The sequence below is a fragment of the Hyla sarda genome, chromosome 7 (assembly GCF_029499605.1).
Source record: "Hyla sarda isolate aHylSar1 chromosome 7, aHylSar1.hap1, whole genome shotgun sequence".
Taxonomy (NCBI): Eukaryota; Metazoa; Chordata; class Amphibia; order Anura; family Hylidae; genus Hyla; species Hyla sarda.
This window is the reverse complement of record NC_079195.1, coordinates 233,147,604-233,258,714: the sequence shown is the minus strand read 5'-3', so window position 1 is coordinate 233,258,714 and position 111,111 is coordinate 233,147,604. Positions and strand designations below refer to the sequence as shown.

Genomic DNA, 111,111 nt, shown 5'->3' with positions numbered 1-111,111 from the left:
TCAGCTCTTGTGGTGCGGTGTATAGTGATGGAGTGTCAGCTCTTGTGTCAGGTGTATAGTGATGGAGTGTCAGCTCTTGTGGTGCGGTGTATAGTGATGGAGTGTCAGCTCTTGTGGTGCGGTGTATAGTGATGGAGTGTCAGCTCTTGTGGTGCGGTGTATAGTGATGGAGTGTCAGCTCTTGTGGTGCGGTGTATAGTGATGGAGTGTCAGCTCTTGTGGTGCGGTGTATAGTGATGGAGTGTCAGCTCTTGTGGTGCGGTGTATAGTGATGGAGTGTCAGCTCTTGTGGTGCGGTGTATAGTGATGGAGTGTCAGCTCTTGTGGTGCGGTGTATAGTGATGGAGTGTCAGCTCTTGTGGTGCGGTGTATAGTGATGGAGTGTCAGCTCTTGTGGTGCGGTGTATAGTGATGGAGTGTCAGCTCTTGTGGTGCGGTGTATAGTGATGGAGTGTCAGCTCTTGTGGTGCGGTGTATAGTGATGGAGTGTCAGCTCTTGTGGTGCGGTGTATAGTGATGGAGTGTCAGCTCTTGTGTCAGGTGTATAGTGATGGAGTGTCAGCTCTTGTGGTGCAGTGTATAGTGATGGAGTGTCAGCTCTTGTGGTGCGGTGTATAGTGATGGAGTGTCAGCTCTTGTGGTGCAGTGTATAGTGATGGAGTGTCAGCTCTTGTGGTGCAGGTGTATAGTGATGGAGTGTCAGCTCTTGTGGTGCAGTGTATAGTGATGGAGTGTCAGCTCTTGTGGTGCGGTGTATAGTGATGGAGTGTCAGCTCTTGTGGTGCGGTGTATAGTGATGGAGTGTCAGCTCTTGTGGTGCGGTGTATAGTGATGGAGTGTCAGCTCTTGTGGTGCAGTGTATAGTGATGGAGTGTCAGCTCTTGTGTCAGGTGTATAGTGATGGAGTGTCAGCTCTTGTGGTGCGGTGTATAGTGATGGAGTGTCAGCTCTTGTGGTGCAGGTGTATAGTGATGGAGTGTCAGCTCTTGTGGTGCGGTGTATAGTGATGGAGTGTCAGCTCTTGTGGTGCGGTGTATAGTGATGGAGTGTCAGCTCTTGTGGTGCAGTGTATAGTGATGGAGTGTCAGCTCTTGTGGTGCGGTGTATAGTGATGGAGTGTCAGCTCTTGTGGTGCAGTGTATAGTGATGGAGTGTCAGCTCTTGTGTCAGGTGTATAGTGATGGAGTGTCAGCTCTTGTGTCAGGTGTATAGTGATGGAGTGTCAGCTCTTGTGTGCAGGTGTATAGTGATGGAGTGTCAGCTCTTGTGGTGCGGTGTATAGTGATGGAGTGTCAGCTCTTGTGGTGCGGTGTATAGTGATGGAGTGTCAGCTCTTGTGGTGCAGTGTATAGTGATGGAGTGTCAGCTCTTGTGGTGCGGTGTATAGTGATGGAGTGTCAGCTCTTGTGGTGCAGGTGTATAGTGATGGAGTGTCAGCTCTTGTGGTGCAGTGTATAGTGATGGAGTGTCAGCTCTTGTGGTGCAGTGTATAGTGATGGAGTGTCAGCTCTTGTGGTGCGGTGTATAGTGATGGAGTGTCAGCTCTTGTGGTGCAGTGTATAGTGATGGAGTGTCAGCTCTTGTGTCAGGTGTATAGTGATGGAGTGTCAGCTCTTGTGGTGCGGTGTATAGTGATGGAGTGTCAGCTCTTGTGGTGCGGTGTATAGTGATGGAGTGTCAGCTCTTGTGGTGCGGTGTATAGTGATGGAGTGTCAGCTCTTGTGGTGCAGTGTATAGTGATGGAGTGTCAGCTCTTGTGGTGCAGTGTATAGTGATGGAGTGTCAGCTCTTGTGGTGCGGTGTATAGTGATGGAGTGTCAGCTCTTGTGGTGCAGTGTATAGTGATGGAGTGTCAGCTCTTGTGGTGCAGTGTATAGTGATGGAGTGTCAGCTCTTGTGGTGCGGTGTATAGTGATGGAGTGTCAGCTCTTGTGGTGCGGTGTATAGTGATGGAGTGTCAGCTCTTGTGGTGCAGTGTATAGTGATGGAGTGTCAGCTCTTGTGGTGCAGTGTATAGTGATGGAGTGTCAGCTCTTGTGGTGCGGTGTATAGTGATGGAGTGTCAGCTCTTGTGGTGCAGTGTATAGTGATGGAGTGTCAGCTCTTGTGGTGCAGTGTATAGTGATGGAGTGTCAGCTCTTGTGGTGCGGTGTATAGTGATGGAGTGTCAGCTCTTGTGGTGCGGTGTATAGTGATGGAGTGTCAGCTCTTGTGGTGCGGTGTATAGTGATGGAGTGTCAGCTCTTGTGGTGCAGTGTATAGTGATGGAGTGTCAGCTCTTGTGGTGCAGTGTATAGTGATGGAGTGTCAGCTCTTGTGGTGCGGTGTATAGTGATGGAGTGTCAGCTCTTGTGTCAGGTGTATAGTGATGGAGTGTCAGCTCTTGTGGTGCGGTGTATAGTGATGGAGTGTCAGCTCTTGTGTCAGGTGTATAGTGATGGAGTGTCAGCTCTTGTGTCAGGTGTATAGTGATGGAGTGTCAGCTCTTGTGGTGCAGTGTATAGTGATGGAGTGTCAGCTCTTGTGTCAGGTGTATAGTGATGGAGTGTCAGCTCTTGTGGTGCAGTGTATAGTGATGGAGTGTCAGCTCTTGTGGTGCGGTGTATAGTGATGGAGTGTCAGCTCTTGTGGTGCGGTGTATAGTGATGGAGTGTCAGCTCTTGTGGTGCAGTGTATAGTGATGGAGTGTCAGCTCTTGTGGTGCAGTGTATAGTGATGGAGTGTCAGCTCTTGTGGTGCGGTGTATAGTGATGGAGTGTCAGCTCTTGTGGTGCAGTGTATAGTGATGGAGTGTCAGCTCTTGTGTCAGGTGTATAGTGATGGAGTGTCAGCTCTTGTGGTGCGGTGTATAGTGATGGAGTGTCAGCTCTTGTGTCAGGTGTATAGTGATGGAGTGTCAGCTCTTGTGGTGCAGTGTATAGTGATGGAGTGTCAGCTCTTGTGGTGCGGTGTATAGTGATGGAGTGTCAGCTCTTGTGGTGCGGTGTATAGTGATGGAGTGTCAGCTCTTGTGGTGCAGTGTATAGTGATGGAGTGTCAGCTCTTGTGGTGAGGTGTATAGTGATGGAGTGTCAGCTCTTGTGGTTCGGTGTATAGTGATGGAGTGTCAGCTCTTGTGGCGCGGTGTATAGTGATGGAGTGTCAGCTCTTGTGGTGCAGTGTATAGTGATGGAGTGTCAGCTCTTGTGGTGCGGTGTATAGTGATGGAGTGTCAGCTCTTGTGGTGCGGTGTATAGTGATGGAGTGTCAGCTCTTGTGTCAGGTGTATAGTGATGGAGTGTCAGCTCTTGTGGTGCGGTGTATAGTGATGGATTGTCAGCTCTTGTGGTGCGGTGTATAGTGATGGAGTGTCAGCTCTTGTGGTGCGGTGTATAGTGATGGAGTGTCAGCTCTTGTGGTGCAGTGTATAGTGATGGAGTGTCAGCTCTTGTGGTGCAGTGTATAGTGATGGAGTGTCAGCTCTTGTGTCAGGTGTATAGTGATGGAGTGTCAGCTCTTGTGGTGCAGTGTATAGTGATGGAGTGTCAGCTCTTGTGTCAGGTGTATAGTGATGGAGTGTCAGCTCTTGTGGTGAGGTGTATAGTGATGGAGTGTCAGCTCTTGTGGTGCAGTGTATAGTGATGGAGTGTCAGCTCTTGTGGTGCAGTGTATAGTGATGGAGTGTCAGCTCTTGTGGTGCGGTGTATAGTGATGGAGTGTCAGCTCTTGTGGTGCGGTGTATAGTGATGGAGTGTCAGCTCTTGTGGTGCGGTGTATAGTGATGGAGTGTCAGCTCTTGTGTCAGGTGTATAGTGATGGAGTGTCAGCTCTTGTGGTGCGGTGTATAGTGATGGAGTGTCAGCTCTTGTGTCAGGTGTATAGTGATGGAGTGTCAGCTCTTGTGGTGCGGTGTATAGTGATGGAGTGTCAGCTCTTGTGGTGCGGTGTATAGTGATGGAGTGTCAGCTCTTGTGGTGCGGTGTATAGTGATGGAGTGTCAGCTCTTGTGGCGCGGTGTATAGTGATGGAGTGTCAGCTCTTGTGGTGCGGTGTATAGTGATGGAGTGTCAGCTCTTGTGGTGCGGTGTATAGTGATGGAGTGTCAGCTCTTGTGGTGCGGTGTATAGTGATGGAGTGTCAGCTCTTGTGTCAGGTGTATAGTGATGGAGTGTCAGCTCTTGTGTCAGGTGTATAGTGATGGAGTGTCAGCTCTTGTGGTGCGGTGTATAGTGATGGAGTGTCAGCTCTTGTGTCAGGTGTATAGTGATGGAGTGTCAGCTCTTGTGGCGCGGTGTATAGTGATGGAGTGTCAGCTCTTGTGGTGCAGTGTATAGTGATGGAGTGTCAGCTCTTGTGGTGCGGTGTATAGTGATGGAGTGTCAGCTCTTGTGTCAGGTGTATAGTGATGGAGTGTCAGCTCTTGTGGTGCGGTGTATAGTGATGGAGTGTCAGCTCTTGTGGTGCGGTGTATAGTGATGGAGTGTCAGCTCTTGTGGTGCGGTGTATAGTGATGGAGTGTCAGCTCTTGTGGTGCGGTGTATAGTGATGGAGTGTCAGCTCTTGTGGCGCGGTGTATAGTGATGGAGTGTCAGCTCTTGTGGTGCGGTGTATAGTGATGGAGTGTCAGCTCTTGTGGTGCAGTGTATAGTGATGGAGTGTCAGCTCTTGTGGTGCGGTGTATAGTGATGGAGTGTCAGCTCTTGTGGTGCGGTGTATAGTGATGGAGTGTCAGCTCTTGTGGCGCGGTGTCTCGCTGTGTACGGACTCTCACGGCTCCTTCCTCTTCCTCCTCTGCACACTCACAATGACTTTGCTTTCTTTTCCCAGGATCCACATGTTTCCTCTATTACATAATCCAGATCTCTGGGACTTTTCTATGATCCTGAACGTGTCGCTTCTTGTGCCGCCGGGGAAAAGCAGAAAAACCGGTTTCTCCTCCGTATAAATATTCTTATTATACAGATGATTTCCTGGTTCATCTCATTGTCTGCAGATCATGAGGAATGAAAGAAAAAACACAATCCCCGGGGGGCGCTATGGATTAGATCTGATGCTGGGAAATGACCAGTATGGCTGCCCATGGGGGGGGGGGGGGGTCACCTGGCTTTTCCCAGGATCCTGAATGGCAATGATGCCTTTGGCCAGTGTTTTCCAACCATTGTGCCTCTAGGCAAAACTACAACTCCCAACATGCCCGGGAAGCCCTTGGCCATTGTTTCCGAACCATTGTGCCTCCAGCTGTTCCAAAACTAGAACTCCCAGCATGCCTGGACAGCCTTTGGGCCCTGTTTCCGAACCATTGTGCCTCCAGCTGTTGCCAAACTACAACTCCCAGCATGCCCGGACAGCCTTTGGGCACTGTTTCCTAACCATTGTGCCTCCAGCTGTTGCAAAACTACAACTCCCAGCATGCCCGGGCAGCCCTTGGCCATTGTTTCCGAACCATTGTGCCTCCAGCTGTTGCAAAACTACAACTCCCAGCATGCTGGGATCTGTAGTTTTGCAACAGCTGGAGGCACACTGGTTAGGAAACAGTGCCCAAAGGCTGTCCGGGCATGCTGGGAGTTGTAGTTTTGCAACAGCTGGAGGCACACCGATTGGGAAACAGTGCCCAAAGGCTGTCCGGGCATGCTGGGAGTTGTAGTTTTGCAACAGCTGGAGGCACCTGGTTGGGAAGCAGTGGCTAAGGCCCCATCTATGTAACACGTCATGTATAGTGCCGGTCTCCTCATGGCTCCTGGGCATCGCTGCCCCCCCCCCCCCCCCAGGCGGTGCGGATTTACTTGGCATTCGTGCAGATGAATGGATCCATTGTGTAACGCCGCCGCCAATGTCAGCGCTGAAACTTTTCAGGAACTGAAGAACATAACAGGAAAAAAAATCAGTGTCCGGGGTCACAACATGTTTTCACCACTCGATTACGAAAGAGAACGACCGAAAAATCTGCGCACATGTAGGTCCATACGTTTGTATACGTTTCCTATTGGGGGGAGGGAAAAAAACGTATTGTCGCAGTATTTTATTTTATTTTTTTACCAAAAATTACTAAAAAATCTGCTTTTCCGCAACCTCATGTGTGTCCGGCCTCAAGGATCAGATCGGGCGGCGCTGAGCCGTAATGTTGTCACCATAAACAAATCGTAAAAATCGCTATCTGACGGCGCGATCCGTATTTATTCACCAGAACTTCCTGAGATCGGCGCCAAGTTAAGCCTATAATAGGACGCACCGCACCTTCAAGAGGCACCTGTCATTCCGTAACATCATACGTGTGATACATTGTAAGAAGGGAGGGGCTATGGCTGCTACAATGTCGCAGCTGCCACCCAGCTTTCCTGAAGTCCTGAAAGGCAAATCTACCACGTTTGGGGCCAGATTCTGTGACACAGATGTGAACTAAGCCTTATGTAGCCACATGACACAATCCTGTAGAGTAGTGTTTCCCAACCAGTGTGCCTCCAGCTGTTGCAAAACTACAACTCCCAGCATGTCCAGACAGCCAAAGGCTGTCTGGACATGTTAGGAGTTGTAGTTTTGCAACAGCTGGAGGCACTCTGGTTGGCACACACAGTGGTGAAGCATCCATTCTAGATTCTTACTGAATATCTGGGTTGCCATCCAACTTTCCTGGCATCCTGCACAGCAAATCTACCTTGTTATATAGCAGTATGAGAACATGTATCTCTGTGTAATAAGGGAAAATGTCCATTCTGGATTCTTCACTGATGAGAGCTGTAACAACAGTTATACCGGTGGCCATTCAGCTTTCCTGGAGTCCTGAATGGCAATTTTACTTATAAGCAATTTTACTTACATATGTAAAAATGTAGAACTATGGGTTTTATTTGTAATCAAGTAGAGTGTTAATTCCAGATTTTTACCTGATATATTGGTGGCCACCCAGCTTTCCTTGAGTCCTGCACAGGAAATCTAATTAGTCATGTAGCAGTATGGGAGAAGGCGATGTATCACTGTGTGATCAGGCAGATCGTCTATTTCAGATCCATCACAGTTATACCGGTGGCCACCCAGCTTTCCTGGAGTCCGGAATGACAAAGTAGTAATGATCCTGCAAAACATGTGTTAGTGCAAAACTTAGCAGCGCTGTCATGGAGGATTCTGGGAAAGCTGCCTGACACCCCTCATGGGACCCTGAACGATATTAGTGTCCACCCAGCTTTCCAGGGGTAATGAATGACAATCCTTACATAGCTATATAGGAACTAGTATTATATTAGTAAGATTTACCTTTCAGGCTTCTGGGAACATTGTCCTATTGGAGGTGAGAGGATGGGTGACCATCCAGCTTTACTGAGTCCTGAAAAAAACTCAATTTGGGCAGCAATATTAAAGCAAGTGATAGTTTACTGCATAATATTGGTGATCACTCAGCTTTCCCATGATCACACAGAACAGATGGTTGATGGCTCCATTCCAAGGATCCTGAGGTGAAGTGATGGTAATTGTGCCCTGGGGGATCAGCCGCTGTTCACACTGTACAGAATGTGTTATTTCTGTAGAGAACCAGACACAGCCAAGACCTGTCATCACCTTCATCATCCTCATCACCCTCATCATCCCCATCACCATAAGTATAGAGGAGAGGGGAGTATAGAGGAGAGAGGTGAGTATAGGGGGAAAGTGAGTATAGTGGAGAGGTGAGTATAGGTGTAAAGGGAGTATAGGGGAGAGGTGAGTATAGGCATAAGGGGAGTATAGGGGAGAGGTGAGTATAGGGGAGAGGTGAGTATAGGTGTAAGGGGAGTATAGGGGAGAGGTGAGTATAGGGGAGAGGTGAGTATAGGTGTAAGGGGAGTATAGGGGAAAGGTGAGTATAGGGGAGAGGTGGGTATAGGGGAGAGGTGAGTATAGGGGGAAGGTGAGCATAGGGGAGCGTTAAATATAGGGGAGATGTGAGTATAGGGGTAAGGGGAGTGTAAAGGAGAGGTGAGTATAGGGGTAAAGGGAGTATAGAGGAGAGGTGAGTATAGGGGAGATGTAAGTATAGGGGTAAGGAGAGTATAGGGGAGAGGTGAGTATAGGGGAGAGGTCAGTATAGGGGAGAGGTGAGTATAGGGGAGAGGTGAGTATAGGGGTAAGGGGAGTATAGGGGAGATGTGAGTATAGGGGTAAGGGGAGTATAGGGAAGAGGTGAGTATAGGGGGAAGGTGAGTATAGGGGAGATGTGAGTATAGGGGAGATGTGAGTATAGGGGTAAGGGGAGTATAGGGGAGATGCGAGTATAGGGGTAAGGGGAGTATAGGGAAGAGGTGAGTATAGGGGGAAGGTGAGTATAGGGGAGATGTGAGTATAGGGGAGATGTGAGTATAGGGGTAAGGGGAGTATAGGGGAGAGGTCAGTAAAGAGGAGAGTTGAGTATATGGGTAAGGGGATTATAGGGGAGAGGTGAGTATAGGGGAGAGGTTAGCATAGGGCAGAGATCAGTATAGGGGTAAGGGGAGTATAGGGGAGAGGTGAGTATAGGTGTAAGGTGAGTATAGGGGAGAGGTGAGTATTGGGGTAAGGGGAGTAGAGGGGAGAGGTGAGTATAGGGGAGAGGTGAGTATAGGGGAGAGGTGATTATAGGGGAGAGGTGAGTATAGGGGAGAGGTGATTATAGGGGAGAGGTGAGTATAGGGGTAAGGGGATATAGGGGAGAGGTGAGTATAGAGGTAAGGGGGGTATAGGGGAGAGAAAGATATACAGATATGAGATAGATAGATACATAGATATGAGATAGATAGATATGAGATAGATATGAGATAGATAGATATGAGATAGATAGATATGAGATAGATAGATATGAGATAGATATGAGATAGATAGATATGAGATAGATATGAGATAGATAGATATGATATAAATAGATATGGGATAGATAGATATGAGATAGATAGATATGAGATAGATAGATATGAGAGATAGATATGAGATAGATATGAGATAGATAGATATGAGAGAGATATAAGATAGATAGATATGAGATAGATAGATAGATAGATATGAGATAGATAGATATGAGACAGATAGATAGATATGAGATAGATAGATATGAGATAGATAGATATGAGATAGATAGATAGATAGATAGATATGAGAGAGATATAAGATAGATAGATATGAGATAGATAGATATGAGATAGATTGGTAGATATGAGGTAGATTGATAGATATGAGGTAGATAGATAGATATGAGATAGATTGATAGATAGATATGAGGTAGATTGATAGATAGATAGATAGATATGAGGTAGATTGATAGATAGATATGAGACAGATTGATAGATATGAGATAGATAGATAGATAGATATATAGATATGAGATAGATAGATAGATAGATAGATATGAGATAGATAGATAGATAGATATGAGATAGATTGATAGAAAGATAGATAGATATGAAATCCCTATAAAATACTCTGTGCTGCAGTGGTGCCTCCTGTTTGTTGCTTCCTGTCTATAATGAAGTAACATTGGCCAGTAGAGGGTTAACCCCGGGGCATGATGGGAGTTATAATGATATAATGAAGGCGTCCGGCGGATTATCGCCCATTCCCAGGACTCGGGTTCAGACGTCATTTGCTCGGCGTCTTGTCGTGATGGAACATGCCGGATCCTCTGGGGACGTGGGGGCCGGGCGGCTGTGAACCTGCACCTGTCAGTAGGGACAACTGTACATTACCCAGGGCATGCTGAGAGTTGTAGTTCCACAACAGCTGAAGAGTCACGGGTTGAGGAACAGTGATATAGACCAGTGGAAACATCTGTATCAGCAGAATCCATAGAATAGGTGTCTATTGTATTATAACGGATGATGATTATTAATGAGATAGCGCCATCATCTGGTGAGAACAGAATGGAGGAGAGAACCCACAGGAGCTGACAGTCTAATGGTCTCTCTGTTCTCATGGTCTAGAGCAGTGGTCTCCAGACTGTGGACCTCCAGCTGTTGCAAAACTACAACTCCCAGCCGTTGGCTGTCCGGACATGCTGGGAGTTGTAATTTTTGCAACAGCTTAAGGTCCATAGTTTAGAGACCACTGGTCTAGGGCAGTGTCCTGCAATAGTGGCTCTCTAACTACAACTCCCAGAATGCAACAGCTGTAGGTTTGTAACATGTGTAAAGCCACAGATTAACAGTCAGGGCATGCTGGGAGTTGTGGTTTTGGAACTGCTGTAGAGCCAAAGGTTACAGCTGTCCGGGCATGCTGGGAGTTGTGGTTTTGCAACAACTGGAGGTCCACAGTTTGGAGACCACTGGTGTAGGGTAGTGTCCCGCAATTGTGGCTCTCTAACTACACCTCCCAGCATGCAACAGCTGTAGAGCCACAGGTTAACACTGTCAGGGCATGCTGGGAGTTGTGGTATTAAAACTACTGTAGAGACAAGGGCTGAAGCTGTCAGGGCATGCTGGGAGTTATAGTTGTGATATAGCTGGAGATCCACAGGTTGGGGATCACTGATGTAGGTATTTGCAGCATGTGATGGATTTTTACGACTATAAATTAATATTTATCAGTTTATTTTCCATGACTCATTAATGCGGTGATTGTAATTGCATTCTACGACCGGCCACCAGGTGTCTCTGCTGAGCAGTGTCGTCTATTGTGCAGTCAGGGTCCCAGAATTATCAATCTGTAGGAGACAAAAATGTGCGGCGTCCAATCACAGACATTTCTGTCCCATTCATCTGCAGTCGCATACAGAAGCGAATTCTCAGCGCAGAAGATTCCTGCAGGAATGTCCAACAAATCTGCCCCATGTGAACACTCCCCTGAGTTATTGGTGCGCTGGCATGTAGAGCCAATCATGGCAGCTGGGCAGATAATATTTCCCAAATAGGAAAAATACTCATTACATGGCATGAAACCAATGGAGAGAAGAGGACACAACAGAGAGGACACTACAGAGAGGACACTACAGATAAGACACTACAGAGAGGACACGACAGAGAGGACACTACAGAGAGGACACTACAGAGAGGACACTATAGGAGAGGACACTACAGAGAGGACACTACAGAGAGGACACTACAGAGAGGACACTATAGGAGAGGACACTACAGAGAGGACACTACAGAGAGGACACTACAGAGAGGACACTACAGAGAGGACACTACAGAGAGGACAAAACAGAGAGGACACTACAGAGAGGACACTACATAGAGGACACTACAGAGAGGACACCACAGAGAGGACACTACAAAGAGGACACTACAGAGAGGACACTACAGAGAGGACACAACAGAGAGGACACTACAGAGAGGACACTACAGAGAGGACACTACAGATAAGACACTACAGAGAGGACACGACAGAGAGGACACCACAGAGAGGACACTACAGAGAGGACACGACAGGAGAGGACACTACAGAGAGGACAGTACAGGAGAGGACACGACAGAGAGGACACGACAGAGAGGACACGACAGAGAGGACACTACAGAGAGGACACTACAGAGAGGACACGACAGGAGAGGACACGACAGAGAGGACACGACAGAGAGGACACGACAGAGAGGACACTACAGAGAGGACACTACAGAGAGGACACGACAGGAGAGGACACTACAGAGAGGACACTACAGAGAGGACACTACAGAGAGGACACCACAGAGAGGACACAACAGAGAGGACACTACAGAGAGGACACGACAGGAGAGGACACGACAGAGAGGACACGACAGAGAGGACACGACAGAGAGGACACTACAGAGAGGACACTACAGAGAGGACACGACAGGAGAGGACACGACAGAGAGGACACGACAGAGAGGACACGACAGAGAGGACACTACAGAGAGGACACTACAGAGAGGACACTACAGAGAGGACACGACAGAGAGGACACGACAGAGAGGACACTACAGAGAGAACACTACAGAGAGGACACTACAGAGAGGACACTATAGGAGAGGACACTACAGAGAGGACACTACAGAGAGGACACTACAGAGAGGACACTACAGAGAGGACACTATAGGAGAGGACACTACAGAGAGGACACTACAGAGAGGACACTACAGAGAGGACACTACAGAGAGGACACGACAGACAGGACACCACAGAGAGGACACTACAGAGAGGACACTAAAGAGAGGACACGACAGAGAGGACACGACAGACAGGACACCACAGAGAGGACACCACAGAGAGGACACCACAGAGAGGACACTACAGAGAGGACACGAAAGAGAGGACACGAAAGAGAGGACACGAAAGAGAGGACACTACAGAGAGGACACGACAGGAGAGGACACTACAGAGAGGACACTACAGAGAGGACACTACAGAGAGGACACGACAGGAGAGGACACTACAGATAAGACACTACAGAGAGGACACTATAGGAGAGGACACTACAGAGAGGACACTACAGAGAGGACACTACAGAGAGGACACGACAGACAGGACACCACAGAGAGGACACTACAGAGAGGACACTACAGAGAGGACACGACAGAGAGGACACGACAGACAGGACACCACAGAGAGGACACCACAGAGAGGACACTACAGAGAGGACACTACAGAGAGGACACTACAGAGAGGACACGAAAGAGAGGACACGAAAGAGAGGACACGAAAGAGAGGACACTACAGAGAGGACACGACAGGAGAGGACACTACAGAGAGGACACTACAGAGAGGACACTACAGAGAGGACACGAAAGAGAGGACACTACAGACAGGACACCACAGAGAGGACACTACAGAGAGGACACTACAGAGAGGACACTATAGGAGAGGACACTACAGATAAGACACGACAGGAGAGGACACTAGAGAGAGGACACTACAGAGAGGACACAACAGAGAGGACACTATAGGAGAGGACACTACAGAGAGGACACTACAGAGAGGACACTACAGAGAGGACACTATAGGAGAGGACACTACAGAGAGGACACTACAGATAAGACACTACAGAGAGGACACGACAGGAGAGGACACTACAGAGAGGACACTACAGAGAGGACACTACAGAGAGGACACTACAGAGAGGACACTATAGGAGAGGACACTACAGAGAGGACACTACAGAGAGGACACAACAGAGAGGACACTACAGAGAGGACACTACAGAGAGGACACGACAGGAGAGGACACTACAGAGAGGACACTATAGAGAGGACACTACAGAGAGGACACTACAGAGAGGACACGACAGACAGGACACCACAGAGAGGACACTACAGAGAGGACACTACAGAGAGGACACTACAGAGAGGACACGACAGAGAGGACACTACAGAGAGGACACGACAGAGAGGACACTACAGAGAGGACACGACAGGAGAGGACACTACAGAGAGGACACTACAGGAGAGGACACTACAGATAAGACACTACAGAGAGGACACTATAGGAGAGGACACTACAGAGAGGACACTATAGGAGAGGACACTACAGAGAGGACATGACAGGAGAGGACACTACAGAGAGGACACTACAGGAGAGGACACTACAGAGAGGACACTACAGAGAGGATACTACAGAGAGGACACTACAGAGAGGACACGACAGGAGAGGACACTACAGAGAGGACACTACAGAGAGGACACTACAGAGAGGACACTACAGAGAGGATACTACAGAGAGGATACTACAGAGAGGACACTACAGAGAGGACACGACAGGAGAGGACACTACAGAGAGGACACTACAGAGAGGACACTACAGAGAGGACACAACAGAGAGGACACTACAGAGAGGACACTACAGAGAGGACATAACAGGGGAGGACAGGACAGGAGAGGACCCCACAGAGAGGACACTACAGAGAGGACACTACAGAGAGGACACTACAGAGAGGACACGACAGGAGAGGACACTACAGAGAGGACACTACAGAGAGGACATAACAGGGGAGGACAGGACAGGAGAGGACACTACAGAGAGGACACTACAGAGAGGACACTACAGAGAGGACACTACAGAGAGGACACTACAGGACAGGACACTACAGGACAGGACACTACAGGAGAGGACACTACAGAGAGGACACTACAGGACAGGACACTACAGAGAGGACACAACAGAGAGGACACTACAGAGAGGACACTACAGAGAGGACACTACAGGACAGGACACTACAGGACAGGACACTACAGGGCAGGACACTACAGAGAGGACACTACAGAGAGGACACTACAGGACAGGACACTACAGAGAGGACACTACAGAGAGGACACAACAGAGAGGACACGACAGGAGAGGACACTACAGATAAGACACGACAGGAGAGGACACTACAGAGAGGACACTACAGAGAGGACACTACAGAGAGGACACCACAGAGAGGACACTACAGAGAGGACACTACAGATAAGACACGACAGGAGAGGACACTACAGAGAGGACACTACAGAGAGGACACTACAGAGAGGACACTATAGGAGAGGACATTACAGAGAGGACACCAAAGAGAGGACACTACAGGAGAGGACACTTCAGAGAGGACACTACAGAGAGGACACTACAGAGAGGACACTACAGAGAGGACACTATAGAGAGGACACGACAGAGAGGACACTACAGAGAGGACACTACAGAGATGACACTACAGAGAGGACACGACAGAGAGGACACGACAGACAGGACACTACAGAGAGGACACTACAGAGAGGACACTACAGAGAGGACACTATAGAGAGGACACGACAGAGAGGACACTACAGAGAGGACACTACAGAGATGACACTACAGAGAGGACACTACAGAGAGGACACTACAGAGAGGACACGACAGAGAGGACACGACAGACAGGACACCACAGAGAGGACACGACAGAGAGGACACTACAGAGAGGACACTACAGAGAGGACACTACAGAGAGGACACGACAGGAGAGGACACTACAGAGAGGACACGACAGAGAGGACACTACAGAGAGGACACCACAGAGAGGACACTATAGGAGAGGACACTACAGAGAGGACACTACAGATAAGACACTACAGAGAGGACACTATAGGAGAGGACACTACAGAGTGGACACTATAGGAGAGGACACTACAGAGTGGACACTACAGATAAGACACTACAGAGAGGACACGACAGGAGAGGACACTACAGATAAGACACTACAGAGAGGACACTACAGAGAGGACACTACAGAGAGGACACTACAGAGAGGACACGACAGGAGAGGACACTACAGATAAGACACTACAGAGAGGACACTACAGAGAGGACACTACAGAGAGGACACTACAGAGAGGACACGACAGGAGAGGACACTACAGAGAGGACACTACAGAGAGGACACTACAGAGAGGACACTACAGAGAGGACACTACAGAGAGGACACGACAGGAGAGGACACTACAGAGAGGACACTACAGAGAGGACACTACAGAGAGGACACTACAGAGAGGACATAACAGGGGAGGACAGGACAGGAGAGGACACTACAGAGAGGACACTACAGAGAGGACACTACAGAGAGGACACTACAGGACAGGACACTACAGAGAGGACACTACAGAGAGGACACTACAGAGAGGACACTACAGAGAGGACACTACAGAGAGGACATAACAGGGGAGGACAGGACAGGAGAGGACACTACAGAGAGGACACTACAGAGAGGACACTACAGGACAGGACACTACAGGACAGGACACTACAGAGAGGACACTACAGAGAGGACACTACAGGACAGGACACTACAGAGAGGACACTACAGAGAGGACACAACAGAGAGGACACGACAGGAGAGGACACTACAGAGAGGACACCACAGAGAGGACACTACAGAGAGGACACCACAGAGAGGACACTACAGAGAGGACACTACAGAGAGGACACTACAGAGAGGACAGTACAGGAGAGGACACCACAGAGAGGACACCACAGAGAGGACACGACAGGAGAGGACACTACAGAAAGGACACTACAGAGAGGACACCACAGAGAGGACACCACAGAGAGGACACGACAGGAGAGGACACTACAGAAAGGACACTACAGAGAGGACACGACAGAGAGGACAATACAGAGAGGACACCACAGAGAGGACACTACAGAGAGGACACTACAGAGAGGACACCACAGAGAGGACACTACAGAGAGGACACAACAGAGAGGACACTACAGAGAGGATACTACAGAGAGGACACGACAGGAGAGGACACTACAGAGAGGACACCACAGAGAGGACACGACAGGAGAGGACACTACAGAGAGGACACGACAGACAGAACACCACAGAGAGGACACTACAGAGAGGACACGACAGGAGAGGACACTACAGAGAGGACACGACAGAGAGGACACTACAGAGAGGACACCACAGAGAGGACACTATAGGAGAGGACACTACAGAGAGGACACTACAGATAAGACACTACAGAGAGGACACTATAGGAGAGGACACTACAGAGTGGACACTACAGATAAGACACTACAGAGAGGACACGACAGGAGAGGACACTACAGAGAGGACACTACAGAGAGGACACTACAGGAGAGGACACTACAGATAAGACACTACAGAGAGGACACTATAGGAGAGGACACTACAGAGAGGACACTACAGAGAGGACACTACAGAGAGGACACTACAGAGAGGACACTACAGGAGAGGACACTACAGAGAGGACACTACAGAGAGGACACTACAGAGAGGACACGACAGGAGAGGACACTACAGAGAGGACACTACAGAGAGGACACTACAGAGAGGACACGACAGGAGAGGACACTACAGAGAGGACACTACAGAGAGGACACTACAGAGAGGACACTACAGGAGAGGACACTACAGGACAGGACACTACAGGACAGGAAACTACAGAGAGGACACTACAGAGAGGACACAACAGAGAGGACACGACAGGAGAGGACACTACAGAGAGGACACCACAGAGAGGACACTACAGAGAGGACACCACAGAGAGGACACCACAGAGAGGACAGTACAGGAGAGGACACCACAGAGAGGACACCACAGAGAGGACACGACAGGAGAGGACACTACAGAAAGGATACTACAGAGAGGACACGACAGAGAGGACACTACAGAGAGGACACCACAGAGAGGACACTACAGAGAGGACACTACAGAGAGGACACCACAGAGAGGACACCACAGAGAGGACACAACAGAGAGGACACTACAGAGAGGACACGACAGGAGAGGACACTACAGAGAGGACACTACAGAGAGGACACAATAGAGAGGACACTACAGAGAGGACACGACAGGAGAGGACACTACAGAGAGGACACTACAGAGAGGACACTACAGGAGAGGACACTACAGGAGAGGACACTACAGAGAGGACACTACAGAGAGGACACGACAGGAGAGGACACTACAGAGAGGACACGACAGAGAGGACACTACAGAGAGGACACGACAGGAGAGGACACTACAGAGAGGACACGACAGAGAGGACACTACAGAGAGGACACGACAGGAGAGGACACTACAGAGAGGACACTACAGAGAGGACACGACAGGAGAGGACACTACAGAGAGGACACTACAGAGAGGATACTACAGAGAGGACACTACAGAGAGGACACCACAGAGAGGACACTACAGAGAGGACACCACAGAGAGGACACTACAGAGAGGACACTACAGAGAGGACACTACAGAGAGGACACTACAGAGAGGACACTACAGAGAGGACACTACAGAGAGGACACTACAGAGAGGACACCACAGAGAGGACACTACAGAGAGGACACTACAGAGAGGACACTACAGAGAGGACACTACAGAGAGGACACTACAGAGAGGACACGACAGGAGAGGACACAACAGAGAGGACACCACAGAGAGGACACCACAGAGAGGACACTACAGAGAGGACAGTACAGGAGAGGACACTACAGAGAGGACACTACAGAGAGGACACTACAGAGAGGACACTACAGAGAGGACACTACAGAGAGGACACTACAGAGAGGACACCACAGAGAGGACACCACAGAGAGGACACTACAGAGAGGACACTACAGAGAGGGCACTACAGGAGAGGATAGGGACTATCATCCTGGGACTTGTAGTTCCTCTCCTTCTATGCTGGGACATATAGTTCTTCATCTTCTGTGCTGGGACATGTAGTTCTTCACCTTCTATGCTGGGACATGTAGTTCCTCACCTTCTGTGCTGGGACATGTAGTTCCTCACCTTCTATGCTGGGACATGTAGTTCCTCACCTTCTATGCTGGGACATGTAGTTCCTCACCTTCTATGCTGGGACATGTAGTTCTTCACCTTCTATGCTGGGACATGTAGTTCTTCAACTTCTGTGCTGGGACATGTAGTTCCTCTCCTTCTATGCTGGGACATGTAGTTCCTCACCTTCTATGCTGGTACTTGTAGTTCTTCACCTTCTATGCTGGGACATGTAGTTCCTCACCTTCTATGCTGGGACATGTAGTTCTTCACCTTCTATGCTGGGACATGTAGTTCTTCACCTTCTATGCTGGGACATGTAGTTCCTCACCTTCTGTGCTGGGACATGTAGTTCCTCACCTTCTATGCTGGGACATGTAGTTCCTCACCTTCTATGCTGGGACATGTAGTTCCTCACCTTCTATGCTGGGACATGTAGTTCCTCACCTTCTATGCTGGGACATGTAGTTCTTCACCTTCTGTGCTGGGACATGTAGTTCCTCTCCTTCTATGCTGGGACATGTAGTTCCTCACCTTCTATGCTGGTACTTGTAGTTCTTCACCTTCTATGCTGGGACATGTAGTTCCTCACCTTCTATGCTGGGACATGTAGTTCTTCACCTTCTGTGCTGGGACATGTAGTTCTTCACCTTCTATGCTGGGACATGTAGTTCTTCACCTTCTGTGCTGGGACATGTAGTTCCTCTCCTTCTATGCTGGGACATGTAGTTCCTCACCTTCTGTGCTGGGACATGTAGTTCTTCACCTTCTATGCTGGGACATGTAGTTCTTCACCTTCTATGCTGAGACATGTAGTTCCTCTCCTTCTATGCTGGGACATGTAGTTCCTCACCTTCTGTGCTGGGACATGTAGTTCTTCACCTTCTATGCTGGGACATGTAGTTCTTCACCTTCTGTGCTGGGACATGTAGTTCTTCACCTTCTATGCTGGGACATGTAGTTCTTCACCTTCTATGCTGGGACATGTAGTTCCTCACCTTCTATGCTGGGACATGTAGTTCTTCACCTTCTGTGCTGGGACATGTAGTTCCTCACCTTCTATGCTGGGACATGTAGTTCTTCACCTTCTGTGCTGGGACATGTAGTTCTTCACCTTCTATGCTGGGACATGTAGTTCCTCACCTTCTGTGCTGGGACATGTAGTTCCTCACCTTCTATGCTGGGACATGTAGTTCTTCACCTTCTATGCTGGGACATGTAGTTCCTCACCTTCTATGCTGGGACATGTAGTTCCTCACCTTCTATGCTGGGACATGTAGTTCTTCACCTTCTATGCTGGGACATGTAGTTCTTCACCTTCTATGCTGGGACATGTAGTTCCTCACCTTCTATGCTGGGACATGTAGTTCCTCACCTTCTATGCTGGGACATGTAGTTCTTCACCTTCTATGCTGGGACATGTAGTTCCTCTCCTTCTATGCTGGGACATGTAGTTCTTCACCTTCTATGCTGGTACTTGTAGTTCTTCACCTTCTGTGCTGGGACATGTAGTTCTTCACCTTCTGTGCTTGGACATGTAGTTCTTCACCTTCTGTGCTGGGACATGTAGTTCCTCACCTTCTGTGCTGGGACATGTAGTTCCTCACCTTCTATGCTGGGACATGTAGTTCTTCACCTTCTGTGCTGGGACATGTAGTTCCTCACCTTCTATGCTGGTACTTGTAGTTCTTCACCTTCTGTGCTGGGACATGTAGTTCCTCACCTTCTATGCTGAGACATGTAGTTCTTCACCTTCTGTGCTGGGACATGTAGTTCTTCACCTTCTATGCTGGGACATGTAGTTCCTCACCTTCTGTGCTGGGACATGTAGTTCCTCACCTTCTATGCTGAGACATGTAGTTCTTCACCTTCTGTGCTGGGACATGTAGTTCTTCACCTTCTATGCTGGGACATGTAGTTCCTCACCTTCTATGCTGGGACATGTAGTTCCTCACCTTCTGTGCTGGGACATGTAGTTCCTCACCTTCTATGCTGGGACATGTAGTTCTTCACCTTCTATGCTGGGACATGTAGTTCTTCACCTTCTGTGCTGGGACATGTAGTTCCTCACCTTCTGTGCTGGGACATGTAGTTCCTCACCTTCTGTGCTGGGACATGTAGTTCCTCACCTTCTATGCTGGGACATGTAGTTCTTCACCTTCTGTGCTGGGACATGTAGTTCCTCACCTTCTATGCTGGGACATGTAGTTCTTCACCTTCTATGCTGGGACATGTAGTTCTTCACCTTCTGTGCTGGGACATGTAGTTCCTCTCCTTCTATGCTGGGACATGTAGTTCTTCACCTTCTGTGCTGGGACATGTAGTTCCTCACCTTCTGTGCTGGGACATGTAGTTCCTCACCATCTGTGCTGGGACATGTAGTTCTTCCCTTTCTGTGCTGGGACATGTAGTTCCTCACCTTCTATGCTGGTACTTGTAGTTCTTCACCTTCTGTGCTGGGACATGTAGTTCCTCACCTTCTATGCTGAGACATGTAGTTCTTCACCTTCTGTGCTGGGACATGTAGTTCTTCACCTTCTGTGCTGGGACATGTAGTTCCTCACCTTCTATGCTGGGACATGTAGTTCTTCACCTTCTATGCTGGGACATGTAGTTCTTCACCTTCTATGCTGGGACATGTAGTTCTTCACCTTCTATGCTGGGACATGTAGTTCTTCACCTTCTGTGCTGGGACATGTAGTTCCTCACCTTCTATGCTGGGACATGTAGTTCTTCACCTTCTATGCTGGGACATGTAGTTCTTCACCTTCTGTGCTGGGACATGTAGTTCCTCACCTTCTGTGCTGGGACATGTAGTTCCTCACCTTCTATGCTGGGACATGTAGTTCTTCACCTTCTGTGCTGGGACATGTAGTTCCTCACCTTCTATGCTGGGACATGTAGTTCTTCACCTTCTATGCTGGGACATGTAGTTCTTCACCTTCTGTGCTGGGACATGTAGTTCCTCTCCTTCTATGCTGGGACATGTAGTTCCTCACCTTCTATGCTGGTACTTGTAGTTCTTCACCTTCTATGCTGGGACATGTAGTTCCTCACCTTCTATGCTGGGACATGTAGTTCTTCACCTTCTATGCTGGGACATGTAGTTCTTCACCTTCTGTGCTGGGACATGTAGTTCTTCACCTTCTGTGCTGGGACATGTAGTTCCTCTCCTTCTATGCTGGGACATGTAGTTCCTCACCTTCTGTGCTGGGACATGTAGTTCCTCACCATCTGTGCTGGGACATGTAGTTCTTCCCCTTCTGTGCTGGGACATGTAGTTCTTCCCCTTCTGTGCTGGGACTTGTAGTTCCTCTCCTTCTATGCTGGGACATATAGTTCTTCATCTTCTGTGCTGGGACATGTAGTTCTTCACCTTCTATGCTGGGACATGTAGTTCCTCACCTTCTGTGCTGGGACATGTAGTTCCTCACCTTCTATGCTGGGACATGTAGTTCCTCATCTTCTATGCTGGGACATGTAGTTCCTCACCTTCTATGCTGGGACATGTAGTTCTTCACCTTCTATGCTGGGACATGTAGTTCTTCACCTTCTGTGCTGGGACATGTAGTTCCTCTCCTTCTATGCTGGGACATGTAGTTCCTCACCTTCTATGCTGGTACTTGTAGTTCTTCACCTTCTATGCTGGGACATGTAGTTCCTCACCTTCTATGCTGGGACATGTAGTTCTTCACCTTCTATGCTGGGATATGTAGTTCTTCACCTTCTGTGCTGGGACATGTAGTTCCTCTCCTTCTATGCTGGGACATGTAGTTCCTCACCTTCTGTGCTGGGACATGTAGTTCTTCACCTTCTATGCTGGGACATGTAGTTCTTCACCTTCTATGCTGAGACATGTAGTTCCTCTCCTTCTATGCTGGGACATGTAGTTCCTCACCTTCTGTGCTGGGACATGTAGTTCTCCACCTTCTATGCTGGTACTTGTAGTTCTTCACCTTCTGTGCTGGGACATGTAGTTCTTCACCTTCTATGCTGGGACATGTAGTTCTTCACCTTCTGTGCTGGGACATGTAGTTCTTCACCTTCTATGCTGGGACATGTAGTTCTTCACCTTCTGTGCTGGGACATGTAGTTCTTCACCTTCTATGCTGGGACATGTAGTTCCTCACCTTCTGTGCTGGGACATGTAGTTCTTCACCTTCTATGCTGGGACATGTAGTTCCTCACCTTCTGTGCTGGGACATGTAGTTCCTCACCTTCTATGCTGGGACATGTAGTTCTTCACCTTCTGTGCTGGGACATGTAGTTCTTCACCTTCTATGCTGGGACATGTAGTTCCTCACCTTCTGTGCTGGGACATGTAGTTCCTCACCTTCTATGCTGGGACATGTAGTTCTTCACCTTCTATGCTGGGACATGTAGTTCCTCACCTTCTATGCTGGGACATGTAGTTCCTCACCTTCTATGCTGGGACATGTAGTTCTTCACCTTCTATGCTGGGACATGTAGTTCCTCTCCTTCTATGCTGGGACATGTAGTTCTTCACCTTCTATGCTGGTACTTGTAGTTCTTCACCTTCTGTGCTGGGACATGTAGTTCTTCACCTTCTGTGCTTGGACATGTAGTTCTTCACCTTCTGTGCTGGGACATGTAGTTCCTCACCTTCTGTGCTGGGACATGTAGTTCCTCACCTTCTATGCTGGGACATGTAGTTCTTCACCTTCTGTGCTGGGACATGTAGTTCCTCACCTTCTATGCTGGGACATGTAGTTCCTCACCTTCTGTGCTGGGACATGTAGTTCCTCACCTTCTATGCTGAGACATGTAGTTCTTCACCTTCTGTGCTGGGACATGTAGTTCTTCACCTTCTATGCTGGGACATGTAGTTCCTCACCTTCTATGCTGAGACATGTAGTTCTTCACCTTCTGTGCTGGGACATGTAGTTCTTCACCTTCTATGCTGGGACATGTAGTTCCTCACCTTCTGTGCTGGGACATGTAGTTCCTCACCTTCTATGCTGGGACATGTAGTTCTTCACCTTCTATGCTGGGACATGTAGTTCTTCACCTTCTGTGCTGGGACATGTAGTTCCTCACCTTCTGTGCTGGGACATGTAGTTCCTCACCTTCTGTGCTGGGACATGTAGTTCCTCACCTTCTGTGCTGGGACATGTAGTTCCTCACCTTCTGTGCTGGGACATGTAGTTCCTCACCTTCTATGCTGGGACATGTAGTTCTTCACCTTCTATGCTGGGACATGTAGTTCTTCACCTTCTGTGCTGGGACATGTAGTTCCTCTCCTTCTATGCTGGGACATGTAGTTCTTCACCTTCTGTGCTGGGACATGTAGTTCCTCACCTTCTGTGCTGGGACATGTAGTTCTTCCCCTTCTGTGCTGGGACATGTAGTTCCTCTCCTTCTGTACTGGGACATGTAGTTCCTCACCTTCTATGCTGGGACATGTAGTTCTTCACCTTCTGTGCTGGGACATGTAGTTCATCACCTTCTATGCTGGTACTTGTAGTTCTTCACCTTCTGTGCTGGGACATGTAGTTCCTCACCTTCTATGCTGAGACATGTAGTTCTTCACCTTCTGTGCTGGGACATGTAGTTCTTCACCTTCTATGCTGGGACATGTAGTTCCTCACCTTCTGTGCTGGGACATGTAGTTCCTCACCTTCTATGCTGGGACATGTAGTTCTTCACCTTCTATGCTGGGACATGTAGTTCTTCACCTTCTATGCTGGGACATGTAGTTCTTCACCTTCTATGCTGGGACATGTAGTTCTTCACCTTCTGTGCTGGGACATGTAGTTCCTCACCTTCTATGCTGGGACATGTAGTTCTTCACCTTCTATGCTGGGACATGTAGTTCTTCACCTTCTGTGCTGGGACATGTAGTTCCTCACCTTCTGTGCTGGGACATGTAGTTCCTCACCTTCTGTGCTGGGACATGTAGTTCCTCACCTTCTGTGCTGGGACATGTAGTTCCTCACCTTCTATGCTGGGACATGTAGTTCTTCACCTTCTATGCTGGGACATGTAGTTCTTCACCTTCTGTGCTGGGACATGTAGTTCCTCTCCTTCTATGCTGGGACATGTAGTTCCTCACCTTCTATGCTGGTACTTGTAGTTCTTCACCTTCTATGCTGGGACATGTAGTTCCTCACCTTCTATGCTGGGACATGTAGTTCTTCACCTTCTATGCTGGGACATGTAGTTCTTCACCTTCTGTGCTGGGACATGTAGTTCCTCTCCTTCTATGCTGGGACATGTAGTTCCTCACCTTCTGTGCTGGGACATGTAGTTCTTCACCTTCTGTGCTGGGACATGTAGTTCTTCCCCTTCTGTGCTGGGACATGTAGTTCTTCCCCTTCTGTGCTGGGACATGTAGTTCTTCACCTTCTATGCTGGGACATGTAGTTCTTCACCTTCTGTGCTGGGACATGTAGTTCCTCACCTTCTGTGCTGGGACATGTAGTTCCTCTCCTTCTATGCTGGTACTTGTAGTTCTTCCCCTTCTGTGCTGGGACATGTAGTTCTTCACCATCTGTGCTGGGACATGTAGTTCTTCACCTTCTATGCTGGGACATGTAGTTCTTCACCTTCTGTGCTGGGACATGTAGTTCCTCACCTTCTATGCTGGGACATGTAGTTCTTCACCTTCTATGCTGGGACATGTAGTTCTTCACCTTCTATGCTGGGACATGTAGTTCTTCACCTTCTGTGCTGGGACATGTAGTTCTTCACCTTCTGTGCTGGGACATGTAGTTCCTCACCTTCTATGCTGGGACATGTAGTTCTTCACCTTCTATGCTGAGACATGTAGTTCCTCACCTTCTATGCTGGGACATGTAGTTCTTCACCTTCTGTGCTGGGACATGTAGTTCTTCACCTTCTATGCTGGGACATGTAGTTCTTCACCTTCTATGCTGGGACATGTAGTTCCTCACCTTCTGTGCTGGGACATGTAGTTCCTCACCTTCTATGCTGGGACATGTAGTTCTTCACCTTCTGTGCTGGGACATGTAGTTCCTCACCTTCTGTGCTGGGACATGTAGTTCCTCACCTTCTATGCTGGGACATGTAGTTCTTCACCTTCTATGCTGGGACATGTAGTTCCTCACCTTCTATGCTGGGACATGTAGTTCTTCACCTTCTATGCTGGGACATGTAGTTCTTCACCTTCTATGCTGGGACATGTAGTTCTTCACCTTCTGTGCTGGGACATGTAGTTCCTCACCTTCTATGCTGGGACATGTAGTTCCTCACCTTCTATGCTGGGACATGTAGTTCTTCACCTTCTATGCTGGGACATGTAGTTCTTCACCTTCTGTGCTGGGACATGTAGTTCCTCTCCTTCTATGCTGGGACATGTAGTTCCTCACCTTCTGTGCTGGGACATGTAGTTCTTCACCTTCTATGCTGGGACATGTAGTTCTTCACCTTCTATGCTGAGACATGTAGTTCCTCTCCTTCTATGCTGGGACATGTAGTTCTTCACCTTCTGTGCTGGGACATGTAGTTCTTCACCTTCTGTGCTGGGACATGTAGTTCTTCACCTTCTGTGCTGGGACATGTAGTTCTTCACCTTCTATGCTGGGACATGTAGTTCTTCACCTTCTGTGCTGGGACATGTAGTTCTTCACCTTCTGTGCTGGGACATGTAGTTCTTCACCTTCTGTGCTGGGACATGTAGTTCTTCACCTTCTATGCTGGGACATGTAGTTCTTCACCTTCTGTGCTGGGACATGTAGTTCTTCACCTTCTATGCTGGGACATGTAGTTCCTCACCTTCTGTGCTGGGACATGTAGTTCCTCACCTTCTGTGCTGGGACATGTAGTTCCTCACCTTCTATGCTGGGACATGTAGTTCTTCACCTTCTGTGCTGGGACATGTAGTTCTTCACCTTCTATGCTGGGACATGTAGTTCCTCACCTTCTGTGCTGGGACACGTAGTTCTTCACCTTCTATGCTGGGACATGTAGTTCCTCACCTTCTATGCTGGGACATGTAGTTCTTCACCTTCTATGCTGGGACATGTAGTTCCTCACCTTCTATGCTGGGACATGTAGTTCCTCACCTTCTATGCTGGGACATGTAGTTCTTCACCTTCTATGCTGGGACATGTAGTTCTTCACCTTCTATGCTGGGACATGTAGTTCCTCACCTTCTATGCTGGGACATGTAGTTCCTCACCTTCTATGCTGGGACATGTAGTTCTTCACCTTCTATGCTGGGACATGTAGTTCCTCTCCTTCTATGCTGGGACATGTAGTTCTTCACCTTCTATGCTGGTACTTGTAGTTCTTCACCTTCTGTGCTGGGACATGTAGTTCTTCACCTTCTGTGCTTGGACATGTAGTTCTTCACCTTCTGTGCTGGGACATGTAGTTCCTCACCTTCTGTGCTGGGACATGTAGTTCCTCACCTTCTATGCTGGGACATGTAGTTCTTCACCTTCTGTGTTGGGACATTTAGTTCCTCACCTTCTATGCTGGGACATGTAGTTCCTCACCTTCTATGCTGGGACATGTAGTTCTTCACCTTCTGTGCTGGGACATGTAGTTCTTCACCTTCTATGCTGGGACATGTAGTTCCTCACCTTCTGTGCTGGGACATGTAGTTCCTCACCTTCTGTGCTGGGACATGTAGTTCCTCACCTTCTATGCTGGGACATGTAGTTCTTCACCTTCTATGCTGGGACATGTAGTTCTTCACCTTCTATGCTGGGACATGTAGTTCTTCACCTTCTGTGCTGGGACATGTAGTTCCTCTCCTTCTATGCTGGGACATGTAGTTCTTCACCTTCTGTGCTGGGACATGTAGTTCCTCACCTTCTGTGCTGGGACATGTAGTTCCTCACCATCTGTGCTGGGACATGTAGTTCTTCCCCTTCTGTGCTGGGACATGTAGTTCCTCTCCTTCTGTACTGGGACATGTAGTTCCTCACCTTCTATGCTGGGACATGTAGTTCTTCACCTTCTGTGCTGGGACATGTAGTTCCTCACCTTCTATGCTGGTACTTGTAGTTCTTCACCTTCTGTGCTGGGACATGTAGTTCCTCACCTTCTGTGCTGGGACATGTAGTTCCTCACCTTCTGTGCTGGGACATGTAGTTCCTCACCTTCTATGCTGGGACATGTAGTTCTTCACCTTCTATGCTGGGACATGTAGTTCTTCACCTTCTGTGCTGGGACATGTAGTTCCTCTCCTTCTATGCTGGGACATGTAGTTCCTCACCTTCTATGCTGGTACTTGTAGTTCTTCACCTTCTATGCTGGGACATGTAGTTCCTCACCTTCTATGCTGGGACATGTAGTTCTTCACCTTCTATGCTGGGACATGTAGTTCTTCACCTTCTGTGCTGGGACATGTAGTTCCTCACCTTCTATGCTGGTACTTGTAGTTCTTCACCTTCTGTGCTGGGACATGTAGTTCCTCTCCTTCTGTGCTGGGACATGTAGTTCCTCACCTTCTGTGCTGGGACATGTAGTTCTTCATCTTCTATGCTGGGACATGTAGTTCTTCACCTTCTATGCTGGGACATGTAGTTCTTCACCTTCTGTGCTGGGACATGTAGTTCTTCATCTTCTATGCTGGGACATGTAGTTCTTCACCTTCTATGCTGGGACATGTAGTTCTTCACCTTCTATGCTGGGACATGTAGTTCTTCACCTTCTGTGCTGGGATATGTAGTTCTTCTTGGACATGTAGTTCCTCACCTACCATTCTGGGACACGTGGCTCCCCCTGGTTATTGTGGTGCCCGGGCAGGCAGGGGTTACAGGCTCCGGTTATAATGTAACATTTGGGCAGGATGCGCCTCCTCCTCCTCCTCCTCTTCCTCCTCTATAACAGCGGAGGCTCCGGGATCGGCACAGTCACCGGGCGAGGGCACCGAGGGTGAGTGCGGGGGAGGGGGGGAGGGGGAGGGGCAAACATCGGGTTCCCCGGGGGGCAAACACTTTCTGCTTTACTTGTTTTCTTCCATTAGGAGGGGGAGGGGGCTGATGAGATGTGGGGGTCCACAACCTATACAGCTGCTGTAGACCTACAACTCCCAGCATTCCCTGACAGCTGCAGAAGTTTCTTCTCCAACCTGTGGCTCTCTAGTTGCAAAACTACCACTCCCAGCCGAAGGCTGTCAGGGCATGTTGGGAGTGGTAGTTTTACAACAGCTGGAGTACCCCAGATTTTGGGGGGCACCTGCTTACATTGCCCCCCATGATATCACTCCGGGGTCTTCCGTACGGATACGATTTTCTTCGCCTCAGGTTACGCGCGTCGTTCTGTAATTACGGATGGATTTTAACTGTTTAGTGACCACAAGATTGTATACGTTTCCTGTGGACGGTCACCGAAGAGTTAAAACCAACCCTCAACGGAAAATCGCAGGTAAAGCCGCCACTTCTTTTTTTGCATAGTTTGTGTTTTCGTTTGGTGGCATTTTTTTTTCTTTCAGTTTTTTTTTCCATTACAAGTCACGTGATTGTTCGATCAAAAGATTTTAGGTAATCGGCTTAAAGAATGTGTGAAAAAAAAAAAAAAAAAAAAAATAACGCAAGAAACATTTAAGGCCATGTTCACACACGTACTTACCCCGCTGCAGATTTCACACGGTTTATTAGGAAATAAATAGCTGAAAAAGGTACGTGCGAAGGTAAAAAGGTCGTAAAATGGCCGTATTAAAATATATACCCAAAAGAGAAGAAAAATAGCATAAAAATTTTTATAAAATAAATAATGAAAAAAAATTGACCCAAAAAACATAACACACCAGAAGGGAAGAACACACACACACACAAAAAAAATTATTATAATAATAAAAATGCAATAACCCAAAACATATAGCACCAGAAGGGAAGAACACCACAAAAAAAAAAAAAAATTCATAGTAAAAAAGCAATAACCCAAAAAACATAAAACACCAGAAGGGAAGAACACACACACACAAAAAAAATTATTATAATAATAAAAATGCAATAACCCAAAAAACATAGCACCAGAAGGGAAGAAAATGGCATAAAAAAATAAAACACAAAATAAATAATAAAAAAAAAACGATACATCCCAAAAAAACATCTCCAGAATTGAAGAAAAATGGCACAAAATGAGCATTGTAGGTAAAAAAAAAAAAGCATTGTTTTTCTAGAAAAAAAACCCACAATGCATTACACCAACGTTACGCGAGTCGTTTTATTGGTCGCAGCTTTTTGCTATGACTTACATAATGACGACAAAACCGTGACTTAAAAAAAAAAAAAAAAAAAAAAGATGCGGTTTTGCTTTAATTATGATAATCACATGAAAAAACTGTGATACGAATTTTAAATAAAGGCGGAGGGGATGGAGGGTTACGGAGATCTTTTTGGTGTAGCGCTTTGTCGTATAATATAGCGGGGCGCCATACGTATCGTGTGATTGATATAGTTATTATGTAAGGAAGTGTTTTCCAACCATGGTGACTCCAGCTGTTGCAAAACTACAACTCCCAGCATGCCCGGACAGCCAACGGCTGTCCGGGCATGCTGGGAGTTGTAGTTTTGCAACAGCTGGAGGGAACCCAGTTGGGAATCTTTCATTTAAGCCACTGTAAAATAACGTATACGTTTAATGGAGACTAAAGCGCAGTGTGAACGCGGCCATATATTAGTATTTGGGGAGCAGAAGTCGCACCGGTCTCAGGGGCGACGTTGTTTGGTAATGTGATCTGTGGCGATGGGAGCGGCTCCGTTGTGTATTCTAGTCCCGGGTGGGGCCCATCTACCTCCCCAGGCGCCGCTGATCTTTCTAATAACACTTGATGTAACACGGCGGCGCCGAAAGCCCCTCCTGACCGTTATTACAGTTGGAGCGCGTTCACACAAGCGTAATGTGACCGCATCGCAGGCCCCTACGCCATAATACAGGCCAGGCTGACAGGACTGGGGCCATGTGACCCAAAGCGACCAATCAGAGCGCGGCCTTCATGGAGTAACCTGCTGTGGTAAAATGAAAGCTGCTCTGTGATTGGTTGCTATGGGTTACATGGATCCCGGATGACCTTGGTGTGTTTCCCAGCTCATAGCTATACACTATAGAGACCCCCCGGCAACAGAAATGGTAGTGCCCCCTACAGGTCAGGGGGAGAGACAATGTAATACGGTCCCTGTCAGAATCCGCCATATTGTCATGTACCATTGGTGCCCATAATGACCCTGACAGGATAATGGCGCTGCCTCTCATGGGCAGAACACGTTAGATCCCCACACAGAATGCTGGGCCTTGTAGTTCATCACTAGCTCTTCATGCTGGGCCTTAGAGTTTCTTATAGATAGAACAGTGTTTTCTGAGCAGTTTGCCCCCAGCTGTTACAGAACTACAACTCCCAGCATGTCCTGAGTTGTAGTTTTGCAACAGCTGGAGGCACACTGTTTGGAAGACACTGAGAAATGTAGCCTCTCACATGGCTCGCTGGAACATGTAGCTCCCCATCGGCAGAGTATGCTGATCTCTAGTAGAGCATGCTGGGACTTGTAGTTCATTCTTGGACTTGCAGCTCATACTGGGAAAGTTAATAATAATTGTAATCAGGTTTTAAGGGGCAACAAGTCCCAGCATGAACTACAGGCCCCAGCATGAACTACAAGCCCCAGCATGAACTACAGGCCCCAGCATGAACTACAGGCCCCAGCATGAACTACAGGCCCCAGCATGAACTACAGGCCCCAGCATGAACTACAGGCCCCAGCATGAACTACAGGCCCCAGCATGAACTACAGGCCCCAGCATGAACTAAATGAGAACTGCTGGTACTTGTAGTTTAGTTTATACTGAGACCTGTAGTTCATGCAGGGACTTGTTCATGCTGGGACTTGTAGTTCATGCTGGGGCTTATTCATGCTCATGCTGGGGCCTATAGTTCATGTTGGGACTTGTAGTTAATGCTGGGACCTGTAGTTCATGCTGGGACCTGTAGTTCATGCTGGGATTTGTAGTTCATGCTGGGACTTGTAGTTAATGTTGGGACTTGTAGTTCATGCTGGGACTTGTAGTTCATGTTGGGCTTGTTGCTTCTGAAAACCTAATTACGTTGATTTTTTTCCCCCTGACCAGTTCCCTGAGGATGCGGTTATTGTGCGCACTCGACCTTTCACCCTTTCTGCGCCGCCATATCCTGGCAAACGTAAGAGAACGGCTGCCACAATAAAAAGAACCATCTATCCGCTGGATCACTGGATCCTCTGTGCTAATTTTTTGGGCTCCATATTCACCAGTGCGTGAAACGCGTTGATGTCCGATAATCGCGGAGTATTAGGGAGCGTTCACGTGTGATACGTTTTTCTGGTCTGGCTGCACTGATTTGGCGACTCTGTGCTTTTACGTGTGCGGCAGTTATTATGGTTTAAACCGCGTTTACTTAACCGCTATTTTGTTGCGCTTTTTCCTTTGTGCAGCATCATCCCTGGGCGGCTCTTCGGTCACCCTGTGTCTGTGCCGTTATTATTTATGCCGGTTACAGGTGGGTGACTATACGTGTGACCTCTGCGCCGCTGACTCTCAGGACCCGTATTTCAGGCGTGACGCCCTCCTGAGCGTTGTTCTCCTACCCCAGCAGTTTTTGTAGCCCTGGAATGACTTTGCCCTATTCCCGATGTGTCCTGGGCCTCGAGAGGTTAATAATTATGTTAAACGTGATTAGGAGGGTCCACCGAACTGAGATCAGCTGATCTGGTGAGAATAAGGCGTAAAAATAGCCGACTCATCGTCCGCCGCAAACAGGACAGACTGCGGGGATAGGTCTGGAGGTAGGGTCGCCACCTTTCTTGCAAAAAAAATACCGGCCGTGCTAATTTGCATAATTAGATATGCGTGACATCACAGGACACACATACAGTATGTGGGGGAAATTTTGTCCTATTCTTACCCCTATAACTTTTTTTTATTTTTTTTCATTTTTTGTGCCCGATCTGTAGTTTATAACAGAACCATTTTTTTTTTATGTGACTTTTTGATTGCTTTTTTTTTTATCCCAGCATGTCCTGATACAGCCTATAGCTCCGCAGCTGCCCCAAATGAAAACTACAACTCCCAGCATGTTGGACTATATAGTAGTATATAGTATAAGTCAATAGGTGGCAACCCTATCTAGTGGTGACATTTATACTGTATACTGTGGATAGACTATCTGTATACCCCTGTATAGGTGGCCATATTCTTTCAATAGCTTTAGCTGAATGTTCCTGTGCTCTAAATGGAAAGAGGAGGCCGCTGCCAGACACATGTAGCTGAGAACAAAAGGATCAGGCAGTGGAAATCAACATGCCCAATCCTTCTTCGACATCATCCGTCAGGAAGCGCTATACACCCCAGACTTTTAGCCAGTCCTGTGATGTTGGTGGGTTGGGACAACATTTTACTAAAGTCTATGGGGGCCTTTAGGCTAGATTCACACTATGGAAAAATGTAAGCGTTACTGTCATTAATAGAGGGTCATAGAAAATGTAAAGAAATGCTTAAATCAGTGTAGCAATGTGCCCTAAGACCTATGTAAAATACCTTGATCTATATTGTACTGAAATTAGTCTTTATGAAAAAATTTTTGGGAGGCTGGGGGCATTTCCCCTGGAGTATGATGAGCTCCTCTCCTCCCTTCTCCCCAGTCATGAGGTCTGTACAAACATTTGCAAAACATTCTACCTAAATGCATGCTATATATATATATATATATATATATATATATATATATATATATCTAATGAAGCCATGTGAAACTATATAGTGCAAGGAAAGAAGAAAAACCTACATTTTGTGCCAAAAAAAATAACATTTTCACAATTTTGTAACCAAAATATTCTTAGTGTGGACAGTTGTGACTGAATTAGTCGTGACTAGGACCGTGTGTGCATAGCCGTTCCCATAGACTGCAGTGTATTCCAGGTGTGTTCCGTATTTCATGTATCCAGGCGAATGAGCAAGATAATTTTTTCAGCAGCAGAGCTTCCACCGCCAAAATTCCGTAGTGTGCGCTGTGCAGGCAAATCTCATTGCCAGTATTAGAATTCTGCTGCGTCTAAATTTCCCAGTGTGAACACTGTCTTGGGGGTAAATCTATTCCAATCCTTTAGATCCCACTAGGTTTAGGCCTAAGCCAAATCTACTAGCAACAAAATGAGTTTGGGGGAGGGGGGGATGGGGGGTAAACTGTTTCTTGTTTATTTCACCTTATATGACCTTTTGCTGAGTTTCTGGTACAATGTTCCAGTTACACATACAGTAGTGAGTTATACATTGGTGTATACTCCATGGCGCCCCCCTTCCCCTGATCCCTGGACAGGAAGCCCATTACGATGGTGTTTTTCTTGGCCATTTCCGTGCAGTAGATCAGGATGGTGACCTCCGACCCCAAGGTTTGCTGACATATCACATAGTTACAGTGACTGCAGAAGACTATGGGGTCTCCTGTACACAATCTGCAGGGGCTGCCTGTGTGGTTGTCTATATGTTTTCTTGCCATGTCGTCCTGACGCTGCAGGATTTTTGTGGTTGCGTTACCTTGTGTGACCCGGCACTCCCTGCCATCCCTCTAACATTCACCACCTGTGCCAGGCAAGACCGAGCCCGTCTGTGTGTAGTCACCGCCATTGTGATGCCAACATGTTTTATACACGAGTGTCACCGCCCCCCATAGTAGAGCCTTGTACCTCCTCACTGCGCCCGGAACGGTAAGAAGGACTTATATTTGTATCTGGGAGCGTCAGTCTACACCGAACTCCTGGGAATCCATTCTTTATCCACGATGAACAGCGACATTTGTCATCATGTCCCCTATTTCCTATAGACTGTAATCTCTTGTGATCAGGACCCTCACTCCTCATAGACTGTAATCTCTTGTGATCAGGATCCTCACTCCTCATAGACTGTAATCTCTTGTGATCAGGACCCTCACTCCTCATAGACTGTAATCTCTTGTGATCAGGGTCCTCACTCCTCATAGACTGTAATCTCTTGTGATCAGGGTCCTCACTCCTCATAGACTGTAATCTCTTGTGATCAGGATCCTCACTCCTCATAGACTGTAATCTCTTGTGATCAGGACCCTCACTCCTCATAGACTGTAATCTCTTGTGATCAGGACCCTCACTCCTCATAGACTGTAATCTCTTGTGATCAGGATCCTCACTCCTCATAGACTGTAATCTCTTGTGATCAGGACCCTCACTCCTCATAGACTGTAATCTCTTGTGATCAGGATCCTCACTCCTCATAGACTGTAATCTCTTGTGATCAGGACCCTCACTCCTCATAGACTGTAATCTCTTGTGATCAGGATCCTCACTCCTCATAGACTGTAATCTCTTGTGATCAGGACCCTCACTCCTCATAGACTGTAATCTCTTGTGATCAGGACCCTCACTCCTCATAGACTGTAATCTCTTGTGATCAGGATCCTCACTCCTCATAGACTGTAATCTCTTGTGATCAGGACCCTCACTCCTCATAGACTGTAATCTCTTGTGATCAGGGTCCTCACTCCTCATAGACTGTAATCTCTTGTGATCAGGATCCTCACTCCTCATAGACTGTAATCTCTTGTGATCAGGACCCTCACTCCTCATAGACTAATCTCTTGTGATCAGGATCCTCACTCCTCATAGACTGTAATCTCTTGTGATCAGGATCCTCACTCCTCATAGACTGTAATCTCTTGTGATCAGGACCCTCACTCCTCAGACTGTAATCTCTTGTGATCAGGATCCTCACTCCTCATAGACTGTAATCTCTTGTGATCAGGACCCTCACTCCTCATAGACTGTAATCTCTTGTGATCAGGGTCCTCACTCCTCATAGACTGTAATCTCTTGTGATCAGGATCCTCACTCCTCATAGACTAATCTCTTGTGATCAGGATCCTCACTCCTCATAGACTGTAATCTCTTGTGATCAGGATCCTCACTCCTCATAGACTGTAATCTCTTGTGATCAGTGTCCTCACTCCTCATAGACTGTAATCTCTTGTGATCAGGATCCTCACTCCTCATAGACTGTAATCTCTTGTGATCAGGACCCTCACTCCTCAGACTGTAATCTCTTGTGATCAGGGTCCTCACTCCTCATAGACTGTAATCTCTTGTGATCAGGACCCTCACTCCTCATAGACTGTAATCTCTTGTGATCAGTGTCCTCACTCCTCATAGACTGTAATTTCTTGTGATCAGGATCCTCACTCCTCATAGACTGTAATCTCTTGTGATCAGGGTCCTCACTCCTCATAGACTGTAATCTCTTGTGATCAGGATCCTCACTCCTCATAGACTGTAATATCTTGTGATCAGGGTCCTCACTCCTCATAGACTGTAATCTCTTGTGATCAGGATCCTCACTCCTCATAGACTGTAATCTCTTGTGGTCAGGATCCTCACTCCTCATAGACTGTAATCTCTTGTGATCAGTGTCCTCACTCCTCATAGACTGTAATCTCTTGTGATCAGGACCCTCACTCCTCATAGACTGTAATCTCTTGTGATCAGGATCCTCACTCCTCATAGACTGTAATCTCTTGTGATCAGGATCCTCACTCCTCATAGACTGTAATCTCTTGTGATCAGGACCCTCACTCCTCATAGACTGTAATCTCTTGTGATCAGGATCCTCACTCCTCATAGACTGTAATCTCTTGTGATCAGGATCCTCACTCCTCATAGACTGTAATCTCTTGTGATCAGGACCCTCACTCCTCATAGACTGTAATCTCTTGTGATCAGGATCCTCACTCCTCATAGACTGTAATCTCTTGTGGTCAGGATCCTCACTCCTCATAGACTGTAATCTCTTGTGATCAGGACCCTCACTCCACATAGACTGTAATCTCTTGTGATCAGGATCCTCACTCCTCATAGACTGTAATCTCTTGTGATCAGGATCCTCACTCCTCATAGACTGTAATCTCTTGTGATCAGGATCCTCACTCCTCATAGACTGTAATCTCTTGTGATCAGGATCCTCACTCCTCATAGACTGTAATCTCTTGTGATCAGGATCCTCACTCCTCATAGACTGTAATCTCTTGTGATCAGGACCCTCACTCCTCATAGACTGTAATCTCTTGTGATCAGGACCCTCACTCCTCATAGACTGTAATCTCTTGTGATCAGGATCCTCACTCCTCATAGACTGTAATCTCTTGTGATCAGGACCCTCACTCCTCATAGACTGTAATCTCTTGTGATCAGGATCCTCACTCCTCATAGACTGTAATCTCTTGTGATCAGGATCCTCACTCCTCATAGACTGTAATCTCTTGTGATCAGGGTCCTCACTCCTCATAGACTGTAATCTCTTGTGATCAGGGTCCTCACTCCTCATAGACTGTAATCTCTTGTGATCAGGATCCTCACTCCTCATAGACTGTAATCTCTTGTGATCAGGATCCTCACTCCTCATAGACTGTAATCTCTTGTGATCAGGACCCTCACTCCTCATAGACTGTAATCTCTTGTGATCAGGATCCTCACTCCTCATAGACTGTAATCTCTTGTGATCAGGATCCTCACTCCTCATAGACTGTAATCTCTTGTGATCAGGATCCTCACTCCTCATAGACTGTAATCTCTTGTGATCAGGATCCTCACTCTTCATAGACTGTAATCTCTTGTGATCAGGGTCCTCACTCCTCATAGACTGTAATCTCTTGTGATCAGGATCCTCACTCCTCATAGACTGTAATCTCTTGTGATCAGGACCCTCACTCCTCATAGACTGTAATCTCTTGTGATCAGGATCCTCACTCCTCATAGACTGTAATCTCTTGTGATCAGGATCCTCACTCCTCATAGACTGTAATCTCTTGTGATCTGATCTCTGTTGTACAGTGCTGGTGAATATGTTGCTATATAAGTGAAGATCATTATTATCATCACTCATACTGTAGTAGCTCGGATCTCATCCCCCATCATCCTCTGCGCTCGGCCTCATGTACACGTCCTCCCCCTGTGACTGCTCTGACTGTTTCTCCAGGGGAGGAGAAATAGGGAAGTTGTGTCTGTATGACCGATGTGAAACTACAGATCTGGACACTACTAGAGGATGATGGGAGGTGTAGTCAGGAGGTCACAACACTATAACCCTATAATCCTATAACCCTATAGTGTTATAAGAGGCTGATATCAGTCACATATATAGAAGGTTGTAGGCAGTCTCTCCATAGCCTGGACTGGCTGATAACAGAGAACAATACATTATATCCAATTGCACAATAACTGTACTGTAGACCCTGCAGGTGTTCTGCCCCTTTAAGGCCCGATTCTTGGCATTCTTCCGCTGTCTTCTGGTTCATCTCACTGGCAGGGGGCGCCGCAGGCTCGGATCAGTGTAATGTGTTCCAGTGCTCGTCATTAACCCTTCATGTCCATCCTCATTGTTTATCTGCAGGAGATGTTTCTGAGGGACAAGTCCTGGTGTCGTCCTCTTCAAGTATCATAGTTATCATCTCCTAGAGCCGGATGACCACCATTATCCCCGGACCACCCCTCACCCCTCAATGGCAAATCCGCCACATCCCACCCTCCTAATAAATATATATATGTGTGTGTGTGTGTGGACATTCAGTCTGGAATGTTAGGTGACTACTGCTTTGGGATCTATAATGACGGAAGAATCTATGAAAGTGTTCCTAAAGCAGGGCATCTTCAGCAGCTGCAAAACTACAACTCCCAGCATGCCCGGACAGCCAAAGGCTACTGGGAGTTGTAGTTTTGCAACAGCTGGAGGCACATTGCTTAGGAAACAGTGGCCAATGGCTGTCCGGGCATGCTGGGAGTTGTAGTTTTGCATCAGATGGAGGCGCACTGGTTAGGAAACAGCAGCCAAAGGCTGTCCGATCATGCTGGGAGTTGTAGTTTTGCAACAGCTGGAGGCACACTGGTTTGGAAACAGTGGTCAAAGGCTGTCCAGGCATGCTGGGAGTTGTAGTTTTGCAAAAATAAAGTTATGGGGCAGGTATCAAAGGTTCTGTCATCATCTTATTGTTTTTGTTTTTTGTTTTTCGCTGCAGTTTAAAGTGAACATGGCGTCCGCGTTTACATGTGAGACCTTACACACCGGCCAGAAGATCCCGATCATTGGACTGGGCACCTGGAAGAGCGCCCCCGGCCAGGTGAGGACACGTCTGCTGCTCTGGACTTTTTGAATATTCCAATATTTGAGATTAAAGTAAAAACCTGTCTGTCCAGGTGGTTGTTGCTGTAATCGTATTTCCACTTTGGCGCGGTGCAATTATTCTAGCCTCCCCTTTGATCTCAGAATTAAGTGTTTCTTGTCCTGAATCAGAAGCTGCAGCTGTCGGCTGTAAACACGGAGCGCGGGTCAGCCGCACAATAGTATTAGAGAAAGGCGCTGAGGACGCACAATGGCGAGAATACGTGAATAAGATCTGAAGGGAAGCCTCTTATTATACCCCATAATGAGGGGCGGAGCGGCCACATCTGGTCAAGGGTCCGGGTACTTACTGTATTATATAGAGCTAATGAGCTGCGTACAACAAAAGGAGCCGATTGTCTTCATGAACAACTTTCATTTATTCATCAGAGATTTCATATTCACTAAATCTCCATAACAGAACTGTGTACGTACATTACTGATCCTGTATTATACCCCAGAGCTGCACTCACTATTCTGCTGGTGAGGTCACTGTGTACATACATTACATTACTTATCCTGTACTGATCCTGAGTTATACCCTGTATTATACTCCAGAGCTGTACTCACTATTCTGCTGGTGAGATCACTGTGTACATACATTACATTACTTATCCTGTACTGATCCTGAGTTATATCCGGTATTATACTCCAGAGCTGTACTCTCTATTCTGCTGGAGAGGTCACTGTGTATATATATTACATTACTTATCCTGTACTGATCCTGAGTTATATCCTGTATTATACTCCAGAGCTGTACTCACTATTCTGCTGGTGAGGTCACTGTGTACATACATTACATTACTTATCCTGTACTGATCCTGAGTTATATCCTGTATTATACCCCAGAGCTGTACTCACTATTCTGCTGGTGAGGTCACTGTGTACATACATTACATTACTTATCCTGTACTGATCCTGAGTTATATCCTGTATTATACTCCAGAGCTGCACTCACTATTCTGCAGTTCCTGGGAAGTTTTTACAGGTGTAGTACAAACAATCTCCTATGTATGTGTCTGGCCATAATTTTGCAGAATGTTTCTGAACCAACCAGCAGAATAGTGAGTACAGCTCTGCAGTATAATACAGGATATAACTCAGGATCAGTACAGGATATGTAATATATGTACACAGTGACCTCACCAGCAGAATAGTGAGTACAGCTCTGGAGTATAATACAGGATATAACTCAGGATCAGTACAGGATAAGTAATGTAATGTATGGACACAGTGACCTCACCAGCAGAATAGTGAGTACAGCTCTGGAGTATAATACAGGATATAACTCAGGATCAGTACAGGATAAGTAATGTAATGTATGGACACAGTGACCTTACCAGCAGAATAGTGAGTACAGCTTTGGAGTATAATACAGGATATAACTCAGGATCAGTACAGGATAAGTAATGTAATGTATGTACACAGTGACCTCACCAGCAGAATAGTGAGTACAGCTCTGGAGTATAATACAGTATATAACTCAGGATCAGTACAGGATAAGTAATGTAATGTATGTACACAGTGACCTCACCAGCAGAATAGTGAGTGCAGCTCTGGGGTATAACACACAATGTAACTATAACCATTACAAATCTTTAGAATAATATGAAGTGTAATAAGTTGTGACCCCGTAGAATACTCCCTTTGTTATTCATCACATGTTATATATTCATCCTGATGTTTCTGGTGTCTTAGTTTTCTGGTCACAATATTTTCTGCTGTGTCATAATGAATAATAACAATGATCCCATATAGGAGTCCACAGCACTCTACATCACCGCCATCTAGTGCTGAAACATATGTACTGCATCACCTCATGATTCTTCTCCATCTCTGACTGGTATCTTTCTGACAGGTGAAAAGTGCCGTAAAATCTGCGCTCGGTGTTGGATATCGCCATATAGACTGCGCCTCCGTGTATGGAAATGAGACTGAAGTAGGAGAAGGCATCCAGGAGAGTCTCAGCGCTGATCAGGTAACATGCGGGGGGCTACAAGACCCTGACATTATCTTTGGTGTGCACAGGAGATGACATTATCCGGGTGTTGTCCACAGGGCCTAAAAAGGGAAGACCTATTCGTCACCTCCAAGCTGTGGAATAACAAGCATCACCCTGAGGATGTGGAGGGAGCGCTGAGGAAGACCCTGAAGGACCTGCAGCTCGAATACCTGGACCTGTACCTAATGCACTGGCCCTATGCCTTCAAGTGAGTCTACTATATAGGGTGCTTCAGGTGTGGAGGATGGATAGATGGGTGGGCTGGAGGATGGATGAGCAAGGGGTCGAGGAGGAATAGATGGTGTAGTGTTAAGGGTTAATGGATAAGCTAGGGGTGAAGGATGGATGGTTTAGGGGTGGAGGATGGATGGTTTAGGGGTGGAGGATGGATGGTTTAGGGGTTGAGGATGGATGGTTTAGGGGTGAAGGAAGGATGGTTTAGAGGTGAAGGAAGGATGGTTTAGAGGTGATGGATGGTTTAGGGGTTGAGGATGGATGGTTTAGGTGTGGAGGATGGATGGTTTAGGGGTTGAGGATGGATGGTTTAGGGGTTGAGGATGGATGGTTTAGGGGGGGAGGATGGATGGTTTAGGGGTTGAGGATGGATGGTTTAGGGGTGGAGGATGGATGGTTTAGGGGTTGAGGATGGATGGTTTAGGGGGGGAGGATGGATGGTTTAGGGGTTGAGGATGGATGGTTTAGGGGTGGAGGATGGATGGTTTAGGGGGGAGGATGGATGGTTTAGAGGTGAAGGATGGATGGTTTAGGGGTTGAGGATGGATGGTTTAGGGGTGAAGGATGGATTGTTTAGAGGTGGAGGATGGATGGTTTAGGGGGGAGGATGGATGGTTTAGAGGTGATGGATGGTTTAGGGGTGGAGGATGGATGGTTTAGAGGTGGAGGATGGATGGTTTAGAGGTGGAGGATGGATGGTTTAGAGGTGGAGGATGGATGGTTTAGAGGTGGAGGATGGATGGTCTTGGGGTGGAGGATGGATGGTTTAGAGGTGGAGGATGGATGGTTTAGAGGTGGAGGATGGATGGTTTAGAGGTGGAGGATGGATGGTTTAGAGGTGGAGGATGGATGGTTTAGGGGTGGAGGATGGATGGTTTAGAGGTGGAGGATGGATGGTCTTGGGGTGGAGGATGGATGGTTTAGGGGTGGAGGATGGATGGTTTAGAGGTGGAGGATGGATGGTTTAGAGGTGGAGGATGGATGGTTTAGGGGTGGATGATGGATGGTTTAGGGGTGGAGGATGGATGGTTTAGGGGTGGAGGATGGATGGTTTAGGGGGGAGGATGGATGGTTTAGAGGTGAAGGATGGATTGTTTAGAGGTGGAGGATGGATGGTTTAGGGGGGAGGATGGATGGTTTAGAGGTGATGGATGGTTTAGGGGTGGAGGATGGATGGTTTAGAGGTGGAGGATGGATGGTTTAGAGGTGGAGGATGGATGGTTTAGAGGTGGAGGATGGATGGTCTTGGGGTGGAGGATGGATGGTTTAGAGGTGGAGGATGGATGGTTTAGAGGTGGAGGATGGATGGTTTAGAGGTGGAGGATGGATGGTTTAGAGGTGGAGGATGGATGGTTTAGGGGTGGAGGATGGATGGTTTAGAGGTGGAGGATGGATGGTCTTGGGGTGGAGGATGGATGGTTTAGGGGTGGAGGATGGATGGTTTAGAGGTGGAGGATGGATGGTTTAGAGGTGGAGGATGGATGGTTTAGGGGTGGATGATGGATGGTTTAGGGGTGGAGGATGGATGGTTTAGGGGTGGAGGATGGATGGTTTAGAGGTGGAGGATGGATGGTTTAGAGGTGGAGGATGGATGGTTTAGAGGTGGAGGATGGATGGTTTAGAGGTGGAGGATGGATGGTTTAGAGGTGGGGGATGGATGGTTTAGAGGTGGGGGATGGATGGTTTAGAGGTGGAGGATGGATGGTTTAGAGGTGGAGGATGGATGGTCTTGGGGTGGAGGATGGATGGTTTAGAGGTGGAGGATGGATGGTTTAGAGGTGGGGGATGGATGGTTTAGAGGTGGGGGATGGATGGTTTAGAGGTGGAGGATGGATGGTTTAGAGGTGGAGGATGGATGGTTTAGAGGTGGAGGATGGATGGTCTTGGGGTGGAGGATGGATGGTTTAGAGGTGGAGGATGGATGGTTTAGAGGTGGAGGATGGATGGTTTAGAGGTGGAGGATGGATGGTCTTGGGGTGGAGGATGGATGGTTTAGAGGTGGAGGATGGATGGTTTAGAGGTGGGGGATGGATGGTTTAGAGGTGGGGGATGGATGGTTTAGAGGTGGAGGATGGATGGTTTAGAGGTGGAGGATGGATGGTTTAGAGGTGGAGGATGGATGGTTTAGGGGTGGAGGATGGATGGTTTAGAGGTGGAGGATGGATGGTTTAGAGGTGGAGGATGGATGGTTTAGAGGTGGAGGATGGATGGTTTAGGGGTGGAGGATGGATGGTTTAGGGGTGGAGGATGGATGGTTTAGGGGTGGAGGATTGATGGTTTAGAGGTGGAGGATGGATGGTCTTGGGGTGGAGGATGGATGGTTTAGAGGTGGGGGATGGATGGCCTTGGGGTGGAGGATGGATGGTTTAGAGGTGGAGGATGGATGGTTTAGAGGTGGAGGATGGATGGTTTAGAGGTGGAGGATGGATGGTCTTGGGGTGGAGGATGGATGGTTTAGAGGTGGAGGATGGATGGTTTAGAGGTGGAGGATGGATGGTTTAGAGGTGGAGGATGGATGGTCTTGGGGTGGAGGATGGATGGTTTAGAGGTGGGGGATGGATGGCCTTGGGGTGGAGGATGGATGGTTTAGAGGTGGAGGATGGATGGTTTAGAGGTGGAGGATGGATGGTTTAGAGGTGGAGGATGGATGGTTTAGAGGTGGAGGATGGATGGTCTTGGGGTGGAGGATGGATGGTTTAGAGGTGGAGGATGGATGGTTTAGGGGTGGAGGATGGATGGTTTAGGGGTGGAGGACGGTTCAATAATCCTCATCATCCTCTTCTTCACTTCAGGAGGGGAGATAATATTTTTCCTCAGAATCCGGATGGCTCCCTGCAGTACGACTTTACCGACTACAAGGACACATGGAAAGCCATGGAGAAGCTGGTGGAGAAGGGTCTGACCAAGGCCATCGGGCTGTCCAACTTCAACAAGCGTCAGATTGATGACATCCTGAGCATCGCTGCTGTGAAGCCGGCCGTGCTACAGGTATAGGCCTCACTGAGGTCTTGTGTGGGGCCCTGGAATGTGTCTTGTGTGGGGCCCTGGAATGTGTCTTGTGTGTGGCCCTGGAATGTGTCTTGTGTGGGGCCCTGGAATGTGTCTTGTGTGGGGCCCTGGAATGTGTCTTGTGTGGGGCCCTGGAATGTGTCTTGCGTGGGGCCCTGGAATGTGTCTTGTGTGTGGCCCCGAAATGTGTCTTGTGTGTGGCCCCGAAATGTGTCTTGTGTGGGGCCCTGGAATGTGTCTTGTGTGGGGCCCTGGAATGTGTCTTGTGTGGGGCCCTGGAATCTGTCTTGTGTGGGGCCCTGGAATCTGTCTTGTATGTAGCCTCAGAATGTGTCTTGTGTGTGGCCCCAAAATGTGTCTTGTGTGTGGCCCCGAAATGTGTCTTGTGTGTGGCCCCGAAATGTGTCTTGTGTGTGGCCCCGAAATGTGTCTTGTGTGTGGCCCTGGAATGTGTCTTGTGTGGGGCCCTGGAATGTGTCTTGTGTGTGGCCCCGAAATGTGTCTTGTGTGGGGCCCTGGAATGTGTCTTGTGTGTGGCCCCGAAATGTGTCTTGTGTGGGGCCCTGGAATGTGTCTTGTATGTAGCCTCAGAATGTGTCCTGTGTGTGGCCCCGAAATGTGTCTGGCGTGTGTTCTCAGACTGTGTCTTGTGTGTGGCCCCGGACTGTGTCCTGTGTGGGGCCCTGGACTGTGTATTGTGTGGCCCTGGATTGTGTCCTGTGTGTGGCCCTGGACTGTGTATTGTGTGGCCCCGGACTGTGTCTTGTGTGTGGCCCCGGACTGTGTCTTGTGTGGCCCCTGGACTGTGTCTTGTGTGTGGCCCCGGATTGTGTCCTGTGTGTGGCCCCAGACTGTGTCTTGTGTGTGGCCCCGGACTGTGTCTTATGTGGCCCCTGGACTGTGTCTTTTGTGTGGCCCTGGATTGTGTCCTGTGTGTGGCCCCGGACTGTGTCTTGTGTGGCCCCCGCCTCATGTAGACCCCTCTTGTGTGCAGGTGGAGTGTCACCCATATCTGGCACAGAACGAGCTCATCGCTCACTGTCACAAGAACGGTCTTGTCTTCACCGGTTACAGTCCCCTCGGGTCTCCGGATCGCAGCTGGAGAAAACCTGAGGACCCCGTTCTGCTGGAGGAGCCCTGCATCCTGGAGATGGCAAAGAAGTACTCCAAGTCTGAGGCCCAGATCCTCCTCAGGTACATGGCGGGTAGAACGCGTCACCGTACTGTAACCTCATCAGAAATGGCGCCATATCCTCATGCTGCACCACTGATTCTTTATCTCTGAGATGGTTCATGACTGTGCCCACTGTTTTTATATTCCAGGTGGCAAGTGCAGAGGAAAGTTGTCACCATCCCAAAAAGTGTCACCCCGTCCCGGATCCTGCAGAATCTCCAGGTGAGTGTCCATAGATCGGTGCAGTCCCTATAAAACTACAGCTCCCAGCATGTCCTGCAGATGCCTTGTTAGAAGTTTCTTAGCAGCTGGACAACCTCATGCTGATCCTGGTAGGCAGTCACCCATGTGATCTGCTGCCCCTGAGGAGGATGGCGGGATGTGGCAGCACGGTCATGACTCAGGTGTAGTAGGGCTATATGGGGTCCCACTAATCTCCCTGATTCTAGGACAGGAAAGGATTGGTAACTTATAGTGACCTCCACATGGCCATCCACCCTCTCCGGATAGATGTGGACGGGGATGTGGACGGGGATGTGGACAGGGATGTGGACAGTCATGTGGATGGGGATGTGGACAGTGATGTGGACAGTGATGTGAATGGGGATGTGGACAGTGATGTGGATGGGGATGTGGACAGTGATGTGGATGGGGATGTGGACAGTGATGTGAATGGGGATGTGGACAGTGATGTGGATGGGGATGTGGACAGTCATGTGGATGGGGATGTGGACAGTCATGTGGATGGGGATGTGGACAGTCATGTGGACAGTGATGTGGATGGGGATGTGGACAGTCATGTGGACAGTGATGTGGATGGGGATGTGGACAGTCATGTGGATGGGGATGTTGACGGGGATGTGGACAGTGATGTGGACGGGGATGTGGACAGTGATGTGGACAGTGATGTGGACGGGGATGTGGACGGGGATGTGGACAGTGATGTGGATGTGGACGAGGATGTGGACAGTCATGTGGACAGTGATGTGGATGGGGATGTGGAGGGGGATGTGGACAGTGATGTGGATGGGGATGTGGACGGGGATGTGGACAGTGATGTGGACGGGGATGTGGACAGTCATGTGGATGGGGATGTGGACAGTCATGTGGACAGTGATGTGGAGAGGGATGTGGACAGTCATGTGGACAGTCATGTGGATGGGGATGTGGACGAGGATGTGGACAGTGATGTGGATGGGGATGTGGACGGGGATGTGGACAGTCATGTGGATGGGGATGTGGACAGTGATGTGGACAGTGATGTGGACGGGGATGTGGACAGTCATGTGGACAGTGATGTGGACGGGGATGTGGACAGTGATGTGGACGGGGATGTGGACAGTGATGTGGACAGTGATGTGGACAGTGATGTGGACGGGGATGTGGACGGGGATGTGGACAGTGATGTGGATGGGGATGTGGACAGTGATGTGGACAGTGATGTGGATGGGGATGTGGACAGTCATGTGGACGGGATGGGGATGTGCTGAGATTCTTCACTTATGGCTTCTTGTGTTTCTCGCCCAGGTCTTTGATTTCTGTCTGACAGAAGACGAGATGAAGGAGATCGGAGCCCTGAACAAGAACTGGAGATACATCATCCCCCTGATCACTGTGAGTGTGAACCATGGGATACGGGGGGTTATTTTTAATACTGATGACATCACAGCGGCCTTATTACTAATACTGATGACATCACAGCGACCTTATTACTAACACTGATGACATCACAGCGGCCTTATTACTTACACTGATGACATCACAGCGGCCTTATTACTAACACTGATGACATCACAGCGGCCTTATTACTTACACTGATGACATCACAGCGGCCTTATTACTTACAATGATGACATCACAGCGGCCTTATTACTTACACGGATGACATCACAGCGGCCTTATTACTAATACTGATGACATCACAGCGGCCTTATTACTAACACTGATGACATCACAGCGGCCTTATTACTTACACTGATGACATCACAGCGGCCTTATTACTTACACTGATGACATCACAGCGGCCTTATTACTTACACTGATGACATCACAGCGGCCTTATTACTAACACTGATGACATCACAGCGGCCTTATTACTTACACTGATGACATCACAGCGGCCTTATTACTTACAATGATGACATCACAGCGGCCTTATTACTTACACGGATGACATCACAGCGGCCTTATTACTAATACTGATGACATCACAGCGGCCTTATTACTAACACTGATGACATCACAGCGGCCTTATTACTTACACTGATGACATCACAGCGGCCTTATTACTTACACTGATGACATCACAGCGGCCTTATTACTTACACTGATGACATCACAGCGACCTTATTACTAATACTGATGACATCACAGCGACCTTATTACTAACACTGATGACATCACAGCGGCCTTATTACTTACACTGATGACATCACAGCGGCCTTATTACTTACACTGATGACATCACAGCGGCCTTATTACTTACACGGATGACATCACAGTGGCCTTATTACTAACACTGATGACATCACAGCGGCCTTATTACTAACACTGATGACATCACAGCGGCCTTATTACTAACACTGATGACATCACAGCGGCCTTATTACTTACACTGATGACATCACAGCGGCCTTATTACTTACACTGATGACATCACAGCGGCCTTATTACTAACACTAATGACATCACAGCGGCCTTATTACTAACACTGATGACATCACAGCGGCCTTATTACTAACACTAATGACATCACAGCGGCCTTATTACTAACACTAATGACATCACAGTGGCTTTATTACTTACACTGATGACATCACAGAGGCTTTATTACTTACACTGATGACATCACAGCGGCCTTATTACTTACACTGATGACATCACAGCGGCCTTATTAATAACACTGATGTCATCACAGCGGCCTTATTACTTACAATGATGACATCACAGCGGCCTTATTACTAACACTGATGACATCACAGCGGCCTTATTACTAACACTGGTGACATCACAGCGGCCTTATTACTAACACTGATGACATCACAGCGGCCTTATTACTTACACGGATGACATCACAGAGGCCTTATTACTTACACGGATGACATCACAGCGGCCTTATTACTTACACTGATGACATCACAGCGGCCTTATTACTAACACTGATGACATCACAGCGGCCTTATTACTAACACAAATGACATCACAGCGGCCTTATTACTAACACAAATGACATCACAGCGGCCTTATTACTAACACTGATGACATCACAGTGGCCTTATTACTTACACGGATGACATCACAGTGGCCTTATTACTAACACTGATGACATCACAGCGGCCTTATTACTAATACTGATGACATCACAGCGGCCTTATTACTAATACTGATGACATCACAGCGGCATTATTACTAATACTGATGACCTCACAGTGGCCTTATTACTTACACTGATGACATCACAGCTCCTACATCATAAGTGATGGATGACACTAGATAGCGGTTCTGCCCGCCGTCCTACGGAGACATGTGACATGTGATGCACTATGACATACTCTGCTCTTCTGCGCTGACCGCTTACTACTACTACAGCTGTGCTTAAAAGTTTGTGAACCTTTTAGAATGTTCTAGATTTCTGCATAAATTTGACCTTAAACTACATCAAGTACAAAGTTCTAAAAGTAGATAAAGAACCAAATTACAGAAATGAGTCAAAAGTATTAGACTCGGTCATTTATTTATTGAAGAAAATTATCCAATATGACGTTCCAGGTGATTTTTAGCAACCTGCAGACAGGCAGCAATGTTCTTTTTGTTATCTCCTTGCGGTCCCGCTGTGCAGATCATTGTGGGCCAGTGTCCTCCTGATGGAGGATTTATGAACAATAACATTCATATAAAATGCCCTCTAGTTAGCTATTGTTGACCTTGGGTTCCTTTGTGACCTCGCGGACTATTATACCTCTTGCTCTTGGCTTGTTTTTTGTTGGTCGATTGATCCTCGGGAGGGTAATAATATTCTTAACCCCTTAATTGACCTATGATGTGTATACATGTCATGGGGCCATTGAGGAGGTATGTCGTAGCCCACTCCATGCCCAGCAGCCCCTGACTGATTTCAGAAGCTGGGGGCCACCGCTGTTAGCAGACATGTGACCCAATAACATTTCTTCTTGAAAAGTTTAGATTTTTTTTTTTAGTAGTAGAAAGTGAAGGAATCCATACAAATTGGGTATCGTTGTAATCAAGAATTAAGATAACACATTAACCACATTGTGAACTGCGTATTAAAAGGGAAGAAGGTAAAAACAAAAGTGCAAAAAACAAAAACTGGCCCGATGCGTAAGGGTTTATCCAGGAATAAATAAAAAAAACAGTATTAAAGGGGTATTCCAGGCAAAACCTTTTTTTATATACATCAACTGGCTCCAGAAAGTTAAACAGATTTGTAAATTACTTCTATTAAAAAATCTTAATCCTTCCAATAGTTATTAGCTTCTGAAGTTTTCTGTCGAACTGCTCAATGATGATGTCACGTCCCGGGAGCTGTGCATGATGGGAGAATATCCCCATAGGAACTGGACAGCTCCCGGGACGTGAGTCATCAGAAAGCAGTTAGACAGAAGCTAATAACTATTGGAAGGATTGAGATTTTTTTAATAGAAGTAATTTACAAATCTGTTTAACTTTCTGGAGCCAGTTGATATATAAAAAAAAGTTTTGGCCTGGAATACCCCTTTAATTCTAGGTCAGGTGTGGCGCTGTTTTTGGAAATAATCTGCTCTTTTTTTTTCCTTAGATACCCCTTGTTGCATAAGGAGGTCACACCAAATACTAACAGCGAGGCCAAGTTTCCACTTTTTTTGGCAAAAACATCAATAAAAATGCCCATTCTGCCGCATGGCTTTTTTTGGGTGAAAAAATGCTGCGGCCAGATGTTAGCTGCAAGTCAATAGGGAACTGCAAAATACCATAACGTTTTTCAGTTTGGCGTTTTTTTTAATCCTTTTTGCGTGTTTTCACTCCTCGCGTTTTCCTGCTCCTTGGCAGTTTTTCAAAATCGCAGCATATTGATGCTATGGCGTTTTTTCACAGAAATCATGCCGTTTTTTTTTTTTTTTTCCCCCATAGAAGTCTATGGGAGTGAAAAACACCAAGAAAAACTTCATGTGGGTTTTAACTTTGACCGTTTTGGGAGCGTTTTTTATTCTTTTTTGGACTTGTGATCCAAAAAAAGGATGGAGTTATCTTTTTTTAATTAAATTTCATAGGTTACCATTTAAAAAAAATTTAAAAAAAAACACAGTACGGATGGAAACATTTTAGGGAACGTAATTTATATTTTTTAGAACTAAATTTGTATTCATTTTAAAACAGGGACCAATTAATGTGAGTGGCAGGGGCATAAAAATGTAGCCAACAATATAAAAAATGTATAAAGGGGCCATTTAATTGTAAAAATAATATCCTTTTTTAATTCTTTTTGTGAAACTTTTAATTAATAATGTATTTTAATTATGTGTTTTATAAAGTGTGTTTTTTTTTACTTTTTTATTTTTTTTTAAAACTTTATTCTCTTTATTTTATACATTATTTAGGTACTACTACTACTCCCAGCATGGAACAGACTGTTCCATGCTGGGAGTAGTAGTAGTACCTAAATAATGTATAAAATAAAGAGAATAAAGTAAAAAAAAAAAATTACGCTCCCTAAAAAAAAGCAAAAAACACACACACTTTATATAACACATAATTAAAATACATTATTAATAAAACATTTCACAAAATGAATGAAAGTATAAAAAGTATATCAATTACATTGCCCCTTTATGCATTTTTAATATTGTCAGCTGCATTTTTATGTCCCTGCCGGTCACATAAATTGGTCCCTGTTTGAATTTTTTTTTTTTAATCTGAAAGTTTTATTAAGGTTTTCGTTTTGTTTTTAACATACAAAACGGAAAAAACAAACAGTAACAAAACAACCCCCCATCCCCCCCCCCCACAAACACCTCGCTCCAGGTCCCTATGACAAATATAAACCGCACCGTGCAATAACCCGTGTAGCAGTCGCCAAAAAAAGAAAAGAAAAAGATGGGCCTTACAAGACACATTAGGAGTAGGAGAATAACTAACTCGTTGGCTGTCCGGGCATGCTGGTAATTGTAGTTTTGCAACATCTGGAGGTCCGCAGGTTGAAGACCACTGTAATAGGGGCACAAGATTAAAGGGGTTATCCAGGAAAAAACTTTTTTATATATATCAACTGGCTCCAGAAAGTTAAACAGATTTGTAAATGACTTCTATTAAAAAATCTTAATCCTTTCAGTACTTATGAGCTTATGAAGTTAAGGTTGTGCTTTTCTGTCTAAGTGCTCTCTGATGACACGTGTCTCGGGAACCGCCCAGTTTAGAAGCAAATCCCCATAAGAAACCTCTTCTAAACCGGGCGGTTCCCGAGACAGGTGTCATCAGATAGCACTTAGACAGAAAAGAACAACCTAAACTTCAGAAGCTCATAAGTACTGAAAGGATTAAGATTTTTTAATAGAAGTCATTTACAAATCTGTTTAACTTTCTGGAGCCAGTTGATATATAAAAAAAAGTTTTTTCCTGGATAACCCCTTTAAAGGGTTACACCGGTGAAAAACTTTTTTTTTTTTTTTTTTTTAAATCAACTGGCGCCAGAAAGTTAAACAGATTTGTAAATTACTTTTATTAAAAAATCTTAATCCTTCCTGTACTTATTAGCTGCTGAATACTACAGCGGAAATTCTTTTCTTTTTGAAACACAGAACTGTCTGCTGACATCACGAGCACAGTGCTCTCTGCTGACATCTCTGTCCATTTTAGGAACTGTCCAGAACAGCATATGTTTGCTATGGGGATTTCCTTTTACCCCGGACAGTTCCTAAAATGGACAAAGATGTCAGCAGAGAGCACTGTGCTCATGATGTCAGCAGAGAGCTCTGTGTTCCACACGGAAAAGAATTTCCACTGTAGTATTCAGCAGCTAATAAGTACAGGAAGGATTAAGATTTTTTAATAGAAGTAATTTACAAATCTGTTTAACTTTCTGGCACCAGTTGATTTAAAAAGAAAAAAAAAATGTTTTTCACCGGAGTGTCCCTTTAAGAGAAATATAGCTAGAGGTAGAGGCCGTAATCCCAACACACAGAGTCACTACTGGGATCCCTGTTTGAAAATTTATAAAAATTTAGTTCTAAAAAAAATATAAATTTTAACTACAACTTTATTTATCCTTAATGCATCGGTTTTTTTTTTTGGTTTGGTACCCAACAAAATTCTTCAAAAAAAACGCCCGCAGGGAAACTGCCAAAGGGGCCAAAAATGCAGTTTCCACACAAAGGCAAAAACACAGGAAGATGCGTTGGCGTTTTTTCATTTTTTTTATGTTTTTCTGTTTTTTTGGCAAGAAAAAAAACAAGTGGGAAGTTAGCCTAAGGCTCGTTTCAGACTACGGAATCTCCGGGCAGAAAATTTCGGGCCGGAGATTCCGAGTGCGGCCAGCGCTGTCTGAATCAGTCGGCACTAGGACCGCGCGGACACTGCAGTCTCCAATAGACGGCAATGTGTTCCGCGCGGATTTCCGCCTGAAGAAAGAACAACGCCATTCTTCAGGTGGAAATTTCCAAGCGGATTTTCCGTTCACAAATTCCGCTGTGTGAATTTGTGCCCGGAAACCATTCACTGCACTTTACATTTTAGCAAGCGGAATTTCCGCCTGCAATTTCAAAGCGGAATTGCAGGCGGAAATTGCGTAGTCTGAACCTGGCCTAAAGGTTCACATACTTTTACCTTTCATACATTTGTGATGTTGGAGAAATTCCCTCAATAATTGTATCTGTTTGATTTTGGTCTTTACTTTCCTTTGAAAATCTGATGTAGTTTTAGGTGAAATTTATGCCGAAATATAGAAGTCTCTAAAGGGTTAAAAAACCCTTCAGGCACCGCTGTACGTTTGTATAGTCCCAGCATGCCCCACTCCGCATCCGTATTTCCTAAATCACGCCAAATGTCTCTCTTGCAGGTAAATGGAAAGTCGGTCGCCCGGGACGCCGGACACCCCATGTATCCGTTCAATGACCCGTACTAGGATGGCAACCCCGTGAAATCTCCGCCTACATCCCCTGACTCCGCCTCTTTCAGTAATAAATTTTCAGCTTCGCGGTCGTTCTTGTGGTTGTGTGTTTGTTTTATGAAAAGAAATAAGAAATCGCGATCAATAATAAGACGGCGCTCACAACCGCTACATCTGCTCTCCACGTATCACCGGAGACAATGGCGCCAACGCGGCACAGAGAACATTGGCGTATTGCATTCGCAAAAAGTTTCAATCTTGCATAATAAGAACGTTCTGCAGCTTTCTAATACTGTTTTCTCTTTGGGTCCGTCTCTGCTTGCTGTCAGTGAATGGAAACTTTTTAAAAAAAAAATTTATTTTTTTTGAAAGACCTGTGTTTACTGTTGATGTTTTATTACAATGTGTCAGTCTAGGCAAACCTCTATGAGTTAAAGGGGTACTCCGGTGAAAACCTTTTTTTTTTTTTTTTTTTAAATCAACTGGTGCCAGAAAGTTAAACAGATTTGTAAATGACTTCTATTAAAAAAAATCTTAATCCTTCCAGTACTTATTAGCTGTTGAATACTACATAGGAAATTCTTTTCTTTTTGGAACACAGAGCTCTCTGCTGACATCATGACCACAGTGCTCTCTGCTGACATCTTTGTCCATTTTAGGAACTGTCCCGAGCAGCATATGTTTGCTATGGGGATTTTCTCCTACTCTGGACAGTTCTTAGAATGGACAGAGATGTCAGCAGAGAGCACTGTGGTCATGATTTCGGCAGAGAGCTCTGTGTTCCAAAAAGAAAATAATTTCCTCTGTAGTATTCAGCTGCTAATAAGTACTGGAAGGATTTAAAATGTTTAATAGAAGTAATTTACAAATCTGTTTAACTTTCTGGCACCAGTTGATTAAAAAAAAAAAAAAAATAATTCCACCGGAGTACCCCTATAAACACAGGTAGAACCCAGATCCCCAGATCTCCAGTTGTTGCAAAACTAAAACTCCCAGCATGCCCGGACAGCCGTTGGCTGTCCGGGCATGCTGGGAGTTGTAGTTTTGCAACAGCTGGAGGCCCACAGTTTGGAAATCACTGATTTAGTTAATCCTTTGTGACCAAAACACAACAGCAGTGCGTTACAATGTATCAGAACAGGTGAAATGAATAATGTTGGAATCACTGTGCTGATACATTGTAACAAAGCCTAAGGCCGCGTTCACACTTTTAAATTCTGACGCCATTGCTGTCATGGGATTCCCCTGCACAGCGCACACTACGGAATTTGTATGGAAATTCCGTATCTTGCTCATTCTTTTGTCAGAATTAGAGATGAGCGAACTTACAGTAAATTCGATTCGTCACGAACTTCTCGGCTCGGCGGTTGCTGACATTTCCTGCATAAATTAGTTCAGCTTTCCGGTGCGCCTGTGGGCTGGAAAAGGTGGATAAAGTCCTAGGAGACTCTTTCCTAGGACTGTATCCACCTTTTCCAGCCCACCGGAGCACCGGAAAGCTGAACTAATTTATGCAGGAAATGTCAGCAACCGCCGAGCCGAGAAGTTCGTGACGAATCGAATTTACTGTAAGTTCGCTCATCTCTAGTCAGAATACATTGCCGTCTATGGGGACATTCCCAGTGCCGATGCCGGCTGCCCTCAGAATCCCTGAACCACCTGGCCTAAGGAACTGGGCTGCATAGGCTTCTATTCATTGATAGCAAACGGAGATCTCTTCCGGTGGGAACGAAATGAAACAAGTGGAAAACAAATAGATTTGTAAATTACTTATTTTTCCAAAAATTAAACCTTCCAGTACTTATCAGATGCTGTATGCTGCACAGGAAGTTGTGTAGCTCTTTTCAGTCTGATCACAGTGCTCTTTGCTGCCACCTCTGTCCATGTTAGGAACTGTCCAGATTAAAAGCAAATACCCATAGTAAACCTCTCCTGCTCTGGACAGTTTCTGACATGGACAGAGGTGTCAGCAGAGAGCACTGTGGTCAGATGGGAAAGAACTTCACAACTTTCTGTCGAGTATACAGCAGCTGATAAGTAATGGAAGGATTAAGATTTTAAAATAGAAGTCATTTACACATATGTTTGACTTTTTGGCACCAGTTGATTTGATAACATTTCTTTTCCACTAGGTGTCTTAAAGTGATACCCAGAAAAAAAAAATACATATATATTTATATATATATATTTCTTTTTCAGATCAACTGGTACGAGAAAATAAAAAAAAAATTGTACATTACTTCTACTTAAAAATCTTAATCCTTCCAGTACTTATCAGCTGCTGCATGCTCTACAGGAAGTTGTGTAGTTCTTTCCAGTGTGACCACAGTGCTCTCTGCTGCCACCTCTGTCTGTTTCAGGAACTGTCCAGAGTGGGAGAGGTTTTCTATGGGGATTTGTTTCTGCTTTGGACAGTTCCTGACACCGTCAGAAGTGGCAGCAGAGAGCACTGTGGTCAGACGGGAAAGAATTACACAACTTATTGTGGAGCATACAGCAGCTGATAAGTACTGGAAGGGTTATGATTTCTATATAGAAGTCATTTAGAATTCTGTTGAACTTCCTGGCACCAGGTCATGTTTTCAGGATGAACACTCGGAATCCTCCGTCTGCCCTTAGACCCTGGCCGACCCTGGCATGGGAAGGTTTGCAGGAGAAGTTTAATTGAATGGGACTTTTGGTGAATCTGTATCCTGATCGCTCCGGCAGTGGACGAGTCTCAGGCTACAAAGTTGGCAGGAGATATATCCTGCTGCTGGACCAACATCGGAGTTCCCCTTTAAGCCTCCGGTAAATGATGCCATGTGCCCGTCCAACCTGAAAGGCGGCATTGTCACTTAGATGGGTGGAGTGATGTGAATTTAATGAAAGCCGCTCGGGTATTCCACTTTCATCATAAGATAAATCACTTACTAATATAGTGTTATCACCACTTGTACTGGCTTCAGCATGGTGCTGCTGGAATTATCCCAAAAGGAAGTTGCGTAGTCCTCTTATATGTACAGTATGGTATTGTCTCAGCAGCTCCCTGGCTCTGGGATCACTAGTATAGGATGGATAAAGAAGCTAAAGTGTAAGGCCTGGGTAACATGGCAACTTTGGATACAGGTCACTGAGCCAATGAGAGCAGCCTGTTACCACACAGCCAATCACAGAGCAGCCTGTCACCATACAGCCAGTCACTGAGCAGCTTCACTGAACAGCCAATCACAGAGCATCCTGTCACCAGCCAATCACTGAGTTGCTTCACTGAACAGCCAATCACTGAGCAGCTTCACTGAACAGACAATCGCTGAGCAACTTGTCACAATACAACCAATCACTGAGCAGCCTGTCACCGCACAACCAATCACTGAGCAGCCTGTCACCACACAGCCAATTACCGAGCACCTGTCTCCACACAGCCAATCACTGAGCAGCTTGTCACCAAACAGCCAATCACAGAGAAGCTTGTCACCACACAGCCAATCACAGAGAAGTTTGTCACCACACAGCCAATCACTGAGCACCTGTCTCCACACAGCCAATCACTGAGCAGCTTGTCACCACACAGCCAATTACCGAGCACCTGTCTCCACACAGCCAATCACTGAGCAGCCTGTCACCACACAGCCAATCACTGAGTACCTGTCACCACACAGCCGATCACTGAGCAGCCTGTCACCACACAGCCAATCACTGAGTACCTGTCACCACACAGCCAATCACTGAGCACCTGTCACTACACAGCCAATCACTGAGCAGCCTGTCACCACACAGCCAATCACTGAGTACCTGTCACCACACAGCCGATCACTGAGCAGCCTGTCACCACACAGCCGATCACTGAGTACCTGTCACCACACAGCCAATCACTGAGTACCTGTCACCACACAGCCGATCACTGAGCAGCTTGTCACCACACAGCCGATCACTGAGCAGCCTGTCACCACACAGCCGATCACTGAGCAGCTTGTCACCACACAGCCGATCACTGAGTACCTGTCACCACACAGCCAATCACTGAGTACCTGTCACCACACAGCCAATCACAGAGACGCTTGTCACCACACAGCCAATCACTGAGCAGCCTGTCACCACAGCCAATCACTGAGCACCTGTCACCACACAGCAAATCACAGAGCACCTGTCACCACACAGCCAATCACTGAGCAGCCTGTCACCACACAGCCAATCACTGAGCACCTGTCATCACACAGCCAATCATAGAGCAGCCTGTCACCACACAGCCAATCACATAGCACCTGTCACCACACAGCCAATCACTGAGCACCTGTCACCACACAGCCAATCACTGAGCACCTGTCACCACACAGCCAATCACAGAGCAGCTTGTCACCACACAGCCAATCACAGAGCATCTTGTCAATTTATGCAGGAAAAGTCATCAACTGCCGAGCCGAGAAGTTCGTGACGAATCGAATTTACTGTAAGTTCGCTCATCTCTAGTCAGAATACATTGCCGTCTATGGGGACATTCCCAGTGCCGATGCCGGCCACCCTCAGAATCCCTGAACCACCTGGCCTAAGGAACTGGGCTGCATAGGCTTCTATTCATTGATAGCAAACGGAGATCTCTTCCGGTGGGAACGAAATGAAACAAGTGGAAAACAAATAGATTTGTAAATTACTTCTTTTTCCAAAAATTAAACCTTCCAGTACTTATCAGATGCTGTATGCTGCACAGGAAGTTGTGTAGCTCTATTCAGTCTGATCACAGTGCTCTTTGCTGCCACCTCTGTCCATGTTAGGAACTGTCCAGATTAAAAGCAAATACCCATAGTAAACCTCTCCTGCTCTGGACAGTTCCTGACATGGACAGCGGTGTCAGCAGAGAGCACTGTGGTCAGATGGGAAAGAACTTCACAACTTTCTGTCGAGTATACAGCAGCTGATAAGTAATGGAAGGATTAAGATTTTAAAATAGAAGTCATTTACACATATGTTTGACTTTTTGGCACCAGTTGATTTGATAACATTTCTTTTCCACCAGAGTACCCCTTTAAGACTAGGTGTCTTAAAGTGGTACCCAGAAAAAAAAAATACATATATATTTATATATATATATATTTCTTTTTCAGATCAACTGGTACGAGAAAATAAAAAAAAATTGTACATTACTTCTACTTAAAAATCTTAATCCTTCCAGTACTTATCAGCTGCTGCATGCTCTACAGGAAGTTGTGTAGTTCTTTCCAGTGTGACCACAGTGCTCTCTGCTGCCACCTCTGTCTGTTTCAGGAACTGTCCAGAGTGGGAGAGGTTTTCTATGGGGATTTGTTTCTGCTTTGGACAGTTCCTGACACCGTCAGAAGTGGCAGCAGAGAGCACTGTGGTCAGACGGGAAAGAATTACACAACTTATTGTGGAGCATACAGCAGCTGATAAGTACTGGAAGGGTTATGATTTCTATATAGAAGTCATTTAGAATTCTGTTGAACTTCCTGGCACCAGGTCATGTTTTCAGGATGAACACTCGGAATCCTCCGTCTGCCCTTAGACCCTGGCCGACCCTGGCATGGGAAGGTTTGCAGGAGAAGTTTAATTGAATGGGACTTTTGGTGAATCTGTATCCTGATCGCTCCGGCAGTGGACGAGTCTCAGGCTACAAAGTTGCCAGGAGATATATCCTGCTGCTGGACCAACATCGGAGTTCCCCTTTAAGCCTCCGGTAAATGATGCCATGTGCCCGTCCAACCTGAAAGGCGGCATTGTCACTTAGATGGGTGGAGTGATGTGAATTTAATGAAAGCCGCTCGGGTATTCCACTTTCACCATAAGATAAATCACTTACTAATATAGTGTTATCACCACTTGTACTGGCTTCAGCATGGTGCTGCTGGAATTATCCCAAAAGGAAGTTGCGTAGTCCTCTTATATGTACAGTATGGTATTGTCTCAGCAGCTCCCTGGCTCTGGGATCACTAGTATAGGATGGATAAAGAAGCTAAAGTGTAAGGCCTGGGTAACATGGCAACTTTGGATACAGGTCACTGAGCCAATGAGAGCAGCCTGTTACCACACAGCCAATCACAGAGCAGCCTGTCACCATACAGCCAGTCACTGAGCAGCTTCACTGAACAGCCAATCACAGAGCATCCTGTCACCAGCCAATCACTGAGTTGCTTCACTGAACAGCCAATCACTGAGCAGCTTCACTGAACAGACAATCGCTGAGCAACTTGTCACAATACAACCAATCACTGAGCAGCCTGTCACCGCACAACCAATCACTGAGCAGCCTGTCACCACACAGCCAATTACCGAGCACCTGTCTCCACACAGCCAATCACTGAGCAGCTTGTCACCAAACAGCCAATCACAGAGAAGCTTGTCACCACACAGCCAATCACAGAGAAGTTTGTCACCACACAGCCAATCACTGAGCACCTGTCTCCACACAGCCAATCACTGAGCAGCTTGTCACCACACAGCCAATTACCGAGCACCTGTCTCCACACAGCCAATCACTGAGCAGCCTGTCACCACACAGCCAATCACTGAGTACCTGTCACCACACAGCCGATCACTGAGCAGCCTGTCACCACACAGCCAATCACATAGCACCTGTCACCACACAGCCAATCACTGAGCACCTGTCACCACACAGCCAATCACAGAGACGCTTGTCACCACACAGCCAATCACTGAGCAGCCTGTCACCACAGCCAATCACTGAGCACCTGTCACCACACAGCAAATCACAGAGCACCTGTCACCACACAGCCAATCACTGAGCAGCCTGTCACCACACAGCAAATCACTGAGCACCTGTCATCACACAGCCAATCATAGAGCAGCCTGTCACCACACAGCCAATCACATAGCACCTGTCACCACACAGCCAATCACTGAGCACCTGTCACCACACAGCCAATCACAGAGCAGCCTGTCACCACACAGCCAATCACTGAGCACCTGTCACCACACAGCCAATCACAGAGCAGCTTGTCACCACACAGCCAATCACAGAGCATCTTGTCACCACACAATCACTGAGCAGCCTGTCACCACACAGCAAATCACTGAGCACCTGTCACCACACAGCCAATCACTGAGTAGCTGTCACCACACAGCCAATCACTGAGCACCTGTCACCACACAGCCAATCACAGAGCATCTTGTCACCACACAATCACTGAGCAGCCTGTCACCACACAGCAAATCACTGAGCACCTGTCACCACACAGCCAATCACTGAGCACCTGTCACCACACAGCCAATCACTGAGCACCTGTCACCACACAGCCAATCACTGAGCACCTGTCACCACACAATCACTGAGCAGCCTGTCACCACAGCCAATCACATAGCACCTGTCACCACACAGCCAATCACTGAGCACCTGTCACCACACAGCCAATCACTGAGCACCTGTCACCACACAATCACTGAGCAGCCTGTCACCACAGCCAATCACATAGCACCTGTCACCACACAGCCAATCACTGAGCACATGTCACCACACAGCCAATCACAGAGCAGCCTGTCACCACACAGCCAATCACTGAGCACCTGTCACCACACAGCCAATCACAGAGCATCTTGTCACCACACAATCACTGAGCAGCCTGTCACCACACAGCAAATCACTGAGCACCTGTCACCACACAGCCAATCACTGAGCAGCCTGTCACCACACAGCCAATCACTGAGCACATGTCACCACACAGCCAATCACTGAGCACCTGTCACCACACAGCCAATCACAGAGCAGCTTGTCACCACACAGCCAATCACAGAGCATCTTGTCACCACACAATCACTGAGCAGCCTGTCACCACACAGCAAATCACTGAGCACCTGTCACCACACAGCCAATCACTGAGTAGCTGTCACCACACAGCCAATCACTGAGCACCTGTCACCACACAGCCAATCACAGAGCATCTTGTCACCACACAATCACTGAGCAGCCTGTCACCACACAGCCAATCACTGAGCACCTGTCACCACACAGCCAATCACAGAGCATCTTGTCACCACACAATCACTGAGCAGCTTGTCACCACACAGCAAATCACTGAGCACCTGTCACCACACAGCCAATCACTGAGCACCTGTCACCACACAGCCAATCACTGAGCACCTGTCACCACACAGCCAATCACTGAGCACCTGTCACCACACAATCACTGAGCACCTGTCACCACAGCCAATCACATAGCACCTGTCACCACACAGCCAATCACTGAGCACCTGTCACCACACAGCCAATCACTGAGCACCTGTCACCACACAATCACTGAGCAGCCTGTCACCACAGCCAATCACATAGCACCTGTCACCACACAGCCAATCACTGAGCACATGTCACCACACAGCCAATCACTGAGCACCTGTCACCACACAATCACAGAGCAGCCTGTCACCACACAGCCAATCACTGAGCACCTGTCACCACACAGCCAATCACAGAGCATCTTGTCACCACACAATCACTGAGCAGCCTGTCACCACACAGCAAATCACTGAGCACCTGTCACCACACAGCCAATCACTGAGCACCTGTCACCACACAGCCAATCACAGAGCATCTTGTCACCACACAATCACTGAGCACATGTCACCACACAGCAAATCACTGAGCACCTGTCACCACACAGCCAATCACTGAGCAGCCTGTCACCACACAGCCAATCACTGAGCACATGTCACCACACAGCCAATCACTGAGCACATGTCACCACACAGCCAATCACAGAGCAGCCTGTCACCACACAGCCAATCACTGAGCAGCTTTAATTTTACATGGTTCAGAAAGTGAAAGCTGAGCTATAATTGGTTGCTATGGCCCTCCAGATGTTGCCGTTGACTGTCTGGGAATGTTGGGAGTGTAAGTTTTACAACATCTGGAGGGCCACACTTTGAGACCACTGATCTATGGGTTTCCTACTGCCTTCGCTGTTTACGTGAGATCCATCTTTATTAACAGGGATGCGACAGAAACTGCGACATTTCACAACATTCTTATGATAAATCCCTGATGAAACCCTCCGCCAAAGGAAAAGGCGTCCAAATAAAATGGCGCTCAACTTGTCAAAACCTGTGCAGAGGAAAAGTGGCGCAGTTGTCCATAGCAACCAATCAGATTATTGCTTTTATTTTTCAGAGGCCTCTAAAAATAGAAGAAACAATCTGGTTGCTATGGCAACAAGGCCGGTGTTACCTCATAGCTATGGTAGTGGTCTCAAAGTGTGGCCCTCCAGATGTTGTCATTGGCTGACCGGGAATGCTGGAAGTAGTAATAGAAGAAGCGATCTGATTGGTTGCTATGGGCAACTGCACCACTTCTCCTCTGCACTGGTTCCGCAAAATCCCAAACTGCGACAACACCCGCATGAAACCTTCCTAATCCTCCAATAATACCCGAGGATTCGGCGCCGCAGAGGTTAACACAGGGGAGGGGGAGGAGTTATAATCTCCCGGCAGCTCAGGGGTTAAGGTTTCACATCACATGACCCGCAAACAATAGGCAGCCACTAGCGCGGGAAACAGATCAGAGGTTAGAGGTCATCGGAAGCCAGGGGGCGTTCCCAATGACGGCGGGGCGGGGTTAAGCAGGCGGTATAAAAGCGTGTCCCGGCGCGGGGGATACGATCTGCCATCTTCTCCCCTCACTCCTGTGGTTGTCATTAGTGATTCTGTCATCATGGCCGAAGAGACACCGACCGTGCCGGCCCCGGAAGAGAAGTAAGTGTGCTCCGGTTATACCGGGTGGGGTGTTGTGGGCTCTTGGCGAGGGGAGGACGGCGCGGTCACTCGGGCTCCGGTCTCATGGTTTCCGGTTCTGTCTGGTGTTACCGGGGACTCTCAGCCGTTCTCCCGGGTCTGTACGGGGAGGGGCGGAGCTTAATGCTTTCCTGGCAACAGAGTGGATTGCGCCGCTCCCTATTGGCTGTCTATGTCAGGCCCGCCGACAGCTCGGCTTCTGATTGGCCTAATTGGCATCGGCGCGATGCGCTTTGTGTGACCAGGTGGCAGCTCAGGGTTGGCGCCAAACGTCTCCTCAGATCTGACTGATGTGTGTATATCTCTATACCTACCTCATAGACCTGTATATATCGGTACACCTACCTCATAGACCTGTATACATCTCCTCAGATCTGACTGATGTGTATATATCTCTACCTACCTCATAGACCTGTATATATCTGTACACCTACTTCATAGACCTGTATATATCTGTACACCTACCTCATAGACCTGTATGTCTCCTCAGATCTGACTGATGTGTGTATATCTCTATACCTACCTCATAGACCTGTATATATCTCTATACCTACCTCATAGACCTGTATATATCGGTACACCTACCTCATAGACCTGTATACATCTCCTCAGATCTGACTGATGTGTATATATCTCTACCTACCTCATAGACCTGTATATATCTGTACACCTACCTCATAGACTTGTATATGTCTCCTCAGATCGGACTGATGTGTGTATCTGTATACCTGCCTCAGACCTGTATACCTACCACATAGACCTGTGTGTATCTGTACACCTGCCTCATAGACCTGTATACATCTCCTCAGCTCTGCCTGATGTATATATCTGTATACCTGCCTCATAGACTTGTCTCCTCAGCTCTGTGCCTGATGTGTATAGATCTCCTCATACCTACATCACATACCTGAGATATATATCCCCCTCTGACTGGTATCTGTCTACTCATATACCTGTCTTCTCATGGCTACCATATATATACACCTCTCGAATAACAGTTCCCAGCATGCTTTGCCAGTCTTAAGGTGTCGGGGCATGCTTGGAGTTGTAGTCCTCTTCACACTGGCCCATGTTTAGCTCCTGACATGTCTTGAGGCTTCTACTACTGGATGGTGACTAACGGTTCTATATATAACAAAGGGAAGGATAAAACAGTGCAGTATATACTATGGCCAATGGGATCCTGTCAAACTATATTATTGTCCTAAGGATGGTGGATGCTGAAATAGAAAAAGCTCATTAGTCTGACTACCCTGGGGAGAATGTGACCACATGATGTCATATATGGTCGTTGACATCATCGGGGCCTTCCTTCTGGTAGCAATGAGGTATTGCTTGATACACGAATACATCAGGAGTCATTGCACTCTTACCTGGGGATCTTCTGTGGCTTCCGCCATATTCCTTATGGTGTTGCTGATACATGACAGGTCCATATAACTAGGTAGCAGAGGATCAGACATGTTTCAGCTGCCTGATCCTTTATCTCAAGTCATTCCTCTGGCAGACATGCCGCCTCTTCAGAACACATTGATCAGTAGACAAGTGTCCATGTCTGGGGGGGGGCTGTTTGATCACTCGGTTAATGGCTATGGTCGTCCCAAAGCCTCTGTCCTGGACTCAGATTTTATATAAATCTTTCCTAACACTATTACTGCCTGCAGAACTATCAAATCTAACATTATTCATCACATTGGCATAAACAAATAACCACAATTCTGGTGGTTGCTTGTTATCACGATTTGGGGATGTGATAAAATACCAAAGTCCTATCTACCCCAAAATAAGGATACAAACTACAGATCACTTACATGCTCCACAGACAAAAGTAAGCTGTGGGGTCAGAATATGGGGACTAAAATTATTTAATAGTAAAACAATATAAACTATAGAATTTGGGTTTTGTTACTCAAATAGCTAAAATTGTAAGTTATGGCCTTTACATTACAAACATTTTCCTTGGTTGAATGAGCTTTTTTGAGAGTGTATTGCCTGATCGGAGGGAGTGTCTGCTGGAACCTCCACCACTCATGGTGGTCCTGGGTCCCTCCAGTTACATGCAGCTGTGGTCGGACATGAGATCCATGGGTCCCTGTACTTGAGGGGACACAGGAAGCCATGATCAGAGGTTCTTCCACCAGATGCATCAGACGCTCATATCCTTCTGTGGAGAACTTCTTTAATGTAATACTGCTCTCTCCTATGTAACATGAGATCGGACCACTCGGGTAACACAACTCCTTGTCTTTCAGGATGGAAGAAGCTCCTGCACCTTCAACATCTGTTGAGCAAGCTGATGGGTAAGACCTTGGACTTGACTGTCCAATCATGGCTTCTGTGTCCATCACATACAGTGAGTGATCGTCTCTTCCTTACAGGGAGGATGTGGATGCTAAAGCCAAGCTTCTCATGGGAGAGGGTCACAAGCATCTGGTCTTGAAGGACGTCCGCTCTGCCGTCAATGCTTTCCAGGAAGCCAGTAGCCTTCTGTGAGTAGACCAGGCCTGTTACCACACCGGCTGCAGTCCCTTCCCCCTAGAAGTACTAAACCTGTAGTAATGCTGTCGACTGCCAAATAACATCAGCCACTTCAATCTGCTGAGATATTGACTGGTGTCCAGGGCAAGGAGTTACAGGCAGAATGGAAACCTCCCTGCCCCAGTAATCACTAAATGTCCTAGGAGTCCAGTGCTGAGCCTCAGTCTTCAGCATTTTACATGAGGTCTGTAGCCACTGGCTGATCTATTGGACAGCCTGCAGGAATTACTTGAGATCTAATCTAGAATGTTCTCACAGGGCACTAATGTACAAGTCTAGAAGACTGATCACCACTTCAGCATGGAGCATAATATGTAATGAACTGCTGCATACTCTGTAAACTCCATATGCTTTCCAAATAGTTCTACTCCCTCACATGCATGTCATCCAGGTGGTCCCGACTAGTCAGTGATTGAGATGGGACCAATACCAAAAGTTCTAGTCAGTCATAAAACATCCAGCAGGTCCTGCAAAATCCCACAAAGCTGTGACAAAATGTGTGGTCAGATATCCAGCACAAACAGGGTTAAGTAAATTGTACTGCTTAAGCTAGTCTTCTAGTCAAAACCATGTGGCTGTTATCTAATGGCTTTCTTCTACAGAGGGAAGAAGTACGGGGAGACTGCCGATCAGTGTGCAGATGCCTTCTACTACTATGGAATGGCTCTCCTGGACCTCGCACGGTAAGAGCAGTGACCTGGGGTATATAGTGGTCCCTCTACAGGCTGTGACAGATTCTTCCCTTTGCTCCTGTGTCTCTGACTCATCTCTTTTTGTACAGAATGGAAAACAATGTCCTGGGTAACGCTCTGGAAGGAATGCCAGAAGGGGAAGATGAAGAATGTGAGAAGGAAGACCCCAACATCCCCAGTGCTGCCAACCTTGATGGTATGTGCACCCAAAGACAACACTCAGACATCAGCTGTTGGCCAGGCTGGAGCTTTACAGTCCAGTCACTTGGTGATTGGTTCTTCACAATTTTCCTGTGCTGGACAGAGCCAACTGGGTCTTGGTGGCACTTAAGTCAGCATGTTCTGTGAATGGAGATTCATGGGTATTCCCACAAGATTTGAGGAATCAATGTAAAGTGTTCAGAGGCCTTTTTAGGCCCGATGTCAGATAAACCTAGACATACCAGTGTTGTGGCTGTCTGTAGGAGACTAAAGTCCAGTGAAGGAAGTGGTACCTCATATCTAGAACAATTTCATGAGTCTACCTACTGGAGCCAAAATATTGCCCCTACAAATTGATCTAATTTTATCTGGAAGTCTCCAACATATCAAGTTTTATAGTCTGATGACAGGGATGATTTTCCTGTTTAAATGGTAAATTGGCATTAATGTTAACATGAATATTGGTGATTCTGTGGCCTCAGAATCCTTAGAGCCGGAACTCTCTAGTTCAGATTCCCAGTTGACCTATTTTCAGGTATATCTGTAATGTAAACCTGATTCTACTCTCTGTGATAAGTTACATCTCCCCCCCCCCCCCCCCCCTGCATCCATAGACATTTGGCATCTCTTCAGATTTTAGTTTTCTGCAGCATGGATGGTCTGTATCTTATGTATGAGATACTGCTGCTTTGTTTAGACGCCCTTAATGTAGAAATTCCTGACAAAGACCGGAGCAGCTTATGGCAGGGATTATGTAGAGCTCCACCTCTGGCCAAAAGCTGAACTTTTAGGCTTTAGTTGTTTTAAGTGCATGATGCATCAATAGTTGACTAATCTGACTGGAGGCTCTCAACCTGCAGCACTTATGGTGGTCTGCATCTAGGGTCCTTATACAAATAGAAATAAAATGGATGCGGTCATTAACTACCTCCTTTAGGGGTTATGCATCTTATGGGATATATCACAAGGCCTAGGGAGGGGAACATGCAGTGCTCTGCTAGCCTGTGGCTCGGCTATAATGCCAATATACTTGAACAGCTAGACTGGCTGGGTATGATGCTAACCAGTCTGTGCAAGCACCTTAGATGTGGATTCATCTTAGTAATATCTGGTCATGACAGAACATTACACGTAGCTGGATATCATGCAGGCATTGGCTGCATACATATATTGGTCACACTGCATGCACTCATTACAATCTGCTTATACAGGAGATCAGGGCAGAAATTGACCATGATGTCACCACTGTTAGAAGATGTAGCATTACTGAAGGTGTCTGATGCTCTCATGGTTGTCACTAAAACAGAAGGATTTTTCTCAAACCTTTAGAGAAAGAAAGGGAGCAGTTAAGAGAGCAGGTTTATGAGGCCATGGCAGAGGACAAATCTGAGAAGCAGAATGGTGAAGACTCCAAAGAGCCAAAGGCTGAAGAGCCTAAAGACAATGAGATGGAGTGTGAGAAATCCTCTGAAGCTGAGGAGACTAAGGACAAGCCATGTGAGACATCCTCTGAAGCTGAAACTAAGGAGAAATCCTCTGAAGCTGAGACCAAGGAGAAATCCTCTGAAGCGGAGACCAAGGAGAAGCCATGTGAAAAATCCTCTGATGCTGAGACCAAGAAGCCATGTGAGAAATCCTCTGAAGCTGAGACCAAGGAGAAATCCTCTGAAGCTGAGACCAAGAAGCCATGTGAAAAATCCTCTGAAGCTGAGACCAAGGAGAAATCCTCTGAAGCTGAGACCAAGAAGCCATGTGAAAAATCCTCTGAAGCAGAAACCAAGGAGAAGCCATGTGAGAAATCCGCTGAACCTGAGCAGACAAAGAATTCAGAAGGTAATGCTGAGGCAGAGAAATCCACTGAAGCAGAAGCTAAACCAGAGTCCACCTCAGAAGCTGTGAGTAAAGAAAATGGCACAACAGAAGCTACAGGTGAAGAGAAGAGTAAGACTGAAGAAGCTACAGAGAAGAGCAAAACAGAAGTAGAAGCTGATTCTACACAAGAACCTGAAGAGAAGCCCAAAGGAGTCAAAGACTCAGAAGCCAAACCTGAGGAAGCTGGTGCCCCTGAAGAGAAAGCTAGAAGTGATGAGGAAGAGCCAATGGAAGGGGAAGAAGGTAACAGAGGGGATGTTGTAGATTTGGGTTGAGTCCTTTTTCCCTCTGAACACAATGCACCTGTCTAGTGACCTGGCAGCGATGGTCTGGAGCGTTCCTACACCGGAGTCTGAGTTATGGTCACTCCATTCTGGTGGTGGCACAGCCGTTCTGTATACTGCATGATCATTGCTCTGCAAGCTCTAATGCAAGTTTTTCTCTACAGAGGAAGAATGTGCAGAGTCTGACAATGAAGAGACTGAGGAAAAGGTAAATACTTGCTGCCTGATGGGTTTTCTTTACTGTCACTTGAAGCAGTGAACATGGGCAGAAAGTGTTGTTGAAATGTAACCCTGGTCTTATTCTCCCAACTATGTAGTGCTACAAAATGACTTTTACCTACTGAGCCTCAGATGCTGTCCACAAGATTCCATGGAGATCAGTACTGACTTGGCTGTGGCTCAATAGTCTATAGGTGCAAACACTAAGGTCTCATGCAGACATATTACTGTATATTACTTGTAGTGTGGAGAATAAGGTCTGCAGTTGCTCATTGTCATGTTAAGTGGAATCTGTCAATCTTTGACTTTCGTGGTCAAGTTTTGTAGTCTTCATTTAAGAATGATACAAAGTAAACTAAATTATAGTGATGTGGCACTAAGGGCCCTTTACAACTAACAAATGGAAGACCCCCCCCCCCCCCTGAATATAACGCATATCCATAACTGCTGTAGACACTGGGGTTTGCACAGCAAGGGTGAATAAGGTTGAGTCTTGTCATTCCTTTAATTTATTGGCCGAAAACTTATAGCTCATCTAGTGTTACTACCTGTAGTTATGGTTGTACTCAGCAGTAGTGCCATAAGATAAAGCAGGTTGAGCTTTGTCTACACCAAATCCCACATTGCTGTTTTGTAAAGAGCATGGAGACTAACTGTCTACTAGGCTGCCATTCACCTATATGTGCTGTGAGCCGTAGGAACTGAAGGAAAAGCCTGAGGCTGCACACATACAATGCCTTTTTACTACGGAGTACCCCTTTTAAACTTTAACTAATTTTATTGCAGGAAAACTCTGAGGATGAAGTTGACAATCTACAAATTGCCTGGGAGATGCTGGATTTGGCAAAGGTCATATTTAAAAGGTAGAGTAACTCCATGCTAATAACAGTCTGGACATAGCAGACAGGTCACATTCAGTTGAAGTTGGATCTACAGGTGCTCTGGGGTTCTGTTGCAATTTTAACATCTCACTAGATCTTATTGATCAGTACCTGTGGTCTTATCTATAAAGGTCATCCCATAGACTAAAAGATTCTGATCACAAGTCTCTCCAACAGGCAGCAGGGCAAGGAGGAACAGCTGAAGGCAGCTCAGGCTCATCTAAAGCTGGGAGAAGTGAGCATTGAGTCAGGTGAGTGAGGACACCACTGCTTCACTAGATGACTTGTGTATAACTAAACAGTCAGGCACCCATAATGCTACTTATGTCCCTGCAGAGAACTACACCCAAGCTGTGGAAGACTTCATGTCATGTCTCAACATCCAGAAGGAGCATCTAGAAGAACATGACCGACTGCTTGCAGAGACTCACTACCAGCTGGGCCTGGCCAACCACTACAACAGCAAACATGAGGATGCAATCTCTCACTTCACACAGTCAATTGATGTGATAGAGAAGAGATTGGGTGAGTGCATCATGGGAGTCTTGGGGTGGTTACTTGGAGTTAACTTAAAGGGTACCGCTCTTCAAAAAAAACTTTTGATATATTATAGATTAATGTTTGCAGAATAACTTTACAATTGCATGTTATTAAAAAATATGCTTCTTTCCATTTAATTTTCCACTTTGAAGAAATGACCACTAGGGGTCTCCCTACCAGTCCTGGCAGCAAGCATTTCAGACTCATGCTGGAGTCCTAAACACTACGAGCTGCCAGTCTGCTTTGTTCACAAAGGAGAACACTCAGAGCTGCCAGCCTGCTTTGTTCACAGCCTGTTTGGCTGTGAACAAAGCAGGCTGGCAGCTGAGTGTTTAGGACTCCAGCATGAGTCAGAAATGCTTGCTGACAGGACTGATCGAGAAAAATACAATAGAAAGAAGCATATTTTTCATTAACATGCTATTGGAAAGTTATTCAACATTCATTAATCTAAAATATATCAAAAGTTTGAGAGGTACCCTTTAACTTTGGGAATATGACACTATTTAGACTGTCCCACTTTGCCCACAGTTCTCCTGTCAGAACAACTAGAAAAGGCTGCAGTGGAGACAAAAGAGGAGACTCAGAAGGAAATGGAAGAACTGAAGGGACTCTTGCCTGATATCAAGGAGAAGATTGAAGACTCTAAAGAAGCACAAAAAACAGCAGAAGACACAAACAAAGCACTTAAGGAGACTCTGGTCAGTAACATCACTAGATGCTGGTAGATATGGGCTAGTGATGGGGTCTTCAGCTAAGATAGACCTGTCACTACTGCAGATTATAATAAACTATCAAGCTCTGTGCCAACACATTAGTGACTTTTAGTCTAGGAAGTAAAAATATAAAATAACCTGCACATTCAGTGACTTGTCATGGCATTTGTAATCTAAAGCAACGTTCGCTCACAGGGTGGAACATCGTCTTCTGGTTTTCCACAAGAGAATGGAGGCACTTCCAAATCTACTGTAAGTAACACCTACAGATACTAAGATGAATTCTGATATAGGATCTATAGGTCAAGCTTTATTGCATACCCTTAGTATAGGACTCGTACCCTTAGTATAGGACTCGTACCCTTAGTATAGGACTCGTACCCTTAGTATAGGACTCGTACCCTTAGTATAGGACTCGTACCCCTTAGTATAGGACTCGTACCCCTTAGTATAGGACTCGTACCCCTTAGTATAGGACTCGTACCCCTTAGTATAGGACTCGTACCCCTTAGTATAGGACTCGTACCCCTTAGTATAGGACTCGTACCCCTTAGTATAGGACTCGTCCCCCTTAGTATAGGACTCGTCCCCCTTAGTATAGGACTCGTCCCCCTTAGTATAGGACTCGTCCCCCTTAGTATAGGACTCGTCCCCCTTAGTATAGGACTCGTTACCCTTAGTATAGGACTCGTTACCCTTAGTATAGGACTCGGTCCCCCTTAGTATAGGACTCGGTCCCCCTTAGTATAGGACTCGGTCCCCCTTAGTATAGGACTCGGTCCCCCTTAGTATAGGACTCGGTCCCCCTTAGTATAGGACTCGGTCCCCCTTAGTATAGGACTCGGTCCCCCTTAGTATAGGACTCGGTCCCCCTTAGTATAGGACTCGTTACCCTTAGTATAGGACTCGGTCCCCCTTAGTATAGGACTCGGTCCCCCTTAGTATAGGACTCGGTCCCCCTTAGTATAGGACTCGGTCCCCCTTAGTATAGGACTCGGTCCCCCTTAGTATAGGACTCGGTCCCCCTTAGTATAGGACTCGGTCCCCCTTAGTATAGGACTCGGTCCCCCTTAGTATAGGACTCGGTCCCCCTTAGTATAGGACTCGGTCCCCCTTAGTATAGGACTCGGTCCCCCTTAGTATAGGACTCGGTCCCCCTTAGTATAGGACTCGGTCCCCCTTAGTATAGGACTCGGTCCCCCTTAGTATAGGACTCGGTCCCCCTTAGTATAGGACTCGGTCCCCCTTAGTATAGGACTCGGTCCCCCTTAGTATAGGACTCGGTCCCCCTTAGTATAGGACTCGGTCCCCCTTAGTATAGGACTCGGTCCCCCTTAGTATAGGACTCGGTCCCCCTTAGTATAGGACTCGGTCCCCCTTAGTATAGGACTCGGTCCCCCTTAGTATAGGACTCGGTCCCCCTTAGTATAGGACTCGGTCCCCCTTAGTATAGGACTCGGTCCCCCTTAGTATAGGACTCGGTCCCCCTTAGTATAGGACTCGGTCCCCCTTAGTATAGGACTCGGTCCCCCTTAGTATAGGACTCGGTCCCCCTTAGTATAGGACTCGGTCCCCCTTAGTATAGGACTCGGTCCCCCTTAGTATAGGACTCGGTCCCCCTTAGTATAGGACTCGGTCCCCCTTAGTATAGGACTCGGTCCCCCTTAGTATAGGACTCGGTCCCCCTTAGTATAGGACTCGGTCCCCCTTAGTATAGGACTCGGTCCCCCTTAGTATAGGACTCGGTCCCCCTTAGTATAGGACTCGGTCCCCCTTAGTATAGGACTCGGTCCCCCTTAGTATAGGACTCGGTCCCCCCTTAGTATAGGACTCGGTCCCCCCTTAGTATAGGACTCGTCCCCCCTTAGTATAGGACTCGGCCCCCCTTAGTATAGGACTCGGCCCCCCTTAGTATAGGACTCGGCCCCCCTTAGTATAGGACTCGGCCCCCCTTAGTATAGGACTCGGCCCCCCTTAGTATAGGACTCGGCCCCCCTTAGTATAGGACTCGGCCCCCCTTAGTATAGGACTCGGCCCCCCTTAGTATAGGACTCGGCCCCCCTTAGTATAGGACTCGGCCCCCCTTAGTATAGGACTCGGCCCCCCTTAGTATAGGACTCGGCCCCCCTTAGTATAGGACTCGGCCCCCCTTAGTATAGGACTCGGCCCCCCTTAGTATAGGACTCGGCCCCCCTTAGTATAGGACTCGGCCCCCCTTAGTATAGGACTCGGCCCCCCTTAGTATAGGACTCGGCCCCCCTTAGTATAGGACTCGGCCCCCCTTAGTATAGGACTCGGCCCCCCTTAGTATAGGACTCGGCCCCCCTTAGTATAGGACTCGGCCCCCCTTAGTATAGGACTCGGCCCCCCTTAGTATAGGACTCGGCCCCCCTTAGTATAGGACTCGGCCCCCCTTAGTATAGGACTCGGCCCCCCTTAGTATAGGACTCGGCCCCCCTTAGTATAGGACTCGGCCCCCCTTAGTATAGGACTCGGCCCCCCTTAGTATAGGACTCGGCCCCCCTTAGTATAGGACTCGGCCCCCCTTAGTATAGGACTCGGCCCCCCTTAGTATAGGACTCGGCCCCCCTTAGTATAGGACTCGGCCCCCCTTAGTATAGGACTCGGCCCCCCTTAGTATAGGACTCGGCCCCCCTTAGTATAGGACTCGGCCCCCCTTAGTATAGGACTCGGCCCCCCTTAGTATAGGACTCGGCCCCCCTTAGTATAGGACTCGGCCCCCCTTAGTATAGGACTCGGCCCCCCTTAGTATAGGACTCGGCCCCCCTTAGTATAGGACTCGGCCCCCCTTAGTATAGGACTCGGCCCCCCTTAGTATAGGACTCGGCCCCCCTTAGTATAGGACTCGGCCCCCCTTAGTATAGGACTCGGCCCCCCTTAGTATAGGACTCGGCCCCCCTTAGTATAGGACTCGGCCCCCCTTAGTATAGGACTCGGCCCCCCTTAGTATAGGACTCGGCCCCCCTTAGTATAGGACTCGGCCCCCCTTAGTATAGGACTCGGCCCCCCTTAGTATAGGACTCGGCCCCCCTTAGTATAGGACTCGGCCCCCCTTAGTATAGGACTCGGCCCCCCTTAGTATAGGACTCGGCCCCCCTTAGTATAGGACTCGGCCCCCCTTAGTATAGGACTCGGCCCCCCTTAGTATAGGACTCGGCCCCCCTTAGTATAGGACTCGGCCCCCCTTAGTATAGGACTCGGCCCCCCTTAGTATAGGACTCGGCCCCCCTTAGTATAGGACTCGGCCCCCCTTAGTATAGGACTCGGCCCCCCTTAGTATAGGACTCGGCCCCCCTTAGTATAGGACTCGGCCCCCCTTAGTATAGGACTCGGCCCCCCTTAGTATAGGACTCGGCCCCCCTTAGTATAGGACTCGGCCCCCCTTAGTATAGGACTCGGCCCCCCTTAGTATAGGACTCGGCCCCCCTTAGTATAGGACTCGGCCCCCCTTAGTATAGGACTCGGCCCCCCTTAGTATAGGACTCGGCCCCCCTTAGTATAGGACTCGGCCCCCCTTAGTATAGGACTCGGCCCCCCTTAGTATAGGACTCGGCCCCCCTTAGTATAGGACTCGGCCCCCCTTAGTATAGGACTCGGCCCCCCTTAGTATAGGACTCGGCCCCCCTTAGTATAGGACTCGGCCCCCCTTAGTATAGGACTCGGCCCCCCTTAGTATAGGACTCGGCCCCCCTTAGTATAGGACTCGGCCCCCCTTAGTATAGGACTCGGCCCCCCTTAGTATAGGACTCGGCCCCCCTTAGTATAGGACTCGGCCCCCCTTAGTATAGGACTCGGCCCCCCTTAGTATAGGACTCGGCCCCCCTTAGTATAGGACTCGGCCCCCCTTAGTATAGGACTCGGCCCCCCTTAGTATAGGACTCGGCCCCCCTTAGTATAGGACTCGGCCCCCCTTAGTATAGGACTCGGCCCCCCTTAGTATAGGACTCGGCCCCCCTTAGTATAGGACTCGGCCCCCCTTAGTATAGGACTCGGCCCCCCTTAGTATAGGACTCGGCCCCCCTTAGTATAGGACTCGGCCCCCCTTAGTATAGGACTCATTTTGGTATCCTTCCTCTGCTGCAGAAACATTCCTGTTTAGTTTAAAGGGTATGTAATACAGCTCCTTCCTGAATATACTTGATATCTTAACAGGCCACAGTAGAGAAGAGCAGCGGGGACAGCACTGTACCAGTATCCAACTGTGTATCGGACATCTCTCATCTAGTACGGAAGAAGGTAAACACAGAATTAACCCTCTGTAGGCTGGCAGTGACAGGTGCCCAGCATTCATGTGTCAGGCTGATGTCTGTATTTATCCTCCAGAGGAAACCTGAAGAGGAGAGCCCACTGAAAGAAGCCAAGAAACCAAAGTCTGAGCCTGTGGAGAATGGATCTGGGAATGGGGATGCTGTAGTACCTACAAATGAGCAGGTGGAGAAGACTGAAGAGGTGGGTGCAGCAAGGTCATGTGATGTCGGGGTCCCTTGTTGTGTTCAATTGTAACCAGCCTCTTATCTTCTACCCGCAGGCAGAGAATCAGACTCCCATGGAGACCACCACAGTGGAGAGCACTGCATGATGAATACCTCATAAGGGACTGTACATATTTCCATCTTTTTGTTTTGAGCATTTTTTTTGTAAAACAGAAATGAAATAAAAAGCGTCTTTATAGTGACACCAGGAATTGCCTCTACTTTAACACTGACTGCAGGACTGAGGTGAAGCCTGACTGGGGGCTGTCTGAATTGGGGGTGGGGGGGGGTCGTGTGGTGTCACAGCATCGGTTGTACTTGCCACAGGCTTCTTGTAGACCCAGTCTGTAAGGATGTGTGCAGCAGGTTTATCACTAACAGACAGTTTACTCAATGAATAAAGACCCTGAGGTGTTTTCCAATGCTGCTTTATGCTTCAAGTTAGCAAAGGCATAAACAGAGGCTTTTCCATAGGTAAATTTCTAATGAAGTTACATAGCTCCCTCACTCTGCAGTATCTATGGTAACAACAAACAAAATGGAGCAACAACGGGAAATGGGGGGGGGGGGGGGGGGGAAGAGCAACCAACTAGCCAGAAACAGCAGGGGTGCAAGGATGATACCAATAACATAGCATAACGTGTAATAACTGCTAGACAAGGCTGCGTGGCAGCACAGGGGGTGTAGCAGCCAAGGATCTGCATGTAATGAACTGTGTTCTGAGTTTAGAAATGTCTGATCCTTAGTCATTTGAATAAACTTGTGCCTGAAGTTTAGACAGCACTGGGTCTCAGAAGACCTGCTGCTCTTCACAGGGTTCTAATTGGTGGTAACATCGCTCTGATCTCCCTAGCTGCTCCATCTGACCTCTTCACTCTAGTTTTGTGAAGGGTCAGGTTTGAGTGACAGATGGAGGAGGCACATGCTGCTGCACTTTACCTGATCAGTGAATCTTGCTGGTAGATCCTGGGGTGATATAAACTTGATAAGTTTATTGAAATGAGTGACTCAGGTCTCCATACACAAGACTTTTCAGTCCAACCTGGCACATAAAGTGGTTTTAAAACACGACCTGCAACTGTTGCAAAACTCCCAGCAAAACTCCCAGCATGCTACACTTCCTAGCAGTCATCACTGAGGGTCTGGCTTGTCAGAATGAACGAAGGGGTTGTCTTGACAAGTTTTAACCCCTTAACCAGACAAATGTACATCCCTGTGCAGAGGTACTTTGCACACCAAAACATACATTTATGTCATGTACGTGACCAGGCATCGGAGCAGTAATCAGCAGCCAGGGACCCGCTGGTAAAGGTAGACAACAGCGATCATGTCGGCCATTAACCTTTCAGATGCTGTGATCAATACAGATGGCAGGAATTGCGCACAAATAACCTACCTAGATCCTATCTAAAATGGTGGCCAGTGGTCCCCCCTCAGCTGCCTCCAGCAGGCTTCTGCTCAGGTCTGAGAGTGAGCAGAAGATGACTGATAACACTGATCAGTGCTATGCCCTATGCATAGCACTGAACAGTATTAATCAAGAGACACGGTCCTACATGGGGACAAAGTGTAAAACAAATTAAATGTGAAAAAATAATACATTAAATCCCCCTCCCCCAATAAAAATGGAAATTCTTTACCCCAAAGCATAAACAATTGGCATCATTATCATAGGTGTAAGTAAAGCTTTTTTTTTTTTTTTGTAGAAGCACCAAATTTGTCAGAGCATTTGATACATTTTGTGCAGGTCACATTTTGTGAAATGTCTGTCTTCACTTACACTAAAAATGAAGCTAAATCTGGGCCGGTGTTAGAGACTTTTCAGTGGCTTTTCACAAAGGCGCAGTTCATAAATCCCTTATGTGGATTGCAACTTAAAATCATCAGAAATGTGTAAACCAAAAGGTGCAAAAGGCACAAATTAACCCTGCTTGTGCCTTTTTGCACCTTTTCTAGACAAGTCTAAAGGCAATGATAAATGTTGGTCCATGTGCGTAAATGTCTGCACGATCAAGTGGTACAATATAGTAGAACGTTATTTTAATCATATTGACCCACAGAATAAAGAACATTTGTACACTGGTAAAAATGACATTAAATGTGCGAAATTATGGTTTTCATTTAAATTTCCTAATTTTTTGGGGGTTTGCTGTACATTCAATGGTAAATTGAGTTGTCTAAAGTACAGTTGGTCATGCAAATAATCCTTTATGGGTCTGTAGATGGAAATATAAGAATTAAGGATTTTAGAAGACGAGGATTTAAATTGGCCTAGTCAATGGGATTGGGGTTAAAGGGGTATTCCAGGAATGTCTGTCTTGCAATTCTGTGATTGCCCCAATATTTAACAGCATACAAAATTACATCTCAGTATTTCCCAGGTTACCTGACATCACTGTATAAATGGGTGAGGTGGCTGATGTGTAGGAGGAAGGAAAGTGATCTCAAACTTTCAAGCATGGATCTGTGGGACGTGTAGTTTAGAGAACAAAATCAAACCGGAAATGCTCAGTTCTGGCAGGTAAGTACTAAAGTCACCTTATGGTGGATAACCCCTTTTTAATACAGTTGACTTTAAGCCATTTTGACTTGTTAGTGTGACATCAGAAAGGGGTGTGGCTTACTGAGCCAGAACAAAGTCACATGATCTGGGGAAACAAAGTGGACAGGATGGCCAGATTTTCTCCATGCTGGTCACAGCATATTGCAGGTAAAGCGGCAAAGATTAGGTTGTGTATTACAATACCACTGTTCTGGCCTTGAGGGGACAAAATCTGAATAACTTTTGCTATCTGGAGTACCCCTTTAACTGTCAAGTTGTGTAATAGATGAATGCAATGGTATTGATCTGTATGAGCCATCAAATAATCCCTGGAATACAACTGAAGCAAGGAGCAAACCAGCTTCTAAGGGGGACATGTGTCATTATTTGTGTATGGTAGAAGCATTTTACCCCTTTTCCCGAATTTTAAATTATGCGCAGAAGCGCTACATTTATCAATTAAGTGCAATGAGCTTCATAAATTGGGGGTAAATAGTCATCTCCAATCCACTGTTTGGAAAATAGAATCGATGATTTAGAGCATCTTACTACGTTAAGTCCAAGATGGCTTATATTTGCGCAAAAAAAACAGCTCTTGCGGCAAAATTTTTGGTGTAAAGGAAAAGTACGCAGTTAATAAATCCATGCGTACTATAGATGTCACTCCAAGGTGGTACTCCGATTCAGCCACATCTGGAGGACATGCTCTACCAAAACATGCGCAAAAAAAGGCTTGCATAAAATTTTGCGCAAAACACACAAAACGGGTAAAATCTTTGATACATGTCCCCCTAAGAGTGAACCCAGTGTGTGAAAAGGTATATAGCACATTATGCATTAAGGTCCTAGGGCACATCAGTACACTTGAGCAATTATATATTTTATACCTGACATTGCCCGGTTTTCCTTCCTAATCCTTATAAGGAGGAAGCTTTTAACTTCATATCCCGTCCTCATATATTGTTGTCATATCCCGTCCTCCTATCCCGACCCGTAATATGTGTATCAGGTAATGAAATATCTCCAGCCGTACGGAAGTTATGTGGGAACATACATTTCCCACTGATTTGCATGGGACTTTAAACAAAAACCCCGACCCTCACAAATGGGGGTAGTTAATGGTTAAATTAACTATCCTATATTTTAAGTGGATAGGTAAGTAACATGTGACCAAGTATTATCGAAATATCTCCAGCCGTTTGGAAGTTATGCAGTATTTCCCATAGACTTGTAAGGGACTTTAAACAAAAACCCCGCCCCTGGCAAATGGGGGTGAGTAAGGGTTAAATCACCTTTCACAAGTTTCACGTTAATATCTTTAGCTGTTTGGACGTGATGCTGGAACATAAAACACATATGCATTGAGATTATATATATATATATATATATATATATATATAAACACCCTGCAATCTCCTGTACGGGGCCATGGCTCTCCCTGTGCAGGCGCAGTATCACTGCAGCTGATGCGCCCCCGTCATGTATCTCTATGGGAGAGGCAGAGATGCAGCATTTGTGCATCCCCCCACCTCCCCCATAGAGTTGCATGGAGGGGCGTGTCTGTCGACCTTTTTTTTAGTGAGGTTGACGGCACAAGCATTAGCAGCGCAGCACTTCCATTCCCCGTAAGGGAGATAGTGGGGGTCCCAGCAGTCGGACCCCATGATTAGAAACTTCCCTAATCCTGATAGGGAATACATTTCTGATCGTGGGGGGTTCTGGCAATCTCCCCCCTAATGTGTGTGTCAACAAACTTACTGAGCTAGATGGACACAAGCGCCCCCATAAAGCTCTATGGGAGAGGTGGGGGGTGCACAAACGCTGCATCCCCACCTCTCCCATAGAACTACATGGAGGAGTGTCGGCCATGGCATCATGCAGCGGCCGGCAAGCCTCCTGCACGGGAGAGCTGCAGCAGTGTCAGGGACCCTGTGCGGAGGGTCCCAGTGTTCGGACACCCCGCAATCAGACACTCGGATAGGGGATACGTTTATTTTACTGCAGTACTCCTTTAAGTTCCTTAGCTGTAATCAGTCATGTGGTTCGGTGTGCTGGATTATATAATTTATTTTCATTAAATATATAGAATAAACTCTTGCAAAATGTATTTTTCACCCCTATGCAGACCCATGCATCTCCATGGTAACCATAACCAATCCCTGTTTTCCGATCCTGTAGTCTTTTATTCCCATCACCAAATGAAGATCATTCCCCTTCTGCTCCAAACTTCTCTCCCGCCCCAAAGGTTTTACCCTCAGTCATAGAAGTGTTAGGTATTGTAGCCGACCCTGCATACAACTTAATAGACTGCCCCCTTGTGAACACTCGCTAAGTTGCAGCAGTCATGTGACCACGACCTCCTTTCGAGGTTACTTTAATTTTTGTCACGGAAAAAAAAAAATGTAAGTAATAAGGTAAAAATGTTATGAACTAGTCCGTAATGGCGAAGCAGAGCGATTCTTAGTCATAAGTGATCACATGATTGATTGGCCGCTGCTGGTGGATTGTTCATTGCTGGATGTGTCTGGGGTCACCGGGGTCGGCCGTTCTCTCCTAGGGTCCTCTGCGGATGTGTTTGCTCTGTGCTGGATCGGAAGGGAGTGTGTGTCACGTACTGGAAAGGGATAAGGAGATTTTACAGGATGGTGATGTGGATTTACCTAAATAGGTTATAAGATGGTTGCAAAGTGTGGTCCCCCCAGCTGTTGCAAAACTACAACTCCCAGCATGCCAGGACAGCCAACGGCTGTCCTGGCATGCTGGGAGTTGTAGTTTTGCAACAGCTGGAGATTCCCACACTGGTGGTGCAGCACATGGTATTACAAGATGAGATACATGGCTTAGCAGACAGTATCCCAGCTGGTGCAGCACATGGTGTATCACAAGATGAGATACAAGGCTCAGCAGAGAGTATCCGAGCCGCTTACTGTCCCTGGATATATTAAGTTAACACTTCATTTTACCTTTCTGTACCAGTTCACTAGGGTCATCTTGAAGGTGTCTGGATGCTGCGTGCCAGGTACAAGCTCCGCCATCTTCCTCCCGCTCGGCTGTGCGGTGTACGAGTCGATGGCGTCCTCCGGTAAGTATGTCACGTTTATGTCCTGTAGAAGTAAAGAGTGTAAAATGGCGGTAGATCCGTAGTGTGTGTGTGTGACCTGCGCTGTGCTTGGTACTCGCCTGCAGATTGTAGGTCCTCGCCTCCTCCTGGCGCCGTCCATCCGCTATCCGCACAATGAGCGATGCTGCCGCCAACCTCGTAATCTGTGACGGTGAGTAAATTCGTGGATGAGGTAGGATAATGGGGGATTCTTAATAGTTAATAACTTCTAATGCAGAGGACAATATGAGAGGACAGCGGTGTCATCTTAAGGGGGGATACATTTAATTTATTCATTAAGCAGCACTATACCGGATGGCGCACGTATTTTCCTGCCGATGGTTACGAACGTGCACAATGTTTGTTTGGCCAGGAACTGCCCCCTAATATACTACTCCCAAGATGCAATATTTGTGGTGTTTTTTTCTCTGCGTTTTATGCGGTGTTTATTATTTATTCATATTTTTTTTTTATTAAAGGGGTACTCTGGAGAAAAAGAATATTTTTAAATCAACTAGTGCCAAATAGTTATAAAGATTAGTAAATTACTTCTATATAAAAATCTCAATCCTTCCAGTACTTATCAGCTGCTGTATGCTCCACAGGAAGTTGTGTAGTTCTTTCCAGTCGGACCACAGTGCTCTCTGCTGACACCTCTGTCCATGTCAGGAACTGTCCAGAGCAGGAGAGGTTTGCCATGGGGATTTGCTCCTACTCTGGACAGTTCCTGACATGGACAGAGGTGTCAGCAGAGAGCATTGTGGTCAGACAAGTAATGTAATTAAAAAGTACAATTGGTGACGCACAAAACAAGCCCTTATATGGGTCTGTAGGTGCAAAATTGAAAGTTTTATGATTTTTAGAAGGGGAGGAGGAAAAAACGAAAATTGGTCGGGTCCTTATTGGCAGAGTCCTTAGGGGGGTAATTGACCCCCAACTGTGTTTTTTAATTTTCCTCCCATAGAAACCTATGGAAAGAAAAATTATAATATTTGAATAAGAAATAGAATTAAATTAAATTTAAAAACACCATAATAGGGTTAAAAACAAACAAAAAAAAAAACACCTTATGGATCTGACGTTTCATATTTTTCTACTGACTCCCAGCTAACATCTGCCCCTCCAAAAAAGCCATGCAGCGAGTACGGTGTTTTTCAGGCTTTTTTTTGTGTGTGTTTCCTCAGAAGCCCCTATGAGCCTCGGCTGCGGGGGGCGCTTTTCTTACCGATCCCTCCTTTTCCAGCTCCTGCAATTTTTCTTGGCAGTGTCCTGACCGCAGGGCCCGCAGCACAGTCTAAGGGGGAGATAATGTCACAAATTAGGAATGGAGTCATAAGACAGAGTGTCGGGGATCTCCCTCATCTCAGCAGCCAGTCTAGGATACGTGACAACGCTGGACACAACAATAACCATTCCAGGCCCCTCCCTCTGATGTGGCGTCCATGTGACATTGCGCACTTCACATATATACTCTGACTGTTCAGGTGAAGCGGATGTAGGCGATGAGCTGAACGTATACAAGGCCTGTATGGCCACATTGCCCCTCACAACTCTCCATGATGCATTGTACTAGGTGTATAAGCTATAATACAGAGGTGCTTGTTACCTGGTTGGGGGCTCCTTGGTACAGGGGCAGCTGATACACCCCAAGGTTACAGTAACGTTTGTAGAAGACTCCCATTGCCGTCCATGCTTGTGAGGCCGGACTGAGCGCTGGTGTGGTGTCCTGCAGTGATGATGCCGGCCGGGGCCCCTCAGAATTTGGGATGTTCTCAGGTTCTTGGGCCACAATCTCATGCAGGTGGATTATAATGGTCAGATGTTTATGGAATATTCTGCCAGTGAAGGTCTATGTAAAAGAAACATGGAGGGTCGACTGCTGTGTGAACATAGCAAGATCAGATCTGCAGGGCCCCGAGAGAGCAAAGTGAGATCTGCAGGGTGCCAGGAGAGTGTGAGGAGGAGGAGGGCAGATCTGCAGGGTGCCAGGAGAGTGTGAGGAGGAGGACAGGTCTGCAGGGTGCCAGGAGAGTGTCAGAGGAGGAAGGCAGATCTGCAGGGTGCCAGGAGAGTGTGAGGAGGAGGACAGGTCTGCAGGGTGCCAGGAGAGTGTGAGGAGGAGGAGGGCAGATCTGCAGGGTGCCAGGAGAGTGTGAGGAGGAGGAGGAGGGCAGATCTGCAGGGTGCCAGGAGAGTGTGAGGAGGAGGAGGAGGGCAGATCTGCAGGGTGCCAGGAGAGTGTGAGGAGGAGGAGGAGGGCAGATCTGCAGGGTGCCAGGAGAGTGTGAGGAGGAGGAGGAGGAGGAGGGCAGATCTGCAGGGTGTGAGGAGGGCAGATCTGCAGGGTGCCAGGAGAGTGTGAGGAGGAGGAGGAGGAGGGCAGATCTGCAGGGTGCCAGGAGAGTGTGAGGAGGAGGAGGAGGGCAGATCTGCAGGGTGCCAGGAGAGTGTGAGGAGGAGGAGGAGGAGGGCAGATCTGCAGGACACCAGGAGAGTGTGAGGAGGAGGAGGAGGAGGAGGAGGGCAGATCTGCAGGGTGCCAGGAGAGTGTGAGGAGGAGGAGGAGGACAGATCTGCGGGGTGCCAGGAGAGTGGGAGGAGGAGGGCAGATCTGCTGGATGCCAGGAGAGTGTGAGGAGGAGGAGGAGGGCAGATCTGCAGGGTGCCAGGAGAGTGTGAGGAGGAGGAGGGCAGATCTGCAGGGTGCCAGGAGAGTGTGAGGAGGAGGAGGAGGGCAGATCTGCAGGGTGCCAGGAGAGTGTGAGGAGGAGGAGGAGGAGGGCAGATCTGCAGGACGCCAGGAGAGTGTGAGGAGGAGGAGGAGGGCAGATCTGCAGGACACCAGGAGAGTGTGAGGAGGAGGAGGGCAGATCTGCAGGGTGCCAGGAGAGTGTGAGGAGGAGGAGGAGGACAGATCTGCGGGGTGCCAGGAGAGTGGGAGGAGGAGGGCAGATCTGCTGGATGCCAGGAGAGTGTGAGGAGGAGGAGGAGGGCAGATCTGCAGGGTGCCAGGAGAGTGTGAGGAGGAGGAGGGCAGATCTGCAGGGTGCCAGGAGAGTGTGAGGAGGAGGAGGGCAGGTCTGCAGGGTGCCAGGAGAGTGTGAGGAGGAGGAGGAGGAGGGCAGATCTGCAGGATGCCAGGAGAGTGTGAGGAGGAGGAGGAGGGCAGATCTGCAGGATGCCAGGAGAGTGTGAGGAGGAGGAGGAGGAGGAGGGCAGATCTGCAGGATGCCAGGAGAGTGTGAGGAGGAGGAGGAGGGCAGATCTACAGGGTGCCAGGAGAGTGTGAGGAGGAGGAGGGGGCAGATCTGCAGGGTGCCAGGAGAGTGTGAGGAGGAGGAGGGCAGATCTGCAGGATGCCAGGAGAGTGTGAGGAGGAGGAGGAGGGCAGATCTACAGGGTGCCAGGAGAGTGTGAGGAGGAGGAGGGGGCAGATCTGCAGGGTGCCAGGAGAGTGTGAGGAGGAGGAGGAGGGCAGATCTGCAGGATGCCAGGAGAGTGTGAGGAGGAGGAGGAGGGCAGATCTGCAGGATGCCAGGAGAGTGTGAGGAGGAGGAGGGCAGATCTGCAGGGTGCCAGGAGAGTGTGAGGAGGAGGAGGAGGGCAGATCTGCAGGGTGCCAGGAGAGTGTGAGGAGGAGGAGGAGGAGGGCAGATCTGCAGGAGAGTGTGAGGAGGAGGAGGGCAGATCTGCAGGGTGCCAGGAGAGTGTGAGGAGGAGGAGGAGGGCAGATCTGCAGGGTGCCAGGAGAGTGTGAGGAGGAGGAGGAGGGCAGATCTGCAGGGTGCCAGGAGAGTGTGAGGAAGAGGGCAGATCTGCAGGGTGCCAGGAGAGTGTGAGGAGGAGGGCAGATCTGCAGGGTGTGAGGAGGAGGAGGAGGAGGGCAGATCTGCAGGGTGTGAGGAGGAGGGCAGATCTGCAGGATTCCAGGAGAGTGGGAGGAGGAGGGCAGATCTGCAGGGTGCCAGGAGAGTGTGAGGAGGAGGGCAGATCTGCAGGGTGCCAGGAGAGTGTGTGAGGAGGGCAGATCTGCAGGGTGCCAGGAGAGTGTGAGGAGGAGGGCAGATCTGCAGGGTGCCAGGAGAGTGTGAGGAGGAGGAGGGCAGATCTGCAGGGTTCCAGGAGAGTGTGAGGAGGAGGAGGGCAGATCTGCAGGGTACCAGGAGAGTGTGAGGAGGAGGAGGAGGGCAGATCTGCAGGGTACCAGGAGAGTGTGAGGAGGAGGAGGGCAAATCTGCAGGGTTCCAGGAGAGTGTGAGGAGGAGGAGGAGGGCAGATCTGCAGGGTTCCAGGAGAGTGTGAGGAGGAGGAGGAGGGCAGATCTGCAGGGTTCCAGGAGAGTGTGAGGAGGAGGAGGGCAGATCTGCAGGAGAGGGGGGGTAAGGGCAGATATGAAGGAAGAGCGGGAGGAGGGAGCGTAGGGGAATAAACAGCTTAACCTTACAGAATAAAACTTTTTTAAATGTTGGTAATTGCTCTTTTTGTCACCTTGAATCCATCCCGCCACGCCGGGCATCGCTGATCACTGTCCATATCGATGTCGTGGACGGTTGTGGTGCGGTCGTACCTCATCCACGGATGCCCATAATAATAGGCTGCTGGGGGGTTGAAGCAAACGTGAGTGAAGGTGAAACCGGCCCATGGCAAATTTTGGGCTACGTCCACTGAGACCTGCAGTAAAGAGGAAACAGACATAAAAGGGTTAATATGGCCTGTAACAATACACAGGTCACAACCCAAGCTGCAAGAAATTGTGTCAAATGTTGTATAGATGTATCACATTTCTTCTCACCTTCACACCTGATGTGACGAGATACGGGGAGACGCAGCACAGCTGGAATGGTCGGGGGGCTTCCTTCATCTTCTCAGAAAAGGCCTTATTTACCCAATCAGAAAGGAGCTCGTCCACCACCAGACCCTGCGCAGAACCATCGGCGAGCAGAGGAATCACCTCCCTGACCTGGACCATTGACCTGCACATCACACATACAGCAGCGAGGAGGTGAGTGATAGAAGACGGGGGGGGGGTCCCTATTACTACATGTCCCCCGTTACAGTGACAGAAGACGGGGGGGGGGGGTCCCTATTACTACATGTCCCCCGTTACAGTGATAGAAGACGGGGGGGGGGGGGTCCCTATTACTACATGTCCCCCGTTACAGTGACAGAAGACGGGGGGGGGGGTCCCTATTACTACATGTCCCCCGTTACAGTGATAGAAGACGGGGGGGGGGGGGGTCCCTATTACTACATGTCCCCCGTTACAGTGATAGAAGACGGGGGGGGGGTCCCTATTACTACATGTCCCCCGTTACAGTGACAGAAGACGGGGGGGGGGTCCCTATTACTACATGTCCCCCGTTACAGTGACAGAAGACGGGGGGGTCCCTATTACTACATGTCCCCCGTTACAGTGACAGAAGACGGGGGGGGTCCCTATTACTACATGTCCCCCGTTACAGTGACAGAAGACGGGGGGGGGGGGGTCCCTATTACTACATGTCCCCCGTTACAGTGACAGAAGACGGGGGGGGGGGGGTCCCTATTACTACATGTGCCCCGTTACAGTGACAGAAGACGGGGGGGGGGTCCCTATTACTACATGTCCCCCGTTACAGTGACAGAAGACGGGGGGGGGGGGGGGTCCCTATTACTACATGTCCCCCGTTACAGTGACAGAAGACGGGGGGGGGTCCCTATTACTACATGTCCCCCGTTACAGTGACAGAAGACGGGGGGGTCCCTATTACTACATGTCCCCCGTTACAGTGACAGAAGACGGGGGGGGGTCCCTATTACTACATGTCCCCCATTACAGTGACAGAAGACGGGGGGGGGGTCCCTATTACTACATGTCCCCCGTTACAGTGACAGAAGACGGGGGGGGGTCCCTATTACTACATGTCCCCCGTTACAGTGACAGAAGACGGGGGGGGGGTCCCTATTACTACATGTCCCCCGTTACAGTGACAGAAGACGGGGGGGGGGTCCCTATTACTACATGTGCCCCGTTACAGTGACAGAAGACGGGGGGGGGGTCCCTATTACTACATGTCCCCCGTTACAGTGACAGAAGACGGGGGGGGGGGGGGTCCCTATTACTACATGTCCCCCGTTACAGTGACAGAAGACGGGGGGGGGTCCCTATTACTACATGTCCCCCGTTACAGTGACAGAAGACGGGGGGGGGTCCCTATTACTACATGTCCCCCGTTACAGTGACAGAAGACGGGGGGGGGGGGTCCCTATTACTACATGTCCCCCGTTACAGTGACAGAAGACGGGGGGGTCCCTATTACTACATGTCCCCCGTTACAGTGACAGAAGACGGGGGGGTCCCTATTACTACATGTCCCCCGTTACAGTGACAGAAGACGGGGGGGGGGTCCCTATTACTACATGTCCCCCGTTACAGTGACAGAAGACGGGGGGGGTCCCTATTACTACATGTCCCCCGTTACAGTGACAGAAGACGGGGGGGGGTCCCTATTACTACATGTCCCCCGTTACAGTGACAGAAGACGGGGGGGGTCCCTATTACTACATGTCCCCCGTTACAGTGACAGAAGACGGGGGGGGGGTCCCTATTACTACATGTCCCCCGTTACAGTGACAGAAGACGGGGGGGGGGGTCCCTATTACTACATGTCCCCCGTTACAGTGACAGAAGACAGGGGGGGGGTCCCTATTACTACATGTCCCCCATTACAGTGACAGAAGACGGGGGGGGGTCCCTATTACTACATGTCCCCCATTACAGTGACAGAAGACAGAGGGGGGGTCCCTATTACTACATGTCCCCCGTTACAGTGACAGAAGACGGGGGGGGGGGGTCCCTATTACTACATGTCCCCCGTTACAGTGACAGAAGACGGGGGGGGGGTCCCTATTACTACATGTCCCCCGTTACAGTGACAGAAGACAGGGGGGGGTCCCTATTACTACATGTCCCCCGTTACAGTGACAGAAGACGGGGGGGGGGGGGGTCCCTATTACTACATGTCCCCCGTTACAGTGACAGAAGACAGGGGGGGGTCCCTATTACTACATGTCCCCCGTTACAGTGACAGAAGACGGGGGGGGGGTCCCCTATTACTACATGTCCCCCGTTACAGTGACAGAAGACGGGGGGGGGGGGTCCCTATTACTACATGTCCCCCGTTACAGTGACAGAAGACGGGGGGGGGTCCCTATTACTACATGTCCCCCGTTACAGTGACAGAAGACGGGGGGGGGGGGTCCCTATTACTACATGTCCCCCGTTACAGTGACAGAAGACGGGGGGGGGCCCTATTACTACATGTCCCCCGTTACAGTGACAGAAGATGGGGGGGGGGTCCCTATTACTACATGTCCCCCGTTACAGTGACAGAAGACGGGGGGGGGTCCCTATTACTACATGTCCCCCGTTACAGTGACAGAAGACAGGGGGGGGTCCCTATTACTACATGTCCCCCGTTACAGTGACAGAAGACAGGGGGGGGTCCCTATTACTACATGTCCCCCGTTACAGTGACAGAAGACGGGGGGGGGGTCCCTATTACTACATGTCCCCCGTTACAGTGACAGAAGACAGGGGGGGTCCCTATTACTACATGTCCCCCGTTACAGTGACAGAAGACGGGGGGGGGGGACCTTATTACTACATGTCCCCCGTTACAGTGACAGAGACGGGGGGGGGGGTCCCTATTACTACATGTCCCCCGTTACAGTGACAGAAGACGGGGGGGGGGGTCCCTATTACTACATGTCCCCCGTTACAGTGACAGAAGACAGGGGGGGGGGTCCCTATTACTACATGTCCCCCGTTACAGTGACAGAAGACGGGGGGGGGTCCCTATTACTACATGTCCCCCGTTACAGTGACAGAAGACGGGGGGGGGGGTCCCTATTACTACATGTCCCCCGTTACAGTGACAGAAGACGAGGGGGGGGTCCCTATTACTACATGTCCCCCGTTACAGTGACAGAAGACGGGGGGGGGTCCCTATTACTACATGTCCCCCGTTACAGTGACAGAAGACGGGGGGGGTCCCTATTACTACATGTCCCCCGTTACAGTGACAGAAGACGGGGGGGGGGTCCCTATTACTACATGTCCCCCGTTACAGTGACAGAAGGGGGGGGGGGGGGGACCCTATTACTACATGTCCCCCGTTACAGTGACAGAAGACGAGGGGTTCCTATTACTACATGTCCCCCGTTACAATGACAGAAGACGGGGGGGGGGGAGGTCCCTATTACTACATTTTAGCAACAAACAAAACCAAGTTTATTATGGTTAATGATATTTGAACAAGGCTGTACATTTCCCGGGACGCAGCCCAGGTGTCAACATAGCAATAGCAATGAGAAAACTTAAACAACTAAACACGGGTACAATACATATTAGAACAGCAAGGGATGAGCCAGGGAGGCTAATACAGGGAGAATGGATATCTAACGTCCGGGGAATAAGAGGAAGAGATCCACGGGGACCAAACAGACTCAAATCTATCTACCGCATCCTCTTTAATAGCATTGAGTTTCTCCGCCAACATAATAACATTAACCCGATCCACTACCCTTGGTATGGACAAGGACGGTAATTTCCAGCTAGCTGCAATGTGTATACGTGCAGCTAAAAGAATAAACTGCACCAGCCGGAAGACCTTGTTAGGCATTTTAGTAGGATGGGCCCCCAGTAGACAAAAGGCAGGTTGCAGAGGGCATCTAGAGGAACAAACTTCTCTCAATAGTGTGACTATAGAATCCCAAAATCGTCTAACAATAGGGCAACCCCACCATATATGATACATGTTCCCCGCCAGGGGACAGCCCCTGAAACATAATGGGGAGACCGTTGGATAAATGGCGTGGAGCCTAGAGGGGACATAATAGGCCCTATGAAGAATTTTCAGGGACGTTTCAGTAAGAGATACCTGCCAACTACCTTTACTAAGAAGCTCACAACATTCCTGCCATTTATCTGGAGTAAGTGTAATATGGAGATCGGATTCCCATTGTTGCATAAAGGGGAGTTTACAACCCTTAGGAGGAGAATTGAGGTGCGCAAAGACCAGGAAAGCAGGCCAGAGCGGAGTGGTGAGTATAAAGCGGTAGATTCAAAGAAGGATGAGGAGACAGTGTTAGAGGGTGGGGACAGTGTGGACAAAAAGGAAAACATTTGACGAAGACGGAGGAGCTCAGAACTAGGGGGTGAGTGTTGTGTTATGAATGCCTCCATCGTCGTCAATTTGTTACGGGACAAAAAATCATGAAGATATCTGAAATTATTAGACGTCCACCACGCAAATGCTGTTGTATGGAGACCAGGTAGGAAAAAGGGGTTATGAAAGAGAGGAGTGAGGGGAGAAGCACCAGATTGTAATGAAAACTTAAACCGGACCCTTCGCCAAAGCGACAGAGAGTACAGAGTCAACAAAGCAGAAGATGGGAGAAGATGGGAGACAGGCGGGATAGACCAGAGAAGAGCAGAAGGAGAATACGGAGAGATGAGGGAGGATTCCAAGCGGACCCATAAAGGAGCGCCAGAGGGGGCGTGGAACAGCATAAGCTGAGCTAGCCTGGCTGCATGGTAGTATCTAGCAAAGTTTGGTACTGACAGACCCCCCAATCTTTTATGGAAATACATAATTTTTCTCGGGATACGGGGGGCTCTACCACGCCATATAAAACGAAACACATCTCTTTGCAGGGCTCGTAGATCAGCAGGCGGGACAGGGATAGGGAGAGAACGACACAGATAGAGAAGACGGGGAGCACAACCATTTTAACGGTGTGAACCCGTCCCAGCCAGGACAGGAAAGGCAGGTCCCAGGATCGGAGGTCAGAACGAATAGATTGAAAAAGCGGAGGATAGTTAGCCTGATACAACGTGGAGATAGATGGAGTGAGGACAGTGCCCAGGTAGGAAAGTTTAGAGATAGAGTCTGGGAAGCCAAAGTTCAAATTGATCAATTTTTGAGTACTATGCGGGACATGGAGGAAAAGGGTCTCTGATTTGGAGTTATTTATTCGTAATCCCGAAAGGGCTGAGAATCGGGAAAGGATACTAAACAAATTAGGGAGGGAGACAAGTGGGTTGGTGATGGTGAGAAGTAAATCATCTGCAAATAAACTAAGTTTATAGTGGTCGGAGCCTATCCTCGCTCCCGTCACATCAGGGGAAATGCGGATCGTGGCCGCCAGGGGCTCCATCGCCAGCGCAAAAAGAGCCGGCGACAGGGGGCACCCCTGGCGGGTGCCACGGCGGATCCTGACCGGGGAGGGAGAGATGGCGGGCAGTTTGAGGAAAGCAAAGGGATTGGAGTATAGCAAGCTGAGAATGTGTACAAAGGGGCCCGGAAATCCCATGTAACGGAGCACACCAAATAGATAGGGCCAGGTGACCCTATCAAAGGCCTTCTCGATGTCGAGGGCCAATGCCAGTAGGGGTATGGATGTCGAGGAGCTCCAATGAAGAATGTTCAGGACCTTACGGAGGTTATCAGGAGCCTGACGGCCCGGGATGAATCCGACCTGATCGGGATGGATAAGACGGGGGAGGATGGAATTAAGTCTATGGGCTAGGATAGACGTTAAGATTTTGGTATCAATGTTTATCAGGGAAATCGGTCTATAATTACAAACTAATTGAGGGTCCTTTTGGGGTCTATTACTACATTTTCCCCGATACCACAGCTCAACTTTCAAAATCTGAGCTGTGATTGATTTCTATAGGTAAAACCAGACAGTTATGTATTCAGATTGATAAATCTATACTTCAGAGCTGCACTCACTATTCTGCTGGCAGGATAAGTACAGGATAAATAATGTAATGTATGTACAGAGTGACCCCGAATTATATCCTGTATTATACTCCAGAGCTGCACTCACTATTCTGCTGGTGAGGTCACTGTGTACATACATTACTTATCCTGTACTGATCCTGAGTTATATCCTGTATTATACTCCAGAGCTGTACTCACTATTCTGCTGGTGAGGTCACTGTGTACATACATTACATTACTTATCCTGAGCTATATTCTGTATTATACCCCAGAGCTGTACTCACTATTCTGCTGGTGAGATCACTGTGTACATACATTACATTACTTATCCTGTACTGATCCTGAGTTATATCCTGTATTATACTCCAGAGCTGTACTCACTATTCTGCTGGTGAGATCACTGTGTACATTACATTACTTATCCTGTACTGATCCTGAGTTATATCCTGTATTATACTGCAGAGCTGTACTCACTATTCTGCTGGTGAGATCACTGTGTATATACATTACATTACTTATCCTGTACTGATCCTGAGTTATATCCTGTATTATACTACAGAGCTGTACTCACTATTCTGCGGGTGAGGTCACTGTGTACATACATTACATTACTTATCCTGTACTGATCCTGCGTTATATCCTGTATTATACTCCAGAGCTGTACTCACTATTCTGCTGGTGAGGTCACTGTGTACATACATTACATTACTTATCCTGTACTGATCCTGAGTTATATCCTGTATTATACTCCAGAGCTGTACTCACTATTCTGCTGGTGAGGTCACTGTGTACATACATTACATTACTTATCCTGTACTGATCCTGAGTTATATCCTGTATTATACTCCAGAGCTGTACTCACTATTCTGCTGGTGAGGTCACTGTGTACATACATTACATTACTGATCCTGTACTGATCCTGAGTTATATCCTGTATTATACTCCAGAGCTGTACTCACTATTCTGCTGGTGAGGTCACTGTATACATACATTACATTACTTATCCTGTACTGATCCTGAGTTATATCCTGTATTATACTCCAGAGCTGTACTCACTATTCTGCTGGTGAGGTCACTGTGTACATACATTACATTACTTATCCTGTACTGATCCTGAGTTATATCCTGTATTATACTCCAGAGCTGTACTCACTATTCTGCTGGTGAGGTCACTGTGTACATACATTACATTACTTATCCTGTACTGATCCTGAGTTATATCCTGTATTATACTCCAGAGCTGTACTCACTATTCTGCTGGTGAGATCACTGTGTACATACATTACATTACTTATCCTGTACTGATCCTGAGTTATATCCTGTATTATACCCCAGAGCTGTACTCACTATTCTGCTGGTGAGATCACTGTATACATACTTATCCTGTACTGATCCTGAGTTATATCCTGTATTATACTCCAGAGCTGTACTCACTATTCTGCTGGTGAGGTCACTGTGTATATACATTACATTACTTATCCTGTACTGATCCTGAGTTATATCCTGTATTATGCTGTAAGCTCTGATCTTTGTAATAATGACCGTACCTGTTCACCATCGCTCTGTACAGCTCGGTCTCCCCCGGGGTGGGCTGAGCGGTGCTGGAACTGTAAACCCCATGAGAGTATTCAGGGCGCCCCCTAGTGGCGGTTGCAGTTCCAGCTTTTGTGATGCGGATCAATAATGTGGCGCAGGGAACGATCCTGGGAGGGAGATGAAGCATCGGCATGTGAATATATCCTACGGAAGGTTTGTCACATCCAGCGCAGCAACTATGTAATAGACTGAATTTTTTCAGGATCTCTGCTTGCTGTCATTAAACATTTTAAGGCTATACTACAGGGTTAGCATTTTCTGACCTAGTTCTGACACAGCTGTGGGTGTGTTACATTGTATCAGTGAAGACGATTCTCTGTGCGCTAAACAGCAGCACAAATGTCCCTCCTGACTGGTAGATCCTCACCGTCCTGATGATGTCAGTGACTCTACAGAGAACGCCTGGTCGGTAGGTGGGGGGCGGTGATAGATTCGGATCTGGTGCGCCCCTTCATTTATAGACACCTGGAAGAAATAATGGGAAGTGAATAGAGACCAGAAGCTGACACCCTGTCCTGATCTATTTCTGCAGGGGGGTTTGTTACAGTGTATCGGTGCTAGCAGTACCAGCAGCACCGTTATCTAACTTTACACATTGCACCAAAACCATCAGCTCTTTGAGCCAGAGTATGTTGGGATCGGTTTTCTAACCAGCGTGTCTCTGGCTGTTGCAAAACTATAACTCCCAGCATGCCTTTGGCTGTCCGGGCATGCTGGGAGTTGTAGTTTTGCAACAGCTGGAGGCACTCTGGTTGAGAAACACTGGCCTTCAGCTGTCCGGGCATGCTGGGAGTTGTAGTTTTTCAACAGCTGGAGGCACCCTGGTTGTGAAACACTGGCCTTCGGCTGTTCAGGCATTCTGGGAGTTGTAGTTTTGCAACAGCTGGAGGCACCCTGGCTGAGAAACACTGGCCTTCGGCTGTACGGGCATGCTGGGAGTTGTAGTTTTGCAACAGCTGGAGGCACCCTGGTTGAGAAACACTGGCCTTCAGCTGTCCAGGCATGCTGGGAGTTGTAGTTTTGCAACAGCTGGAGGCACTCTGGTTGAGAAACACTGGCCTTCGGCTGTACGGGCATGCTGGGAGTTGTAGTTTTGCAACAGTTGGAGGCACCCTGGTAGAGAAACACTGGCCTTCAGCTGTCTGGGCATGCTGGGAGTTGTAGTTTTGCAACAGCTGGAGGCACCCTGGCTGAGAAACACTGGCCTTCGGCTGTTCAGGCATTCTGGGAGTTGTAGTTTTGCAACAGCTGGAGGCACTCTGGTTGAGAAACACTGGCCTTCGGCTGTCTGGGCATGCTGGGAGTTGTAGTTTTGCAACAGCTGGAGGCCCCTCAGTTGGGAAACACTAGCTCAAAAAAAGTGCTGCTCTGCTAACTATAGCACCATCTAGTGGACATCCTGTTATAACACAGCTGGCACCGTGATGTATGTTTACAATGTGGCACTGACAGGGTGGCGGAGGCCCGGGTGCGGTCGCGCGCCCCTCCCCCCAGTGATCCAGCCCTTGTTCTCTCACCTGAACCTCTCCAGAATCAGATTTTGGCACCATTTGGGTCCCGGACTCCACAAAGAGATTAATGGCCGCCCATCCGATCAGGGTCAGGTCCCTGGTGAACCGGTCCATAGTGTAAACCTGACAACAAGGATGCGGGACATTAATATACGACAACATGTGGTCATGTGACATCATGTATTGGGATTGTCACCCCCACGTTCTGCACAGTTCCGATACCTTCAGCAGCAGGGTGGCGGTAGGAGGGACGTTCGGAGAATTGATCTGTACTGAGTAATTGTAGGACGGCTGGAAAATGTCGCTGCTCAGATCAATCCCGGTGCAGATATCCGGCCCGATCCTGGGGAACGATATAAAAGCGTGATACAAAGTAACAACCGGCGCAAAACAGACCTGATACTTTGTTCGCACAGATCCATATAATTGTCTATAGGGGGGTTTAGTCTTTGTGTGGTGGACCCAGAGCGCAGGTGACATCACAGCTGGGGGCGGGGTCAGAAGGATACGCAGTGCCTGGCGTGCAGGTGACATTACAGCTGGGGGCAGGTTCAGAAGGATACGCTGCGCCTGGTGTGCAGGTGACATCATAACTGGGGGCGGGGTCAGAAGGATACGCAGTGCCTGGCGTGCAGGTGACATCACAGCTGGGGGCGAGGTCAGAAGGATACGCAGTGCCTGGTGTGCAGGTGACATCACAGCTGGGGGCGGGGTCAGAAGGATACGCAGTGCCTGGTGTGCAGGTGACATCATAACTGGGGGCGGGGTCAGAAGGATACGCAGTGCCTGGTGTGCAGGTGACATCACAGCTGGGGGCGGGGTCAGAAGGATACGCAGTGCCTGGTGTGCAGGTGACATCACAGCTGGGGGCGGGGTCAGAAGGATATGGTGTGCAGGTGACATCACAGCTGGGGGCGGGGTCAGAAGGATACGCAGTGCCTGGTGTGCAGGTGACATCACAGCTGGGGGCGGGGTCAGAAGGATACGCAGTGCCTGGTGTGCAGGTGGCATCACAGCTAGGGGTGGGGTCAGAAGGATATGCTGTGCCTGGTGTGCAGGTGACATCACAGCTGGGGGCGGGGTCAGAAGGATACGCAGTGCCTGGTGTGCAGGTGGCATCACAGCTAGGGGTGGGGTCAGAAGGATATGCTGTGCCTGGTGTGCAGGTGACATCACAGCTAGGGGTGGGGTCAGAAGGATACGCAGTGCCTGGTGCGCAGGGGACATCACAGATAGGGGTGGGGTCAGAAGGATATGCTGTGCCTGGTGCGCAGGTGACATCACAGCTGGGGGGGGCGGGGTCAGAAGGATACGCAGTGCCTGGTGTGCAGGTGACATCACAGCTAGGGGTGGGGTGAGAAGGATATGCTGTGCCTGGTGTGCAGGTGACATCACAGCTAGGGGTGGGGTCAGAAGGATACCCTGTGCCTGGTGTGCAGGTGACATCATAACTGGGGGGCGGGGTCAGAAGGATACGCTGTGTCTGGTGTGCAGGTGACATTACAGCTGGGGGCGGGGTCAGAAGGATACGCTGTGTCTGGTGTGCAGGTGACATAACTGGGGGGAGGGGTCAGAAGGATACGCTGTGTCTGGTGTGCAGGTGACATCACAGCTGGGGGTGGGGTCAGAAGGATACGCTGTGTCTGGTGTGCAGGTGACATCATAACTGGGGGGCGGGGTCAGAAGGATACGCTGTGTCTGGTGTGCAGGTGACATTACAGCTGGGGGCGGGGTCAGAAGGATACGCTGTGTCTGGTGTGCAGGTGACATCATAACTGGGAGGCGGGGTCAGAAGGATACGCTGTGTCTGGTGTGCAGGTGACATCACAGCTGGGGGTGGGGTCAGAAGGATACGCTGTGTCTGGTGTGCAGGTGACATCACAGCTGGGGGTGGGGTCAGAAGGATACGCTGTGCCTGGTGTGAAGGTGACATCACAGCTGGGGGTGGGGTCAGAAGGATACGCTGTGTCTGGTGTGCAGGTGACATCACAGCTGGGGGTGGGGTCAGAAGGATACGCTGTGCCTGGTGTGCAGGTGACATCATAACTGGCGGGCGGGGTCAGAAGGATACGCTGTGTCTGGTGTGCAGGTGACATCACAGCTGGGGGTGGGGTCAGAAGGATACGCTGTGCCTGGTGTGAAGGTGACATCACAGCTGGGGGTGGGGTCAGAAGGATACGCTGTGTCTGGTGTGCAGGTGACATCACAGCTGGGGGTGGGGTCAGAAGGATACGCTGTGTCTGGTGTGCAGGTGACATCACAGCTGGGGGCGGGGTCTGAAGTCATACGCTGATGGCCATGATGTATCAGCAAAACTGACGGGATCCTGAGGAGCCGCTTACTGGTCGTAGTTCTTGTCAAATATCCTCCCGGTGACCCGAGTGACCGTCACAGCGTCTGGCAGGAAGCGTGCGCCGTCAATGAAGAGCACGATTATGTCACCAGACCGGTACGGCTCTGCAGCAGGGACCCTCCGGGAATTAGGAATGTACACACCCTAAAGAAGAGACAGTATAGACAAGTCAGTGTATATGCCATAGGAGCCTGACCATAGGAGCCTGACCATAGGAGCCTGACCATAGGAGCCTGACCATAGGAGCTTACACTCTATAAGGAGTAAGAGGAGATACAGGAGGAGGAGTAAGAGTCCTGACCATAGGAGCTTACACTCTATAAGGAATAAGAGGAGATACAGGAAGAGGAGGAGGAAGAGTCCTGACCATAGGAGCTTACACTCTATAAGGAATACGAGGAGATACAGGAGGAGGAGTAAGAGTCCTGACCATAGGAGCTTACACTCTATAAGGAATAAGAGGAGATACAGGAGGAGGAGTAAGAGTCCTGACCATAGGAGCTTACACTCTATAAGGAATAAGAGGAGATACAGGAGGAGTAAGAGTCCTGACCATAGGAGCTTACACTCTATAAGGAATAAGAGGAGATACAGGAGGAGTAAGAGTCCTGACCATAGGAGCTTACACTCTATAAGGAATACGAGGAGATACAGGAGGAGGAGTAAGAGTCCTGACCATAGGAGCTTACACTCTATAAGGAATAAGAGGAGATACAGGAGGAGGAGTAAGAGTCCTGACCATAGGAGCTTACACTCTATAAGGAAAAAGAGGAGATACAGGAGGAGGAGTAAGAGTCCTGACCATAGGAGCTTACACTCTATAAGGAGTAAGAGGAGATACAAGAGGAGGAGTAAGAGTCCTGACCATAGGAGCTTACACTCTATAAGGAATAAGAGGAGATACAGGAGGAGGAGTATGAGTCCTGACCATAGGAGCTTACACTCTATAAGGAATAAGAGGAAATACAGGAGGAGGAGGAGTAAGAGTCCTGACCATAGGAGCTTACACTCTATAAGGAGTAAGAGTCCTGACTATAGGAGCTTACACTCTATAAGGAGTAAGAGGAGATACAGGAGGAGGAGTAAGAGTCCTGACCATAGGAGCTTACACTCTATAAGGAATAAGAGGAGATACAGGAGGAGGAGGAGGAGTCCTGACCATAGGAGCTTACACTCTATAAGGAATAAGAGGAGATACAGGAGGAGGAGGAGTAAGAGCCCTGACTATAGGAGCTTACACTCTATAAGGAGTAAGAGGAGATACAGGAGGAGGAGTAAGAGTCCTGACCATAGGAGCTTACACTCTATAAGGAATAAGAGGAGATACAGGAGGAGGAGTAAGAGTCCTGACCATAGGAGCTTACACTCTATAAGGAATAAGAGGAGATACAGGAGGAGTAAGAGTCCTGACCATAGGAGCTTACACTCTATAAGGAATAAGAGGAGATACAGGAGGAGGAGTATGAGTCCTGACCATAGGAGCTTACACTCTATAAGGAATAAGAGGAGATACAGGAGGAGGAGTAAGAGTCCTGACCATAGGAGCTTACACTCTATAAGGAATAAGAGGAGATACAGGAGGAGGAGTAAGAGTCCTGACCATAGGAGCTTACACTCTATAAGGAATAAGAGGAGATACAGGAGGAGGAGTAAGAGTCCTGACTATAGGAGCTTACACTCTATAAGGAATAAGAGGAGATACAGGAGGAGGAGTAAGAGTCCTGACCATAGGAGCTTACACTCTATAAGGAATAAGAGGAGATACAGGAGGAGGAGGAGTAAGAGCCCTGACTATAGGAGCTTACACTCTATAAGGAGTAAGAGGAGATACAGGAGGAGGAGTAAGAGTCCTGACCATAGGAGCTTACACTCTATAAGGAGTAAGAGGAGATACAAGAGGAGGAGGAGTAAGAGTCTTGACCATAGGAGCTTACACTCTATAAGGAATAAGAGGAGATACAGGAGGAGGAGGAGTAAGAGTCCTGACCATAGGAGCTTACACTCTATAAGGAATAAGAGGAGATACAGGAGGAGGAGTAAGAGTCCTGACCATAGGAGCTTACACTCTATAAGGAGTAAGAGGAGATACAAGAGGAGGAGGAGTAAGAGTCCTGACCATAGGAGCTTACACTCTATAAGGAGTAAGAGGAGATACAGGAGGAGGAGTAAGAGTCCTGACCATAGGAGCTTACACTCTATAAGGAATAAGAGGAGATACAGGAGGAGGAGTAAGAGTCCTGACCATAGGAGCTTACACTCTATAAGGAATAAGAGGAGATACAGGAGGAGGAGTAAGAGTCCTGACCATAGGAGCTTACACTCTATAAGGAATAAGAGGAGATACAGGAGGAGGAGTAAGAGTCCTGACCATAGGAGCTTACACTCTATAAGGAATAAGAGGAGATACAGGAGGAGGAGTAAGAGTCCTGACCATAGGAGCTTACACTCTATAAGGAATAAGAGGAGATACAGGAGGAGGAGTAAGAGTCCTGACCATAGGAGCTTACACTCTATAAGGAATAAGAGGAGATACAGGAGGAGGAGTAAGAGTCCTGACCATAGGAGCTTACACTCTATAAGGAATAAGAGGAGATACAGGAGGAGGAGTAAGAGTCCTGACCATAGGAGCTTACACTCTATAAGGAATAAGAGGAGATACAGGAGGAGGAGGAGTAAGAGTCCTGACCATAGGAGCTTACACTCTATAAGGAATAAGAGGAGATACAGGAGGAGGAGTAAGAGTCCTGACCATAGGAGCTTACACTCTATACAGGGTGGGGGATATAGGAGGAGGAGTAAGAGTCCTGACCATAGGAGCTTACAATCTATAAGGAATAAGAGGAGATACAGGAGGAGGAGGAGTAAGAGTCCTGACCATAGGAGCTTACACTCTATAAGGAGTAAGAGGAGATACAGGAGGAGGAGTAAGAGTCCTGACTATAGGAGCTTACACTCTATAAGGAGTAAGAGGAGATACAGGAGGAGGAGTAAGAGTCCTGACCATAGGAGCTTACACTCTATAAGGAATAAGAGGAGATACAGGAGGAGGAGGAGTAAGAGTCCTGACCATAGGAGCTTACACTCTATAAGGAGTAAGAGGAGATACAGGAGGAGGAGTAAGAGTCCTGACCATAGGAGCTTACACTCTATAAGGAATAAGAGGAGATACAGGAGGAGGAGTAAGAGTCCTGACCAAAGGAGCTTACACTCTATAAGGAATAAGAGGAGATACAGGAGGAGGAGTAAGAGTCCTGACCATAGGAGCTTACACTCTATAAGGAATAAGAGGAGATACAGGAGGAGTAAGAGTCCTGACCATAGGAGCTTACACTCTATAAGGAATAAGAGGAGATACAGGAGGAGTAAGAGTCCTGACCATAGGAGCTTACACTCTATAAGGAATAAGAGGAGATACAGGAGGAGTAAGAGTCCTGACCATAGGAGCTTACACTCTATAAGGAATAAGAGGAGATACAGGAGGAGGAGTAAGAGTCCTGACCATAGGAGCTTACACTCTATAAGGAATAAGAGGAGATACAGGAGGAGGAGTAAGAGTCCTGACCATAGGAGCTTACACTCTATAAGGAATAAGAGGAGATACAGGAGGAGGAGTAAGAGTCCTGACCATAGGAGCTTACACTCTATAAGGAATAAGAGGAGATACAGGAGGAGGAGGAGTAAGAGTCCTGACCATAGGAGCTTACACTCTATGAGGAGTAAGAGGAGATACAGGAGGAGGAGTAAGAGTCCTGACCATAGGAGCTTACACTCTATAAGGAATAAGAGGAGATACAGGAGGAGGAGTAAGAGTCCTGACCATAGGAGCTTACACTCTATAAGGAATACGAGGAGATACAGGAGGAGGAGTAAGAGTCCTGACCATAGGAGCTTACACTCTATAAGGAATAAGAGGAGATACAGGAGGAGGAGTAAGAGTCCTGACCATAGGAGCTTACACTCTATAAGGAATAAGAGGAGATACAGGAGGAGGAGGAGTAAGAGCCCTGACTATAGGAGCTTACACTCTATAAGGAGTAAGAGGAGATACAGGAGGAGGAGTAAGAGTCCTGACCAAAGGAGCTTACACTCTATAAGGAATAAGAGGAGATACAGGAGGAGGAGTAAGAGTCCTGACCATAGGAGCTTACACTCTATAAGGAATAAGAGGAGATACAGGAGGAGGAGTAAGAGTCCTGACCATAGGAGCTTACACTCTATAAGGAATAAGAGGAGATACAGGAGGAGGAGTAAGAGTCCTGACCATAGGAGCTTACACTCTATAAGGAATAAGAGGAGATACAGGAGGAGGAGTAAGAGTCCTGACCATAGGAGCTTACACTCTATAAGGAATAAGAGGAGATACAGGAGGAGGAGGAGTAAGAGTCCTGACCATAGGAGCTTACACTCTATGAGGAGTAAGAGGAGATACAGGAGGAGGAGTAAGAGTCCTGACCATAGGAGCTTACACTCTATAAGGAATAAGAGGAGATACAGGAGGAGGAGTAAGAGTCCTGACCATAGGAGCTTACACTCTATAAGGAATAAGAGGAGATACAGGAGGAGGAGGAGTAAGAGTCCTGACCATAGGAGCTTACACTCTATAAGGAATACGAGGAGATACAGGAGGAGGAGTAAGAGTCCTGACCATAGGAGCTTACACTCTATAAGGAATAAGAGGAGATACAGGAGGAGGAGTAAGAGTCCTGACCATAGGAGCTTACACTCTATAAGAGGAGATACAGGAGGAGGAGTAAGAGTCCTGACCATAGGAGCTTACACTCTATAAGGAATAAGAGGAGATACAGGAGGAGGAGGAGTAAGAGCCCTGACTATAGGAGCTTACACTCTATAAGGAATAAGAGGAGATACAGGAGGAGGAATAAGAGTCCTGACCATAGGAGCTTACACTCTATAAGGAATAAGAGGAGATACAGGAGGAGGAGTAAGAGTCCTGACCAAAGGAGCTTACACTCTATAAGGAATAAGAGGAGATACAGGAGGAGGAGTAAGAGTCCTGACCATAGGAGCTTACACTCTATATGGAATAAGAGGAGATACAGGAGGAGGGGTAAGAGTCCTGACCATAGGAGCTTACACTCTATAAGGAATAAGAGGAGATACAGGAGGAGGAGGAGTAAGAGTCCTGACCATAGGAGCTTACACTCTATAAGGAGTAAGAGGAGATACAGGAGGAGGAGTAAGAGTCCTGACCATAGGAGCTTACACTCTATAAGGAATAAGAGGAGATACAGGAGGAGGAGTAAGAGTCCTGACCATAGGAGCTTACACTCTATAAGGAATAAGAGGAGATACAGGAGGAGTAAGAGTCCTGACCATAGGAGCTTACACTCTATAAGGAATAAGAGGAGATACAGGAGGAGGAGTAAGAGTCCTGACCATAGGAGCTTACACTCTATAAGGAATAAGAGGAGATACAGGAGGAGGAGTAAGAGTCCTGACCATAGGAGCTTACACTCTATAAGGAATAAGAGGAGATACAGGAGGAGGAGGAGGAGTAAGAGTCCTGACCATAGGAGCTTACACTCTATAAGGAATAAGAGGAGATACAGGAGGAGGAGTAAGAGTCCTGACCATAGGAGCTTACACTCTATAAGGAATAAGAGGAGATACAGGAGGAGGAGTAAGAGTCCTGACCATAGGAGCTTACACTCTATAAGGAATACGAGGAGATACAGGAGGAGGAGGAATAAGAGTCCTGACCATAGGAGCTTACACTCTATAAGGAATAAGAGGAGATACAGAAGGAGGAGGAGTAAGAGTCCTGACCATAGGAGCTTACACTCTATAAGGAATAAGAGGAGATACAGGAGGAGGAGTAAGAGTCCTGACCATAGGAGCTTACACTCTATAAGGAATAAGAGGAGATACAGGAGGAGGAGGAGTAAGAGTCCTGACCATAGGAGCTTACACTCTATAAGGAATAAGAGGAGATACAGGAGGAGTAAGAGTCCTGACCATAGGAGCTTACACTCTATAAGGAATAAGAGGAGATACAGGAGGAGGAGTAAGAGTCCTGACCATAGGAGCTTACACTCTATAAGGAATAAGAGGAGATACAGGAGGAGGAGTAAGAGTCCTGACCATAGGAGCTTACACTCTATAAGGAATAAGAGGAGATACAAGAGGAGGAGGAATAAGAGTCCTGACCATAGGAGCTTACACTCTATAAGGAATAAGAGGAGATACAAGAGGAGGAGTAAGAGTCCTGACCATAGGAGCTTACACTCTATAAGGAATAAGAGGAGATACAAGAGGAGGAGGAATAAGAGTCCTGACCATAGGAGCTTACACTCTATAAGGAATAAGAGGAGATACAGGAGGAGGAGGAGTAAGAGTCCTGACCATAGGAGCTTACACTCTATAAGGAATAAGAGGAGATACAGGAGGAGGAGTAAGAGTCCTGACCATAGGAGCTTACACTCTATAAGGAATAAGAGGAGATACAGGAGGAGGAGTAAGAGTCCTGACCATAGGAGCTTACACTCTATAAGGAATAAGAGGAGATACAGGAGGAGGAGGAGTAAGAGTCCTGACCATAGGAGCTTACACTCTATAAGGAATAAGAGGAGATACAGGAGGAGGAGGAGTAAGAGTCCTGACCATAGGAGCTTACACTCTATAAGGAATAAGAGGAGATACAGGAGGAGGAGGAGTAAGAGTCCTGACCATAGGAGCTTACACTCTATAAGGAATAAGAGGAGATACAGGAGGAGGAGTAAGAGTCCTGACCATAGGAGCTTACACTCTATAAGGAATAAGAGGAGATACAAGAGGAGGAGTAAGAGTCCTGACCATAGGAGCTTACACTCTATAAGGAATAAGAGGAGATACAAGAGGAGGAGTAAGAGTCCTGACCATAGGAGCTTACACTCTATAAGGAATAAGAGGAGATACAAGAGGAGGAGTAAGAGTCCTGACCATAGGAGCTTACACTCTATAAGGAATAAGAGGAGATACAGGAGGAGGAGGAGGAGTAAGAGTCCTGACCATAGGAGCTTACACTCTATAAGGAATAAGAGGAGATACAGGAGGAGGAGGAGGAGTATGAGTCCTGACCATAGGAGCTTACACTCTATAAGGAATAAGAGGAGATACAGGAGGAGGAGGAGGAAGAGTCCTGACCATAGGAGCTTACACTCTATAAGGAATAAGAGGAGATACAGGAGGAGGAGTAAGAGTCCTGACCATAGGAGCTTACACTCTATAAGGAATAAGAGGAGATACAGGAGGAGGAGTAAGAGTCCTGACCATAGGAGCTTACACTCTATAAGGAATAAGAGGAGATACAAGAGGAGGAGTAAGAGTCCTGACCATAGGAGCTTACACTCTATAAGGAATAAGAGGAGATACAGGAGGAGGAGTAGTAAGAGTCCTGACCATAGGAGCTTACACTCTATAAGGAATAAGAGGAGATACAGGAGGAGGAGTAGTAAGAGTCCTGACCATAGGAGCTTACACTCTATAAGGAATAAGAGGAGATACAGGAGGAGGAGGAGTAAGAGTCCTGACCATAGGAGCTTACACTCTATAAGGAATAAGAGGAGATACAGGAGGAGGAGGAGTAAGAGTCCTGACCATAGGAGCTTACACTCTATAAGGAATAAGAGGAGATACAAGAGGAGGAGGAGTAAGAGTCCTGACCATAGAAGCTTACACTCTATAAGGAATAAGAGGAGATACAGGAGGAGGAGTAAGAGTCCTGACCATAGGAGCTTACACTCTATAAGGAATAAGAGGAGATACAGGAGGAGGAGTAAGAGTCCTGACCATAGGAGCTTACACTCTATAAGGAGTAAGAGGAGATACAGGAGGAGGAGTAAGAGTCCTGACCATAGGAGCTTACACTCTATAAGGAATAAGAGGAGATACAGGAGGAGGAGTAAGAGTCCTGACCATAGGAGCTTACACTCTATAAGGAATAAGAGGAGATACAAGAGGAGGAGTAAGAGTCCTGACCATAGGAGCTTACACTCTATAAGGAATAAGAGGAGATACAGGAGGAGGAGGAGTAAGAGTCCTGACCATAGGAGCTTACACTCTATAAGGAGTAAGAGGAGATACAGGAGGAGGAGGAGTAAGAGTCCTGACCATAGGAGCTTACACTCTATAAGGAATAAGAGGAGATACAGGAGGAGGAGGAGGAGGAGTATGAGTCCTGACCATAGGAGCTTACACTCTATAAGGAATAAGAGGAGATACAGGAGGAGGAGGAGTAAGAGTCCTGACCATAGGAGCTTACACTCTATACAGGGTGGGGGATATAGGAGGAGGAGTAAGAGTCCTGACCATAGGAGCTTACAATCTATAAGGAATAAGAGGAGATACAGGAGGAGGAGGAGTAAGAGTCCTGACCATAGGAGCTTACACTCTATAAGGAATAAGAGGAGATACAGGAGGAGGAGTAAGAGTCCTGACCATAGGAGCTTACACTCTATAAGGAGTAAGAGGAGATACAGGAGGAGGAGTAAGAGTCCTGACCATAGGAGCTTACACTCTATAAGGAATAAGAGGAGATACAGGAGGAGGAGGAGTAAGAGTCCTGACCATAGGAGCTTACACTCTATAAGGAGGAAGAGGAGATACAGGAGGAGGAATAAGAGTCCTGACCATAGGAGCTTACACTCTATAAGGAATAAGAGGAGATACAAGAGGAGGAGTAAGAGTCCTGACCATAGGAGCTTACACTCTATAAGGAGTAAGAGGAGATACAGGAGGAGGAGTAAGAGTCCTGACCATAGGAGCTTACACTCTATAAGGAATAAGAGGAGATACAGGAGGAGGAGTAAGAGTCCTGACCATAGGAGCTTACACTCTATAAGGAATAAGAGGAGATACAGGAGGAGGAGTAAGAGTCCTGACCATAGGAGCTTACACTCTATAAGGAATAAGAGGAGATACAGGAGGAGGAGGAGTAAGAGTCCTGACCATAGGAGCTTACACTCTATAAGGAATAAGAGGAGATACAGGAGGAGGAGGAGTATGAGTCCTGACCATAGGAGCTTACACTCTATAAGGAATAAGAGGATATACAGGAGGAGGAGTATGAGTCCTGACCATAGGAGCTTACACTCTATAAGGAATAAGAGGAGATACAGGAGGAGGAGTAAGAGTCCTGACCATAGGAGCTTACACTCTATACAGGGTGGGGGATATAGGAGGAGGAGTAAGAGTCCTGACCATAGGAGCTTACACTCTATAAGGAATAAGAGGAGATACAGGAGGAGGAGGAGGAGGAGTCCTGACCATAGGAGCTTACACTCTATAAGGAATAAGAGGAGATACAGGAGGAGGAGGAGTAAGAGTCCTGACCATAGGAGCTTACACTCTATAAGGAATAAGAGGAGATACAGGAGGTGGAGGAGGAGGAGTATGAGTCCTGACCATAGGAGCTTACACTCTATAAGGAATAAGAGGAGATACAGGAGGAGGAGTAAGAGTCCTGACCATAGGAGCTTACACTCTATAAGGAGTAAGAGGAGATACAGGAGGAGGAGTAAGAGTCCTGACCATAGGAGCTTACACTCTATAAGGAATAAGAGGAGATACAGGAGGAGGAGTAAGAGTCCTGACCATAGGAGCTTACACTCTATAAGGAATAAGAGGAGATACAGGAGGAGGAGTAAGAGTCCTGACCATAGGAGCTTACACTCTATAAGGAATAAGAGGAGATACAGGAGGAGGAGTAAGAGTCCTGACCATAGGAGCTTACACTCTATAAGGAATAAGAGGAGATACAGGAGGAGGAGGAGTAAGAGTCCTGACCATAGGAGCTTACACTCTATAAGGAGTAAGAGGAGATACAGGAGGAGGAGTAAGAGTCCTGACCATAGGAGCTTACACTCTATAAGGAATAAGAGGAGATACAGGAGGAGGAGTAAGAGTCCTGACCATAGGAGCTTACACTCTATAAGGAGTAAGAGGAGATACAGGAGGAGGAGTAAGAGTCCTGACCATAGGAGCTTACACTCTATAAGGAATAAGAGGAGATACAGGAGGAGGAGTAAGAGTCCTGACCATAGGAGCTTACACTCTATAAGGAATAAGAGGAGATACAGGAGGAGGAGGAGTAAGAGTCCTGACCATAGGAGCTTACACTCTATAAGGAATAAGAGGAGATACAGGAGGAGGAGTAAGAGTCCCTGACCATAGGAGCTTACACTCTATAAGGAATAAGAGGAGATACAGGAGGAGGAGGAGTAAGAGTCCTGACCATAGGAGCTTACACTCTATAAGGAATAAGAGGAGATACAGGAGGAGGAGGAGTAAGAGTCCTGACCATAGGAGCTTACACTCTATAAGGAATAAGAGGAGATACAGGAGGAGGAGTAAGAGTCCTGACCATAGGAGCTTACACTCTATAAGGAATAAGAGGAGATACAAGAGGAGGAGTAAGAGTCCTGACCATAGGAGCTTACACTCTATAAGGAATAAGAGGAGATACAGGAGGAGGAGTAAGAGTCCTGACCATAGGAGCTTACACTCTATAAGGAATAAGAGGAGATACAGGAGGAGGAGGAGGAGTATGAGTCCTGACCATAGGAGCTTACACTCTATAAGGAATAAGAGGAGATACAGGAGGAGGAGTAAGAGTCCTGACCATAGGAGCTTACACTCTATAAGGAATAAGAGGAGATACAGGAGGAGGAGGAGGAAGAGTCCTGACCATAGGAGCTTACACTCTATAAGGAATAAGAGGAGATACAGGAGGAGGAGTAGTAAGAGTCCTGACCATAGGAGCTTACACTCTATAAGGAATAAGAGGAGATACAGGAGGAGGAGTAAGAGTCCTGACCATAGGAGCTTACACTCTATAAGGAATAAGAGGAGATACAGGAGGAGGAGGAGGAGTATGAGTCCTGACCATAGGAGCTTACACTCTATAAGGAATAAGAGGAGATACAAGAGGAGGAGTAAGAGTCCTGACCATAGGAGCTTACACTCTATAAGGAATAAGAGGAGATACAGGAGGAGGAGTAAGAGTCCTGACCATAGGAGCTTACACTCTATAAGGAATAAGAGGAGATACAGGAGGAGGAGTAAGAGTCCTGACCATAGGAGCTTACACTCTATAAGGAATAAGAGGAGATACAGGAGGAGGAGGAGTAAGAGTCCTGACCATAGGAGCTTACACTCTATAAGGAATAAGAGGAGATACAGGAGGAGGAGGAGGAGGAGTATGAGTCCTGACCATAGGAGCTTACACTCTATAAGGAATAAGAGGAGATACAGGAGGAGGAGTAAGAGTCCTGACCATAGGAGCTTACACTCTATAAGGAATAAGAGGAGATACAGGAGGAGGAGTAAGAGTCCTGACCATAGGAGCTTACACTCTATAAGGAATAAGAGGAGATACAGGAGGAGGAGGAGTAAGAGTCCTGACCATAGGAGCTTACACTCTATAAGGAATAAGAGGAGATACAGGAGGAGGAGGAGTAAGAGTCCTGACCATAGGAGCTTACACTCTATAAGGAATAAGAGGAGATACAAGAGGAGGAGGGGTAAGAGTCCTGACCATAGGAGCTTACACTCTATATGGAATAAGAGGAGATACAGGAGGAGGAGGAGTAAGAGTCCTGACCATAGGAGCTTACACTCTATAAGGAATAAGAGGAGATACAGGAGGAGGAGGAGGAGGAGTCCTGACCATAGGAGCTTACACTCTATAAGGAATAAGAGGAGATACAGGAGGAGGAGGAGTAAGAGTCCTGACCATAGGAGCTTACACTCTATAAGGAATAAGAGGAGATACAAGAGGAGGAGTAAGAGTCCTGACCATAGGAGCTTACACTCTATAAGGAATAAGAGGAGATACAGGAGGAGGAGGAGGAGGAGGAGTATGAGTCCTGACCATAGGAGCTTACACTCTATAAGGAATAAGAGGAGATACAGGAGGAGGAGTAAGAGTCCTGACCATAGGAGCTTACACTCTATAAGGAATAAGAGGAGATACAGGAGGAGGAGGAGTAAGAGTCCTGACCATAGGAGCTTACACTCTATAAGGAATAAGAGGAGATACAGGAGGAGGAGTAAGAGTCCTGACCATAGGAGCTTACACTCTATAAGGAGTAAGAGGAGATACAGGAGGAGGAGTAAGAGTCCTGACCATAGGAGCTTACACTCTATAAGGAATAAGAGGAGATACAGGAGGAGGAGTAAGAGTCCTGACCATAGGAGCTTACACTCTATAAGGAATAAGAGGAGATACAGGAGGAGGAGTAAGAGTCCTGACCATAGGAGCTTACACTCTATAAGGAATAAGAGGAGATACAGGAGGAGGAGGAGGAAGAGTCCTGACCATAGGAGCTTACACTCTATAAGGAATAAGAGGAGATACAGGAGGAGGAGGAGGAAGAGTCCTGACCATAGGAGCTTACACTCTATAAGGAATAAGAGGAGATACAGGAGGAGGAGGAGTATGAGTCCTGACCATAGGAGCTTACACTCTATAAGGAATAAGAGGAGATACAGGAGGAGGAGGAGGAAGAGTCCTGACCATAGGAGCTTACACTCTATAAGGAATAAGAGGAGATACAGGAGGAGAGGAGTAAGAGTCCTGACCATAGGAGCTTACACTCTATATGGAATAAGAGGAGATACAGGAGGAGGAGTAAGAGTCCTGACCATAGGAGCTTACACTCTATAAGGAATAAGAGGAGATACAGGAGGAGGAGGAGTAAGAGTCCTGACCATAGGAGCTTACACTCTATAAGGAGTAAGAGGAAATACAGGAGGAGGAGTAAGAGTTCTGACCATAGGAGCTTATACTCTACAAGGAATAAGAGAAGATACAGGAGGAGGAGGAGGAGTCCTGACCATAGGAGCTTACACTCTATAAGGAATAAGAGGAGATACAGGAGGAGGAGGAGTAAGAGTCCTGACCATAGGAGCTTACACTCTATAAGGAATAAGAGGAGATACAGGAGGAGGAGGAGTAAGAGTCCTGACCATAGGAGCTTACACTCTATAAGGAATAAGAGGAGATACAGGAGGAGGAGGAGTAAGAGTCCTGACCATAGGAGCTTACACTCTATAAGGAGTAAGAGGAGATACAGGAGGAGGAGTAAGAGTCCTGACCATAGGAGCTTACACTCTATAAGGAATACGAGGAGATACAGGAGGAGGAGTAAGAGTCCTGACCATAGGAGCTTACACTCTATAAGGAATAAGAGGAGATACAAGAGGAGGAGTAAGAGTCCTGACCATAGGAGCTTACACTCTATAAGGAATAAGAGGAGATACAGGAGGAGGAGGAGTAAGAGTCCTGACCATAGGAGCTTACACTCTATAAGGAATAAGAGGAGATACAGGAGGAGGAGTAAGAGTCCTGACCATAGGAGCTTACACTCTATAAGGAATAAGAGGAGATACAGGAGGAGGAGTAAGAGTCCTGACCATAGGAGCTTACACTCTATAAGGAATAAGAGGAGATACAGGAGGAGGAGTAAGAGTCCCTGACCATAGGAGCTTACACTCTATAAGGAATAAGAGGAGATACAGGAGGAGGAGTAAGAGTCCTGACCATAGGAGCTTACACTCTATAAGGAATAAGAGGAGATACAGGAGGAGGAGGAGTAAGAGTCCTGACCATAGGAGCTTACACTCTATAAGGAATAAGAGGAGATACAGGAGGAGGAGGAGTAAGAGTCCTGACCATAGGAGCTTACACTCTATAAGGAATAAGAGGAGATACAGGAGGAGGAGGAGTAAGAGTCCTGACCATAGGAGCTTACACTCTATAAGGAATAAGAGGATATACAGGAGGAGGAGTATGAGTCCTGACCATAGGAGCTTACACTCTATAAGGAATAAGAGGAGATACAGGAGGAGGAGTAAGAGTCCTGACCATAGGAGCTTACACTCTATAAGGAATAAGAGGAGATACAGGAGGAGGAGGAGTAAGAGTCCTGACCATAGGAGCTTACACTCTATAAGGAATAAGAGGAGATACAGGAGGAGGAGTAAGAGTCCTGACCATAGGAGCTTACACTCTATAAGGAATAAGAGGAGATACAGGAGGAGGAGTAAGAGTCCTGACCATAGGAGCTTACACTCTATAAGGAATAAGAGGAGATACAGGAGGAGGAGGAGTAAGAGTCCTGACCATAGGAGCTTACACTCTATAAGGAATAAGAGGAGATACAGGAGGAGGAGGAGTAAGAGTCCTGACCATAGGAGCTTACACTCTATAAGGAATAAGAGGAGATACAGGAGGAGGAGTAAGAGTCCTGACCATAGGAGCTTACACTCTATAAGGAATAAGAGAGGAGATACAGGAGG

At 47.6% G+C, this 111,111-nt stretch overlaps 3 protein-coding genes and 1 long non-coding RNA gene across 11 annotated transcripts; 2 read left to right on the top strand and 2 right to left on the bottom strand.

Annotated features, from left to right (window-relative positions):
* Positions 1–27,925: 27,925 nt before the first annotated feature.
* On the top strand, positions 27,926–52,863 carry AKR1A1 (aldo-keto reductase family 1 member A1). 6 transcript variants are annotated; one of them, XM_056533096.1, is made up of 9 exons: positions 27,926–27,982; positions 38,112–38,213; positions 40,113–40,232; positions 40,313–40,464; positions 43,283–43,478; positions 44,494–44,693; positions 44,823–44,895; positions 46,201–46,287; positions 52,721–52,863. In XM_056533096.1, exons 2-9 carry the CDS (start codon positions 38,124–38,126, stop codon positions 52,784–52,786), a joined length of 984 nt encoding a protein of 327 aa, XP_056389071.1. In that variant the 5' UTR covers positions 27,926–27,982; positions 38,112–38,123; the 3' UTR covers positions 52,787–52,863. The 6 variants fall into 6 exon arrangements, with proteins under 6 accessions (XP_056389071.1, XP_056389068.1, XP_056389070.1 ...); XM_056533093.1 differs by lacking the exon at positions 27,926–27,982 and adding an exon at positions 30,031–30,126; XM_056533095.1 differs by lacking the exon at positions 27,926–27,982 and adding an exon at positions 30,145–30,197.
* Positions 52,864–58,565: 5,702 nt separating this feature from the next.
* On the bottom strand, positions 58,566–62,241 carry LOC130283492 (uncharacterized). The gene is made up of 2 exons (XR_008846717.1): positions 62,141–62,241; positions 58,566–58,695 (listed from the first exon to the last, which is right to left on the bottom strand). It is a non-coding gene; the product is annotated as an uncharacterized LOC130283492 (long non-coding RNA).
* Positions 62,242–62,269: 28 nt separating this feature from the next.
* Positions 62,270–75,142, top strand: NASP (nuclear autoantigenic sperm protein). Of its 2 annotated transcripts, none has more exons than XM_056533088.1 (15): positions 62,270–62,464; positions 64,756–64,803; positions 64,882–64,992; positions 65,644–65,724; positions 65,823–65,929; positions 67,264–68,049; positions 68,255–68,298; positions 69,096–69,172; positions 69,368–69,441; positions 69,527–69,715; positions 70,262–70,431; positions 70,642–70,698; positions 74,620–74,703; positions 74,791–74,916; positions 74,996–75,142. In XM_056533088.1, exons 1-15 carry the CDS (start codon positions 62,424–62,426, stop codon positions 75,044–75,046), a joined length of 2,046 nt encoding a protein of 681 aa, XP_056389063.1. In that variant the 5' UTR covers positions 62,270–62,423; the 3' UTR covers positions 75,047–75,142. The 2 variants fall into 2 exon arrangements, with proteins under 2 accessions (XP_056389063.1, XP_056389064.1); XM_056533089.1 differs by lacking the exon at positions 62,270–62,464 and adding an exon at positions 62,741–62,797.
* A 4,242-nt stretch (positions 75,143–79,384) lies between these two features.
* On the bottom strand, positions 79,385–97,019 carry LOC130283490 (uncharacterized). Of its 2 annotated transcripts, XM_056533087.1 has the most exons (12): positions 96,803–97,019; positions 94,683–94,803; positions 94,467–94,583; positions 93,317–93,414; positions 92,901–93,056; positions 85,374–85,554; positions 85,070–85,252; positions 82,188–82,430; positions 81,807–81,875; positions 80,662–80,745; positions 80,445–80,585; positions 79,385–80,095 (listed from the first exon to the last, which is right to left on the bottom strand). In XM_056533087.1, the coding sequence occupies exons 3-12, from the start codon at positions 94,572–94,574 to the stop codon at positions 80,012–80,014; spliced, it is 1,347 nt and encodes a 448-aa protein (XP_056389062.1). In that variant the 5' UTR covers positions 94,575–94,583; positions 94,683–94,803; positions 96,803–97,019; the 3' UTR covers positions 79,385–80,011. The 2 variants fall into 2 exon arrangements, with proteins under 2 accessions (XP_056389062.1, XP_056389061.1); XM_056533086.1 differs by lacking the exon at positions 96,803–97,019 and having other exon boundaries at positions 94,683–94,971.
* Positions 97,020–111,111: the final 14,092 nt, after the last annotated feature.

What these genes read in the sequence shown, in the direction of transcription:
- AKR1A1 (XM_056533090.1), top strand. Translation starts at nt 32,313, where the DNA reads ATGGAAAGAGGAGGCCGCTGCCAGACACATGTAGCTGAGAACAAAAGG. An exon ending in GGATCCTGCAGAATCTCCAG is followed by an intron (nt 44,896 to 46,200) that starts GTGAGTGTCCAT and finishes TTTCTCGCCCAG; the next exon opens with GTCTTTGATTTCTGTCTGAC. An exon ending in ACATCATCCCCCTGATCACT is followed by an intron (nt 46,288 to 52,720) that starts GTGAGTGTGAAC and finishes TCTCTCTTGCAG; the next exon opens with GTAAATGGAAAGTCGGTCGC.
- NASP (XM_056533088.1), top strand. Translation starts at nt 62,424, where the DNA reads ATGGCCGAAGAGACACCGACCGTGCCGGCCCCGGAAGAGAA. An exon ending in GCCAATGGAAGGGGAAGAAG is followed by an intron (nt 68,050 to 68,254) that starts GTAACAGAGGGG and finishes TTTTCTCTACAG; the next exon opens with AGGAAGAATGTGCAGAGTCT. An exon ending in GCAAAGGTCATATTTAAAAG is followed by an intron (nt 69,173 to 69,367) that starts GTAGAGTAACTC and finishes TCTCTCCAACAG; the next exon opens with GCAGCAGGGCAAGGAGGAAC.
- LOC130283490 (XM_056533086.1), bottom strand. Translation starts at nt 94,940, where the DNA reads ATGTCACCTGCGCTCTGGGTCCACCACACAAAGACTAAACCCCCCTAT. An exon ending in AGCTGGAAAAGGAGGGATCG is followed by an intron (nt 80,746 to 81,806) that starts GTAAGAAAAGCG and finishes TCACCGTCACAG; the next exon opens with ATTACGAGGTTGGCGGCAGC. An exon ending in TAGTGAACTGGTACAGAAAG is followed by an intron (nt 80,096 to 80,444) that starts GTAAAATGAAGT and finishes ATCCCTTTCCAG; the next exon opens with TACGTGACACACACTCCCTT.